At 39.9% G+C, this 118,481-nt stretch overlaps 1 protein-coding gene across 5 annotated transcripts; it reads right to left on the bottom strand.

Moving 5' to 3' along the window:
- Positions 1-1,825: 1,825 nt before the first annotated feature.
- Positions 1,826-114,876, bottom strand: frmpd3 (FERM and PDZ domain containing 3). Of its 5 annotated transcripts, XM_058063148.1 has the most exons (17): positions 114,367-114,520; positions 72,163-72,250; positions 34,846-34,958; positions 33,357-33,511; positions 33,166-33,268; positions 32,824-32,869; positions 31,061-31,165; positions 24,949-25,056; positions 18,915-19,046; positions 18,685-18,804; positions 15,228-15,364; positions 13,523-13,649; positions 12,975-13,064; positions 11,781-11,960; positions 11,563-11,698; positions 10,146-11,027; positions 1,826-8,702 (listed from the first exon to the last, which is right to left on the bottom strand). In XM_058063148.1, exons 3-17 carry the CDS (start codon positions 34,884-34,886, stop codon positions 5,926-5,928), a joined length of 5,139 nt encoding a protein of 1,712 aa, XP_057919131.1. In that variant the 5' UTR covers positions 34,887-34,958; positions 72,163-72,250; positions 114,367-114,520; the 3' UTR covers positions 1,826-5,925. The 5 variants fall into 5 exon arrangements, with proteins under 5 accessions (XP_057919131.1, XP_057919129.1, XP_057919132.1 ...); XM_058063146.1 differs by lacking the exon at positions 72,163-72,250 and having other exon boundaries at positions 114,367-114,876; XM_058063149.1 differs by lacking the exon at positions 114,367-114,520 and having other exon boundaries at positions 10,890-11,027; positions 72,163-72,241.
- Between the last annotated feature and the right edge of the window lie 3,605 nt (positions 114,877-118,481).

The raw sequence follows: 118,481 nt of genomic DNA, 5'->3' as shown, positions 1-118,481 counted from the left end.
ACGAGATGTAAATATAGCAGTAATTAGCTCAATTACTTATGTAATGCACGATGGTAATCCCAGGGCAGCAACTCTTACAAACGCAACCCGCAGTAAGCAGAAGAAAATGCAGTTTTTAAGTTATTTTTAATTAAATTAAATATTTTTTTTTTACAAAGTTTCACAAAATGTTTCTACTTAAAAATAATTACAACAGGCAATACAGCTGATACTTTAGATGCTGAGATGGGGCAAATGGGGATGATGCAGCGGCTTGTGAAAAACAAAGAAAACTTAATAAAGCTGGTTCATCTGTAGATCTAAATATAGTTTGAATCTCCACTCTATTTGTGCATGCGCTCTCTAGGTTTGATTTCTCCCACCTGTGAATTTCATGAGTGCTCTTATCTACGGAGCACTCAATACTTCACTGATTGTGTCACTTGGTATCATGATGACATCACACGAGACAGGAGCATCAAGTACAAAGTCTACACTACAACGTCGTGTAACGCCATTAAAGTAACTAATTTAGTGTCATGGTTAAACTAGAAATATAAGAGTATAATGGTAGTATGTTTTGCATTTTTGTGTTTTTGAAATACCACCATAGAATGGTAGATGAGATGGCAAAGAGGACAAGTGTGATGATAACCGTAGAACCACGAACAAAAGCGTCTGGCTGCTCAGTGCGGGGAAAGTAATACAATACAACATGAGGCTGATAACACATTTATTAATCCCAGAACTGTATATTAAAGTACTAGTATTAGTATTAGTATTTCGAAGCAAGTATCTGTTTAATTTCAATTATTGTTCTTAAAGGTACAGTACCTTGGAAATGGGCTTCAGGATGAATCTGAATTTCTCATGATTTGGGGTTTATTCATAAATAAACACAACAAAAACACTACAAAAACAAATATCTTACTAATATTCTCATGATTTGGGGTTTATTCATAAATAAACACAACAAAAACACAACAAAAACAAATATCTTACTAATATCAAATATCAAATATTACAAATATCTTACTATATCTTACTATTTGTATGTAAATAACCTATAATAACCTAAATAATTGGTTTCACCTAGTCCTTAAATCTGACTCCACCCACTTATTTGTAAGCCAATCAACATCTTACCTGCTCTGCACAGCTGTGTTGTATTTGTCTGATTACTACACTGACCCCCGGCACTGTATTGGCCATTTTGTCTCCTTGTGCATGTTGTAAAACCTTATTTTATCTAAAAACTACAGGTATTTTTACTTTACTTACTTACTACCTTTGTAGTGTAGTGTTTATACTCGTTAACTGGTTCCAGACCTGACTGTGATTATCAGATTCTAACTATTTTTTGTAGTTAGAGCATTGAAAACTTGTTCACAACCTTTTAAATATGGGTTTTTAACATTATTAGAGACCTTCACACATGAAATAACACCCCTATAGTTACTATTACACTAGTATTACCCAATATACTAGACATAATCAGCGAAAAGAAACCATTTGAGACATAACTTGGGTGTTCAGAGTTGAGTTTTTGCTTGTAGTGGATTATTGCCGGTGTTATTATTATGATTATTATTATTATGCCCATTATGAGATAATACATGTTCCGGCGATCAAATCTATAATGCATGTGTGCATTACCAAGTATTACATGAATATTTCTGACACCTAGTGACCAGTGTAGAATACTACATAGCGTCATGTTTCTGAATGCATCTCCTGTTAGACACCTCGTCTGCATGCAATGTCAATTTCCAAAATATCTGAAAGAGTTTATAGGATGTCCTTTATTGCTCTTAAAACATGAGTTAACACAGACAGAAGACCGTGAAAACCACGAAGAGTAAGACAGGAATGAATAGGTGTACATAAAAAAAAACAAAAAAAACAACACCCAACAACAGAAACAATGGATCACACCATGGCGGCCTTTTTGGAGTGAATGTCATAGTTCAGCAAAGCAACCACACAAAGTTGTTTGTCATGATGAGAGAATAACAATAATAGAAAAATAAATGCTTCATGCTTATTCATTGCACTTTACTCCTTAAGTGGTCTGCTACTTGCCTGTATGTTACATTACTACTATAAACTGTTATGTTGGGGACGTGTATATAACAAATACTTCATTTTTATATTTACATTTAAATATAATATGCGTAATATAAAGTAGAAAATATTTACATGTTGCCATTTTCCAACCTTATCTTCTTATTCGTACTGTAAAATGCAAATATAATTTTTTTTAATGGGCAACATTGAGAACTCATGAAAAAGAACCAAAGAATGAACACATTTTATGTTTATGAGAAATGCCACTACAACGGACAAACTGTCAAGAGAGAGTGCTTGTGAACATAATTTTGTCAGAAATTAAATTTTCTATATTAATTGATTAAAACAGAAAAATCATGTGAAACTGTGCTGTTGATAAACTGATCATAAATGTAAAATAGTGCAATTAAAACACCCTGAATGATTTATGGGCAATTTTAATAGGATTTCTAAAATATATTCCAGGGATTTAACATTTATATACTGTTTTGGAAAATACAATTTCATCAGTATTTATTAATTTGCTATCCGTGCTTTTGCACAGCACTGTCCTTTAACAGCATGTCCATATTAGGCTAACACACGTGTGAAGCGACTTCATATCTAATGGAGACACAAAGAAGATTTCAGACACAAAGCGTATGTGTTAGTTTTATTAAAATACATAGAAAACTACTTTGTGTGTTTTTCTTATATACTTCCTAGATTGCACAATGTACAACAGCACATAGAAAGCAAATCGATATTGCGCCTGACAACCTAACATGACAAAGGACTCGGATTACGTGAAACTCATAGCCGATGACGATGGGATAAAATACCGTATTATGCATTATTTCAACATCAGTTCTAATTCCACAAGATGAATAGTAAGCTTATTCCATTGCTTGTGGATGGGTAATACTTAAAACTATAGCATGATTTACAGTACATAGTATTTTGAGCTAAATGTGAGGACAACATCGGTGTTTGGCTTGAGCAGGAATTGTCCATTTTTAATAAACTGGCTTATTGTGCACGTGAATCGTGAAATGCAAGTTTGGTGTGAAACACAGTTCTCGTATCAGGTGCAGTGTGGGCATTCTTTCTCTACAGGATGTTATAGTACAGAGGATAAGAGTGTTACTTGGGTCTCTGCTACATGATGTACCCAGTGCAGGTGTATGCATACCAACAGGGTCGGCATGACTACCGTAAGTTGACTATGTTGCGCTTGGCATTGAGCGGGTTTTGTTATCCAACACTGGCACCATCCATCCATTCATTTTCCTATGCTTATCCGGGTCCGGGTCGCGGGGGCAGCAGTCTTAATAGGAAAGCCCAAACTTCCCGGTCCCCGGCCACCTTCTCCAGCTCCACTGAAAGGACACCAAGGCGTTCCCAGGCCAGCTGTGAGACTACTGTACTAGGTCTGCACCGGGGCCTTTTCCCGGCTGGGCATGCCCGGAACACCTCACCAGGGAGGCGTCCAGGAGGCATCCGGACTTGATGCCCGAGCCACCTCAACTGACTCCTCTCGAGAAGCGGCTCTACTCTGAGCCCCTCCCGGGGGACCGGACTGAGCTCCTCACCCTATCTCTTAGGGTGAGTCCAGCTACCCTACGGAGGAAACTCATTTCAGCCGCCTGTATCCGCGAACTAGTTCTTTCGGTCATGACTCAAAGCTCATGACCATAGGTGAGGGTGGGAACATAGATCGACCGGTAAATTGAGAGCTTTGCCCTCCGGCTCAGCTCTCTTTTCACCACGACGGTCCGGTACAGCGACTGCATTACTGCCGAGGCTGCACCGATCCGTGTGTCGACCTCACGCTCCCATTTTCCCTCACTCATGAACAAGACCCCGAGATACTTAAACCGTACCATAGAGGAGGAACCGTACCTCGCCCGGATGTGGGATACCGTGGCCTCACCCTGGAGCCAGGCCCAAGGGAGGGGCTCGCAGGCGAGCGCCTGGTGGTCGGGCTGGGCCCAGCACGAAGAAGCCACACGGGATCTCCCCCTCGTCGACACACCACCTACGGGAGCAAGCATAAGGGTCCGGTACAGCGACCACATTACTGCCGAGGCTGCACCGATCCGTGTGTCGACATCACGCTCTCACTTTCCCTCACTCGTGAACAAGACCCCGAGATACTTAAACCGTACCGTAGAGGAGGAACCGTACCTCGCCCGGATTGTGGGATACCGGGGCCTCACCCTGGAGCAAGGCTTGGGGGAGGGGCACGCAGGATCTCCCCCTCGTAAACCCACCACCTAAGGGGGCAAGCATAAGGGTCCGGTACAGCAACCGCATTACTGCCGAGGCTGCACCGATCCGTGTGTCGACCTCACGCTCCCACTTTCCCACACTCGTGAACAAGACCCCGAGATACTTAAACTGTACCGTAGAGGAGGAACTGTACCTCGCCCGGATGTGGGATACCGGGGCCTCACCCTGGAGCCAGGCCCGGGGGACTGGCTCGCCGCCTGCGAGCCCCTGGTGGTCGGGCCGGGCCCAGCTCGAAGAAGCCACACGGGCTCTCCCCCTCGTAGACCCACCATCTACGGGGGTAAGCATAAGGGTCCGGTACAGCAACCACATTACTGCGAGGCTGCACTGATTCGTGTGTCGACCTCACGCTCCCACTTTCCCTCACTCGTGAACAAGACCACGATATACTTAAACCGTACCGTAGAGGAACTGTACCTCGCCTGGATGTGGGATACCGGGGCCTCACCCTGGAGCCAGGCCCGGGGGAGGGGCTCGCAGGATCTCCCCCTCGTAGACCCACCACCTATGGGGGCAAGCATAAGGGTCCGGTACAGCAACCGCATTACTGCCGAGGCTGCACCGATCCGTGTGTCGACCTCACGTTCCCATTTTCCCTCAATCGTGAACAAGACCCCGAGATACTTAAACCATACCATAGAGGAGGAACCGTACCTCACCCGGATGTGGGATACCGGGGCCTCACCCTGGAGTCAGGCCCGGGGGAGGGGCTCGCAGGATCTCCCCCTCGTAGACCCACCACCTACGGGGGCAAGCATAAGGGTCCGGTACAGCAATTGCATTACTGCGAGGCTGCACTGATCTGTGTGTCGACCTCACGCTCCCACTTTCCCTCACTCGTGAACAAGACCACGATATACTTAAACCGTACCGTAGAGGAACTGTACCTCGCCTGGATGTGGGATACCGGGGCCTCACCCTGGAGCCAGGCCCGGGGGAGGGGCTCGCAGGTGACCCACCACCTACGGGGGCAAGCATAAGGGTCCGGTGCATTGCGTTTTGGGTGGCGGTCAAGGGCGTGTGCATGGGCGACCTGGTCTTCGGTGGCCAAATCTGGTTCTTGGGCCAACACTTGCACTTATGTCTTAAATATGTCCGACATAGCCAACATAAATCTGTTCATTACAACATTTACTTCATACATACATAGTACCATTTCACCAACCATTGCTTTAAACTATGCACTTTACAGCAGTCGCTACTTGACAAAATCTCTTTTTTTTGTCCAGAGCATATATTTTTATTCTTTATAATTGTCTTGAAATATATGTATCACTTTTTTCTTCACAAAAATGTTATATTCTCTAAGTAGACACAACTCAAATGTACACTACATATAAAATATTATACTGTATTGACTTATTTGTTTTTGATAATATACTGATGAGGTGATTAGCCCTGTATCACTCAGTCTTTTGTGGGGTTCTGTTCACTTGTGCATTATTTTGGTGTATCTTTACATTACAGAGCAATATCCACAAGGCTACCTCAGGGCCTGTAAACATGGGATGGAACAGCTGCATTTAGTATCCGTTGCACATTCAGTAAAAATGTAAACAATAAATGAATATTTAATGAGCTTGTGTTGGATTTGTGGAGTTATCTTTACTGGGCGGGAAGGACTTTGATGGGCCGGGTGAGTGAGCTCATGTTATTGGTGTTGGAGGACACTTGAGGGCTCAGTGTTTTTGTTGGCAGGCTGCTCGAATGTCCCATCGATTCTTCTGCCGCGCGAAGAAGCAAAGTGTAGTTAATGGCGACTTCCTCCACTTTCCTCAGCAGCTGCTGTCTTTGAGCTTCTGTGCGAACCCCTCTGACCAGTTTTATGAAGGTCTGCGTTAAATCGCACAGCACTTTAAAGCTGGCCGTGACAACAGCGAGCATACAAGTCGGGCTTTTTTCCACGCTCGCCACTCTCCGACACGATGCTCGGAATTCCTTGAAGCGCACCGCCAGCTCCTGTTTGTACTCCGCAATCCGCGAGGGCTGAAGACGAGCTTCGCCCTCAGCTTGTGGGCTGTTTGCACACTGACGCAGGATAGCTAATAACTCGTTAGCGTCCAACTGGGCATTTAGGAAACCATCCGGCAAGTTGAAGGATTTCCCTTGGAGAGCCTGAACCCGTGCCAGGCTGCCCTCCAGGGTACTGCATGCTCTGAGGTCGATCTCCTGTGCCTGTGGTTCTTTCTCCGCGTCCTCCTCGCCACTACAGTCCTCTGCATTAAGAACCTGGAGGGTTTTGCTCACAACAGGGAAGGTACTTGAATCCAACTCCATGCCTGGAAGAACCTGAAGCGGAATGGAGTAGGATAACTCGTCCTTCTCACTGCTCTCATCTGCTGCCTCGCATTTTCTGTAGCAGAAACAGAATGAGCAGCATTTATCCTTGTCGTCGCCATCTTCGCTTGGCAAGGTTAGCAGTACCTCCCCGGTTTCGCTTTTATTTTCACACAATAACTCATTGCTCTGTATAAAAAACACCCCCTTCTTTCCCTTTCCGTCCGGCTGAAGAGACTGCGTATGAATTGGCTCCACTGGGGTCGGCAGCCTCAATCCTGTGGCCCTGACTCTCTCCATCTCTTTCTCAAGACTCTTAGATTTAGGCTTCACTTCCGCATAAACGGGAGTGTTTGTATTGTTATCCAGTTCTCCAATGCTATATCGCCTCTGGAGCTTTTGTGGTTCCTCCATATAGTCAGTTTGTGAGGTACAGGCCGGCAAACAGGACCCCTGCTCTCCCCTCGGTTCCCTCGACTCAAGACTGATAGAACGTATTCGTGCAGTTTTGACTTCCAAGTTCTGAGATCTTCTTGTAGTGCCTTCACTGTGAGGTACCTTAGGGACCGTGGTAGGAGTCTTAGCCGTAGTTCTCTCCCTGCCTCGGTTCTGCGTTTCTGTCGTGGAGCCGACCGGTGTGTCCGGTAACCTCATTCCTCTACACATTCGCTTACAGTCACAGCTACGTCTCTGCTCCCTGGAGATTCCCGGTGCTTTTAGGACAGGGCTGGTGCGTAGCTGACAGGCACAAGGGGTCCCTGAGGTCACAGGTGAGGATCCTTGGGGTAAATACTCTCCCTGCGAGGACTTGGGTTTCAGTAGCTCTTCTAAGAACTCCAACTCGTACTGACGAACTTTTTGAAGCTGAGCCCGTCGCTCATCTGTTTCTCTTCTCATTCTTGCTGGGAAGGTCGCGGAAAGTAGATTTCGGATGCTTAAAAAGGGGGCACTTCGCTGGGGCTTGCCCACTTTCTTCGATTCTCTCGCTGGTAGAGTAGATACCTTATCTAAAGATGGGCTCGCTGCGCTATCCTCCAAATTAGGTAATGATTTTGTGGCACATATCTGCGGCTCAGAGTGAGATTTTCCTGGTGCGACATCAGTCTTGGTCTCTGCTCCATCTTTTCTTTCTGCTTTTAGAGGCAAACGAGGAGAATACTTCTTCTGAACTGTAGGACTTGGTTTTGCCAAAGTACATTCCGCTGCGACTCTTACTGCAGTTTCTTTGTTGTTAGCTAAGAAGAGTCCTTTTGCTCGAAGACGCTCGTCATCAGTCGGGGATGAGGATTGAAACACTACCACCTTCTGAACCTGCGGATCTTTAATTCTTAACTGAGGCCCGGGTTCCTGTTGTACTGGGCACGTGCAGAAAAGATCATCTACTGACAGAAATTCCGTCGAACTGGAAGGCTTCATGGTCTCGCTAGAGGCAGTCTCGGCGTCTTGGCACATGTTAGTTAGGGGAATCTTGGCTGAGGAAGTTCTGTCCACACTTAAGAGAACAGATAAGGCTTTGTCTGAATTAAGAGGTGGTGCTGCTTTCTCCTTTACGCCATCTGGAAGATTTAGCCTCGGTATCTCCCCAGCGGCAATGGATAACTTTGGATCTTTAGTGACTTGAGCTGAAAGTGAAATCTCAGACACTTTAAGTTCTTCCGTTGGTTTAGATGGAGGATCGGGGACGGTTCCTTTAGTGGAATCGAAGTTTGCTTTCAATTCAGGCGTCTGCTCGTTCGGAATAGTTTCTTGATTGGTTCTATGCTCCGTCACAACACCGACTATTCCAGAGTCTTGACAGGGGCCGACTTTAAAGGGCACAGTCTTACTGAGGATTACTTGCTTGGGTGGACATCCAGCACGAATCTGACCTACAGAAAATGCCCCCGTCCCTATTGTCTTTGCTGTGCAGCCGGGGATTGCCAGAGGAAAATCACGACGGCAGAGGCGGCTTTCCTTGTTTATATGGTGGGCTAGGAGGTATGCCTGGTTTTGGTTCTGCTTCATTGCTGAAACCATCTCAGAAACATCTGTCAGTTCAGAGGAATTTGTCTCATGGCCGGAGTCCAACGATGATTCGGGTGTAATGGCAGCCAAAACGATGAGCCCTGAGGAATAAAACAAATGCACATAAGTGGAATGATAAGGAACTAGGGAGTATATTCCCAAAAATGAAGTAACTAAAAATACTTGAAATTTTGAATGCATTATTTTGCAGACATCTTGAGATTTGTTTGCTTGATTAATAAGCCAAGACGATCCAAGGCACAAGATATAAAACTACTGTGGCTTAGGCTTTTGTCTCTACTTTTATTTTTTTGGTGTAAATTTTCAGTCATTAGCACATTTGTCATTCATTCATTCATTTTCTACCGCTTTTTCCTCACGAGGGTCGCGGGGGATGCTGGAGCCTATCCCAGCTGTCTACGGGTGAGAGGCGGGGTACACCCTGGACTGGTCGCCAGCCAATCACAGGGCACATATAGACAAACAACCATTCACACTCACATTCATACCTATGGACAATTTGGAGTCGCCAATTAATTTGGAATGTGGGAGGAAACCGGAATACCCCGAGAAAACCCGGGAAGAACATGCAAACTCCACACAGAGATGGCCGAGGGTGGAATTGAACCCTGGTCTCCTAGCTGTGAGGTCTAACCACTCAACCGCCATGCCGCCAGCATGCAGAATTATTAAAAAAAACAACAACAAAAAAAAACCTTAAACTGTATTATGGAAAGCAGGAAGTGAACAAATGTAACAGTTACTGATTGTAAAAGTACCAGATGGAGGGGTAGGATTTAATAAGCTTTGCTTCTTCCTACTCCTTTCGGACATGTGGAACTGTGAACTGATTATGTGATGCATTCAATTGTAATCTGATGCATGTTCAAATGAAATAAAACCATTACCATTCACACTCACATTCATACCTAGGGACAATTTGGAGTCGCCAATTAACCTAGCATGTTTTCGGAATGTGGGAGGAAACCGGAATACCCGGAGAAAACTCAGTCATGCATGGGGACAACATGCAAACTCCACACAGAGATGGCCGAGGGTGGAATTGAACCCTAGCTGTGAGGTCTGCGCTCTAACCACTCGACCGCCGTGCCGCCAGCATGCAGAATTATTTAAAAAAAAAAAAAAAAACCCCAAAAAAACCTTAAACTGTATTATGGAAAGCAGGAAGTGAACAAATATAACAGTTACTGATTGTAAAAGTACCAGATGGAGGGGTAGGATTTAATAAGCTTTGCTTCTTCCTACTCCTTTCGGACATGTAGAACTGTGAATTGATTATGTGATGCATTCAATTGTAATCTGATGCATGTTCAAATGAAATAAAACTATTACCATTACCATTATGAATTAGTAAGTTTTCCTTTATGATTAAACAATAATTACTGCCACAAAAATCAGGTAAATTGTAATATTTGGTTGCCATTTGACTGTAGAAAAACAGATGATTATACTCTTTAAAGGTAATGTGGACGTCTGGTTAGTTTTACTGAGATGTGGACAATAGCATGACTGAGGCTGTTGACCTGCAGTCTGTGTTGGTTGCTGATGGGAATGGGGGTAGTCCTCAGAAGCTGCCAAAGCCTCAAGAGCTTGTAAGGTGGACACCAAAGCATCGTCAAGTTCCTGTGCATGATCTCGAACCGTTCTCGTGGCCACGTTATCAATAAGTGTCACGGGCACATCTTCCTTAGTTTGGCGTTGTTTCCCACTGGTGATATCAGGGTTGGCACTGGTTCTCGCCTTCCTCCCTCTCTTTGAGTCATCCTCATCAGAGCTGTTGTCTCTGAAGCCTGGCGGTGGTGCGGCAATCGCAGGTGGTGGTAGTTGCAGCTTTTCACCTCCAACGGGTGGCTCCTCCTCATCGTCGTCCTCGTTTCCAGGGGGCGGCAGAGCCGTGAGGTCAACGCTACCTCCATCTCGGGAAGCGCAAGCACTTGAGCATGTTTTTCCCGAGCTCCGACCACTTCCCACTGCGGATGGATCTTCGTTCCTGTGCCTCTCTTTACAGGAATCACAGAAGAAACGTGCTGATTTCTTTGTCTGTGCGAGAGTTTGGGCTCGGTGTCTAAATCCTGCATTTTCCACTGGTGGACTCAACGACACCCCAGTTATATCCTCGGCACTCTGCTGCGTGGGGTCTGACTTGGTTCGGGGCCGCCCAGGGGCCTCCTGGGAAATAAAGTTCTCATTGATGTCAAGTTCAGCTTCAGGGTGTGCTTGGAGCTCCTGAAACTGCTGTTGTTCCTGAAGGTGGAAATGACACAGACCTAGATGTTGAGACTCTGCAGGAGCTACGGCCCTGGAAGACCCTGACTCTCTGTGTGAGCTTTCTCTCTCATCCCCTCTTCGCCCTCCACTTCCGGTTGCCCCAGAGCGTGGGTGTGAATGGTGGGAGCTTCTGTAATCTGAGGACAGAATCGTCAGAGTTTGAGGCTTTGAAAAAATGGTTGATTTTCAGAAGATCCAAATGGGAAAGCAGAGCCAACAGTTGATGGTCTCATGTGGACTATTTCACAAATGCATGTTGAAAGCTGAGGTTTTGTTTGAGCTTGTAGGGTTAGATTCTGGTGGAATGTGATGGAATATGACGATCCTTCGCCTATTGCAGGCTACAGGTAGACACAGCAGATGGTAGTGGATCTGTTCATGCTTGAAGAAATGTTTGAGATCACAGTAAACACTGGAAATCCAGAATGTCAATTTTCGGCTTGCAGGAAAAAAGAATGAGTATCTCATTCTGATGAGCCAAGATGAAGATGACAGACAGCAGAGGGTGCCATGGGATGGGAATCAATTTGTTATTTCATGTTCAATCTGTGAAATGTTTTTTTTGCCAGTAAATATCATAGACTATTCTATTCTAGCATGCTGTTGGGTTGATCCTACTTTTATGATGTTTTGACTCCAATTTGTGTTTTTGTACCAACATTTCCAACATACCTGCCTTGGTCATGTGAGACTGACCAGAGATCCTGAAATAAATGTTCCTTTTCGGGTCTACAAAGAGCTTGTAGTAGCCAGAAATGAGGCAGGCAAAGTTGGTGGCATCTGGCCATTCCATGAGTAGAACCAAAGGCTGCAAGAGGTAGCAGGAACGGGGATATTGATGTTAGATATCAATAATGGAGTAATAGTCGTAGTATTTAATACGTTTTTACCTTGCCGTCGTGGATTGAAACTTCCACTCGTGCCACGCCTTGTGTTTCTCGATAGAGCTGGATCTTGGATATTCTGCTGAACTCGGTCAGAACGGTGGTCAGGTTGTTTTTCAGATCAATCACATGACTGATGCCATGTCGAGGACCCACCAGAAGAGTTGTGGCTGATTGTTTCTCATCCTATTGAACAACACCGAATATTTACTAAAGTTAATTCCATAGATTGCATAGGTTGCATCGCTAATGGAGAAGTCCTCTATTATGAAAAATGACCTAGCATGAGAAAAATATCCCTCACTTTTGAGATAAGACTTGCGTATGAAGTTGCAGGTTTTTCTAAAGGTCATAAAAGAAAAGCCTCCTTGCTACCTCCGACCCGTCTCTATCTAGACCAGGGGTCTCAAACACACGGCCCGCGGGCCAAATGTGGCCCGCAGGACACTAGTTTGAGGCCCCCGCGCAAGTTTGATATGGATGCTGTATGGTATCATGTACCCAGAAAAAAATATTACGTTTGATTAATGTTCATGTTAAAGGTTAAATAACTGTTAATAGTTATCCTCCCTATCCGTGTGGAAGTGGTAAGTTTTTGGCTTTTTAAGTTTAAAGGAAATAACTTGGAGGATACCGTTTAGGTCGCTAGCTCTCTAGTTTGCGAGTTAGCATGTGTCTCAAGACCCTGTAGTTGCGCAATATGTTGTAAATAAAAAGAGTATAAATGTGACTATAGTCGTGTTTTGTCATGTCTACAGGGCTCTAATAATGCTTTGTTCATTTTAATCTGAAAAAAATAATTTGTCTACCCACCAACTATATGTGGTTTCTTAAGTTTTTATTATTTGCTGTTTTATTATTATTATTATATTTATTTATTTATTACTGATTGATTGATTTTCTTTATTATTCATCTTATTTTGTGTAGAAAAATAAAAATGAAGATATTGCTCGGTTAAAAAAACATGCTAGGCGACTCCAAATTGTCCATAGGTATGAATGTGAGTGTGAATGGTTGTTTGTCTATATGTGCCCTGTGATTGGCTGTACCCCGCCTTTCGCCCGAACACAGCTGGGATAGGCTCCAGCACCCTCCCGCGACCCTCTTGAGGATAAGCGGTAGAAAATGAATGAATGAATGAATGAATATTCATTAGGTCATTTTTCGGTCTCTGTGTTCATGATTGAACTTGTATTTACCAGTTCAACCGTGTTGAACAGTATTCCTCCAAAGGGGGGGAGGTCATTGAGTACCCGCATGTACTGCAGTTTTCCTTGGAGAGGAGGGACCTGCCAACAGAATAAAAAAAAAAAAAATAGAAGCTCAATTTCTTCCAACACAACCTGATGGTGGCACTATTGAGCCACACATGTTATAACAAATGCTTACACAACACCCCAAAACACAGAGTTGCTTTTTTTTTTTTTTTTTAAAGCTGTATAGCTCAGCCGTTATACAGACCATAATATAAAATAGCTTTTTTTGTCTCGAAATTTTGAGCTGCATTGTAACTACAGTCTGATATCCTTAAAAAAACATCAATAAAGACGTAAAAATGGTATGACAATGGATAAGAATTACCACATCTATTCATGGTGTTTGCCTTTTCTGCTACCTTGATTTTGTATGGCATCACAGAGAGTCCAATTATTATTCATACAACGTCGATGCTGAGTGAGAAAACGATGACCGCGTATTTCGTCCTGTCATGTGTTAAACAAGAGCGTAGCGTTATCGTTAGTTGCACCTTGTTGCCCGATGGTGGTGGATGCTGGTAGGTCTTCAACAGCTGTGACAGAATCTTGCATACGTTCTTCTCTTTGACTGTTGGAAGCAGAGTGAGGGGAAGGAAAGGCTCAAGTCCCCACTCCTTTCTGTTGACAGAGAGAGAGAGCGATAGAGAAAAAAACAAAAAAAAGAATATAATGACTAAACAAACTTCCTCCATGAACACTCGACATGGTCAGTGGGCGATATTACTGTGGCTGCGATGACAAGAGCTAATTATTTGCCAGGTTGAGGTTTTTAAAGAATGCAAAAATTAAAGGAGAAATGTAATTTCACAAAATAATGGGTTTCTTTGTTTCATGACAGATGAATAGAAATGATCATTTTTCCTGCTTATTTATGACAGCGGAAACTCTTAACTCTCACGCAGTTGGTTCCCGGTAGGCAGGTCAAACTGATTTATTTGAAATTATTTTATTGTCAATACCAGAATAAGAAATAATGAGTTTTAGGATAGGCTGCACGGTGTGGAAGTGGTTAACGCGCACGTCTCACAGCTAGGTGACCCGGGTTCAATTTCACTCTCTGTGTGGAGTTTGCATGTTTTCTCCGGTTTCCTCCCACATTCCAAAAAACATGCTAGGTTAATTAGCGACTCCAAATTGTCCATAGGTATGAATGTGAGTGTGAATGGTTGTTTGTCTATATGTGCCCTGTGATTGGCTGGCGACCAGTCCAGGGTGTACCCCGCCTCTCGCCCAAAGACAGCTGGGATAGGCTCCAGCACTTGAGAGGAAAAAGCGGTAGAAAATGAATGAATGAATGAATGAATGAGTTTCAGGATAGGCTGCACGGTGTGTGAGTGGTTAACGCGCAGGTCTCACAGCTAGGAGACCCGAGTTCGATTCCACCCTCGGTCATCTCTGTGTGGAGTTTGCATGTTTTCTTCGCTTTCCTCCCACATTCCAAAAAACATGCTAGGTTAATTAGCGACTCCAAATTGTCCATAGGTATGAATGTGAGTGTGAATGGTTGTTTGATTATATGTGCCCTGTGATTGGCCGGCCACCAGTCCAGGGTGTACCCCGCCTCTCACCCGAAGACAGCTGGGATAGGCTCCAGCACCCCCGCGACCCTTGTGAGGAAAAGCGGTAGAAAATTAATGAATGAATGACACGATGTGCGAGTAGTTAATGCGCAGGCCTCACAGCTAGGTGACCCGAGTTCAATTCCACCCAATTAACCTAGCATGTTTTTGGAATGTGGGAGGAAACCGGAGTACCCGGAAAAAACCCACGCATGCACGGGTAGAACATGCAAACTCCACACAGAGATGACCGAGAGTGGAATTGAACCCTGGTCTCCTTGCTGTGAGGTCTGCGCGCTAACCACTCGACGCCGTGCCGCCACTAAAACAACCAAAATAAGGCAAAAATACTGTAAGTATCAGATGTTAACATGAATATATCTGTTACTACATGGCTACGACATTTATATATAATTTATTGGAGGTGTTTTAATAGCAGGCTTTGTAAGCGGAATATATAGGTGTGTCCCATTACCTGCATTAATGAGCTGCCTTTTTTTTTTTTAGCTGTACAACTTTTACGTACGTCATTTTCTAACCCCCCAAAAAACAAACCTCTCCTATATAACACATAAAATTCATAGAGTGATAAAACATAATTCACACATTTGAACAGTTAACAAGACTGTGGACTTACTCTACATGCTTGAGAGAAATCTTCTGATTGGGCCTCGCCGAGGACACAGTGATGTAGATATGGAGTGCGGCCAGTCGTAATGTGATGTCAGATTTCCAATCCATGCCAAAGCGTTCCTTGATTACATCATTGCGATTCTGTGAGGACGTGATGTGTGATTCTTTGAGTGCCGCTAATTGCAAACAGCACTATTAAACATTAGGAACCTGGTCTGAGTCATGCCATTTGTTTAAGTGCTCAAACTCCCCAAACTGATAATCATGTTAAGTTGTCTGCTGTGGAGGTAAATGGGATTGTGATTGAATAAGGTGAATAAGTCTGACTCATTACTGTAATTTTGTCTGTAGAGTTTCTTAAAACCAGTCAAGAAGGCAAATCTTTTTTCATGGAACTTTGAAATATCAAAGGTGACTTTGTGTGATAATCTAGAAAAGTTTGACGAAGATTAATTTAGGGCAAAAAATGTTCTGGGTGCCCTGAAATGATATTTTTCCAGAATGAGAAAATCTGAAAATTCGTCATGTCGTCGTCATGTAGACAAGCAAATTGCTGCTTTCTGAAAATCACTATCACTACCGTGATAAGAAGTAACTAACTGACAAAATATCTGAATACTTCGGCTGGCATGACTCATCCCAGTTGACATTGTCTGGATATTTTATTTGTCTTATACTTCAAAATAACGAACAGAAGTAATTCCATTTTGGTCATGGTAATCCATTCATTCAAAAAGGAGTAGGAAGAAGCAAAGCTTATGTAATCCTACCCCCTTTCTGTTTCACAACAATTACAATACATTTGTTCACTTCCTGTATTCCAAATATACTCTTTTCTAATTTTAAATACATCACCACTTATTAATGATAAGGCAGTGTAACAAAATAAGAGCCAATGTATATAACAGTAATAAATAATAATAGTGGTCCCAGTATTGACCCCTGGGGTACGCCAAACGATTAATGAACTATAATATCGGTAAATAAATTATATAACAGTCATAAATAATAATAGTTGTCCCAGTATTGACCCCTGGGGTACGCTAAATGATTAATGGACTATAATATCGGTAAATAAATTATATAGAATGTAAATTATATAATAGTCAGTAAATAAGTCATAAATAATAATAGTTGTCCCAGTATTGACCCCTGGGGTACGCCAAACAATTAATGAACATATTCTGTTTATTAATACTAAGTCTTACTTCACAGAATTTCAGTTATCGTGATCGGGTCTGGAGCCAATTAACCGTGATAAATGAGGGACGTTTGTATTTCAAAAAAATTAACAGAAGTAATTCCATTTTGGTCATGGTAATCCATTCATTCAAAAAGGAGTAGGAAGAAGCAAAGCTTATGTAATCCTACCCCCTTTCTGTTTCACAATAATTACAATACATTTGTTCACTTCCTGTATTCCAAATGTACTCTTTTCTAATTTTAAATACATCACAGAATGATAAGGCAGTGTAACAAAATAAGAGCCAATGTTTATAATATCGGTAAATAAATTATATAACAGTCATAAATAATAATAGTGGTCCCAGTATTGACCCCTGGGGTACGCCAAACGATTAATGAACATATTCTGGATATTTTATTTGTCTTATACTTCAAAATAACGAACAGAAGTAATTCCATTTTGGTCATGGTAATCCATTCATTCAAAAAGGAAGTAGGAAGAAGCAAAGCTTATGTAATCCTACCCCCTTTCTGTTTCACAACAATTACAATACATTTGTTCACTTCCTGTATTCCAAATGTACTTTTTTCTAATTTTAAATACATCACCACTTATTAATGATAAGGCAGTGTAACAAAATAAGAGCCAATGTTTATAAATAAACATTGGTAAATAAATTATATAACAGTAATAAATAATAATAGTGGTCCCAGTATTGACCCCTGGGGTACGCCAAACGATTAACAAACTATAATATCGGTAAATAAATGATATAACAATAATAATAATAAATTTAAATAAATAAAAATAATAATATATTTATTCAACTTCATTCTTTTGTAAAGTGTCTTTGAGTATCTTGAAAAGCGCTATACAAATAAAATGTATTATAACAGTCATAAATAATAATAGTGGTCCCAGTATTGACCCCTGGGGTAAGTCAAACGATTAATGAAATATAATATCGGTAAATAAATTATATAACAATCATAAATAATAATAGTTGTCCCAGTATTGACCCCTGGGGTACGCCAAAGGATTAATGAACTATAATATCGGTAAATAAATTATATAACAGTCATACATGATAATAGTGGTCCCAGTATTGACCCGTGGGGTACGCCAAATGATTAATTAACTATAATATCAGTAAACAAATTATATAACAGTCATAAATAATAATAGTGGTCCCAGTATTGACCCATGGGGTACGCAAAACGATTAATGAACTATAATATCGGTAAATAAATTATATAACAGTAATAAATAATAATAGTGGTCCCAGTATTGACCCCTGGGGTACGCCAAACGATTAATGAAATATAATATCGGTAAATAAATTACATAACAGTCATAAATAATAATAGTTGTCCCAGTATTGACCCCTGGGGTACGCCAAATGATTAATGAACTATAATATCGCTAAATAAACTATATAACAGTCATAAATAATAATAGTGGTCCCAGTATTGACCCCTGGGGTACGCCAAATGATTAATGAACTATAATATTGGTAAATAAATTATATAACAGTCATAAATATTAATAGTTGTCCCAGTATTGACCCCAGGGGTACGCCGAACAATTAATGAACTATAATATCGGTAAATAAATTAAATAACAGTAATAAATAATAATAGTTGTCCCAGTATTGACCCCTGGGGTACGCCAAACGATTAATGAACTATAATATCGGTAAATAAATTATATAACAGTCATAAATAATAATAGTGGTCCCAGTATTGACCCCTGGGGTACACCAAATGATTAATGAACTATAATATTGGTAAATAAATTATATAACAGTCATAAATAATAATAGTGGTCCCAGTATTGACCCCTGGGGTACGCCAAACAATTAATGAACTATAATATTGGTAAATAAATTATATAACAGTCATAAATAATAATAATAGTTGTGCCAGTATTGACCCCTGGGGTACGCCAAACAATTAATGAACATATTCTGTTTATTAATATTAATTTCAGTTATCGTGATCGTGTCTGGAGCCAATTAACCGTGATAAATGAGGGACGTTTGTATTTTCAAATCAGTCTTTGCTCTTATTCACTGGAAATCTCATACTGGGTTGCAAAAGTTGAAGCCTGCCTCTTCCCGAGGAGTGTAATAAATTCTGGAAGTGAAATGATATCCTAGCTGTCCAGGAGAGCATTTGAAGCTCCTTGGCACTTGGAGAAGATGGATCTCTCACAGCGACACCACGATACTGAATGACCACCAATGAAATCCTCCCCTTTAAAGCATTTTTATTACCTGAATGTACAGATACTCAAATGCCGCCGGGTCCCTTCTAAGCAAGTCTGCGGGGTCCTTGGGGAAGAAGCAGATGCGAAACAGACACTTCATTCCTTGGAAATAGGTTCTATGCACCACCTGACGGAAGACAGAAGACACCTCTCACAACCGTAGCATATTCTTGTTTTCCCGAGGTTTGAATACATTAATAAAATACATCCACAGCTTTTACGTTTTATAGTATTTACATGCGTCAGGGGCTGGTTCTCCTGCAGCAGATGTAGTTTTTGATTCTGGTCAAGACCGCCTGCCTCCAGCACCAAGGCAAAGTGCTCAATGTAACGTAGTGAGAGGCGGTCCTGCAGGGAGGAGATCACATCCTGGATGGAGAACGGTGGGAACAGATGAGACAGATGAAAAAAATATATATTTCCAGTGTAGGAATACTGCAACAAATACTTTGATATATGGAGGCAATTTCCTCAGTGGATTGCCTGCATTTTTTATTCAGAGCACTTTGTCATCGTGATATCATAGTGATGGCTACTTCGTTATTCTATACTTCAATGTCATATTTGTCATTTTGAGCAATGGTGAATCTTTATTCTGCACGGTAAATATATACGAAATGTTTTGGTTGTTCCACCCTCGGCCATCTCGGGTACTCCGGTTTCCTCCCACATTCCAAAAACATGCTAGGTTAATTAGCGACTCCAAATTATCCATAGGTATGAATGTGAGTGTGAATGGTTGTTTGTCTTTATGTGCCCTGTGGTTTTTCTTACATTACAGTTTTTTCCTCCAATTCATTTTTTTTCAAATATTTAAACTTTTGTTCACAATATTTGGAATTCATTACCGTAATATTTGGACATTATTCTTATAATATTGTAGCGTCTTTTCAATTGGCTAGGTTTTTCTGTTTTTTGGTTTTTTTTCCCCTCATTATATTACATTGTTTCTCTGCATCATATTACGACTTCAAACCTCATAAAACGTCTTCCTCTTATTATTAGGACATTAGTGTCTTAATACTATTGACCACTATTGACCAGGGTTCAATTCCACCCTCGACCATCTCTGTGTGGAATATGACACACTCTCACATAGGTATGAATGTGAGTGTGAATGGTTGTTTGTCTATATGTGCCCTGTGATTGGCTGGCGACCAGTCCAGGGTGTACCCCGGCACCCCCGCGACCCTTGTGAGGAAAAGCGGTAGAAAATGAATGAATGAATGTATCATCTCAAAGGGGAGCACAAGTCGTGTACCAAAAGATACAGCCATACCATCAGGGAGTGACCATGATGGATAGGATCAGGAACGAGTACATTACATGTTATAGGCCTTGGAGATAAAGTCAGCTGGGATAGGCTCCAGCACCCCCCGCGACCCTCATGAGGAAAATGAATGAATGAATGAATGTTTTGGTTGTGTACAAGGCAAACTCTAGCTCTGGTTTTATTGTAGATATTGAGAAAGATGTAACACTGACATTCAGGGCTCGACAATAACGATGTCCCGATGGCCCGGGGCAAGTTAAAACAAAATTGGGGCAAGTAAATCCAATCAGTGATATTCCCGTCGGGTAAGTGCACTTTGGCATGCCGTACTGTGAAGAGTTTTTTTTTTTTTAAGCGGTTCTTGTTGGGTGTTGGTAAAACACGGACTGCGTAATTCTGGTGGTAATTTGCAAACCAATTCTTGCAAATCTTGAAATGGACCAATCAGAATTGTTTATTTAGACCACAGTCTGCGTTTTACCCACACCCGTTCAACCAATTATTATTGGTTTGACTACGAAAACATCTATCATGGCGTCCCTGCCAACATGGTCTAATTCTTCAACAACTTGTGAAGGAAAACAGCAAAAAGTGATGAACCAGTGCCTCCTAAACAAGTATTTTATTAGCGGCAGCAAATCAAATGATGGCACAGGTGATTGAATCACATTGCTGTGACAATTTGAAGTGGTCACAATGAAACACCACCGATTAGATCCAATACCAAGTGCTGATTTTGCACAAGCTACAAAATCTAGCGCTTCCATTTCTCTGTGTATTTTTCTCACCTTTGCTTCACAAATTATTGTTTGACTATATGAGCATTTTTTTTCTGGATTAAAAACACTTTACCAGTACACAAATGTGTCTATTCAATAATGTTTCATTGTGGTGCACAAAACTTATAAAAGGCAAAGTGCCTAGAAGTCTCTTGACAATCCAGATTTCCATGCAACGTCATGATCTATGTAGGAAAACAACCACAAGAAATGATAATCATTTCATCTTTATTTGAGATTCTCATGTGATGCCACAAAAATTAGATGATATTTCGGTAGTTCTCACCTTAAGGATTCCCCATGGGAAAAGTTATTTTTGTTTTTAATGTAGAACCCTGGACATGTTAATGTAGTTTGGCTTTGACTCTGTTAGTTGTTTGCGTTCTAATCGGAAGCAATTGCTATCTCTTAAAAGCAAGGACAAGCAGTTTCACTTTCAGGACTTGTAGTCTTTGCCATAAATGACGAAGAAGTTGTACAATCAACTGGGGCCACAAAAGTGTATGGCTCGGAGCCGAGAACGCTGCAGGAAAGCGTCACTTGACAGACTTTCTAATGGCTGTGCAACTGTGCATTCTGGCGTGCCATTGATTTAATCTGCAGTATTCTTTATTGATCCAGGCTTTCATATTATGCTGAAATTCCATTTAATTAGGCTGAGAAGGGACAGTTTCCATCTCTCCTTTAACGTAAATGCACTCTCTCTTTTGCACTCCTTTCTCTACCTCTGTGAGCAGATTTATGAAATCTAATAGAGCCGACTTAATGAGTCTGTTCAGAGATGTCGGATTCTTCTTGGAAAATGACACAGCTCAGTCTGACTGAATTCATTTATCGCTTTAGCTTCCTGATCGCATTAGTGAGAGATTTTGGGAAACGAACAAGACATTCTGTTTTTTCTTTTCTGGAATGTAATAGATAAATATGGCTTTTCATATTTGAACTTGAATAATGGTTTGGAGTGCAAAGACAGAGTGGACATTTATTAATTAAGTGTATTGTACAACACTGCAGCAACAGAACCAACTTTGTAAATGATAGAGATTATGATAGCTACAATGTAATTAATTAGCGACTCCAAATTGTCCATAGGTATGAATGTGAGTGTGAATGGTTGTTTGTCTATATGTGCCCTGTGATTGGCTGGCCACCAGTCCAGGGTGTACCCCGCCTCTCGCCCGAAGAAAGCTGGGATAGGCTCCAGCACCCCCGCGACCCTCGAGAGGAAAAAGCGGTAGAAAATGAATGAATGAATGAATGTACCGGCGCACGGTGGTTGAGTGGTTACCGTCTCACAACTAGGAGACCAGGGTTCGATTCCACCCTTGGAGTTTGTACTTGTTAGCACACATTTTTGAACCAATAATGAATGTACCAGTGGCACAGCGGTCGAGTGGTTAGCGCGCAGCGCACCTCACAGCTAGGAGACCAGGGTTTGATTCCACCCTTGGCCATCTCTGTGTGGAGTTTGCATGTTCTCCCCGTGCATGCGTGGGTTTTCTCCGAGTACTCCGGTTTCATCCCACATTCCAAAAACTTAATTGGCGACTCCAAATTGTCCATAGGTATGAATGTGAGTGTGAATGGTTGTTTGTCTATATGTGCCCTGTGATTGGCTGGCGACCAGTCCAGGGTGTACCCCGCCTCTCGCCCAAAGACAGTTGGGATAGGCTCCAGCACCCCTGCGACCCTTGTGAGGAAAATCGGTAGAAAATGAATGAATGAATGAATGTACCAGCTCAAAGGGGAGCACAAGTCGTGTACCAAAAGATACAGCCATCCCATCAGGGAGTGACCATGATGGATAGGATCAGGAACGAGTACATCACAGGGACATTACATGTTATAGGCCTTGGAGATAAAGTCATATAGGCCAGACTGAGATGGTTGGGACATGTCCAGAGGAGAGATAGTGAATATATTAGTAGAAGAATGCTGCGTTTAGAGCTGCCAGGTAAGAGGCGTAGAAGAAGCCCAAAGAGGAGGTTTATGGATGTTGGAAAGGAGGACATGACGGTAGTTTATGTGAGAGAGACAGATGCGGAAGACAAGGGTTGGATGGAGGAGATTGATTTGTTGTGGCAACCCCTGAAGGGAACAGAAGATTACATGTTATCATGAATGTGACATGAATGTGACAGCATGTAAATGCATTGTTTATTTAGAGGGCTTTATCGGAGGAATATGTGAATCCTAAGTAGGTGCAATATTGGCTTTCTCTTGTTTGCAGGTTTTCACTGTCTAGAAGACACAGAAAAGACAAAGACGTGTGTTCATGTGTCATGTGTGTTGTTGAAGATTACAATTGAATGCATCCCATAATCAGTTCACAGTTCCACATGTCCAAAAGGAGTAGGAAGAAGCAAAGCTTATTAAATCCTACCCCTCCATCTGGTACTTTTACAATCAGTAACTGTTACATTTGTTCACTTCCTGCTTTCCATAATACAGTTTATTTTATTTTTTTTTAATAATGTACCTCGTATCGAAGTACAAGGTGATATGACCATCCAATGACATAATGGGTACCATAGTAAGTGTCAATATAGTGATATATATAGCACATCATGACTGGTTCAAGACTCTTCATCCTTGTATTTAGCAAACATCAACTGCTTGTATTGTTTCTTGAATTGGCTCATCGTTGTGCATTGTTTGAGGTCCTTACTCAATCCATTCCATAGTTTGATTCCACATACTGAAATGCTATGGCTTTTTAACGTAGTCCTAGCATAGAAGTGTTTCAAATGTAGTTCTTCCCTGAGATCATATTTCTCCTCTCTTGTAGAGAAGTATTGGATGACATTTTTAGGTAATTGGTTATTTTTAGCCTTATGCATTATTTTAGCTGTTTGAAAATTAACTGTATCAGCAAGTTTAAGTATTTGTGATTTTAGAAATAAGGAGTTAGTACGTTCTCTGTAGGCGGCATTATGAATTATCCTTACTGGCCTTTTTTGCAGTACATTTAGCGAGTGAAGATTGCTTTTACGTATAGTTATTACCCCATAGAAGATATATATTAGATACACTTGTGAGGGCTGTACTCACTTCTGCGGGATACTGTGTTGTTGCCCTTTTCTTGCATCTCCCACAACTCATTTCTCTAGTTTACTTAAAAAATAATCAAATAATCATTCTCCCACTCTAATCTCGTTGGGTTCAAACTCAAAAAAATCAAATGAGTGCTAATATCGACACAAGCACAAAGAATTGAAGTGTTTCGCTTCAAAGCGCATATTAAGTATGCATTCATTTGTTCCGTTGCCATTAAGGGGATAACTCTGCATTTCTATGATATGCTCTGACGACCAAGCATTATAGTCCTGACTTTTATTAGGCTTTTATTAGGAAGTATTGGATGACATTTTAGGTAATTGTTTATTTTTAGCCTTATGCATTATTTTAGCTGTTTGAAGATGAACTATTGAGTGCATCACATAATCAGTTCACAGTTCCACATGTCCAAAAGGAGTAGGAAGAAGCAAATCTTATTAAATCCCACCCCTCCATCTGGTACTTTTACAATCAGTAACTGTTACATTTGTTCACTTCCTGCTTTCCTAATATAGTTCAAGTTTTTTTTTTTAATAATGGGTTAATAATAATTGGTTATTTTTTAGCCTTATGCATTATTTTAGCTGTTTGAAAATTAACTATATCAGCAAGTTGAAGTATTTGTGATTTTAGAAATAAGGAGTTAGTATGTTCTCTGTAGGCGGCATTATGAATTATCCTTACTGGCCTTTTTTGCAGTACATTTAGGGAGTGAAGATTGCTTTTATAGTTATTAGCCCATATTTCCACACAATAAGTAAGATATGGTAGAACCAGAGAGCAATAAAGAGTGTGGAGTGATTTCTGGCCACTTTATGTTGTATATTTGTAATATGAGATTTCCAGCTCATATTTTCATCTATTGTGTTCTAATGTGGTGATTATGTTGTGGATGCAGAAAGAAGTTGCTGACCTTTGTCACATTGCTTATGTTTAGTTGCAGTAACATCCGAGAGACACTTTTACCGGAAGGAGTGACTGTCGGACATCATTGCAAACCTATAGGCTTGTCCTTCGCTTCCTTTTCATAACATGTTATGTCCCAGTGAAGCCTCTTAAAAGCTATCCATGTACCATTTTATTGTAAGTAGTAATAGTTCTAACAATGGTATTGCTCATTCATTGCGAATGAGATGTCAAATTTTGTTCTAGTGGTACTTACCCTCACAGTTGTACGGCTATCAAAGGTAAAGGACTTTATTTGCCCATTCTCCAAAAAGACCTTCAACACATTGGGTATGAGAAGCAAAGAGTCGTCCTTCAGCATTGTCTGAAAGAAATAGAAGACAAGGGTCACATATAGCAGGGAAGTGATGTGTTGTTGTTGTTGTGTAGGTTTGGAATCTCTTTTTCATGCATTATGTCATTGAATGCAGCTTCCTCAGCGTCATCTATTCCATACAAAGAACATGACATTTTCTGCAGAGCCGTGTACACAGAAGGGGGGGAGCCAAGCTGTCTGTTTTTACTCAAAGCACTTATTGGAAGAAAAGTTACAAAACGCAGCGCAGTCCATTCTTCCTGCGATGTGATTGGCATCCCCGCTTTCTTGCTGAAGGCTTTTTAAGGTATGACTCAGCGGTGATTATGCAGCCACAAAGGACTATAGCAGGATAAGATTTTTTTAATGTGTGACAGATTTGGAGGGTCTTTCTTGTGAAAAGAACCAAGGATATATCTACAAAATCGAATTTTTTTTTTCAGTATGTTTCGGATTTGAAAAAGACAACAAGATGAGGATGTGGATTTAATGCAACGCAACAATGCATCTGACATACAAATATGTGTACACAACAAATGTTCAGCAGTCTGTTTTTTTTTTTTTTTGGTGAATGTAAACACGGTGTTGGCTGTATCAGATGTTTTTCTGGGCACGCCAGAAATCATTAATGCCGGAGTTAGTCAGCGACTGATTTGTCTCATAGAAAAAGGGAAAAGGGAACCTAAACACTCTCAACACATCAATTACTGATTTCTATGAAACTCTATGCAACAGGCTTATCTGTTTACAATTTGGTACGAGCCTATTTTGGCATTTTCTTGGCGAATCTTGGTGCTCTATTAAGTTTTCTTTGATGCGTTTCATACCCAAGCCTTTAGTGGGGATGTCATCAATTTTTAATACCAATATTATCATGTTACGAGCCATCAATAAGATAGACAAAATGAAATATAACAAGATGTGGCATTAAAGGGAGAGGTATTTCACGCATTGGGGATGAATAACATTATATAACATTATAACATTATGTAATAATTAATTATAATAATAATTATTAATAATTAAATAAATAAAATAAATAAATAACAATTATAATAACTAAATAAAAATAAAAATAAAAATAAACAATAATAATTATATAAATAATTAAACATTATATAATAACTCGGTATGCGTTTCATACCCAAGCCTTTAGTGGGGACGTCATCAATTTTTAATACCAATATTATCATGTTGCAAGCCATCAATTAGACGCATTGGGGATGAATAACATTATATAACATTAAATTTAATAAATAATAAATATAATAACAAAAAATAAAAATAAAAATAAAAATAAAAATAAAAATAAAAATAAAAATAAAAATAAAAATAAAAATAAAAATAAAAATAAAAATAAAAATAAAAATAAAAATAAAAATAAAAATAAAAATAAAAATAAAAATAAAAATAAAAATAAAAATAAAAATAAAAATAAAAAATGAACAATGAACAATGAACAATGAACAATAATAATTATATCAATAATTAAACATTATATAATAACTCGAAACATCTGAGATACATTTATGCTAGTAAATTCAAGCATTAAATAACTAACTGCCAGTAAAAAGCATCCAACTCCAAACCACGACACTACAAAGTCATCTGGAATCAGAATAAACATTTATCTAAGAACATACCAAAACCTTGAATAAAATACATACATCAAGCCTTCAGGAATGCAGATTATGTCATATTCAGTATTAGTATTTAGTATTTGTCCGATCAACCAATCAGAAAACACATAAATGCTGACATTATTATAAACCAGACCTGTCAAGTGAATCTGAAATCTAATTGGCTAAAGAAACAGGCTTATTTTTGTGTTTTTAAGTGACATCAGCCAGCACTGATTCTGAATGCCCTGGGCAGATTACAGTAGATTAGCATGGCAACATATACTACCTGAAATCTGATTGGACTAAAAAAATCACCACAGGAAGCAGTACAGCCAAAAATGAATGCTGAGAATCCATCCATTTATTTTCTATACATCTTATCCTCATTAGGGTTTGCGGGAGTGGGCAGGAGCCTATCAGATGACTTCAGGTGAGAGTCGGAGTACACCCTGGACTGGTGGCCAGCCAATCACAGGGCACATATACATAGACAAACAACCATTCACACTCACATTCATACCTATGGACAATTTGGAGTCGCGAATTAACCTAGCATGTTTTTGGAATGTGGGAGGAAACCGGAGTACCCATGCACGCATGAGGAGAACATGCAAACTCCACACAGAGATCCCCAAGCGGAGATTCAAACCCAGGTCTTCCCAATCTCCTGACTGTGTGGCCAACCAAATTGTGAATGTATGTCAGGGGTCTCAAACACGCGGCCTGCGGGCCACACTAGTTTGAGGCCCCCGCCTTGATATGAAAGTTTAATGTTAGTGCGGCCCGCGCAAGTTTGATATGGATGCTGTATGGTATCATGTACCCAGAAAAAAATATTAAGTTTGATTAATGTTCATGTTAAAGGTTAAATAACTGTTAATTGTTATCCTCCCTATCCGTGTGGAAGTGGTAAGTTTTTGGCTATTTAAGTTTAAAGGAAATAACTTGAAGGCTACCGTTTAGGTCGCTAGCTCTCTAGTTTGCGAGTTAGCATGTGTCTCAAGACCCTGCAGTTGCGCAATATGTTGTAAATAAAAAGAGTATAAATGTGACTATAGTCGTGTTTTGTCATGTCTACAGGGCTCTAATAATGCTTTGTTCATTTTAATCTGAAAAAAATAATTTGTCTACCCACCAACTATATGTGGTTTCTTAAGTTTTTATTATTTGCCGTTTTATTATTATTATTATATTTATTTAAGTTTCTTTATTCTTGATTTGTTCATTTATTTTTCATCTTATTTTGTGCAGAAAAATAAAAATTAAGATATTTGAGAACAGTGGAATGTTTTATCAGAGCTTTTATTGTAGAAAATCGGAACTAAAGCACTGAAAAAGTTTGTATATTTTTATGTTTTTAATAAATGCGTTTTTTTTTTTTTTTGAAAACCCAGCCTTGCCCAGACCCGAGCTCCAGTGGCCCCCAGGTAAATTGAGGTTGAGACCCCTGACGTACGTACTGTAGGTCAGTGTTTAGGCCAGCTTTTCTTTCTTGTTGACAAAGACTTTTACTGTAACTATCAATACCGCCTTATATCCTCCTCATCAATGGATGCAGAGGTTAATCCAGGAATGTCTCCAGATGTTGAAACAATCATAGAACCTTCCACTCAGCTCTGGAGCCAATCAGCTCAATTGTCAAGAGAAGTGGAGAATTACTTTAAATAAGAGTAGAGATCCAGCAAATGGGTTTTCTATGGAGAATAATGGTCTAACCTGATCTATAGTTGTAATTAGGAAAGCTGTGACATTTGCACGATTTTTGGCATCGTAAGGCTAGACAAGCTTCTTCAAATCAGGTGTAATTAAAGTTCGGTTTGCCTGTCCAATGAGATAATCAGAAGTCTAACAAGAAAGCTAATGCCCTGTTTTCAACTTTTAGATTAAGTGCATGAAGGCAAAGACTTTGTGCTGCACAAAAGCAGCAATGTGGTAAAAAAAAATGATGCAAAATATTGAACTCGCAACTGTACTGGATTTGCTACAGGGGTGGCTACACATCAATAAGACACCAGTGTGTTAACTTAATTCTGGCATATCATAATCGAGAAATTACAATTGCCTTAAAATGAGAGTGAATGCTGTTCGATGCCCTCGCTGAGCCTAATAAAAGTCAGGACTATAATGCTTGGTCATCAGAGCATATCATAGAAATGCAGAGTTATCCCCTTAATGGCAACGGAACAAATGAATGCATACTTAATATGCGCTTTGAAGCGAAACACTTCAATTCTTTTTTTTCCGGACCAGTAAGTGATTAAAGTAAAGGCTCGTTTGTGGCGATATTAGCGCTCATTTGATTTTTTTTAGTTTGAACCCGATGAACACTAACTGAGATTAGAGTGGGAGAATGATTATTTGATTATTTTTTTTGAATAAACTCGAGAAATGAGTTGTGGGAGATGCAAGAAAAGGGCAACAACACAGTATCCCGCAGAAGTGAGTACAGCCCTCACATGTGTATCTAATATATATCTAATATATAGCTTCTATGGGGTAATAACTATAAAAGCAATCTTCACTCACTAAATGTACTGCAAAAAAGGTCAGTAAGGATAATTCATAATGCCGCCTACAGAGAACATACTAACTCCTTATTTCTAAAATCACAAATACTTCAACTTGCTGATATAGTTAATTTTCAAACAGCTAAAATAATGCATAAGGCTAAAAAATAACCAATTACCTAAAAATGTCATCCAATACTTCTCTACAAGAGAGGAGAAATATGATCTCAGGGAAGAACTACATTTGAAACACTTATATGCTAGGACTACGTTAAAAAGCCATAGCATTTCAGTACTTCGGAACTTTGTACTTTGGTACGAGGTGCATTATTAAAAAAACAAAACAAAAAAAAAACCTTAAACTGTATTATGGAAAGCAGGAAGTGTACAAATGTAACAGTTACTGATTGTAAAAGTACCAGATCGAGGGGTAGGATTTAATAAGCTTTGCTTCTTCCTACTCCTTTTGGACATGTGGAACTGTGAACTGATTATGTGATGCATTCAATTGTAATCTGATGCATGTTCAAATGAAATAAAACCATTACCATTACCATTCTCCAAGGACAATAAAGTCATCCCTCACCACTTCATGATTCTAATTTTGCCAACTTCATTCCATAATTGCTTTTCAAAAATAATGCTATTTCCTTGTTGAATTCAGCCTAAAACATGTCACATTTATTCCCTAAATTAAGCACTTTTAAGTATACAAATGGCTAAATGACCTAAAATACAGATGGCGTCAGTAATGTTACTGTGATGTTCGATGAGACTAGGAAACACCAGAATTGAGTGCAGGTTTTAATTATCTCACAACCGGTAATAATAATCCCAAATAAAAACACAGACTAGGGTTGCTGCTGGAACCCACCCCAAGCTACAATTCAAATCTAAACCCCTGATGTCACTTCCTGTCCACCCGCCACTTAATTTCCTTAGGGACACATTTTTAGGAACACACATTTAATTTACTCTTGGAATTTCTACTATGTTGGGTAATACGAGTGTAAGGGTGATTCATTCATTCATTCATTTTCTACCGCTTTTTCCTGGGGTGCTGGAGCCTATCCCAGCTGTCTTCGGGCGAGAGGCGGGGTACACCCTGGACTGGTGGCCAGCCAATCACAGGGCACATATAGACAAACAACCATTCACACTCACATTCATACCTATGGACAATTTGGAGTCGCTAATTAACCTAGCATGTTTTTGGAATGTGGGAGGAAACCGGAGTACCCGGAGAAAACCCACGCATGCACGGGGAAAACATGCAACCTCTACACAGAGATGGCCGAGGGTGGAATTGAACTCGGGTTTCCAAGCTGTGGAGCCTGCGCCACTCGACCACCATGCCGCCCTGTAAGGATCATTATCTGGGATATTTTCACCTCTTCTTCTTCTTTGTCTTTGGGCTTTTCCCTTCAGGGATCGCCACAGCAAATCAATCTCCTCCAACTACCCTCATGTCCTCCTTCACTACATCCATAAACCTCCTCTTTGGTCTTATCTCCAAGGCCTCTAACATGTAATGTCCCTGTGATGTACTCCTTCCTGATCCTATCCATCCTGGTCACTCCCAATGGTTCAATGTCGATTTGGCCGCACACGCTTCTTCACCTCCTTTTCATAATCTCCATTGTTCTGAACTGTTGACCCCGAGTACTTAAAATTCTCCACCGTCTTTATCTCTTCTCCCTGTAACCTCATTCTTCCACTTGGGTCCCTTTCATTCACACACGTATACTCCACAAACCTCCACTCTTCTAGCATCTCCTCCACCGGTGTATATTGTGTTTAATGACTACTTGAAGTTAGATCCAAGTTTAATTTCCATAATATTTTTCCTTTAGAAGATGTGATCATGTGAGGAGAGAAACTTACTGTGTCTGGATCGCTGATGGACACTTGCTCTGAAAAGCGCACTTTCGGCGGGTTAGTTCGCAGACGGGCCTTTTTGGCTGCACTTATGAAGGCAGATTTCGGTGACTGTGGATAAGCGAGGACAAATAACAGTTGGATTAACCTTTAAAAGGGTGAAAAGAAGCTGGTGAAGGTTAGTGATAATATGCTGATGTGGCAAATATTGCTGGAACGCCACGGCTGCAATTATTGTCAGTGTTTAAATGTTAAAGTTGTTGAAAACGGGAATAAAATGTTACAGTAGTTGGACCAAGTACAAAAAAGATATTAGAGCCCTTTGAGCCGCCAATGACCAAGTACATTACACAAAGGAGTATTATTGCCATAGTAAAAATGAAGCTTGAATATTATAAGCAAAACGTTGTACAGTAATTTCATGCAAATGTGTAATACTACAACATTAACACGGTAGCATAAGTTAAACAATAAAATAGTCAGTGTTCTGGCGCATTAACACCAACATCAGCATGAACAGTTTCAGATGAAATGTTATGATGGAATCCTATGAATTCTGCCTGGCAACAAGTGGACATGCAAATATGTGATGTAAACAGGAAAACTACTCTTGAATTACATTGAATTCTACAATGGCTCACTGAATTTGTATTTTGTCCTGAATATTGAATACTGTTTTGATTCACGGAAATCTGAGTAATTGATGCCAGGAATGATATCGGCTTCCACAATGAGATCGGGCACAATAACAATAACATTTATTCATTCATTCATTTTCTACCGCTTTTCCTCACAAGGGTCGCGGGGGTGCTGGAGCCTATCCCAGCTGTTTTTGGGCAAGAGGTGGGGTACACCCTGGACCGGTCGGCAGCCAATCACAGGGCACATATAGACAAACAACCATTCACACTCACATTCATACCTATGGACAATTTGGAGTCGCCAATTAACCTAGCATGTTTTTGGAATGTGGGAGGAAACCAGAGTACCCGGAGAAAACCCACGCATGCACGGGGAGAACATGCAAACTCCACACATGAGATGGCCGAGGGTGGAATTGAACCCTGGTCTCCTAGCTGTGAGGTCTGCGCGCTAACCACTCAACTGCCGTGCTTCCTAATAATAACATTCATTCATTCATTCATTTTCTACTGCTTTTCCTCACAAGGGTCGCGGGGAGTGCTGGAGCCTATCCCAGCTGTCTTCGGGCGAGAGGCGGGGTACACCCTGGACTGGTCGCCAGCCAATCACAGGGCACATATAGACAAACAACCATTCACACTCACATTGTGGGAATGTGGGAAGAAACCGGAGTACCCGGAGAAAACCCACGCATGCACGGGGGAAAACATGCAAACTCCACACAGAGATGGCCGAGGTTGGAATTGAACCCTGGTTTCCTAGCTGTGAGGTCTGCGCGCTAACCACTCATCCACCGTGCCGCTTAATAATAACATAATATTCACAATTATAATAATTATATGGTATACTTTTGCAACCGTAAACTCAACTCTGTCACTTCCTGTCCGCACGTCTGGAACAGTTATTTCCACGCATACGATCATGAGTTCTAATGATGCCTTATTTTCTCTTATTAGGAAAGTTTCCAGTCAGCTCTGATGGAGTTAGCATAACGGTAACTACTCTAATGATGTAACTAATGTGTGGGCATGGTTGTGAATAATGTTTTTTTTTTTTTGTTCCTGATGGAAATTGAACGCCAAGACATGCACAAAAAGAAATGGTGAGTGAGTGGAACTTCTACGTACCTGATGCGGCTGCAGCACAGTGAGAAGAATAGTATCTTTGCAGTGTCTATGGGAAGACAACATAGAGAGCGAAGTAGGTTAGGTAACGCCGTGTACAGCAGAAGAAGTGTTTGGTGAGCTTTGCCGCTTTTCTATCTGCCATTTCCTCGCAGTTCTTCAGCAATGAAAGGACTGACTCATACACTTTTTTGTGTTCATGCAGTCGTGTAAGAAACACTGTGTTCCGTTTTAGCCATTTTTACCTGTATTCCCTCCCTTGGTTCCACACCTTGTCCCCTGGCATTAGCCACCCAAACCCTCCCTCCCTTGGTCCCTCCCTCCTGGGACAGTAAAGGATGCTACCTTACAAGGTCTATGACTCTCTCTCGGGGAGCGTCGCTCACCGTCTCCTCGTTAATGGCCAAGATCTGATCTCCTGGGAGAAGCTTACCAAAGGAAGGTCCGTCTGCAGGCAACACACAACCAGAATACAAAGTCATATACTGCAGTGGATTTAGTTCCTGGTTTGATTCCTCACATATGCAGACACTAACCAGCAGAGACTGAACGTACGATGACCGGCCTCTGGCTGCCTGCAATGAAGCCGAAGCCTTGGGTAGGGTGTCGCTGGATGGTGACCTGTCGAGCTGTGGCAGGACTTAGGGTACCACTGTCCATACCATCTTGGCCCTCCTCTAACATTGCAGAGCTGCACACATGTACATTCATAAGTGGACATATTATATTTAATATTTGCATGGAAAAGGCCACAAAATATTGTGTATTTTATGAATATCAATTATCCATCCATTTTCTATGCCTCTTATCCTTACTGGGGTTGCAAGTATGCTGGAGCCTATCCCAGCTATCTTTGGGCGAGAGGCGGGGTACACCCTGGACTGGTTGCCAGCCAATCACAGAGCACATATAGACAAACAACCATTCACACTCACATTCATACCTATGGACAATTTGGAGTCGCCAATTAACCCAGCATGTTTTTGGAATGTGGGAGGAAACCGGAGTACCCGGATCTTAAAATTCATTCATTCATTCATTTTCTACCGCTTTTCCTCACAAGGGTCGCGGGGGGTGCTGGAGCCTATCCCAGCTGTCTTTGGGCGAGAGGCAGGGTACACCCTGGACTGGTCACCAGCCAATCACAGGGCACATATAGACAAACAACCATTCACACTCACATTCATACCTATGGACAATTTGGAGTCGCCAATTAACCTAGCATGTTTTTGGAATGTGGGAGGAAACCGGAGTACCCGGATCTTAAATTTTTTTTAATTTATATTTATCAGGAGTGTAGAGATTTCTGCAGGTTCGTAGAATGTGTCATACAGTATATACAGTTTTCAAAAGCAGGAAATCTGTCATGGGGTGCACGGTGGATGAGTGGTTAGCATGCAAGCCGCACGGCATGGGTTTCCTCCCACATTCCAAAAACATGCTAGGCTAATTGGCGACTCCAAATTGTCCATAGGTATGAATGTGAGTGTGAATGGTTGTTTGTCTATATGTGCCCTGTGATTGGCTGGCGACCAGTCCAGGGTGTACCCCGCCTCAGGCACGAAAACAGCTGGGATAGGCTCCAGCATGCCCGCGACCCTTGTGAGGATAAGCTGTAGAAAATGAATCTGTATGAAATGAAATCTGTCATGAGCCCCTGTTGTCTCTTCTGTGTCCTCCAGCGGACTCCTGCCTTGTTCCCCTGATCTGCACACCTGTTGCCCATTAGCCATTCGGCCTTCCTATACCATTCCACTTCCATTGTTCCCCATTTGCTGTAATGTTGGGAGTTTTTGTTTTCGAGGAGAAGAACCGCTTGTATATACAGTATACAGTAAAGTGCTAAAAAGCACAAAAGAAGTGTTAACAAAAGATGCTATGATAATAAAACTTCAATATCATGTCAACAAATGTGTCATTTTTGGTACATATTACCAAAAACATGCAATTTCATGAGACTACTGTTATAATATTAAAAATATTACACAAATATATATTGATATAAACACTGCACAGTCTGCGTACCTGTCACATGCATATATGTGTCCATCCTGGACCTTGGCCATCCCCTGAGAGGAGGGAGCAGCATGGGACAGGTCTGCACTGCAAAGACTGCACTCCGTTTCAAAATCATTCACCTGCACAATAGAACGGAGAGAAAGAAAAAAATGACATAATGACACATCTTTTACTTGAGTCTTTACGTTATTTGTAGAAGAAGCTGCAGCTTGTCACATCTTGGATACATCTATTTAAAAAAATAAAAATTGCCATTGAACATATTAATCAAGGTTTTGCAAAAATCCACAAGATTGAAGAAAGAATTTTGATGTACTCAAAAACATCAGACAAGGGAGACATGCCTTCATAAATACCTTTTAGTGAGGACTTAAGGGATTTCATACACAGCCTTTAACATAGAATCATTCAATATCTCTGCTATTGTTACTGTGGACCACACACCCTCTTTTACAGATGCCTGCGTAGGAGGAAGTAAGAGCCTGATTACTGTTACACTGTTATAATACATACATAGCACATGGCAGTGTCCATGGCAGGAAATGTAAGTGAAGCTTCTGAATTGGCTAAAGATTAAAGTAATGGTAATGGTTTTATTTTATTTGAACATGCATCAGATTACAATTGAATGCATCCCATAATCAGTTCACAGTTCCACATGTCCAAAAGGAGTAGGAAGAAGCAAAGCTTATTAAATCCTACCCCTCCATCTAGTACTTTTACAATCAGTAACTGTTACATTTGTTCACTTCCTGCTTTCCTAATATAATTTTTAGTTTTTAGTTTAGTATTTTTTATTTTTTTATTTTATTAATTTTTATTTGTATATATATATATATAATTTTATTTATTTATTTATTTTCTATTATTTTATTTATTGATTGATTTTTTTTAGGTGATTTGAGGTTATTTTACGAGCTGATATGACCATACAATAACATAATGGGTACCATAGTAAGTGTCAATATAGTGATATATATAGCACATCATGACTGGTTCAAGACTCTTCATCCTTGTATTTAGCAAACATCAACTGCTTGTATTGTTTCTTGAATTGGCTCATCGTTGTGCATTGTTTGAGGTCCTTACTCAATCCATTCCATAGTTTGATTCCACATACTGAAATGCTATGGCTTTTTAACGTAGTCCTAGCATAGAAGTGTTTCAAAGGAGTAGGAAGAAGCAAAGCTTATTAAATCCTACCCCTCCATCTGGTACTTCTACAATCAGTAACTGTTACATTTGTTCACTTCCTGCTTTCCATAATACAGTTTAAGGTTTTTTTTTGTTTTGTTTTTTTAATGATGCACCTCGTACCGAAGTACGAAGTTCCAAAGTACTGAAATGCTATGGCTTTTTAACGTAGTCCTAGCATATAAGTGTTTCAAATGTAGTTCTTCCCTGAGATCATATTTCTCCTCTCTTGTAGAGAAGTATTAGATGACATTTTTAGGTAATTGGTTATTTTTAGCCTTATGCATTATTTTAGCTGTTTGAAGATGAACTATATCAGCAAGTTTAAGTATTTGTAATTTTAGAAATAAGGAGTTAGTATGTTCTCTGTAGGCGGCATTATGAATTATCCTTACTGACCTTTTTTGCAATACATTTAGCGAGTGAAGATTGCTTTTATAGTTATTATAGTGACTGTGCCAGCAATGCTAGAAAACAAGGAGAAAAAGAAAGACAATATCAAGACTGCTCATAGTTGTTATGCAGAATGCAAGACCAGGACGGACAACAAACTGTCAGTAAATGGTGGCTAATCGTTTTTGGTCGATAGGTATTGATTTAAAATCTTGTCACTTGTGGTTTGTGCTAACAGTGGCTTATACAGGACATGGCTCATTTACAGTTTCATTGGCGCTGCCTTGTACCTCATAAGGGACCATTCATCTCTGCTAAACGAATTTTAATTCCCATGTACATGATGGGAAATCCATTGTGGGATTTGAGTTGTGTTTTATTTATTTAGAAAAAAGACAGAGTAATTTGATAATAAGCAATGTGGCATTCATGTGTCTGTTTGAAAGGTGAACAGCAGCTGTTTCTGCGTCTGAAAAATGATCATTTAGTTTGACAGTGATCACAGTCTCCTCATCTATTATGTCCATCGGTACTTGACAGTGCGGTTCTACCTTCATTTCTTTGCCCCTTTCTTTCTGCCCATCTAATGACTTGTAATTGCCATCTGCTTCTCTCTCCAGGTGCTGGAAGGACACCCATCTGGCGGGTCTTCAAGGAGGTGCCAAGGATTGCTCATTCATCAGGTGTGTGTGATAACTGTGTTGCTATGTTTCACTAGAGACCAGACTCGGCAACAGGCTGTGCACGGTACACACATGGGGCCTACCTACACTCATTATCTCATTTTATATATATATATATACACACACACACACACACACACATATATACATACATATAAACACACATATATACATACATATATATACATACATACATACATGCATATATGATGATGATGATACCTTTATTTACCCAGGCATGCATACATACATACATTCATATGTACACACACACATATATACACACATACTTACATACATACATACATACGTACATACAGACATATACACACATACACACACATATATACACACATACTTACATACATACATACATACATACATACATACATACATACATACATACATACATACATACATACATACATACATACATACATACATATATACGTACATATATGTACATATACGTACATATACACACACATATATACACATACATGCATGCATGCATGCATACATACATACATACATACATACATACATACATACATACATACATACATACATACATACATACATACATACATACATACATACATACATACATACATACATACATACATACATACATACATACAGACTACATACATATATACGTACATATACGTACATATACGTACATATACGTACATATACATACATATACGTACATATACGTACATATACACATTCATATATACACATACATACATACATACATACATACATACATACATACATACATACATACATACATACATACATACATACATACATACATACATACATACATACATACATACATACATACATACATACATACATACATACATACATACATACATACATACATACATACATACATACATACATACATACATACATACATACATACATACATACGTACGTACATACATACATACATACATACATACACACACACATATACACACATATATATACACATATACATACATACATATATACAGACAGACAGACTACATACATACTTATATACATATACACATTCATATATACACATACACACATACATACATACATACATACATACATACATACATACATACATACATACATACATACATACATACATACATACATACATACATACATACATACATACATACATACATACATACATACATACATACATACATACATACATACATACATACATACATACATACATACATACATACATACGTACGTACGTACGTACATACATACATACATACATACATACATACACACACACATATACACACATATATATACACATATACATACATACATATATACAGACAGACAGACTACATACATACTTATATACATATACACATTCATATATACACATACACACATACATACATACATACATACATACATACATACATACATACATACATACATACATACATACATACATACATACATACATACATACATACATACATACATACATACATACATACATACATACATACATACATACATACATACATACATACATACATACATACATACATACATACATACATACATACATACATACATACATACATACATACATACATACATACACACATATATACACATACATATATGTATACATACACACATATACATACAAACAGACAGACAGACTACATACATACATATATACATATACACATATATACATATATATACTATATATGTATATATCGGCCCCTGCAAAGACATTATGCTTGAGAATGAGCATGTTTTGTTTTTAACCAATCTACAGACATGTCCTTGTCAGTGCCCTAAAGGTGTGTAGCAAATTTTGAAGTGATTCAACAAAATGTCCTGAAGTTACAAAGGGTGTTTTGTAAAACATACAGAGCTCTGTGACAATTTTATGTCAATCTGGGTTATAGGGATCAAAATATGTATATGTAAATATGACTACATTACCAACTCGGGCTGTGTTAGTTTATCCCTACTTGCCTAGGATTCGGGAGGTGGATTTTCTCCTCTAAAATATGACTGAATGTGTCCTTTGGTGGCTAGCAAACAACAACAACAACGCAGGAGATTAAAGGTCTCTTGTATTTACATTTCGGCTATGGTAAGGACACTCATTTTATTCAAGAGGAGACTTGCTGGAAATAGTACATACCTGGTTTTCTTAGCGGAATAACATAAATATAGTCATAGCATACATAGTTTATTAGGTATCTAGCCTCCTTTGCTCAGGACACACATGAACTCTTAAATAACGTAAATACAAGCTTTTGGGGGCTGTTTTTCAACACCTCACATAAATTACAGCATTGAGAAGAAGCAGGACAGCAATGGAGGTTGCCAGGGGCACGCCGAGGCAAAAACATCCGCCTTGGTGATATGGCATCATGCAAATGCCAAGAGGGAGGACACCGAGGAATTCTGTCAAGAAATGATCCCCAAGGGCATCTGAGGGTTGCTATGACTACAGCTCCAAGTGTGGATGGAGAGCGGGTGGGTGGATGAGAATAGCGATGTGGCCGCTACAACACGGAGAGGACTCGCCAGATGCTCTCTGATCCCGCCACAGAAGCATTGCATCACCTCAGGGTAGGTCAGGGCACTTGGTACCCACTCTTGATGCCTGTTTTCCCAGCCTGAAACCGCTCACCAGTGCAGCGATAAACGACCTTCACTTTTACTTTTACTGCCTGACACTTTTATCATCATTAATTCGAGGGGGCATTGCATCATAACAAATAACAGCAGCAGTGCAGAATAGGCTCTGTTCCAATGTGATCAATGGTGATGGTGACAAGGTGACTTTGGAGGTTACTTGCAGATTAATCAGTCACTTAATTTGTCTCTTTGTTGAATCAATCGGATTTTGTGGCAGTATTTAAAGAATAAAAACCTTTATACATTTGGTAATGGTAATGGTAATGGTTTAATTTCATTTGAACATGCATCAGATTACAATTGAATGCATCCCATAATCAGTTCACAGTTCCACATGTCCAAAAGGAGTAGGAAGAAGCAAAGCTTATTAAATCCTACCCCTCTATCTGGTAATTTTACAGTAACTGTTACATTTGTTCACTTCCTGCTTTCCATAATACAGTTTATTTTTTTATTTTTTTATATACACATATGAAATGATATAATGGGAATTTAATAATATAATGGGATATATGGACATAATGGGTACCATAGTAACTGTCAATATAGTGATATATACATCACATAATTTCCCATAGAACATAATGGAACTATTACTAACATTATGGGCTCCCATGTGTCATATTTAACATATCATGGATCCAAATCATCAGCTATTATTTCGGAATCAGTTATACATATCAGTGATAAAAAGGCACATGTATATTTGACAGTCCACTCCTCGTTCTTTCTTACATAACCGCACTTAACATGCGGTTCACTATTATATGGTAAGAAATGAAAGGATTCAACTGAATTATATTTCTGTGGTAAACTGAACTATAAAATATATCCTTTGTGATGGAATTGCATCATCAAGAAAAAGGTAACCACCCCATACTGTAGCTCATGGTGCGTTTATGGAAACCGAAGGACATCATAGCAATTATGAATACACACAAAATATAGCTACTACTGTATCACTGTTGGAATTTGATGACGGGGAAAAAAAAACTGCCAAGCCGAGCTACATCAATACTGTTTTAGCCACTTTTTAAAATGATGTTATTGATTTGAGGGTAGTTAAATGAGACCTGTGGTACATGGAGTCAGACATTCATTGGGAAAATGGCTGCATTTTTACTGAAACTGAATATATTCAATTATAATAAGATGACCCTGAATAGAAAACAACCTCTAGCTGTTTTCCAAAAAAAAAAATAAAAATTTAAAGTCAAAAGCAGCTATTTTTATACCACTTGTACTCACAAGGGAGCATTCGGGTCAAAGGGGTTGGACTGGTGGCTAGCCAATTGGAGAGCATGTATACAAACAATCATTAACACATGACTTATTGGCAATTTAGATTCTCCAGTTAACCAAGCATGCATATTTTTGGAGTGTGGGAGGAAGCCGTAGTACCTGGAAAGAATCCATGTATGGGAAGAGCATGCAAACTGTTCCAATGGAGATATGAACCCACAATTTCCTGATTGAGAGACGATTATGCTAACCACACAAGTTAATGACAACAACAGACACCATCTTGTTTGAATATACTGAAATAACAACATAGATTAAAATACAAAAATTATGTACAACAGGGGTCTCAAACACCCGGCCCGCGGGCCAAATGTGGCCCGCAGGACAATAGTTTGAGGCCCCCGCCTTGATATGAAAGTTTAATGTTAGTGCGGCCCGTGCAAGTTTGATATGGATGCTGTATGGTATCATGTACCCAGAAAAAATTACTACGTTTGATTAATGTTCATGTTAAAGGTTAAATAACTGTTAATAGTTATCCTCCCTATCCGTGTGGAAGTGGTAAGTTTTTGTCTATTTAAGTTTAAAGGAAATAACTTGAAGGCTACCGTTTAGGTCGCTAGCTCTCTAGTTTGTGAGTTAGCATGTGTCTCAAGACCCTGCAGTTGCGCAATATGTTGTAAATAAAAAGAGTATAAATGTGACTATAGTCGTGTTTTGTCATGTCTACAGGGCTCTAATAATGCTTTGTTCATTTTAATCTGAAAAAATAATTTGTTTACCCACCAACTATATGTGGTTTCTTAAGTTTTTATTATTTGCCGTTTTATTGTTATTATTATATTTATTTATTACTGATTGATTGATTTTCTTTATTCTTGATTTGTTTATTTATTTTTCATCTTATTTTGTGTAGAAAAATAAAGATATTTGAGAACAGTGGAATGTTTTATCAGAGCTTTTCTTGTAGAAAATCGAAACCAAATCAAAGTTTATTAATTTTTCTGTTTTTAATGAATGCATTTTTTTTGTTTTGTTTTTTTGGAAAACGTGATGCGGCCCAGTCTCGCCCAAACCCTAGCTCCAGTGGCCCCCAGGTAAATTGAGTTTGCGACCCCTGATGTACAATATATCTTAGTTTTTTTTTTTTTTGCATCTCTATAGGTCGCTGGTGTTTGTGAGTGACAGGGAGAAAAGCTCTGGAGAGATTAAAAATATTTTTTTTTAATTTGTTTTCCAGGGATACCTTATATTTGGGTCAATCCAGTATTATTATACTAGATATTATATTATTATTATATCAGATGCACAAAAAGAAAACAACCTACTGCCGTGCAATAGCCATATATTGTTATAATTCATGACTCTTGCGTACTGAATAATAATTAACACAAAGGGTCATCACATGTTCACATGCATCATCACAATGTGCATGCACCTGAATTGTAATGCTATGAGAATAATGATGTCAAATTCATTAAGGTAACAGTGTAATTATTAGTGTAATTTCCTTTGAGGCTCAAGAGGATTGGGTCAAGGTCTCCAGATTTAATTTCTTGATCTGGAATACATCCAGACAGACAGTAACCTCAATTACTTTGCTGGACTGAGAAGTAATGGGGGGACATGTGAACAATTTACTGTAGGGAGACGACACTGAGGAGAGTGTAATTTCCCCTAGGAGTGCTCCAAACGACATTACAAATGAAGGAAACTTTTCTTTAAATGTTATAAAAAGTACGTACAGTATATATTGTATGTTAAGTAGGGAAAGAAGAGCATAGGGTGTTATGATACAGAACAACAACAAAAAAAAAGCCATAAAGCTTACATTGTTCTTTCATTCATTCATTTATTTTTGACTGCTTATCCTCATAGGGTCACAGAGGTGTGCTGGAGCCTATCCCAGCTGTCTTCAGGCGAGAGGCGGGGTACACCCTGGACTGGTGGCCAGCCAATCACAGGGCACATATAGACAAACAACCATTCACACTCACATTCATACCTATGGACAATATGGAGTCGCCAATTAACCTAGCATGTTTTTGGAATGTGGGAGGAAACCGGAGTACCCGGAGAAAACCCACGCATGCACGGGGAGAACATGCAAACTCCACACAGAGATGGCTCTGAAAATGGTCATCCCTTGATTAACAGGGTTTGATACGATAAGTGAATTTCCACGAAATAATGTTCAATTGAATATTTTTGTAGTAGAAAACCTGTTTATGACTTTCTAAATACATATTTTACCATTATTAGAGCCCCATAGACATGAAATAACACCCCTATAGTCACCTTTACATTCCTATCATTCCTATTTTTAATGCTCATTTTCTACCGCTTTTACTCACGAGGGTCGCGGGGGTGCTGGAGCCTATCCCAACTGTCTTCAGGCGAGAGGCGGGGTACACCCTGGACTGGTGGCCAGCCAATCACAGGGCACATATAGACAAACAACCATTCACACTCACATTCATACCTATGGACAATTTGGAGTCGCTAATTAACCTAGCATGTTTTTGGAATGTAGGAGGAAACCGGAGTACCCGCTGCAAACTCCACACAGAGATGGCCGAGGGTGGAATTGAACCCTGGTCTCCTTGCTGTGAGGTCTGCGCGCTAACCACTCGATCACTGTGCCGCCTAATAATAACATTCATTCATTCATTTTCTACCGCTTAACCTAGCACCAATTAATCTAGCATGTTTTTGGAATGTGGAATTAAACCCGAGGGTGGAATCGAACTCGGGGGTCCTAGCTGTGAGCCGTGCACGCTAACCGCACCATATATGATAGGCATTTTGGTTGTAAGCTCCCGCTGCTTTGCCATATAAAGAGTAGCAGTTAGTACCCCATCTCACAATGTCATAATATCAAACATGCTATTCCTTTGACATGCATCTGAACCTATTGTGGCCAATGTGTGTCTTCTGTATAAACTCAGTGTGTTCCATTCATTCACACAGATGTCCTCTGTGGGCCACTGGAGAAAGGTTGCCAACATTTTGCATCATAGACAAAATCCCCGAATCTGCAGAAATCCTTTTAGCGTGATGAAAGAGGAGACACAATCATGTCCCTGGTGAAATGAGGCCTTTTTCGGACAAAGACGCTGCCTTTCAGATATTAGGACCCAAAAAAAAAAAAAAAGCAGGAATGCCCCAACATCGTTTCTGTGTCTCGGGTTTTCAATTGGCTGTGATGGAATCTTAGAGAAAAGATTCTGCAAAGGATTTTGTGACTTTTGGTAATAGACCCACAGAGGTGTTGAAAAGGAGCCATCGGCGGTTTGTCTAATCCTCTCTACCACTGCAGCCTTGCCTTGCATAAACCCTGCAGGGCAGGCAAACACAATCACTTCACTCTGTTGGGAAAAGCATGGCGGGTATACATTAAAAAATCACTTCAGCTCTAGATAACTTTCCTTTTTTGTGTGTGTGTTTTTTTTTTATTTTATCACCAGGACTGGATTATGAAAAACTCCAGGCTGTTCTTAAAATTGAAATAGTTTGTGTCTGTTTTCATCATTTTTTGCAAATCCTGTTTTTTTTGTTTTGTTCCTCAATTAAGTGCTTTGGCCTGCACATTGGTGCATCGTGTTCTGTTCTTTTGTCTCTCTCTGCGTTCTTTATTAAGGTTGTGTCTGTTTCACAAACCTGCAATAAAAGCCTGTTGTCTCTGCGATCAAGTCGACATTGCAGTGTAGTGAAAATCGGTTACATTTGCTTAAATATGCGGGCGGCACGGCGGTCTAGTGGTCTCCTAGACCTCAAAGCTAGGAGACCAGGGTTCAATTCCACCCTCGGCTATCTCTGTGTGGAGTTTGCATGTTGTTCTCCGGGTACCAAATTCCAAAAACATGCTAGGTTAATTGGCGACTCCAAATTGTCCATAGGTATGAATGTGAGTGTGAATGGTTGTTTGTCTATATGTGCCCTGTGATTGGCTGGCCACCAGTCCAGGGTGTACCACGCCTCTCGCCCAAGGACAGCTGGGATAGGCTCCAGGAAAAAGTGGTAGAAAATGAATGAATGAATACATGAATTCTGTTGGTGAATAGCTTTATCTGATTGTCATTCATCGTATTATTATGATAAAGTTATGAAAAAAAATGTTGCCGTAGCATGTGTGGCAGGCGGTATTGCTCATTTTATGGTTAAGTGTAACTAGTCTTTAATGTACATGGACACTTACAGTAATACCTTGTTCATCAGGGTTAATTGCTTCCAACCCGAATGTGATCAGTGAATTCCCACAAAGTTGAATTCCTTCTTTACAAATGGTATTTAGAGCATAGAATACCTGTTTACGACTTTGTAAATATGGTTTTTTTCACATTATTAGAGACCTCCATACATGGAATAGAACCCCTATAGTCAGCTTTACACTCATAATACCAATGTAGTACACATAATAACAAAATATAAGACATATATGACATAAATTAGACATAACATAGATTCACACATTAGTACTTCCTGCGGTGGCTATAGTCAATGTCTATCAATGTAACATTTATGTTTGTATTTTCATTAATTCATTATTTTTTATGCTGGAAAATGCTTAATACAGAAAATTTTATTGAATTTGCTTATTTTTTAAGTAATAATAGACCGTAGTCAAATACAACTATTTTGAAAAATCAATGTAACGGAGTGGCTAGTGAGGGCGGGGCTAAAGGCCCATTGGTCTGCGAGTCCCACACAGGGTGTCCTATTACACGGTTACACAGGAAAATCTGGTGTGCGTTTCACCCGCATAATGCAACAACAAAACAAACCAGCAGTGGCTTACTGAAAGACATTTAAAAGGATGCCTTTGGGGGAGTGCCGGCACATAGGATTTTTGACCTTTCAACTGTAACAGGAACTAAATCATCAAAACCACCCCATTACAACATGATAGCCATGAAATTCGAACTGCGAAGTGACGAGGGACATTTGTATTCCTATATTGACCAAATTAAAGGTAAGGTAGACACTTGGGATTATGCATATTACCTTGCAATTACCTCGCATTACCTCCTTTCTATGAGCACAACAATGTGCAAAACAATGCAATAAAGTCTGAAATAGGTGGTAAAAACAAAACAAGCTTTCTTGTTTTTGTCCTGAATGTTTCTTTATTTTCTTTTCTGCATGTACTATGTGTTTTTTTTGTTCTGCAGGGGCAAAAAAGTGAAGAAGGACGTGGGAAAAGTTAATAGGTTTTGGAGTGGATATGACTTCTTTTTAAATGGAGTTTACAACCTTGCACCAGCACACAAACTTTTCCATTCGTATCCAATGCAAACATTCATTTATTCATTTGATACCGCTTTTTCCTCACGAGGGTCGCGGGTGGGTGCTGGAGCCTATCCCAGCTGTCTTCCGGCAAGAGGCTGGTGGCCAGCCAATCACAGGGCACATATAGACAAACAACCATTCACACTCACATTCATCCTGTGTGTGACCTCAAAGTAATAATACAGCTTTGACCTGTTTAAACGCGAATTTATAACTAATTAATCTATTTAATCATTATCAAGCAAATCAGCAGTGTTGTCTTCATGTATTTGTCCAAAAATCGAGAGTTGTCTTATATTCAATATTGAATGATATTCTACTCTACTGTAATAAATGTTCGATAAAATCTGCTTCCCAAACTAAAATACATCACTTTTTAATCACTCATCTGACAATAACAGTGATATTAATTGATTAATTAACATTTTTAGAACTTTTTTTGCCTTTTTTTCTGATCACCAGATAAAACCGGGAGGCGACCTAATCTTAATCATTTTTAATTATCAGTCTTAAAGGAGTCTGCATAGTCTGCATATTGAAAAATGTAGCACTAATTTAAGATAGAATATGTTGGCTCCTCGGTCAATAGATTCAGCAGCAACACTAATCAATAATTTAATCAGCTAATCATCAGCTACGGGAGAGAAAGTGAAAGAGCATTGTCTGCTGTGTCTGACCCTGGACTGATGGCCAGCCAATCACAGGGCAAATATAGACAAACAACCATTCACACTCACATTCATACCTATGGACAATTTGGAGTCTAGCATGTTTTTGGAATGTGGGAGGAAACCGGAGTACCCGGAGAAAACCCACACATGCACGGGGAGAACATGCAAACTCCACACAGAGATGGCCGAGGGTGGAATTGAACCCCGGTCTCTTGGCTGTGAGGTCTGTGTTAACCACTCGTCCGCCGTGCCGCCCCTGTCTCGGCTGTTTCACGGTTAAACACAGTCATTTTTTACGACAGAAATATAAAAAACATTGTATGATAAAGCCTATCTAACCCTGACTTATAAAAAGAAAGTTTTTTGCATAACCGTGTGGGCGCTACTTGGAATTGTTTCTTTCCTTACCGTTTTCGACAAGCAGACACAGACTGAAGAACAATAAACATTTTCAGGAACGGTGAATGATGAACAGAAAGGTGGTTAGCTAACTTTTGGTTAGCTACTTTTGGTTAGCTAGCTAACTAGCTAAAAGCTAAAAAGCCAAAAGCTGAAAGCTAAAAGCTAAAAGCTAAAAGCTAAAAGCTAAAAGCTAAAAGCTAAAAGCTAAAAGCTAAAAGCTAAAAGCTAGCTAGCTAGCTAGCTAACTTTTGGTTAGCTACTTTTGGTTAGCTGGCTAGCTAGCTAAAAGTTAAAAAGCTAAAAGCTAAAAGCTAGCTAACCTTTGGTTAGCTACTTTTGGTTAGCTAGCTAGCTAGTTAAAAGCTAAATGCTAAACGCTAAACACTAGCTAGCTAACATTTGGTTAGGTAGCTTGCTATCTAAAAGCTAAAAAGCTAAAAGCTAAAAGCTAGCTAGCTAACTTTTGGTTAGCTACTTTTGGTTAGCTACTTTTGGTTAGCTACTTTTGGTTAGCTAGCTAGCTAGCTAAAAGCTAAAAGCTAAAAGCTAAAAGCTAAAAGCTAAAAGCTAAAAGCTAAAAGCTAAAAGCTAAACGCTAAACACTAAACACTAGCTAGCTAACATTTGGTTAGGTAGCTTGCTATCTAAAAGCTAAAAAGCTAAAAGCTAAAAGCTAAAAGCTAAAAGCTAAAAGCTAGCTAGCTAACTTTTGGTTAGCTACTTTTGGTTAGCTACTTTTGGTTAGCTACTTTTGGTTAGCTAGCTAGCTAGCTAAAAGCTAGCTAGCTAGCAGTAGCTAGTAGCTAGTTTGTTGACAGTAGCTTTTGTCAACAAACTGAGCAAAAACCGTTTACCGGATGCAACAAGAGCTTCTTTTGTGAGCCACACCAAAAAATGACACTGCCTGGTAGTAGTCCTTAACACATGTGGTAGTCAGCGTTAAAAAATCAACTCCAAAAATTCAACTCTTTTTACTTTAACTCCATATTTTTCAACTCTATAGTAATTTGCTGTGTACCTATGCATCCCTGAATGTCTGTATATGTGTTTTTGTTACGCAATAGCATGACTCCTGGAAGCAAGCTGCACCATAAACATTCACACTACTGTAGAGGTAAAACCACCTCTAAGAGCGCCATTGAGATGGATCAGCATGTTGCTTTCCAACCAGCCAACCTGTCACTGAGAAGAAATGAGGAGAGGATCCAAACAGATGTTCAGCTCTGACCCTCTCTTGCAGGTCACTGAGTGGGATCTGTTTTGATTTGGCATCTTGGGTGAAAAAACATAGCTCATCCATGTAACACAGATTTCCCAGCCATCCGGAGCTATAATGAAACCATTTAGGCTGTCCAAAGTATGCATTATGCTGCTTTGGAGGTCATAAATAGCAGAGGAAATGTTAATATCTGGTGAAGAATGGTGCTGGCATTTATTCGCTTGCACAGCACTCATAACTTAAGTTAACACTATTATAGAAATAAATGGTAGTGGTATTAATCTGAGTTTGTGTAGCAGTAAGGCCTTGCTTCCGGCATCCATCTATGTATTTTGCATTACTTTTTAACTGGAAAAGTAGCATTACATTGGTATTACCCAATATGGTATAGATCAGTGTTTTTCAACCTTTTTTGAGCCACGGCACGTTTTTTTACATTGGAAAACATCACGAAGTCTATAGGAGGAATGAGGTAGGTGTTGCCAGACGTACCGATATTACATTGCTCTGCCAGTCTTTACACCACGGACACTCGACAGTAGCCATGTTTACATGAGGAGTCTTTCCGAAGGACTTTTCCGGAAACAATGGTATAAATGGAAAGGAATATTCCAATCTCTTGTCTACATGCTTCGCTATAATCAACCAGAATAGTCAATAGGGCATGCCCAGTAAAACGTAAACACCAACATCACGTGATACCGACTTCCCCGAGTTGTTCTTTCACTTGTTGGAATAATTCCGTATTACCAGTTTTTCGTTTGTCCAGTCTTGAAATTTAGTTTAGATCAAAAACAAACTTTCCGTATTAGTCCAGTTCCGATTGCTGGCCTCCATTTTTAAAACTGAAGAACGTCTGGATCTGCGTGTTATGTCTTATCTGAGCATGCGATATGATAAATTTAACCAGGAAAGGATCAAATTCAAGGTTGCTAATATTTTATAATTCAACTCGGTACATGTTTTATATAGATGTATATTTTCTTTTGACTTATGGACTTATGAATAGCGTATAGAAGGGTTTAGATCAGGGGGCTCAAACACGCGGCCCGCGGGCCAAATGTGGCCCGCAGGACACTAGTTTGAGGCCCCCGCCTTGATATGAAAGTTTAATGTTAGTGCAAGTTTGATATGGATGCTGTATGGTATCATGTACCCAGAAAAAATTATTACGTTTGATTAATGTTCATGTTAAAGGTTAAATAACTGTTAATAGTTATCCTCCCTATCCGTGTGGAAGTGGTAAGTTTTTGGCTATTTAAGTTTAAAGGAAATAACTTGAAGGCTACCGTTTAGGTCGCTAGCTCTCTAGTTTGCGAGTTAGCATGTGTCTCAAGACCCTGCAGTTGCGCAATATGTTGTAAATAAAAAGAGTATAAATGTGACTATAGTCGTGTTTTGTCATGTCTACAGGGCTCTAATAATGCTTTGTTCATTTTAATCTGAAAAAAATAATTTGTCTACCCACCAACTATATGTGGTTTCTTATGTTTTTTATTATTTGCCGTTTATCCATAGGTATAAATGTGAGTGTGAATGGTTGTTTGACTATATGTGCCCTGTGATTGGCTGGCCACCAGTCCAGGGTGTACCGTGCCTCTTGCGCGAAGTCATCTAGGCTAGGCTCCAGCATACGTCCGCTGCCCTAATGAGAATAAGCGGTATAGCAATTTTTATGCTTAAAAATGTGTTGTGATAAAGTTTTTTAAATTTGAATAAGGTTGGCACGAACACTGATGAAGGCTATTAACATGTAGACATTATAATGCCTCAATAAAGTCACCTAGCAAGGTTTCTTGTGTATTTTAGTTGGTGGTAATAATGATAAAAACCAGCAGCAATTGTTCGGGCGAGGGTGGGGTGGTGTTGGGGGGGGGGGGGGGGGATACGGCAATGCTTAACAAAAGGATCACATAATAATCCCTGCACAATGGGAGACACAACAGTTGCCAGAGAAGCAATTAGCAAGATAACCTCTATTAAAGAGTTGGATTTAGCAGATGATGGCCACCATAGACCATCTCCTTCTCCTCATCCTTTTTGTTTTTCCATTGCTGTCCACATGATGGATGATGATGATGATGGTCATTTCATCAATATTGATATGTGCACCAAACGTGATACGAATCTATCACCTCGTAAGTAGTAAGCAATGCATCTAGTTAAGTTAAGTTAAGTTACGTGTTATGTTTTTAGTACTTTCATTCATTCATTTTTTACCGCTTTTTCCTCATGAGGGTCGCTATCCTAGCTGTCTGTGGGCGAGAGGCGGGGTACACCCTGGACTGGTGGCCAGCCAATTACAGGGCACATTTAGACAAACAACCATTCACACTCACATTCATACCTATGGACAATTTGGAGTCGCCAATTAACCTAGCATGCCGCCTGTTTTTAGCACTTAGTTGTTGATTTATGTGATGTATATACTTGCTGTGGATGTGTTGTGTTTTGTTTACATTGTTCTGTTTGATGCCACCTACAGTATATATAGATGGCGTCTCTGCCAAATTGTTTAACCCCACATGCCCCCCCCTCCCTGAGTTAAGCGAAGCATTATTTTCCATATGGACCGAATGTTTTGCAAATCACAGTGCTGTAAATGCAAATACGGTAAAGCAGGTTTCCTGCTAAAAAGCTGAAAAAGACGATCCCTTTACTGGGTGTCACTAGAGTGTGGTGAGGCTGGTGGGTGTGGAGGAGAGCAGAGGACAGGGTGGGAGGGGGTGTAGTGATGCAGTGTTGCGTGGAGAATGAGTTTCACTCTGTGGCGGTGGACTGTCAGGAGAGCTGCTGCTTCACTGGAGGGTGACAGCACAGAGACAGAGCCACTCTGCTGCTGTCATGGCCACTCTGCCTCTCTTCTTAGTTTTAGACGTGTAGCCGTGTCTGGTGAGCACTGCTATTCAAGGCTGCGTCGCCATGTTTGTGTCACTTCAGACGCGTTTTGCACCAAGAAATGTTGGTCGGTTGCTGTAATTGCGGGTCTTTGTAGGTTGTGGCAGGTAAATATAAACATACACAAACACACCAGTTTCACAGCTCACATGTAGAGTGCATGACGTGAGGGCTTAACCAAAGTAAACTCATAATATAATGTTAATATTTAATATAATATAATATAATATAATATAATATAATATAATATAATATAATATAATATAATATAATATAATATAATATAATATAATATAATATAATATAATATAATATAATATAATATAATATAATATAATATAATGTTATTATAATATTATAATATAATATCAATATCAATTGCTGTGGGTTTTTATCATTTTAATATTAATATGATATTAATATTAATGGTTATATTAATATTAATGGTTATATTATATTATATTATATTATGTTATATTATTAATATAAATATAACTATTAGTATTACTATTAATAACTTTAACATTAACATTATATTATATATTTTATATTATTATTAATATTAATATATTAATATAATATAATGTAATTGAATATATATATTTTTAAAATTAATAAAAATATTAAAAAATATTAATAAAATATATTATATAAAATATCAGTAAAATATTAACATTAACATTATATTATATATTATCTGTAATTGTATTAATATTAATATAATATAATGTTAATGTATACTTATATTATAGTATTATTATTAATATTAATATATTAATATAATATATAATAATGTTAATGTTAGTGTTTTATTGATATTGTATATAATATATTCATATACATTTTTATATTTTATTTTTATTAATTTTTAAAAATATATTTTTTATAACACATAAGTCTCAGAGGTCTATTGTGTATTGGAAGAGTGCTGCCTAAAGTCTAGCTTTCATGCTGGAATTTAGTTGAGTTTTTTGTAATTCCTATCCCTGTCTGTAGTTTTAATGCTAATGAGCTGTGTTGGACTCTGACAGTGTGTGCGACTCCAAGAAGAGCAGTTGTGTTCTTTAGGCACTTTGAGGAGACACATACGTATACACTGTACAGCTGTGTTTACACTCATTTCTACATTGTCCCGCAATTCGCCATGGCGATGCGTGTCATTGAGATGTAACGCCTGAAAAGCATGAAGCATGTTTGCACCAGGGTATGCATTGGTGGCTAGAGATGGTGCGGATTGGCATTAAATGCCACACTCCTGCATGGCTTATTTACAGTACACATAACGGGCATTGTACCCACATGTGTATGCATTGTCACCACCACTCCCTGCATCTGTGATGCATTTATAGCTTTATTTGGTTTGTTTCACTTTCTACCGCATGACGTCATGCTATAACAGGCATCAACCTACAACCCTCTTTGCAGAAAATAACAAAAAGGTATATCTATAGTATCTTGCAGCTGCAGAAAGAGCAACAAGTAGGCAAAAACTAAAAAAAAAGAAAGCATGGACAGAGTGAATTGAACCAGTCATGATGTGCTATATATATCACTATATTGACAGTTACTATGGTAACCATTATGTTATTGGATGGTCATATCAACCTTAAACTGTATTATGGAAAGCAGGAAGTGAACAAATGTAACAGTTATATATATCACTATATTGACAGTTACTATGGTAACCATTATGTTATTGGATGGTCATATCAACCTTAAACTGTATTATGGAAAGCAGGAAGTGAACAAATGTAACAGTTACTGATTGTAAAAGTACCAGATGGAGGGGTAGGATTTAATAAGCTTTGCTTCTTCCTACTCCTTTTGGACATGTGGAACTGTGAACTGATTATGGGATGCACTCAATTGTAATCTGATGCATGTTCAAATGAAATAAAACCATTACCATTATTCGTTCATGCCTCCATTTTCTTTTCTTCCCCACCTTGAATGCAGCTTCCTGGCTGCTTTGCTTGTGTTTATCAGCAGGTCCATGTGATTAAACTTCTTCTGAAAGCGATTCATCACAGAATGGAGTGTCAGATGTGATTGTTTAGTATACTGCAGTGTGCTGTTCTGCAGAGGGTGCGTGCCCTTAGACCCGGACCACCGAGTGGTTGATTTGTAAGCCAGCCACACTACTATCTGTATCTAACTAGATGCAGCGTTTTCACGCTTTCTCTCCTTCTATCTGCCTCTGACACCATGAACTTATCTGCTCTGGATGTGCTTTAACGGCTATGTGGAGAATGGCAATTGGCTTTTTCCATTCACATAAGTAACCATCTGACCCAGTCCTGGTCCTGCATGGGTGTTGGTTTTGTTCAGATTGATGGAGGATATTTTAAAACATTAAACATGCAAACATTAGGGTTGTTAGGAGTGCATCAATCGTGGTTTGTAGTTAGAACATCGGGCATGACAGTACAGTGCAACAGTATTGCTGGCGTGTGGAATGAATGAAGTCCTGTAGCGTTCACTGTGGGAACGGAACTGGGGGAGTCTGTTGTGGAATGAGCTCTATGAGCTCTATTTACACTCGTATTACCCAATATAATAGACATTCATTCATTCATTCATTTTCTACCGCATTTTTCCTCACGAGGGTCGCGGGGGTGCTGGAGCCTATCCCAGCAGTCTTTGGGCGAGAGGCGGGGTACACTCTGGACTGGTCGCCAGCCAATCACAGGGCACATATAGACAAACAACCGTTCACACTCACATTCATACCTATGGACAATTTGGAGTCGCCAATTAACCTAGCATGTTTTTGGAATGTGGGAGGAAACCGGAGTACCTGGAGAAAACCCACGCATGCACGGGGAGAACATGCAAACTCCACACAGAGATGGCCGAGGGTGGAATTGAACCCTGGTCTCCTAGCTGTGAGGTCTGCGCGTTAACCACTAGACCGCCATGCAGCCCAGACATAAATATATGTTACATAAATGTGACATAAATGTGTGTTACAATAAATGTGTTCCCCTCAGTGGTACCTGAGTTAATGAGGGGCTTCAGAGTTGAGTTTCAGTTTTGTGTGGATTAGGGTCGCAACAGTAAGCGATGTTCTTATTAAGGTTGTGTCTGTTGCACAAACCTGCAATAAAAGCCTGTTGTCTCTGCGATCAAGTCGACATCGCAGTGTAGTGAAAATTGGTTACCTTTGCTTAAATATGCGGGCGGCACGGCGGTCTAGTGGTTAGCGCGCAGACCTCACAGCTAGCGACTCCAAATTGTCCATAGGTATGAATGTGAGTGTGAATGGTTGTTTGTCTATATGTGCCACCAGTCCAGGGTGTACCCCGCCTCTCACCAGAAGCCAGCTGGGATAGGCTCCAGCACCCCCGCGACTCTTGTAGATTTATAAATGAGGAATCCGATGTCGCAGAAATTTAATTTACTTTGTTGGGTTCTGGAGGGCTGCACGGTGATTGAGTGGTTAGTGCGCAGGCTCCACAGCTTGGAGACCCGAGTTCAATTCCACCCTCGGACATTTCTGTGTTGAGTTTGCATGTTCTCCCCGTGCATGTGTGGGTTTTCTCCGGGTACTCCGGTTTCCTCCCACTTTCCAAAAACATGCTAGGTTAATTGTGATAAGGGGCAGCACGGTGGTTGAGTGGTTAGCGTGCAGACGTCACAGCTAGGAGACCAGAGTTCAATTCCACCCTCGGCCATCTCTGTGTGGAGTTTGCATGTTCTCCCCGTGCGTGGGTTTTCTCCGGGTACTTTTACAATTAAACATGCTCGGTTAATTAGCGACTCCAAATTGAATGTGAGTGTGAATGGTTGTTTGTCTATATGTGCCCTGTGATTGGCTGGCGGCCAGTCCAGGGTGTACCCCGCCTCTCGCCTGAAGACAGCTGGGATAGGCTCCAGCACCCCCAATGAATGAATGAATGAATGCTAAAATATGCATTTTTTTTTAGTAATAATCAGCCATATTCAACCACGAAACAGCATTATTTATGAATTAATATTTTTTTCGAAAAACCACAACAGAATTCAAAGCACAGAGTGGTGAGGGTCGACTGTGTCCATATTGACACACAGAGTACACAAGGATTGTTTACCACATATTATTTTTATTCCCGCTGACTGCCACCTGTTTTTGCGCTGCCAAAAATCGAATAAAGCTGAACGTTATATTTCCTTAATAAACAATATTGCCAGTCTGTCTTTGCTGAGATATTCCATTCGATGTGTGTGTGTGTGTGGTATAATATATCGTCTGCTGAATTCTCCGTCAGTGTGTAGGAAATGAATACATGCTTGGCTGCTCTTCCAGCTTTAATCCAGTCAATGCACCCATATAGGAAAAGGGGGAGCATGAGGCATCCTGCTGTGCTGTGCAGATTTAAAAGAGCTTGACTGTTGCATTGAAACTGATACGCAATTCCTGTTGTAATTGTTGTCATGTGAAAACCTCAAACATCTAAAATAATGCATAAGGCTAAAAATAAGCAATTAGCTAAAAATGTCATCCAATACTTCTCTACAAGAGAGGAGAAATATGATCTCAGGGAAGAACTACATTTGAAACACTTATATGCTAGGACTACGTTAAAAAGCCATAGCATTTCAGTATGTGGAATCAAACTATGGAATGGATTGAGTAAGGACCTCAAAACATGCTAGTTTGATTGGCGACTCCAAATTGTCCATAGGTATGAATGTGAGTGTGAATGGTTGTTTGTCCATATGTGCCTTGTGATTGGCTGGCCACCAGTCCAGGGTGTACCCCGCCCAAACACAGCTGGGATAGGCTCCAGCACTCCCCGCGACCCTCGTGAGGAAAAGCGGGAGAAAATGAATGAATGAATGAATAATAATAATAAAAACAAAAAAAAACCTCAAACTGGATTATGGAAAGCAGGAAGTGAACAAATGTAACAGTTACTGAGTAAAAGTAAAAGTAAAAGTACCAGATGGAGGGGTAGGATTTAATAAGCTTTGCTTTTTTTTACTCCTTTTGGACATGTGGAACTGTGAACTGATTATGGGATGCATTCAATTGTAATCTGATGCATGTTCAAATGAAATACAATAATTACCATTACCATTACCATTACCATTACCATTACCATTACCATTACCATTACCATTACAAAATGCATTCACTGGCATTGGCCAAGATCTTGCGACGACACAAAACCAGAGTGGGCATTGTCAAAAAGTCAGGCCCTGTCTACAAGGAAGGTGGGGGGGGGGTGATACAGTGATGGAATTCATTTATTTAGCATTAGGTCAGTTCATTTTAACAAATAGAGTATTTCTGCTAATGTGCTCATCAAAGTCAGACTGATTTCCTAGCAGAACAACCAATGCTGTGTTATGACTATTTGCTTGTGGCTTGAGCCCCTCTGTCACCAAAACAAGTTTCTCCAATGGCGTTCTCATGTCAACAGGTTCTGTTATATGTCCTTGTACCTGGTAATGTCCTGATAATGTGTGTATAAATATGCTTCTGTCCTGTCCTTCGGGGGAACACTTGCGGCAGACACTCGACTGTCTGTTTCAACTTTCTTCCCTTCTGCAGAATAAATACCCATAAAAGACAGATCGGTCGTTGAGCAGTTTATTTCTTCTCTCCACCGATGCTAGCAGACATTTTCTATGACGATACCGAGTGAAAATCAGGCTGGTATCGAAGAAACCGATCCGATACTTGGTCCAAATTCACCTAATTAATTCCCATTAATTTCTGTCTTTTTCGATGCTTCTCAAATCAGCGGGGATGAAATATTTTCAAGGTCGTCAGATGCTGAAAGATGCTGGTGCCAGCAACCCTTACAGTGGTTTGTACTGATACATCAAGATCACAGGCTGCAGTACAGTAATCCCTCATTTATCCCGATTAATTGGTTCCAGACCCGACTGTGATGAGTGAATTCTATGAAGTAGGATTCCATCCATGCATTTTCTATGCCGCTTATTGTCACTGGGGTCGCGGGGGTGTGCTGGAGCGTATCCCAGCTGACTTGGTGCGAAAATGGTGGCCAGCCAATCACAGGGCACATATAGACAAACAACCATTCACACTCACATTCATACCTATGGACAATTTGGAGTCGCTAATTAACCTAGCATGTTTTTGGAATGTGGGAGGAAACCGGAGTACCCGGAGAAAACCCACACATGCACGGGGAGAACATGCAAACTCCACACAGAGATGGCCGAGGGTGGAATTGAACTCCAAGCTGTGGAGCCCGTGCAGCCCTCCAGACCCCAACAAAGTAAATTAAATTTCTGATTTGACACTGAGTGAGAAAGAAGGACCAAAAAACGCAGGTGAAAAAGTACCACTTCCACACGCAAGTTTTAACAGCTGTGCTAATTATTTTAATTGTTTTAAATTTATTGAGAAATTATTAATTCATTCATTCATTTTCTACCGCTTTTCCTCACAAGGGTCGCGGGGGTGCTGGAGCCTATCCCAGCTGTTTTCGGACGAGAGGCGGATTACACCCTGGACTGGTGGCCAGCCAATCACAGGGCACATATAGACAAACAACCATTCACACTCATATTCATACCTATGGACAATTTGGAGTTTTTGGAATGTGGGAGGAAACCGGAGTACCCGGAGAAAGCCGGGTATTAATTAATTACCATTTTAAAGAAAAAATATTTCAGTACTTTTGACTACTAAAATACACCACTCCGGCACAGTGCTTCAATAAGTGCAGGCCCTAATAAATATATCATGTTTTTTTTTTATTATTTTATTCAACCTTGCTTGCTGAGAGGAAAACAGCACATCATAGCTTTCATAGCTACATTGTGTACACCTGTGGAGTGGGACGCCTGTTCCCTCTTCCCCTCGCAAGTGTAGGTGGTCCACTGAGCGATGGTTGTGTCACGTGTTGGTGATGAATCACACTGCAAAGGTGCACGTTTGTTCCCCTGTTAATGGGCCGCGATCAATAACGTTATAGTGAATTGGGGTTTCAGAAGCTACAGCTTGGTAGCCTGCTATGAGGGCCTATAAGACAACACGCAATAATCAATATGGACGCAGGGGATAATCAACATGATTTGAGGTAACATTCTGGGATATATGTGAAACTTGAAGGGATCAATGAGGAAAATTGTGTCTCACAGAAAAAGCAGTTTGTGAGAAGATGGTGTGTACTTCAAGGACTCTACAGCATCCCCTGTTTTTGCGTGCTGCGTCTGGTGTTAATTTCATTACAATAAAAATTTCAGTAAGATAGTAAAAAAATACAACTAACCTCTGGTACTCCTTTAGGATAATATTATTGCACAATTATGACTAACTCACTTAGTATCGTATATATCAGCTTAAAGCAACACACCATACCGCTGATGTTACTACTGTACTATAATAATATGAGTGCTAATGTACTTTAGCACTTTATGAGATTCTACTAAATATATGTAATCCCTTCTTTGTGCCGTGCCCCCGAGTCACAATGACAAACAACTGAGGAACAAAAGGTCTTGAAAGACAGAATATGAGCTAATAAACCACTCACGGTCATAAAATTCATGTGTTAAAAAAAAAACTCAACATATTTACAGTGTCCCAATAAAAGTAGGATATTAGCAGAGTTGACAGAGTCATTGTATAGCGAAGTTAAAACGGAACAGACACGACTTAAACTGTCAGCAAAAAATGTTAGACGGCATAAAGCATAAAGGACGAGCCGGCTTCTTCTTCCAAGTTCATTTCTCACCTGTAAATCAACAGATAATTATACATACCTAATACTACAATGGTACTAAGTTACACCTCTGTTAAGGCTGAGCACTCTTAATTTGGATTGGCACCAAAAAATTTAAAGATGCTAATTATCACTGTAAAATTTGGAATAACGTCAAAAAATTTAAATGTAAATTAAAATTAAAATGGAATGGTCACTCCCCACCAAAACAATGAGTTATGTAAATAAAGAACAAACCAAAAAAATCCTGCAAAGCAATAATCTTAAAAAAAAATCTTAATCTTAACTATAGGGGTGAGTAAAAGTAAAAGTAAAAGTACCAGATGGAGGGGTAGGATTTAATAAGCTTTGCTTCTTTTTACTCCTTTTGGACATGTGGAACTGTGAACTGATTATGGGATGCATTCAATTGTAATCTGATGCATGTTCAAATGAAAAAAAATCTTAATCTTAACTATAGGGGTGTTATGTCAGGTCTAGAAGGCTCTAATGTTTAAAAACCATATTTAAAACAGGTTTACTATACATTTTTACTTTACTGCATGACTGTAGTATCAAAAGGTATCAAAGTCAAAGTTCATTCATTCATTTTCTACCGCTTATCCTCACGAGGGTCGCGGGTATGCTGGAGCCTATCCCAACTGTCTTTTTATATGTATGTATCCCTTTCATATATATGAGAGAGAGAGAGAGAGAGAGAGATTTTTTGTGTTATTTTTTTCCCCTATTGCAAGAAAGGGGATTTTTTCATTTTGCATTATTATTATATTATATATATAATACAATAATAATGCAAAATGTTTTATATATTTTAATTTTATAAATTATATATATATAATATAATTACATAAATATATATAAATATATATATATATATACGCTATTATTATTGAATTATATATTTAATATAATTTACATAAATATAAATATATTTAGGTAAATTATATTATATATAATATATATATTTTCTAAATATATTATTTATAATACAATAATAATGCAGAATAATGCAAAATGAAAAAAATCATATATAAACCTTTTTCATATATATATATAATGCAATAATAATAATTATTGTTATTGTGCTTTGTAAATAATAAATATTATTAATATTATTGCATTATATATATAATGCAATAATAATAATTATTATTATTGTGCTTTGTAAATAATAAATATTATTAATATTATTTCATTATATATATATATATATATATATATATATAATGCAATAATAATAATTATTATTATTGTGCTTTGTAAATAATAAATATTATTAATATTATTGCATTATATATATAATGCAATAATAATAATTATTATATATTAATTATTATATATTAATTATATAATAATAAATTATATATATATGTGTATATATATATATATATATATATATATATATATATATATATATATATATATATATATATATATATATATATATATATATATATATATATATATATATATATATATATATATATATATATATATATATATATATATATATATATATATATATATATATATATATATATATATATATATATATATATATATATATATCCACACAATCAATGTGGGATGTCGAGGGTTATACCTTATAAAGATAAACAGGCAATACTTCAGCATTCCATAGAGTAGCATGGAGTGAAGGAAGAGGTGAGGTAGAACCCGACTTTCCATTTTTCCCCATTTGGAGAAGGTTCTCTCTGTTTTCACAGTCAATCGTCTGACACCGTGACCTTCACTCTCAAAAGCTGATTAAGACGGCCGCAGAGCGTCGCATTATCGCTCCCAAACGTTTTACTTGACCAGCTCGAGCCAGAACCAAGAGAGGACAGACTGGAACGGTAGTTAGCTGCTCCGAGGTGACATTTGCAATTCCAAGATGAGAGCCGTGTGTACTTAATTAAGAAATAGCAGGGGATATCAGCTACTCTCCTCGTCACCGCTTCCAAAGAAAGCTTATTTCATGCTCCAAAAAGCATTTACGTCTCACAGACAGACCCACACAAACACACAAGCCTGTGTTTGTGTGTGTGTGTGTGTGTGTGTGTGCTACAAAACAGAGAAATAGTGTCAGACAACGATTAACAGAATAATTAATCCCAGACATAAAGTCTTCAAGGCTGCAGAATGGAACAAGAACAACATGTGTTCAGTGTGTTACAGCACATGCACATTTATAGCCATTCCCATGTTTTTCCATATAAAGATGGAAATTTGTGGTATGGAAGACATGCTAGAATACATGTAAAGTAATACACATACCCTAAAAGTTGTATAACCATTATACAAAGTGTTATGGGGCTCAACGGCAATTGCTTTCTAACCAATCTTGTACCAAATTTCATGGTAAACTCCCTCATTTTTTCTCAAGTGCATTGAGCTGTGTGAGAAATTTCAAGTCAATCCTACTGTACAAGCCTATGTTTTGTCAAATATTTGTGGGAAACACAAATTAGTATACTTACGGTCATGTGAAAAAATTGGGTGGAGATCATGGGTATGTTTTCGGAATGTGGGAGGAAACCGGAGTACCCGGAGAAAACCCACATATGCACGGGGAGAACATGCAAACTCCACACAGAGATGGCCGAGCGGAGAATTGAACCCAGGTCTTCACAATCTCCTATGGCCAAAATAGTAACCACTCAGTTTTTAACATTAATAAAAATAAAAAAAAAAAACACACACACACAATGAAAAAAAACATTTTTTAAAAATGTACCTACTCACAAAATATGTAAAAATAATACAATATTTCCTTCAATATCTCATTTAATTTGTGGAATTGCTGGTTAGGACAAGCATTTTCTTACAGGAAATTTGTACTGTCTAACATTTGCAGCATTTCTTGAAATGCTGGCTTTTCAGGCATTAAAGAGCAGCATTATTTTGGCATTCTTTTAAACTACTATCAAAAACACACCATTTTGGGCGGCTCTATTTGTATATAATTTACCGACCAAACGTTTCAGTGAGTGTTGACTGAATTTTTTTTCCCCAATTGGGAAAAATTGGTTGGGTGGATATGTTTAGCTGGGTAAGTTTGTTTTGCTTGTGTTGTCACTGCTTTCAAACAAATCCTGGCTCATTAATGTTGATGGGCTCACCTTATTAATATTCACACTTTGGGGGCTGTGGCATTTGGCTTTGTAATTTTTTTTCCTCCTAATATTGTGTGACTGAATGTATTTTTATTATATTTATTATTGCAAGACAGATTTTGAGAATTATAAATATTTTGGTCTCACAATATCTTATAACACATCTTATCAGTAGTAATGTGAATGTTTGACGAGACTTGATCGCCGGAACAACAGGCTATAATTTCAGGTTTGAGTTATCGCACAATAAGCTCACTAATTCCTAATCAAAAACCCAAACCAAAACACAGGCTGCAATAAGCTGAAACTCGACTCTTAACCTGCTACGTCACTTCCTGTCCACTGGGGAACACATTTATAGTGACACAAATGAGTCTTATTTATGCCCTAAATTACTTATTTACTCTGATCATGTCTACTATATTGGGTATTTCCTGTGTAAGGGTGACTAGGGGTGTTATTTCATGACTAAAGGGCTCGAATAATGTCAAGAAATAATGTTAAAATCTGTATTTAGAAGGTCGTAAACAGACTTTGTACATGATATGAAAATATTCCATTCATAAATAAGGAATTCTACTTCAGGCCGAGTGGTTAGCATGTTGGCTGGGTTCGATTCTCCGCTTGGGCATCTCTGTGTGGAGTTTGCACGTTCTCCCCGTGCATGCGTGGGTTTTCTCCGGGTACTCCGGTTTCCTCCCACATTCCAAAAACATGCTAGGTTAATTAGCGACTCCAAATTGTCCATAGGTATGAATGTGAGTGTGAATGGTTGTTTGTCTATATGTGCCCTGTGATTGGCTAGCGACCAGTCCAGGGTGTACCCAAGTCAGGTGGGCTCCAGCATACCCCCGCGACCCCAATGACAATAAGCGGCATAGAAAATAGATGGATGGAATCCTACTTCACAGAATTCACTCATCACAGTCGGGTCTGGAACCAATTAATCGGGATAAATGAGGGATTACTGTACTACAACCTGTGATATTGAAGTATCACTACAAACCACTGTAAGGGTTGCTGGCACCAGCATCTTTCAGAATCTGACAACCTTGAAAATATTTTATGAGTAACCCCCACTGCCTCACAACCCCCAAGGGGGACAAACCTCATGATTTGAGAAGCATCGAAAAAGACAAATAGACCCATTTAAATATAGCAAGAAGCTAAAATATGACTATAGTGATGAATATTATTAATTTACATACTCCTCAGGACGGGTGTCTCCATAGCAACCTGTGGCGAGAGGAGCGCTGGATTCTGTGTACAATGCAGCAGCTGTGTCCCTGAGGGCTGAAGGACGAGCACAGGTTATGACTAAGAGGTTTCACCGTGCAAACCCTGAGACAAAAATCTACAAGTTGATCTACAATAGCCTCTTTTATAGGCTCTTTCTCTTTAACAAGGTTAACAGTGAACATTAATCATGGTGATTTAGGAATGCTACAAAGCTTCTTCATTGCACTCTAAATAGGTCCCTGGAAACAAGTATGTGTCTGCATTGGGCGATGAAAGAATATACTGTACTTGTCAGTTGAAAGGAAATTAAAAGGGAAAATTGTGTGTCCCTGGAAGTGTTTGTCACGGTCACATTAAAATGTATATTATCCTTATCGTTGCTTTCTGCATAGAGACTTCCATCTGTTCAAGAGATAAATGTTTGAACGGAGAGATAGATGTGGCATACAAAATTAAAAAAAAAAAAAAAAGCGGGTCTCAAACATGCGGCCCGTGGGCCAAATGTGGCCCGCAGGACACTAGTTTGAGGCCCCCGCCTTGATATGAAAGTTTAATGTTAGTGCGGCCCGTGCAAGTTTGATATGGATGCTGTATGGTATCATGTACCCAGAAAAAATTATTACGTTTGATTAATGTTCATGTTAAATGTCAAATAACTGTTAATAGTTATCCTCCCTATCCGTGTGGAAGTGGTAAGTTTTTGGCTATTTAAGTTTAAAGGAAATAACTTGAAGGCTACCGTTTAGGTCGCTAGCTCTCTAGTTTGCGAGTTAGCATGTGTCTCAAGACCCTGCAGTTGCGCAATATGTTGTAAATAAAAAGAGTATAAATGTGACTATAGTCGTGTTTTGTCATGTCTACAGGGCTCTAATAATGCTTTGTTCATTTTAATATGAAAAAAATAATTTGTCTACCCACCAACTATATGTGGTTTCTTAAGTTTTTATTATTTACCGTTTTATTATTATTATTATTATTATTATTATTATTATTATTATTATATTTATTTATTCTTGATCTGTTTATTTATTTTTCATCTTATTGTGTGCAGCAAAATAAAAGTTAAGATATTTGAGAACAGTGGGATGTTTTATCAGAGCTTTTATTGTAGAAAATTGGAACCAAATCACATATAGTCAAACGACCATTCACACTCACATTCATACCTATGGACAATTTGGAGTCGCCAATTAACCTAGCATGTTTTTGGAATGTGGGAGGAAACCGTAGTACCCGGAGAATACCCAGGAGAACATGCAAACTCCACACAGAGATGGCCGGGGGTGGAATTGAACACGGGTCTCCAAGCTGTGGAGCCTGCACACTAACCACTCATCCACCGTGCAGCCCTCCAGAACCCAACATTAATTCATTCATTCATTCATTTTCTACCGCTTTTCCTCACAAGGGTCGCGGAGGTGCTGGAGCCTATTCCAGCTGGCTTCTGGCGAGAGGCGGGGTACACACTGGACTGGTGACCAGCCAATCACAGGGCACATATAGACAAACAACCATTCACACTCACATTCATACCTATGGACAATTTGGAGTCGCTAATTAACCTAGCATGTTTTTGGAATGTGGGAGGAAACTGGAGAAAACCCACAAAAAAACTCTGCACAGAGATGCCCGAGGGTGGAATCGAACACAGGTCTCCTAGCTGTGTGGCCTGTGCACTAACCACTCACTCGATCACCATACCTTTGTGTTATATTATAAAGCAATTATGTTTTGTGATTCTATACTGTAGTCCAAAAAATAAACAAGCTGTGGCTTTTTATAGCAATATAGGTATAGCAATGCTAATCAGGAACACATTTGTCATATGCAGCATATTTCTATTTCAACATAATGGTCTGAGTGACCGTGTTCATCTGGCTGCCTTATGTTACCCTCATATCCCGTTATTGGATTATAATCATTTGATTATGTTAGTAAAGCCACTTTACACATGATTGGGAGTACTGCATGTGAAAGTATTGAGAGGTTGCCAAAAAAAAACTGTATAAACATCTGTTAACACATCTGTCTTTGTGACTTTAGTGACCTTAGTTAGCAGGCTGGTTCCTGGTTAATGGAGGTTGAGGAACGGGTCGGTGGTGTGTTGATGTATCCATTGTTACCATAGTGGGTCAAATTTTATACATGTTTATCACATTTTAATGCAGGGATCTCAAACACGCGGCCCGCGGGCCGAATGTGGCCCGCAGGACACTAGTTTGAGGCCCCCGCCTTGATATGAAAGTTTAATGTCAGTGCGGCCCGCGCAAGTTTGATATGGATGCTGTATGGTATCATGTACCCAGAAAAAATTATTACGTTTGATTCATGTTTGGGCGGCACGGCGGTCTAGTGGTTAGCACGCAGACCTCACAGCTAGGAGACCAGGGTTCAATTCCACCCTCGGCCATCTCTGTGTGGAGTTTGCATGTTCTCCCCGTGCATGCGTGGGTTTTCTCCGGGTACTCCGGTTTCCTCCCACATTCCAAAAACATGCTAGGTTAATTGGCGACTCCAAATTGTCCATAGGTATGAATGTGAGTGTGAATGGTTGTTTGTCTATATGTGCCCTGTGATTGGCTGGCGACCAGTCCAGGGTGTACCCCGCCTCTCACCCGACGACAGCTTGGATAGGCTCCAGCACCCCCGCGACCCTCGTGAGGAAAAAGCGGTAGAAAATGAATGAATGAATGATTCATGTTCATGTTAAAGGTTAAATAACTGTTAATAGTTATCCTCCCTATCCGTGTGGAAGTGGTAAATTTCTGGCTATTTAAGTTTAAAGGAAATAACTTGAAGGCTACCGTTTAGGTCGCTAGTTCTCAACATTATTAAAAAAAAACAAAAAAGACAACATTAAACTGTATTATGGAAAGCAGGAAGTGAACAAATGTAACAGTTACTGATTGTAAAAGTACCAGATGAAGGGGTAGGATTTAATAAGCTTTGCTTCTTCCTACTCCTTTTGGACATGTGGAACTGTGAACTGATTATGTGATGCATTCAATTGTAATCTGATGCATGTTCAAATGAAATAAAAGCATTACTTGCGTATGAAATGTGTGCCTCATTGTTTACCACAGCATTGGATGCTGCAGTTTACATGGCAGCCAGCAGCACAATCTGAGCTGTGTTCGCATCCACAGAGGACTGTCATCTCTCTATCAGCGAGCAAAGGCAGCGTCGGTGTGCCTCAGCTTCTCTGCTCCAGGGACGTCAGATAAGAAAACCCACTGTGTATATGATGGCTGCCGCAAGTTAATCATCGCCATCATCATCATCATCCATACGAGCAACTGAACAGAAAGAGTTCTATTCACCGAGGGAGGGGGGGGTTTAGAGATTGAGTTATTGAAGATAGCAAGGCTAAATGCAGCTGAGGTGTCAGCATCACGATAAAAGGAGGCCACCAAAGCCTCAAGAAGATGAGCACGTTGGTGATCAACTGAAAATGCCCCCCCACCCCCCCCTGCTGGAAAATCAAGCCTGACGTTTGTTGTGTCCGTCTGTCTGATACTGTAACTACTTTGCACAGGCTGTCAGCAGCCGGTGCATTGTGCTTATGCAATCAAGTGAGGGAGACAGGAGGGATGGACAGGCTGTCTGATTTCAAGGTACATGATGTTACCAACAGAATCCTTGCTATCGTCATGTTATGCCTGGTTTGATGAATGGAGGGTCAGTGGTTTGAATACGAATTGAATTTGGTTTGAACGGGAATACAAATTTGGAATAATAACTTATTAATGCGAGTGGTTAGTGCGCAGGCCCCACAGCTTGGCAACCCGAGTTCAATTCCACCCTCGGCCATCTCTGTGTGGAGTTTGCATGTTCTCCCCGTGCATGTGTGGGTTTTCTCCGGGTACTCCGGTTTCCTCCCACATTCCAAAAACATGCTAGGTTAATTAGCAACTCCAAATTGTCCATAGGTATGAATGTGAGTGTGAATGGTTGTTTGTCTATGACTCTTTTTTGTCATAAAGTAGGGCTTATTTTCTGTGATTACATCTACTATATTGGGCAATACAAGTTTAAAGGTGACTATAGGGATGCTATTTCATGTCTAGAGGACTCTAATAACATTATAAACTGTATTTAGACAAACAGGTTTCCAATCTAATTACACAAATTTGTTATTTATATATGTATTTATATGGGGCGGCATGGTGGTCTAGTGGTTAGCGCGCAGACTAGGAGAGACCAGGGTTCAATTCCACCCTCGGTCATTTCTGTGTGGAGTTTGCATGTTCTCCCCGTGCATGCGTGGGTTTTCTCCAGGTACTCCGGTTTCCTCCCACATTCTAAAAACATGCTAGGTTAATTAGCGACTCCAAATTATCCATAGGTATGAATGTGAGTGTGAATGGTTGTTTGTCTACATATATGTGCCCTGTGATTGTGATTGGCCACACATTAGTATAGATAGGGTATAAATACATATTAATTATTAGTATCAACATTTGAGGCCAATAAAAAACAATCTGCGGGCCGTAAATGGCCTCAGAGCTGCACTTTGGATACCTGTACTCGAGATTATGCTACAAATAGAAATAGCTTCTATTTGTCTGTCTTGTCCAAAAAAATGTATGCAAACCGAGGCACAATTTTTGCGTGATCAACTTAAACCAAAAAAATACATTAACCAGGGTGTACGCTAACCGAGGTTCCACTGTATTGGCTTGCAGCTGCTCAAATGTGTCTGTTCTGCAGCGCAGTCTTGGTTGAGTCCCCCTTCCAGACTAAACTTCTATTTGTCTGTCTTGTAGTGTTGCTATAGCAACAGATCCCACTTCTGACACCAAAGTGGCCATTAAAGTACTCACGTCGTGTACTTCTAACATAATAAGACATGTGAAAAATTGTATGCTAACCAAAAAATGTATGCAAACCGAGGCACAATTTTTGCGTGATCAACTTAAACAAAAAAAAAATACATTAACCAGGGTGTACTTTAACCAAGGTTCCGTAGTATTGGCTTGCAGCTGCTCTTATGTGTCTGTTCTGCAGCGCAGTCTTGGTTGAGCCCCCTTCCAGACTAAGCTTCTATTTGGCTGTCTTGTAGTGTTGCTATAGCAACAGATCCCACTTCTAACACCAAAGTGGCAATTAAAGTACTCATGTCGTGTATTTGTAACATAATAAGACATGGGCCAAATTGTATGCTAACCAAAAAATGTATGCAAACCGAGGCACAATTTTTGCGTGATCAACTTAAACCAAAAAAAATACATTAACCAGGGTGTACGCTAACCGAGGTTCCGCTGTATTGGCTTGCAGCTGCTCTTATGTGTCTGTTCTGCAGCGCAGTCTTGGTTGAGCCCCCCTTCCTGACTAAGCTTCTATTTGTCTGTCTTGTAGTGTTGCTATAGCAACAGATCCCACTTCTGACACCAAAGTGGAAATTAAAGTACTCATGTCGTGTATTTGTAACATAATAAGACATGTGACAAATTGTATGCTAACCAAGAAATGTATGCAAACCGAGGCACAATTTTTGCGATATCAACTTAAACCAAAAAAGACATTAATTAACCAGGGTGTACGCTAACCGAGGTTCCGCTGTATTGGCTTGCAGCTGCTCTTATGTGTCTGTTCTGCAGCGCAGTCTTGGTTGAGCCCCCCTTCCAGACTAAACTTCTATTTGTCTGTCTTGTAGTGTTGCTATAGCAACAGATCCCACTTCTGACACCAACGTGGCAATTAAAGTACTCATGTCGTGTATTTGTAACATAATAAGACATGTGACAAATTGTATGCTAACCAAAAAAAATTATGCAAACCGAGGCACAATTTTTGCCTCATCAACTTAAACCAAAAAAATACATTAACCAGGGTGTACCCCGCCTCTCGCCCGAAGACAGATGGGATAGGCTCCAGCACCCACGCGACCCTCGTGAGGAAAAAGCGGTAGAAAATGAATGAATGAATGAACTTAAACCAAAAAAATACATTAACCAGGGTGTACGCTAACCGAGGTTCCGCTGTATTGGCTTGCAGCTGCTCTTATGTGTCTGTTCTGCAGCGCAGTCTTGGTTGAGCCCCCCCTTCCAGAGATCCAATCTCCCCCTGCCACAGCCTTGTGGCAAATGGCTTTTATGTAATCAATCTGCTCCGTCCGACTACTCAATGCGGTCGAGTCACGTATTGGTATGAGCTAAAAATAAGATTACAAAGTAGAGCGCTGATTAGAAGCTAGAAATCAATACTAAATGTTAACTTCAGAAGAGGTTTAATTAGCCTATTTGTCAGGTGATACTTTTAAGCTTCTCTTTGTAAATGTTTATGATGACGGGGTATGATGTGAGATTTCCCAGCTATAAAAAAAAAACAAACACACATTTTAAGTTCAGGAGGATAAACAAACTCTTCTATTGCCTAGCAGTGACAGCCCCCACATGCCTGCTGGATACAGTAGCTGTTTATATTCTCCTCACAGGAGTTTAAGTTATTCTTTCTCCACTGCAGCTATATTTCCCCCCCATCCTTTGAGGCCATTTGCATTCCGCCGCTGTTTGTTCAAATCTGTGTGAAGAAGTACACTTTCATCGCAGAAAGACTTAAAAATCCATTTGTGATGCAGAAAGTCCTCTTAAGAGTTTCAATCTTTTCTAACATCAATTTCGCAGCACTTATCGAGTCAGAATGTATGTTTTTTTTTTTAAATGATATAGTATTCAGTCGACTCCTCTCTGTCGGTGACCTACATGCATGTGATAAAACACAGCATCATAGAGGGGGTCCTAACAAGTACCTCGCTTAGACAAGAAAAAAAAGAAAAAAGAACGCCAATCAGTTGATTATAATCCAAAAATGCTGCAGGGATAAACAGCATGTTTGTTAACACTGTGTTTCATATGCTAATTAAGATTTTTGTTTTCGCCAAACACGGTGTTTAGTATGCTACGCTGTGTTAGCACAACAAGGGATTCATCTTTCAGCCTGTCTTTCATTTAACTCGAAGATGGAAATGGAGGAATAAAATCGCCTATATTATTATAAGCGAATTGATTTATCAATCACATGCAGGGAATAAGTGTGTGTGTGTGTGTGTATATATATATATATACACACGCAACGTCTGATGACTGCAGCACAATGTGATTGCTGTATTGACCGCAATCATTCACAGTTATGGCCATGGCCACTGGCTTGATGGACCGGACCAACATAGAGCCCAAAAGTCTGCATCAGCTTTGTGCTCACTCACTGGCCGCCTGGCATGGAATCAATGCAGAATTGCAGATGTGAGCAAAATCTGCACAAGACACACACATACAGTACGCTCTCATTGCCAAAATGCTGCTGTGTTGTCAATAGCATGATAATAGAGAGAGTTCATAACCTTTCGAGGGGTATAAACGTGCTCAATAGCGATAAGAGCCACATTATTTATTATTTATTATTTATTATTTATTATTTATTATTTATTATTTATTATTTATTATTTATTATTTATTATTTATTATTTATTATTTATTATTTTTTGCTTTTGTTTTTTGTTTTTCATTTTTCATTTTTCATTTTTCATTATTTATTATTTATTATTTATTATTTATTATTTATTATTTATTATTTATTATTTATTATTTATTATTTATTATTTATTCATCAAAGAATGTGGGGGCAATTTTGATATATTTTAATTTTAGTAAAAAGAGCACATACATTGTCATACATACATGACAAAGAGTATAGATACATATTAATTATTATTAGTATTAATTATTTAATTTAATTATTATTGGTAATTTAATTATTAGTATCAATTATCATTTGAGGCCAATAAAAAACAATCTGCGGGCCGTAAATGGCCTCAGAGCTGCACTTTGGATACCCGTGCTCAAGATTATGCTACAAATTGAAATAGACTAAACTTCTATTTGTCTGTCTTGTCGTGTTGCTATAGCAACAGATCCCACTTCTGACACCAAAGTGGCAATTAAAGTACTCATGTCGTGTACTTGTAACATAATAAGACATATGCCAAATTATATGCTAACCAAGAAATGTATGCAAACCGAGGCACAATTTTCGCGTGATCAACTTAAACCAAAAAAGACGTTAACCAGGGTGTACGCTAACCGAGGTTCCGCTGTATAGGCTTGCAGCTGCTCTTATGTGTCTGTTCTGCAGCGCAGTCTTGGTTGAGCCCCCCTTCCTGACTAAGCTTCTATTTGTCTGTCTTGTAGTGTTGCTATAGCAACAGATCCCACAAAAGACACGTCACAATGTTGTACTCATGTCGTAACATAATAAGACATGTGCCAAATTGTATGCTAACCAAGAAATATATGCAAACCGAGGCACAATTTTTTTTTTCTTTTACCCCTTTCAATGGGTTATAAACTTGCTCAATAGCGATAAGGAGAAGCATGGAAATAATTAAGAGTGACTCTTAATGGAATATTAAAGTGCACTGATCAGAGAAGAGCTTATACATTAAAGCAAAAGGGAGCAATAATGATAAAGCCGCATATGATTCATACAGTCTAATAAGCTAGGAATTCAATTTACCTTTTCATGTGTATAAACATATGCATGAAAAGTTAGACATATTTTAAAAAAAAGTACAAAATGTGTACTTACTGTGCTTGAGTGTTGACTCTGGAGGTTTTTTATTGTTAGCAGGGATCGCCCATAAACTTTATTCCACACAAGTCCACAATGTCGGAACCTGTTGAGGCATGAAAAACAAAACGTGATCTATTTTAATATTAATTGTGTTGATTTGACCTCACAACCTGCCTGATATACCCCATTTATTCCATAAATGTATGCCCTAAAAACACAGTACACATACAAAATTTGCTAAGTCTAGTAGTATGTTAGTGCGGCACGGTGGTCGAGTGGTTAGCGCACAGACCAACACTCACATGACTCTTTTTTTTCTGTCATATAGGGCTTATTTTCTGTGATTACATCTACTATATTGGGTAATACAAGTTTAAAGGTGACTATAGGGATGCTATTTCATGTCTAGAGGGCTCTAATAACATTAAAAACTGTATTTAGACAAACAGGTTTCTGATGCTCTAATTACAAAAAATTGTTATTTATATATTTATTTATATGGGCGGCACGGCAGTCTAGTGGTTAGTGCGCAGACTAGGAGAGACCAGGGTTCAATTCCACCCTCGGCCATTTCTGTGGCATGCGTGGGTTTTCTCCGGGTATTCCGGTTTCCTCCCACATTCCAAAAACATGCTAGGTTAATTGGCGACTCCAAATTGTCCATAGGTATGAATGTGAGTGTGAATGGTTGTTTGTCTATATGTGCCCTGTGATTGGCTGGCGACCAGTCCAGGGTGTACCCCGCCTCTCGCCCAAAGACAGCTGGGATAGGCTCCAGCACCCCCGCGACCCTCGTGAGGAAAAAGCGGTCAAAAATGAATTAATGAATAGTAGTATGTTGACACATATGCTGTAATGTAAACCCAGTTTTGATCCAGATCTGATCCAAATCCCATATTTGGCAGCAATTTAAATTGAGATTCATTTCTTGTTTGCTGTGTTAGTTCATTCATTCATTTTCTGCCGCTTTTTCCTCACGAGGGTCGCGGGGGTGCTGGAGCCTATCCCAGCTGTCTTTGGGCGAGAGGCGGGGTACACCCTGGACTGGTCGCCAGCCAATCACAGGGCACATATAGACAAACAACCATTCACACTCACATTCATACCTATGGACAATTTGGAGTCGCCAATTATCCTAGCATGTTTTTGGATGGGTGGAATTGAACCCTGGTCTCCTAGCTGTAACCACTCGACCGCCGTGCCACCCCGCTGTGTTAGTTTGTTTATTCAAATGAATGTTGCCGTAGCAACGAGCCAGCAAACCTGCTTAGCTGGTCTTTTTGCTGTGATCGATTCTTTAACAAAGAGCCTTTCATTACCTAATAACCATCAATTATTCATCACTGCAATCATTCACACACGTACTTTGCTGATTTGTTATATTTACTCCATATTGTTTTTTCCAATACCTTGTCTCAGTCTGTCCTGCGGCCATTTTTCCTGACAAACATATTGTGCCAATAGAGTGTAAGCCTTTGACCAGTCATGCCCCCACCTTCTGGACTGCATTGTCACACTGCTTTATTTGATGAGTGCAAATACTCCTGTCTGCGTGCATTGGCTCGTCTTCGCTCCTGACCTTCTCCTCCATCACACCTCTCATCTCTCCATCCAGGTCACACTCACACTGTAAACACAACCTGTGATTTAACTAGTTTGGAAACCTGATCATAAGGTGTGTTTGTTTTGTAGACCTTCAGGGAAAGGAATATAACCTGTCACCAGGCACATGTATGTATTTTCAATTCATTCATTCATTCATTTTCTACCGCTTTTTCCTCACGAGGGTCGCGGGGTACACCCTGGACTGGTGGCCAGCCAATCACAGGGCACATATAGACAAACAACCATTCACACTCACATTCATACCTATGGACAATTTGGAGTCGCTAATTAACCTAGCATGTTTTTGGAATGTGGGAGGAAACCGGAGAAAACCCACGCATGCACGGAGAGAACGTGCAAACTCCACGAGGGTGGAATTGAACCCTGGTCTCTTTGTATTTTCAATATTGAAACATATTGCAACCAAGTCATCCATCAATGGCGCACCAACTGCAGTGTGACCATGACAACATCATAGCATGGAAGCCATACTTAGCCATTAGTAATAATTGCAGTTATTCCACTTAGCATTTGATTTTAAACGATTTCTTCTAGTGCTCAGGTTTTATTTTAGACCAAAAGTTGGCTGTAATCATTTTCAGCACCATGGACAGCGGCTCCAAAGGAACCTACTTATCAACTCCAAGCTATATTGACATATTGCAGTCACATTTAACCCATTCTGACTTTATTAACAAAAGCATATTTACAGTTCTCCTTTGCAATATTGCGGTTCAATTATCGTCCCCTGACAATATTGCGTCAATATTGCAATTTCAGAAAATTGATGAATGAATCTTTCGATTCTGATCACTAGGCGGCAGTAAGAACATACAACATTAATGACCCCTAACATTACATTACCTTAACACTGCATGAGGTCATGAAGTCAGCCATGACTTCCCCAACATAATGGAAGAAATGTTCTGCTCCCACACAGTGTGGAAGTGGTAGTTTTTTTCCTCTTAAGTTCACAGGAAATACTATAAATTCGAGGCTAAGCGATCAGCTGGAGTCCCTGCAGCATAAGCGTTGCTGGATGTTTTGTAAATAATGAATAATAGGAGTTGAAATGTGACTATGGTTGTGTTATTTAATGTCTACAGGGTTCTAATAATGTTATAACCCGAAGTTAGAAATTAATTAAAAAGCTTTTTTATGCTATAATTGTTCCATTTATTAACACTGACTGCAAAATTAATTTTTAGTGGATGGGTCTGGAACCAATTAAACACTATAAGGAAGAGACGACTGTAAGTCCTGCTTAAATATATAATGTACTAACATAACCTTGGGCTTGGCATATGAACTAAAGATTATATAATTTAGTTCCATATTATTAATGCACTTATCAACTCATGTTAATATGTGCATTGCAGTGTTTTTATGTAGTGTTAATCTAATGGCTAATGTCTTTGCCCCTACTAATTGTTTTAGTGGATGCATTGTAGTTAGTGTCAGGCCACACAGCTAGAAGACCCGGGTTCGATTCCACCCTTGGGCATCTCTGTGTGGAGTTTGCATGTTCTCCCCGTGCACACGTGGGTTTTCTCCGGGTACTCCGGTTTCCTCCCACATTCCAAAAACATGCTAGGTTAATTAGCGACTCCAAATTGTCCATAGGTATGAATGTGAGTGTGAATGGTTGTTTGTCTATATGTGCCCTGTGATTGACTGGCGACCAGTCCGGGGTGTACCCCGCCTCTCACCCGAAGACAGCTGGGATAGGCTCCAGCACCCCTGTGACCCTCGTGAGGAGAAACGGTAGAAAATGAATGAATGTTCTGAAGTCTTGCTGCTTTTGTTCATGTGCTCTTTGTTAGGTGTCACAATATTCTGTTATAGTAAAAGTAATGTTACATTTTCCTCCCATTCCATGTGGAAGTGGTATGTTTTGGCTTCTTATTTTGTCCGTCAGGACTGCACGGCGAACGAGTGGTTAGCGCGCAGTCCTCACAGCTAGGAGACCTGGGTTCGATTCCACCCCTGGGCATCTCTGTGTGGAGTTTGCATGTTCTCGTGGGTTTTCTCCGGGTACTCCGGTTTCCTCCCACATTCCGAAAACATGCTAGGTTAATTGGCGACTCCAAATTGTGCATAGGTATGAATGTGAGTGTGAATGGTTGTTTGTCTATATGTGCCCTGTGATTGGCTGGCCACCAGTCCAGGGTGTACCCCGCCTCTCGGTAGAAGCGGTATAAAATGAATGAATGAATTGTTTTAGTAAGTACCCATTTTTGGAGATCTTGGAATTGTCCTGACGTTTTTCCATATAAATCCACAATTCTGTGGATCTCAAGTCTCCTTTGATAAAGTAATAAAGATGCTGATAAGATGAGCATGATTATTGCACAGGTGTACATAGGCTGGCCACAATAAAAGGCCATGACATGTACTTGCATTATAGGAAATATGACGATAGTGATTGCATAACCTGTATCTGATTTGTCTTCAGCTTTAATAATTACAGTACATTTTGCTTCCAGTCGAGGTTTTTAACCCCCCCCCCCCCCCCCCCCCATTCGCCCACATTCATTATCGACTGAATTCCTTCACCTCACTTTAATTGTTACTCACTACATCTCGCTCATAATGGTAGCATTAAAAGGACTATTAGGGAAAAAAAAAAACAAAGCTCTTAGCGCTGAGGTTTGGTCCACAGACGCTCCAATGAGTGAAGGTGTCAGCTAAAAGCCAACAATGTAGAGGGGGAGTGTTTATCCGGCAGAAAGATAAAGTCTGTAATTACTCATACTTCTTTACGGTCAACATTCAGTTTCAAACGTTGGCTCCTTGTGATTTTGGCTCTGCGTGTTTTTATTTTCCACACTAACTCATCGTTTACGGAACTCTTGGATGCACTTGAAAATGAAATCAGCGCAAAGAAGTGACTTTGGAGCCATAATAAAGCTGCTGAGGTGTTCACACTCTTCCATATCTCAGCACTCCAGCCGCTTTTCCAATTTAATGCCCAACTTCAACATTATGAAATGTGGCTTCAGATCCACACCTGCACCCACATGGGTGCTGCTCCTCCCTGAAAATGAACACTTCCCTAATTAAGGTATCACTTTGCAGTTTGTTTTCCTCATGTGGGTGAGACGTTGACAGTCGTGCGGGCAATTACATTACACCATAAAAGTGCGGATGTAATTTTCCGCATTAGTATTCATACAGGAGAAACCTCTGTTAGTGACCCAGTGCGATGTTTGGAACATTAAACATTGTGCTTAATAACAAATGAGTAATCAGCGGCACTCCAAGCGGCTCGTGTCACTGAATTTTAATTTGCTAGGTCAGTTAAATCGCATGAAAACAACAAACAAAACGAGATTAACATGTGAAGGGTCTGTATTCTCCACTGGATACAATGATTGGCACCATTTACTTAGCATGAATGTGTCTTATATATATTTGATATTTGATATACCTACATTGATATATGAGTACTCAATGTAATTCAATGACTCTCAAACTGTCACCGTCATAAAATGTATCAATTATAAGTAACATCTTAACATTCTTAGATATTCAAGTGCAAAGAAAACACAGTGTACAAAGTTTCTACTGAGACCTGGACCCGGATAAGTGGATGATACATAAAAAAAAAAAAAAAGAAATGGAAAAGCAACAAAATAAATCAATGGCTGAATTAAGAAGCTACAAAGTTAGCACATGAAGCAATAGCAGTCATAGAAAGACTTACCGGTACTTTTAACTGGTGAGCAACTGTAGTAGTGGTGGGCAAAACCATTCATATCAGTGGACTGGATCATTCCGGTTCATTTAGTAAAAAGATCCGTTCATTTTGTTCATTTCGGTCAATTGGTCGTTAGCCTGTGATCTCCCGGGTCGGTCCGTTCACTCATGTTCACTTTTGTTCCGACTCAACAGCGCAACAACACGTGATGATGAGTGGTGTGTCGGTCATGAACGAACGGGTCAAAGTAACTAGTTCTTTTTTGTGAACAGAATGAACGAATGATGTCATCGACAGTGTCAATCAATCTCTCGGTCTCGGTCTTTCAGTCAGCTAACCCCACCCACCCGAAGAGCGAGGTGCGGCGATAGGATAAGAAGGAACGGTGAACTGACTCTCGAACCAATTTCAGCATTTGCAACTGAACGGACTGAACGGGTATTTTAGGTGCGGTGACTTTGTTCATTCATTCATTCCTTTTCTACCGCTTATCCTCACGAGGGTCGCAAGGGGGTGCTGGAGCCTATCCCAGCTGTCTTTGGGGGAGAGACAGGGTACCTGATCGCCAGCCAATCACAGGGCACATATAGACAAACAACCATTCACACTCACATTTGGAGTCGCCAATTAACCTAGCATGTTTTTGGAATGTGAGAGGAAACCCGAATACCCAGAGAAAACCCACACATGCAAACTCCACAGAGAGATGACTAGCTGTGAGGCTTGCATGCTATAACCACTTGTCCATCATGCAGCCCGACCTCATTCATTCCGTTCGCAAAAAAGAACTAGTTCTTTTGACCCATTCGTTCACGACCAACACACCACTAAAGTGTAGTAGCAAGCATGAGCATGTGGCATCGTGGCTTAAATAGGACTAATTGGGAAGTGCTTACAGGTGTGGACCGGTGGCTCCGCCCAGGAACACCAAAAAAGGGCACAGCAAACACACTCCTGGCCATAAGTTCATTCATTCATGTTCTACAAGGGTTGCGGGGGTGCTGGAGCCTATCCTAGCTGTCTTTGGGCAAGAGGCGGGGTACACCCTGGACTGGTGGCCAGCCAATCACAGGGCACATATAGACAAACAACCATTCACACTCACATTCATACCTATGGATAATTTGGAGTCGCTAATTAACCTAGCATGTTTTTGGAATGTGGGAGGAAACCGGAGTACCCGGAGAAAACCCACGCATGCACGGGGAGAACATGCAAACTCCACACAGAGATGCCCAAGGGTGGAATTGAACCTGGTCTGCTAGCTGTGAGGACTACGCGCTAACCACTTACTAAAACAATTATTCATTTATTCTCTACCGAGAGGTGGGGTACACCCTGGACTGGTCGCCAGCCAATCACAGGACACATATAGACAAACAACCACTCACACTCACATTCATACCTATGGACAATTTGGAGTCGCCAATTAGCCTAGCATGTTTTTGTGAATGTGAGTACCATGAAAAACCCCACAAACAAACTCTGCACAGAGATGCCCGAGGGTGGAATCGAACCCTGGTCTCCCAGCTGTGTGGCCTGTGCTCTAACCACTCGACAACCGTGCCACCCTCTTGTGTGGGTCTTGTGTGGAAAAAGACCCCACTGATACAATCCCATTGAACAAAGAGACAAGGAGCGCTAATGGCGTCCATGTGACTGTGTCAGTTGACCATTCAGATATTATAGCGAGCCTCACAGGTCATGCCTTGCCCATGGGTTAACAACAATTTTTGTGTTAGCATGATTGACACTGCAACACGTGAGGTTGAAAATGACACAATATAAACTGCAGAATCAAACCTTGCCTTGTAACATTATTGGGTGTTACTGTATCATCATGATGAATTTGCCCATGGCTATTTACTCATTATTCAGTTAATGAGTCATTTTTTAATTTCTTAAATGTATTTTATAACACTTCTGTATAGATTTGCGTAGAAACCCCACTCTAGTTTTCCAATTATTACATAAATGTCTAGTTTTTGTCTAATATGGGTGTTATCTGTACTTACCAGCTGTTGCATTTATCTCATAAATCTCATAAATACAACAGCAGTAAGCATGATTTATGTTATTTATTTAATCCCCCTAGCACCGGTCGAACAAACCCCCGAAGAAGCTCATCATAATTTACTCATTTTAATGTTTACACCCCAGGACAGCATACATGGTTACCTAATGAACACGAGTGGGGTGGAGGTTCTATAAGGGGGGGAGCTGTGATAAGGAAGATGGGCATCTAATTACTGCTTTCTGTTTACATAATGACTAAGTGTGGAGGTCTGTGAGATTGTGTTGGCAAGCTTGTTTGTGTTTAACTAAAACATTTCAAGGTTGAGCAAACACATTCGGATTAAATATGGAGAAAAATAATGTAGGAAGGGAATCACTTGTGATTTAATTTAGACCAAGGGTCTCAAATATGTGGCCCGCGGGCCAAATGTGGCCCGCAGGACACTACTTTGAGGCCCTCGCCTTGATATGAAAGTTTAAAGTTAGTGCGGCCCGCGCAAGTTTGATATGGATGCTGTATGGTATCATGTACCCAGAAAAAATTATTACGTTTGATTAATGTTGATGTTAAAGGTTAAATAACTGTTAATAGTTATCCTCCCTATCCGTGTGGAAGTGGTAAGTTTTTGGCTATTTACGTTTAAAGGAAATAACTTGAAGGCTACCGTTTAGGTCGCTAGTTTGCGAGTTAGCATGTGTCTCAAGACCCTGCAGTTGCGCAATATGTTGTAAATAAAAAGAGTATAAATGTGACTATAGTCGTGTTTTGTCATGTCCACAGGGCTCTAATAATGCTTTGTTAATTTTAATCTGAAAAAAAAAAATTGTCTACCCACCAACTATATGTGGTTTCTTAAGTTTTTATTATTTGCTGTTTTATTGTTATTATTATATTTATTTATTACTGATTGATTTTCTTTATTCTTGATTTGTTTATTTATTTTTCATCTTATTTTGTGTAGAAAAATAAAAAGTAAGATATTTGAGAACAGCGGAATGTTTTATCAGAGCTTTTATTGTAGAAAATCGAAACCAAAGCAAAGTTTATTAATTTTTCCGTTTTGAATAAATGCGTTTGTTTTAGTTTTTTTTGGAAAACCTGATGCGGCCCAGTCTCGCCCAGACCCTAGCTCCAGTGGCCCCCAAGTAAATTGAGTTTGAGACCCCTGATTTAGACAAAGATCCATTTTAGCCATATATTATTATTATTATTATAGTTGGTAACTTATCAAATGTACACAAGTACAGGGAAACAAACATAGAGAGTATATTTAAGAAAGTAATTTATTTCTAACTCAGAGTCATGCAGACTTTTCACAGCAACATTTCCCCAAGTGATCGTAGTCTCTTGCAGAAGTACAGCGTACACCTGCCACTGGTCAGGGATAAACTTTTGAGAACCTTGACACAGTTCAAGGGGCTGACTATAGACCTTCCAGTTCCCCAGATCTCATCTGCTGGGGATAGCAAGTCACATCAATGCGGGGGCAGCCTTGTAACTGACTTGATGGATCTGCTGCATCAAGTCAGACAGCACAAGATTCCTCATACCAAGTAGTGGTTTCTCCATAGAGAGTATAACTCTATACTATTGTCACTGCAGTGTTTGGTTTATTGCCGTATACGTTGCTGTATACATTACATTGCAACTAACGCTGTATATTCTGGCCTTTCTACATAAACTAATGTTTTACTGTCGTGGTGTACTTAATACACTCCTGATCAAAATTTAAGACCAGTTAAAAAAAAAATTGCAAAAATGTCCATTTTGCACTGTTGGATTTTAAGTAGGAGCTACAAAAAGGCAAACAAATAAATGAGAGGGAGGCTTTTTTTTAAGTACAAACCATTAAAGCGAAGTAGGCTGTTCATCAATTCAAAAGTTTAAGACCACAGCCTGGGTGAGAGGTGACTTACAGGTAATCCATATCAAATTTATGACCACAGTCTAAAAATTCTCGTCTTCCTTATGTGTGCTTTTCCCTATCTTTCTTCCCAAGGTGCCTTGTAGCTACATAAATCATTCGTTCATCCGTTCCCTAAAACAAAACAGAAATATTTACTTTTTGTTGACTGTGTGCATTTGTAAATATGTGAGCTGTTTGGTATGGAGTTCAGTAAGAATGAGATTATGACCAGTCATTGGTAAATACGACATGCAGATTGACCAATGACTGTATGGAGTACAGTAAGAATGAGATAATAACCAGTCATTGGTAAATAATGACATGCCGATTGACCAATGACTGTATAAAATACAGTAAGAATGACATAATGACCAGTCATTCGTAAATAACGACATCCAGATTGACCAATGACTTCATGGAGTCTTGTAAGAATGACATAATGAGCAGTCATTGGTAAATAAGGACATGTAGATTGACCAATGACTGTATGAAGTACAGTAAGAATGACATAATGACCAGCCATTTGTAAATAACGACATGTAGATTGACCAATGACTGTATGAAGTACAGTAAGAATGACATAAAGAGCAGTCATTGGTAAATAATGACATGTAGATTGACCAATGACTGCATGGAGTATGGTAAGAATGAGATAAGATATGCCTTTATTCGTCCCTCAGTGGGGAAATTTGTAGATAATAGAAAGATAATAACCAGACATTGGTAAATAACGACATGCAGATTGACCAATGACTGTACGGAGTCAAGTAAGAATGACATAATGAGCAGTCATTGGTAAATAACAACATGCAGATTAACCAATGACTGCATGGAGTACAGTAAGAATGACATAATGACCAGTTATTGGTAAATAACAACATGCAGATTGACCAATGACTGTATGGAGTCCCATAAGAATGACATAATAACCAGACATTAGTAAATAACAACATGCAGACTGACCAATGACTGTATGGAGTCCAGTAAGACTGACATAATGACTAGTCATTGGTAAATAACGACATGCAGATTGACCAATGACTGTTTGGAGTCCAGTAAGAATGACATAATAACCAGACATTGGTAAATAACGACATGTAGATTGACCAATGACTGTATGAAGTACAGTAAGAATGACATAATGAGCAGTCATTGGTAAATAACAACATGCAGATTGACCAATGACTGTATGAAGTACAGTAAGAATGACATAATGACCAGTCATTGGTAAATAACGACATGTAGATTGACCAATGACAGTGTGGAGTCCAGTAAGAATGAGATAATGACCAGTCATTGGTAAATAACGACATGCAGATTGACCAATGACTGTATGGAGTCCAGTAATAATGACATAATAACCAGACATTAGTAAATAACGACATGCAGATTGACCAATGACTGTATGGAGTCCAGTAAGAATGACATAATGAGCAGTCATTGGTAAATAATGACATGTTGACTCACTAATATATCACCAATATGAAGTATAATAGGAATGACACAGTAACCAGTCATTAGTTAGTAATAATACTGTAGACCAGCCAATGACTGTATGAAGTAAAATAGGTGTGATCTACAGTAACAACAATTCATTGATAAGTGGTAATAATATGTTGTCACCAATGACTATGAGTTGAACTAAAACCATGACTAACCATTGATAACTAATGACATATAGACTGACCAGTGACTATATGAAGTATTGTAAGAGTGACATAATGACCAGTCATTGGTAAGTTATGACATGTCACCTCACCAGTGACTATATGCTATATTTGATGCACCATTTATACATTATAGTACATATCCAAGTACCGCCCAAGTATCAAAACCTGAAGCATGCAAGGGAAATCTGGAGCGTGTATTCATTGAAATGTTGCTATGCTGTGACAATTAAGACTTTTTTATTCTATTTAAAACAAGAACCTCTTCATCAAATGTAAAGATGCTGTGCACATCTGCACGCAAAAGGCAACACAGCAAAAGGTCAGCGATTAATCAAATCTCCCAAAATGCCAACATGCAATAAGGTCAACGAGAAGTTCAATGAATGAAACAGACATGCCCCAATTTGCAGTTGTACTAGTGAAACATTTGGACCATGAAGTGTAGCTTAGTATTTTACATGGAGAGATTATTCATTCATTCATTCATTTTCTAATGCTTTTTCCTCACAAGGGTCGCGGGGGGTGTCAGCTGTCTTTGGGCGAGAGGCGGTGTACACATTGGACTGGTTGCCAGCCAATCACAGGGCACATATAGACAAACAACCATTCACACTCGCATTCATACCTATGGACAATTTGGAGTCGCTAATTAACCTAGAATGTTTTTGGAATGGGGGAGGAAACCGGAGTACCCGGAGAAAACTCACGCATTCACGGGGAGAACATGCAAACTCCACACAGAGATGGCCGAGGGTGGAATTGAACCTGGTATGACCAGTCATTGGTAAATAACGACATGTAGATTGACCAATGACTGGATGAAATACAGGAAGAATGACATAATGACCAGTCATTGGTAAATAACGACATGCAGATTAACCAATGACTGCATGGAGTACAGTGAGAATGACATAGTACCTTTGAATACCTAGCTGTGAGATCTGTGCGCTAACCACTCGACCGCCGTGCCGCCAACTATTGGATGTATTGGATGACGTTTTTAGGTCATTGGTTGTTTTTAGCCTTATGCATTATTTTAGCTGTTTGAAGATTAACTATATCAGCAAGTTGAAGTATTTGTGATTTTAGAAATAAGGAGTTAGTATGTACACTGTAGGCGGCATTATGAATTATCCTTACTGACCTTTTTTGCAGTACATTTAGCGAGTGAAGATTGCTTTTATAGTTATTTTTTTATAGTTATATACTTTTTATAGTTATTAGCGTATTCAAAACAGACAGCCGACCCTAATATTTGTGATGCACGATCGTGTTGATATTTTTAGCGTGAAGTGCTATGTGTCAGAGACAGTTAACTTGGTCTGATGTTTTCCACAATGACCTGTGTTCATAGCTCGTTGTGTGTTTGAAAGCCCACTTATTGTACCCGCATTCTGTCCTGAATGTACTCTGTGACCACTTTTCAGAGTTTGCGTCAGCAGCCACCTGTGAGTAATTGCAACCCCCCCACCTCCGCCCCCCCTGCTGCTTCAATGAGGCACACAACGAGAGGCTAGTGATGAATAATTCTAACAGATGAGCATTAATGCAAATAGTAATATGTGTCACATATGTACATATTAGTTATTTTTTTACATTTTTATAGTTATTTTTGCACTTTATAGAGTTGTACTGTACAGTACATATTTAAAGATAAAGCATTGTGTTGTTATTGGTGGCTGGATTTTTATTTTTTTTTCAATTTTGTTTCTGCAGTGTGCCTTGGGCCAATGACAAATGAGCCACAAGCGAGGAATGGCCCCCGAGCTGTGCTTTGTCGCTGTTTGTCGGAGTTCAGCGCACGGCATCAGTTCTGTGAGTAAACCAGCATTTTATTCGGTTTGATAGCTTCCTATTGCAGGTGAATGATGAAAGGTCGGAGGGAGAGTTTTGTTGTCATCGTTAACAAACCACATCAGTGCAACTCGTTTTTTTGTGTGCTAGCAACTTGGGGACTATCGGCTTAGGATTTTGGTTGGTGGGCTCAAAATGAGAAGTGACTGATGACATTTCTTTTAATCACTATCAGGGAAGTTTCTGATATCTTCAGGATTGATCGGCAAAGTCCCAAAGATTAACTGGTTAATCATGATCGACCAGGCCACTTCTGTGTTAGAGCAATACAAATACACGGGAAATATATTAATTTATTGATTTACTGCTTATCCTCACAGGGGTTGCAGCGGGTACACCCTGGACTGGTGGCCAGCCAATCACAGGGCACATATAGACAAACAACCATTCACACTCACATTCATACCTATGGACAATTTGGAGTCGCCAATTAACCTAGCATGTTTTTGGAATGTCCACACAGAGATGGCCGAGGGTGGACTTGAACTCGGGTCTCCTAGCTGTGAGGCCTCCATACTAACCACTCCGTCGCCATACACCCTTCCTGTAATTTTTTTTTCTGTTAATAAAATACAGTGGCTGACATAGTTAAACAGGGTGATTAATCATAATTAATTAATTTGTAAATTGTGATTATTCATTCATTAATTTTCTGTACCACTTATCCTCATGAGCGTTGCAGGCATGCTGGAGCCTATCCTAGCTGTCTTCAGGCGAACACCCTGGACTGGTGGCCAGCCAATCACAGGGCACATATAGACAAACAACCATTCACACTCACATTCATACCTATGGACAATTTGGAGTCACCAATTAACCTAGCATGTTTTTGGAATGTGTACCCGGTGCAAACTCCACACAGAGATGAGAATCGAACCCTAGTCTGGCCTGCTCGCTAACCACTTGTCCACCGTGCAGCCCAAACCGTGATTACTCTGATTGAAAAATGCAATCACTTTGCAGCCCTAATAATGACATAAATATTTTTATTCCAGAACTGCACTGAAAACAGAAAACTCCACACAGAGATGACCGGGAGTGGAATTGAACTCGGGTCTTCTAGCTGTGAGGACTGCGCGGGGGGTCTTCTGCGTATAGAGAGGGGCAAAATTGTGACGTAAATGACACCCTGTGTCCTTATATAACGGTCATTTGGGTGAACTTCATGTTGGGAGGTCTTGACTCACAGCCACTGTAATGAGTTTAAGTCCCTAAAAGGTGGTTTGTAGTGTGGAAGTGGTTTTTATTCAAGGCTTCCATTAACTGACAAATAGCTTATTTCTGTTCAATCTTTACTTACTACAAATATAAACTACAAAGAACTGTTTTATGAACATTTATTCAACTTCTTCAACTCACGACAAGTTTATAACAGATTTCTTCAAGTTTCAACCCAATGAAATGAAACACATAGAAGTCTAGAACCTGTGCAGAGAAAGCCGAATACAAATAAGACAACTTTCTATTTCAGGAAATTGCACTCAATCCAACAGCGTGACATCTTCCCCCACCAGATAACTCTGAAGAGATCTCCATATGCGGATGCACTGAGGACATAACGATTACAGAGTGCTGCTCTCCATCAAGGATGAAGCTGCTTGTCATTTGAAAGGCCAACCATTAGAAGTGAAGGAGGTCTGTCTTTAGAACTACTACTACTTTAAAAGTACGACACGCTAATCATCACTTTATGGTATAGTAGAAGAGCTTATGGAATTTAGGGTGCGTTCAGAATTACCATGTTGGGTTCTGTTGAAGGGATTAACTGCAAATGGCTCAAGATTAGAAGTTTTCAACCAAAACAATGTGAAAACATAATTACTGGCTAGCATAATTTACCAATAGTGGTTAAAAAAATAATGTGAATTTTTTTTTTCACAATAATGGGTTAAAAAAAGTGTTAAAAAAAACTGTCATGCTAACGTCTGGTATTCACGTATATGCCATAGCATGTCAGAGAGGTAGCCAACAATTTGGATTCATGGTTTTGGGACACTATAGATAAATCCCTGGCAGGGAATACTATAATCCAGGGGTCTCAAACATGCGACCCGCGGGCCAAATGTGGCCCGCAGGACACTAGTTTGAGGCCCCCGCCTTGAAGTTTAATGTTAGTGCGGCCCGCGCAAGTTTGATATGGATGCTGTATGGTATCATGTACCCAGAAAAAATTATTACGTTTGATTAATGTTCATGTTAAAGGTTAAATAACTGTTAATAGTTATCCTCCCTATCCGTGTGGAAGTGGTAAGTTTTTGGCTATTCAAGTTTAAAGGAAATGACTTGAAGGCTACCGTTTAGGTCGCTAGCTCTCTAGTTTGCGAGTTAGCATGTGTCTCAAGACCCTGCAGTTGCGCAATATGTTGTAAATAAAAAGAGTATAAATGTGACTATAGTCGTGTTTTGTCATGTCTACAGGGCTCTAATAATGCTTTGTTCATTTTAATCTGAAAAAAATAATTTGTCTACCCACCAACTATATGTGGTTTCTTAAGTTTTTATTATTTGCCGTTTTATTATTATTATTAGATTTATTTATTACTGATTGATTGATTTTCTTTATTCTTGATTTGTTTATTTATTTTTCATCTTATTTTGTGTAGAAAAATAAAAAGATATTTGAGAACAGTGGAATGTTTTATCAGAGCTTTTCTTGTAGAAAATCGGAACCAAAGCAAAGTTTATTCATTTTTCTGTTTTTAATAAATGCGTTTTTTTATTTTTTTTTTGGAAAACCTGATGCGGCCCAGTCTCACCCAGACCCTAGCTCCAGTGGCCCCCAGGTAAATTGAGTTTGAGACCCCTGCTATAATCATTTTGACTGTGTGTGTGGTTCAATCGTTCACAGAACATGCACAGAACACATGCACAGAACAATGAACAACTCTGTTTCTGTGTCCTTTCTTTCTACTTATAAGTACTGTGCACCCTGCATTGATGAGGCGTTCAAGCGCACTACATACTGTATGTTCTGTGTGCTTTCTTCATTACGGCTGCACAATGACCCACCATGACAGAATTTGATTGTTCTAATATCAATTTTTAATAGTTTTTCAATTTGAGTAGTTCAAAATTATTGGCGAAAAAGGCTGACTGGTCCGCTTTCCAACCCGCACAGTTCATCAAGTTACAAACCATTGAACATGATCTATAGCGTCTCTCCCCCAGGGCTGATGGGTAGTATGCAAAACGGCTCTTCCTGCAATCAGCATGAGCCATAAATTTGCAATGTTAGATGTGCACAAATGGGTGGGGTTTGGCTTCGGATGGCAGCACAGTGTCCTTTTGTCTCCTCAGCAATCCTGTCAAGAATCTTTGCACCATTTTTTAATGCAAACGCCATAAACCCGACATCATAAAAGTCACCTGCAGCGCACCGCTAAAGTTAAACAGGAGCAAATGTGCTCACATCTCATATAGAAAAGCATGGACACGGTATCAACGCCACCATTTTCCATGTGGACATTATTCCAGTATTTGAAATACTTGTTTTTTTTTTTTTTTTAAACTAATCATGAAGTTTGCCAGCACACCACTTGTACAGTAAATGATGTCTCAAGATCAGGGTCAAATTGTCAAACAAGATTTTCATCTAGACATGCTCACCCCACCTCTTTCTGGAAGTGCAGCCAAAATCATAATAACTCATGAATTGAATTACAGCTGAAGGGAGTCCAATAGGTACACACATACACAAACACACACACACACACACACACACACACACACACACACACACACACACACAGACATGCAATAACATATTAATTGAGATATACTAAAATATATATCCACATTCATCACTGCAAGTTAACATCCTTTCCAGTTCTGCAGGATCAGCAAATTACCTTGCGCCTTTGCACCTTTTCAAATAAATGCATAAACAAGTCGACACCCACACATTTCTTAAAGTTTATTCCTACCTTAAAACATCAACAGCAGCGCTCATACTTCCAACACCATATTAAATATATCTCCATCTTGCAAGCATGTCTCTCCGTTCATTCTCGGAACAACACTTTTCCATTCCACACCAAACTCAGGTGAGGTGCATTTGCAGGAACTCTGAACTCATAACATTCATTAATTCATTCATTTTCTACCGCTTTTCCTTAGGAGGGTCGCGAGGGGTGCTGGAGCCTATCCCAGCTGTCTTTGGGCGAGAGGCGGGGTACACTCTGGACTGGTCGCCAGCCAATCACTCATAACATTCATTCATTCACTTTCTACCTCTTTTCCTTAGGAGGGTTGTGGGGGTGCTGGAGCCTATCCCAGCTGTCTTTGGGCAAGAGACGGGGTACACCCTGGACTGGTCGCCAGCCAATCACTCATAACATCCATTCATTCATTCATTCATTCATTCAGTCATTCATTCATTTTTTTTACCGCTTTTCCTTAGGAGGGTTGCGGGGGTGCTGGAGCCTATCCCAGATGTCTTTGGGCAAGAGGCGGGGTACACCCTGGACAGGTTGCCAGCCAATCACTCATAACATCAACACTAATATTTTATATGATCTATTTTCCACATAAAACAGAACAATGGCCAGAACAAACATGACCCAATTTAATTCATTCATTCATTCATTTTCTACCGCTTTTTCCTCACGAGGGTCGCGGGGGGTGCTGGAGCCTATCCCAGCTGTCTTCGGGCGAGAGGCGGGGTACACCCTGGACTGGTGGCCAGCCAATCACAGGGCACATATAGACAAACAACCATTCACACTCACATTCATACCTATGGACAATTTGGAGTAGCCAATTAACCTAGCATGTTTGATTGTAAAAGTACCTGGAGATAACCCACGCATGCAAACTCCACACAGAGATGAGAATCGAACCCGGGTCTCCTAGTCTGGCCTGCATGTTAAACACTTCACCACCGTGCAGCCCAAACTGTGATTACTCTGATTGAAAAATGCAATCACTTTGCAGCTCTAATAATGACATTAATATTTTTATTCCTGAACTGCACTGTAGAAAAAATGATATTTCCGATCTCTCAAATATGCAGTCTTGCATTTATTCCTGAGCTTTTGGAATAAAAAATATTACTGGAGATTTCTGTTGCCTGTGGAATTCACAATATTACATTGGAAGAGAAGAAACAACACATCCTAGAGTACCGTCTCGCAATGCATTTCCTCAACAATCAACCTCCTCAATGTTATGTAATGTCGCCTTGAACATGGAGACCCCCCCACCCCCCCACCCCCAAGCTATCCATAAAGAGGTCTTGCACTCCAGTAGCCTCAGAAGCTATCGCTCAATTAAATGATGAGCAAAGTTTTGACTCTGCGTTTGGTCTCTTTGTTTGTGATTGTGTATTTTAATTGTGTACCGTTTGAATAACCGGGCCTCATCTTTCATCTTCCTGGGTAATCACGCGCTCAGGTCCTCCTCTCCAAGCTGCTGGGAACCATTTAGGAAAGGAGCCGGTGATTAAACATGGCTCTGAAGTTTTTCCCCTCTCCAAAACAACATCCACTCTGCCAGCTGCTGCATCCTCCGCTCATTTCTCTCAAAGGGCTTGGAAAGTCGCCATCAAAAAAAGCAGGGAAAACAAGCGGCGACTGGGCTCAGACGTTTGTTCCCCTTTTTCACCTTCAAAGCAGCCACTATAATTGAATAATAACTCAGAAATGAAATAACCGTCAGAATTACAATCGCTATCTAAATCTATGGGGCTCCAATCAGTTTGTATCCTGAAACAAAGTATTCCTCGGTTGCCAGGCGGCTTTCATGTTCTATGCTGAGATCATAATCTGAAGAGGAACATCTGCCCGTGTGAAGCCTTCTGCTTTTGTCCCGACAGCCTTGCTCTACGATCACATGCATACGGGACGCCATGATAACAAATACACGTCCGGTTTCAAGCAACAACAGAGATAAAAATAGGCATGTAGCATTTTCACAAATGTTGAGTGTCCTCTCTGGATAAAAGCTTCCCTTGATGATGTTCATGCGTCATGAATGAACATGTTCTTTTGGATCTTTTTTTATCAAACTGTTGGAAGGGGGTGGAAGCTGTTTTGGCAAAAACTTGCCCAGTTTGCCGTCATCGCTGTTTTTCAGTTCACAAGAGAAGTAAATCACTGACAATGGAGAGTGCAAAAAGTGTTGCTTGTGTCTTGCAGCGCAGCTCTAAAGCTACTGCAGTGGGTCTACACTGATTTACTGTCCCACAAATGGCTCATGGAGGCTGGTGTGAGAGGAATAAAGATGCAGGAACGGTGCTTTTCTGTCCCTCAATTTACAGTCAACCTTAAAAGGTAGAATTATAGGACTCAAGAACGGTGTGAGCTGGTCTGGGACTCAATATGCAGGAACTACTTCCAGATAACAACAAAAAAAGGTCGTCCAAAACAGGAAAACGTACAAACGAGATAAAAAAGGACAAAAAAAGATGCGGAGCACCTGCCTTGCCTACACCTTGCACCGCGCCAACGCTGCACCAACAGAGTGTGGCCAGCGCACTTGCAAATTTCGTGCGCCGCGCACCGCCACGCACCGCCACGCACCGCCACGCACCCACACCTCCCTCCAAGTGGCAAAGAGGAAGGAGATAAGCCAAGTGTAATCTCAACCAATCAAATGAAGGCCTCTCATTGCCTTTAAATGGACTTTCTTGAGCAGCGCACCGTACCGCCCCGCACCGCCCCGCACCGCCCCGCACCGCCCCGCACCGCCCCGCACCGCCGCGCACCGCCGCGCATCGCCGCACACATCGCCGCTAACCGCCGCTAATCCCCGCTAACCGCCGCCGCCGCCACCGCCGCCGCCGCCGCCGCCACTGCCGCCACCGCCGCCGCCGCCGCCGCTGCCGCCACCGCCGCCACCGCCGCCACCGCCGCCACCGCCGCCACCGCCGCCACCGCCGCCACCGCCGCCACCGCCGCCACCGCCGCCACCGCCGCCACCGCTGCGCACCCACACCCTAAACACTATTGTATTTTATTGTATTGAAACTGTATGATATGTCAGGACCAAAAATTGATCTGCCAAGTGTAATCTCAACCAATCAAATGAAGGCCTCATTGCCTTTAAATGGACTTTCGTGAGCAGTGCACCGCACCGCACCGCACCGCACCGCCCCGCACCGGCCCGCACCGCCGCGCACCGCCGCGCATCGCCGCACACATCGCCGCTAACCACCGCTAACTGCCGCTAACCGCCGCCGCCGCCGCCGCCGCCACCGCCACCGCCACCACCGCCGCCACCGCCACCGCCACCGCTGCGCACCCACACCCTAAAGACTATTGTATTTTATTGTATTGAAAATGTATGATATGTCAGGACCAAAAATTGATCTGCCAAGTGTAATCACAACCAATCAAATGAAGGCCTCATTGCCTTTAAATGGACTTTCGTGAGCAGCGCACCGCCGCGCACCGCCGCGCACCGCCGCGCACCGCCGCGCACCCTAAACACTATTCTATTCCATTGTATTGAAAATGGATGATATGTCAGGACCAAAAATTGATCTGCACATGACTGACTGTGTAATGATACATAATAAAGTAAATCATATTTGCATGTAAATAGACATGCACAGAGATATAAATAGAGCCACGTGAACAGTCAAATTGTATTCACGTACAATAATTGGTTTGTCTGCATGTATGGCTCAACTGGAACTCATCTTTCAGTGTGCCACAGTGGTTAACCTCTAGAATGAACTGTATTGCTCATGCATTTATGGTAATGGTAATGGTAATGGTAATGGTAATGGTATTGGTAATGGTAATGGTTTTATTTCATTTGAACATGCATCAGATTACAATTGAATGCATCCCATAATCAGTTCACAGTTCCACATGTCCAAAAGGAGTAGGAAGAAGCAAAGCTTATTAAATCCTACCCCTCCATCTGGTACTTTTACAATCAGTAACTGTTACATTTGTTCACTTCCTGCTTTCCATAATACAGTTTAAGGTTTTTTATTTATTTATTTTTTATTTACTGTATGTGGAGGACCAAAAGAGGAAAAACCTGCTTGGAAAACACGATAAAGTCCTAAAAGTTGACTAATAAGCCATGTTATTTTTCCAGCCGTGTGGCTGCACAGGCATACACTATTATTCCACCCAGCAGGAGGTACACACTGCATTCTTGTACTTCGTGTCGTGTGTGTATATTAGTTCTTTAGCAATCTCATGTTTAGGGACCAAAATGATGTTTTTATTGTATTTATGGGATTTATGTCCATAACCATCAAGAATGTTAAGATTGTCTGGGGCTGCATGAGTGCTGCCGGCATTGTTGTTCATTTCTAGTCTGAGATGACGCAATTAAATGATTGCTTAAATACAGGGTCAGGCAAAATGATGTGACACATTTGTAGGTTAAATAAAAGGCAAATAAAGTAAAGAAACAAAAAGGTGTTTTCATATAATGCAATTGAGTTTCATTATGTTTTAAAAATTGGTAACTTAAAAGTAATTTAAAAGTTGGTAACCCATAATGAGATGGTGTTTCCAGCTGGTACGGGATCACGTCTACCAAGATTGAAGCGCAAACGGAACGCTTGTTGTGTTGCAGTTACAGATTTGTTTGTTTTGATAAACGTTTCCACAATGAAAGTGCGATGCTCACTAGTCCAATTCATGTCTGCAACGGAAAAAGAAACGGAAAAAAATAAAAACACTTTTTTGTTTCTTTACTTTATTTGCCTTTTATTTAACCTACAAATGTGTCAGATCATTTTGCCTGACCTAAATGATTTTTTTATTGTATTTATGTCCATAACCATAAAGAATGTTAAGGTAATACCGTTCAATTGTCTGGTGCTGCATGAGTGCTGCTGGAACTGTTGTTCATTTCTAGTCTGAGATGACACAATTAAGTGCTTAAATACAGGGTCAGGCAAAATTACTTTACTTTATTTGCCTTTTATTTAACCTACAAATTTGTCAGATCATTTTGCCTGACCAAAATTATGTTTTTATTGTATTTATGGGATTTATGTCGATAACCATAAAGAATGTTAAGGTAATACCCTTCAATTGTCTGGGGCTGCATGAGTGCTGCCGGCACTGTTGTTCATTTCTAGTCTGATAGTCTGAGATGACACAATTAAGTGATTGCTTAAATACAGGGTCAGGCAAAATTACTTTACTTTATTTGCCTTTTATTTAACCCACAAATGTGTCAGATCATTTTGCCTGACCCTGTAAAACGGATGTACACATGAGATGCAGTACATTTAACCATAAATCTGACAGAAATGTTTGTATTGAATATAATATTATTGTAATAAATTAAGGTTTAGAATGCTGTTGTGTCCAATCGGTGTATTTCTAAACAAAGCAACAGCTCGCTGATTTGATGGCTGCAGCATCACATTTCTACAAAATCTGATTTATAGCGATACAGTACTGTATGCAAAGTGATTTTCATGTTTTGTGTGGACTCATTTCAGATGAAAGGTGCCTTCCACAAAGGAGTAACACTTGTTGAGAGTGTGAGAAATGATTGGCGTAGAATCTATCAGAGACAAACTGGTGTGAAATGTAATATTCTCTTACAAAGTAGGCGATAAACACAGTTCATGCATTTTTACATGTCGGTAAGCTTCACTATTGTGAATATTTATATAATGTAAATATGGATTCTTGAAAGTCTGTTCAGGAATAATATCCATGCTGGCGACTCTTTCGGAGTAATTTGGCTTCAAATCCAATATCCATTCAATATCTGTAATAATGTACTACCATAGCTGTATCAAACCATTTCTGTGTTAATGCTACTGATTATATTGCCTTATTGTATATTGTATATCTCAAACACGCGGCACGCGGGCCAAATGTAGCCCGCAGGACACTAGTTTGAGGCCCCCGCCTTGATATGAAAGTTTAATGTTAGTGCGGCCCGCACAAGTTTGATATGGATGCTGTATGGTATCATGTACCCAGAAAAAATTATTACGTTTGATTAATGTTCATGTTAAAGGTTAAATAACTGTTAATAGTTATCCTCCCTATCCGTGTGGAAGTGGTAAGTTTTCGGCTATTTAAGTTTAAAGGAAATAACTTGAAGGCTACCGTTTAGGTCGCTAGCTCTCTAGTTTGCGAGTTAGCATGTGTCTCAAGACCCTGCAGTTGCGCAATATGTTGTAAATAAAAAGAGTATAAATGTGACTATAGTCGTGTTTTGTCATGTCTACAGGGCTCTAATAATGCTTTGTTCATTTTAATCTGAAAAAAATAATTTGTCTACCCACCAACTATATGTGGTTTCTTAAGTTTTTATTATTTGCCGTTTTATTATTATTCTTATTATATTTTTTTTACTGATTGATTGATTCATCTTATTTTGTGCAGAAAAATAAAAATTAAGATATTTGAGAACAGTGGAATGTTTTATCAGAGCTTTTATTGTAGAAAATCAGAACCAAAGCACTGAAAAAGTTTGTATATTTTTCTGTTTTTAATAAATGCGTTTTGTTTTTTGTTTTTTTTTGAAAACCTGATGTGGCCCAGCCTTGCCCAGACCCTAGCTCCAGTGGCTCCCAGGTAAATTGAGTTTGAGACCCCTGATTTAGGGGATATTTCGCCCTCAACATTGCAACTGCAAGCATAATTAATGTTTTGTTAAATGATTACCTCGCTGATATTGTAATGACAATGACTTAGTTCAGGGCTTTCAAACTCACGGTACCCTACTTGACATCAAAGTTTAGTGTAAGTATGGCCCACGCACCCTGGGGAGATAGTCAGAGACACTTAAGCTTGTTGTGAGTGGCTCTTTAATTGGGCAAGCAGTAGCCAGCATTGAAGCAGCAGTCAGCTTGTCATCCCCCCCCCATGAACTTTCTGTTCTAGACAGAAAGCTAACTATGATCATGGTGCCGACACTAAAATGACGGCTCAGTATGACAATAACACGCAACTACTATGGGGAATAATGGTGGTGGCACATGTTTGGTAAAAAGTTATTTATTATTCTCCACTATGGTAATGGTAATGGTAATGGTAATGGTAATGCTTTTATTTCATTTAAACATGCATCAGATTACAATTGAATGCATCCCATAATCAGTTCACAGTTCCACATGTCCAAAAAGGAGTAGGAAGAAGCAAAGCTTATTAAATCCTACCCCTCCATCAGGTACTTTTACAATCAGTAACTGTTACATTTGTTCACTTCCTGCTTTCCTAATATGGTAACAATGGCGACTTCTTACAGTATGTCTTATTGTTGCTCAGCTTGTCTATTATATTATATAATACCTGTATAAAAGTGACTATAGACATGTTTACAGGACTCTTAATAATCTCAATAAAGGTCATAAACAGTTTTTCTATGCTCAACTACAAAAATATTCAATTTATTAATATTGAATTATACCTTACAGGAATTCTAATTAACTATGATAAGTGAGGGATGGCTGTATAATGAATAGAGAATAGATAATAGTTTGTATATAATAATTCATATCACAATTAGATAAGGTATGTTGTGATATAGTAAGGAACAGAACTCAAAAGAGTAATAAAGTATTTACATTTGAAAGTTAAGTCACCAGAAGGTTACTTTATGAGTTGTGTCTTATTTTTATTTTTATTTTTATTTTTATTTTTATTTTTATTTTTATTTTTATTTTTATTTTTATTTTTATTTTTATTTTTATTTTTATTTTTATTTTTATTTTTATTTTTATTTTTATTTTTATTTTTATTTTTATTTTTATTTTTATTTTTATTTTTATTTTTATTTTTATTTTTATTACTGTTTCTGTGCGCCTTTACTTTTATCCTATTTAGTTTAATCAGGCGTGTGCGTTGTTTGGTCATACTTGGTCACGTTTACGTGCCTCTGTCAAGCTGCCCTCCCGTAAGTCCCGTCTCTGCATCTTCAAATTATTGCAAACACAACAACAATTTGCATTAGGCAATTTCCTTTTGTGTTATTTCACCAAAAATGATTACATCTTATTATTAAAAAAAAATACTTTGACGTGCACAAATCCCATCAGGCCCGATTTCTATTGTCTTATTCAGATTTTATTGAGTAAATGCATTATTCATGAGCTGTGTGCTGCCGTCAGCATATTTGTCAGCAATTCCTACACTGCTAGAATTTACAGGACGGATGCTAACCATGTTCCCATGAGGAATGACAGGCCATTAGGTGAGGATTTGTCTGAATCCAGATTTTTCACCTTTGAGACCAATGTTGAGTTCAAACAAGCACAGTTTATTCCTTCATCCCTTTCAGATGAGACTTATCATCCTGGAGGCAAACATGCTGTTTACCACACGTGAATATACATGTGAGGGTATATATAACTCCCAGGTATATTACGTCTCGGATCAATTGATTATATATCGTACCTCTGTGGAGAGAAGGTGTTGAAGTCAGAAGAAGCTCTTGGTGACTTTTAATCACGGCTATGCTCCCTTGGCAGGTGGTCTAAGTGCACTTCATTACCGTCCTTCCCCAGAGAATTCACTCAGCCGCTGGAGACCATACAGCCCACATTTACGGGCGCACCATTAATTAACCAGCAGCTGTTCACACCGCTATCAGTTCCACGCGGTGACATATCACCTCCAGCTCCATAGTAGCGTTCATTTTTATACGTCACACTATAAGAGATCCGTGATGTCAAGAAGGAGGAAACATTAATGAAGGGGTGAACTTAAATCTTGCATGTCATTGTGTGTGTGTGTGGAAGAGTCATTACCTTACAAAAAAACATATCCTCCCATTTACTAGTATGGAAAGTGGTACGTTTTTGGTTTCCTATGTTGTTGTTGTGGCGGCACGGTTGAGTGGTTAGCGCGCAGACCTCACAGCTAGGAGACCAGGGTTCAATTCCACCCTCGGCCATCTCTGTGTGGGTCGCTTTTTCCTCACAAGAGTCACGGGGGGCGGTGCTGGAGCCTATCCCAGCTGTCTTTGGGCGAGAGGCGAGGTACACCCTGGACTGGTCGCCACATTCATACCTATGGACAATTTGGAGTCGCTAATTAACCTAGCATGTTTTTGGAATGTGGGAGGAAACGGAAACTGGCTGTGTGGCCTGCACGGTAACCACTCGTCCACCGTGCAGGCATGTGGGAGGAAACCGGAGTACCCGGAGAAAACCCACGCATGCACAGGGAGAACATGCAAACTCCACACAGAGATGGCCGAGGGTGGAATTGAACCCTTGTCTCCTAGCTGTGAGGTCTGCGCACTAACCACTGGGTCTGCCGCCCCATATACAGTAAATAAATAAATATATAAATAACAAATTTTTGTAATTAGAGCATCGGAAACCTGTTTGTTATTAGAGCCCTCTAGACATGAAATAGCATCCCTATAGTCACCTTTAAATTTGCATTGCCCAATCATGTGAGTGTTGCTATAAATGCGTCCCCAAGTGGAGCCGAGTGGCGGCGGACAGGAAGTGACCTCTGGGATTTTATGTGCCTGATGTTTCAAACCTGCAGTAGCAGCTTGTTGCTCCCGGCGACCAAGTCAGATGATTTTGTGTCTAACTAAACTTTACAGTAACATTGCTAACAGCTAGTGACCAGTGTAGAATATTATAGGAATAGTGTAGAATATTTATATTTTTATATTTATAATATTTTGGCACCTACATTATGCATGTACTGTATATCAGCTGTAGATGATCACTGACAATCTGCGGTTCTTCCTGTACCATCTGAGGGATCATAGATCACAAGTGTGGAGCTAATTTTCCCACCCTTCATGCACTGGAATTCCTCCAGATTCCTTTAATCTTTTAATTATGTCATGCACCACGGAGGATGAAATATGTAAATCCCATTTCTTTCTTTCCTTGAATGGCAGGTTTTTTTTTTTCTTTTTCCAACAGTTGGTTCCTTGGCTTGTTGAAGGATTGGAGATGACTCAAATTCCCTTGCAGGGAAATAAAAATGAAATTTAGCTCATCTCAGCATTTTAATATATTGTTTGTATTTTTGAGGACTCACGGTTTTAGGATTTTGTTGTTGTGTAAATGATTTGGGAAACCTGTATTGTTTACCTTTTCTCGTCTATTTTTCCATAATTTTATGGCGCCGTAATATTATGAGGAAAGGTAATGTAATTTTAGTTACATAAAGTTGAAATGTTAAAGAAAAAAGATGCAGTTTTTTTTGGCATTATTGAGTGAATTTACAGAGAAGAAAATTGAAGAAAATGAAAATAGTTGGAAAATCTTCTTTCTCTTTCGGCACAGCAAATCAATCTCCTCCATCCAACTCTGTCTTCTGCATCCATCCATCCACCCACCCATCCATCCATCCACCCACCCATCCACCCACCCATCCACCCATCCATCCATCCATCCATCCATCTTTGACTTTATCTCCAAGGCCTCTAACATGTAATATCCCTGCCATGTACTCGTTCCTGATCCTATCCATCATGGTCACTCCCAATGAGAACTTCAGCATCCTCATCTCTGCTACCTCTGGTTCTGCTTCCTGTCTTGTCCTAGTGTCACTAGTGTCTCTAGACCAAACAACATCGTTGTTGGAAAATAGTTCCACATTGCAAAATGGTAAATAAAAAAAAAATAAAAACAGCACAATGGAAAAAGTACTATAAATTTAGAAGAATAAAGTCAAAATGTGAAAATGAAACTTTTACAAGAATAAACTTGAAATACTATGAAAAAAAATATTTTAGTGTTATAAATATTAAAGAAAAAAAAATAACAAACAACCATTCACACTCACATTCATACCTATGGACAATTTGGAGTCGCTAATTAACCTAGCATGTTTTTGGAATGTGGGAGGAAACCGGAGTACCCGGAGAAAACCCATGGGGAGAACATGCACACTCCACACAGAGATGGCCGAGGGTGGGATTGAACTCCGGTCTCCTAGCTGTGAGGTCTGCGCACTAACCACTTGTCCACCGTGCAGCCCAGGGACCATCATACTGTATGTGTGTAGCTGACAGCAGGCAAAAAAACGGTTTATTCCACATAAACGATTGTCTGTGCGAGTGAATTTGTTATAGCGCCACATATAAACACTTGAAAGGATGTGTGAAGGTGACTCTTTGAAAGGATGAATGAGGAACATCATTTGGTGCATCACCGACATTGTGTAATAACCTAACTGCATGTGCATGTACACATTTTGTCACACACTCAAACGATCAGACAATGCTTCCTTTGAGACAACAAAGACAAGTTATGCTAGATTGGCATGTACATTGTACATCGGCCTCTTTGCGTTTCCACTGTTTTTGTCTTGTTTATAACGAAATGGCTTAAAAGTAAATTACACTTCACCACTCAAGTGTAATACTGAAATGCATCTAAGTTTTTTATTTTTTTATTTTTAGACAGCCCTTCCATTGCTTTTGCATGTATGTACATTATGTGTACAGTCAGGCTTTTTTTAGGTATAATTATGATAATTACTGATATGTATTGTATATTATTTTATTGGACATTCAAGTTACATTCATTCATTTTCTACCGCTATGCTCAAGAGGGTCGCGGAGGGTGCTGGAGCCTATCCCAGCTGTCTTCGACCAAGAGGCGGGGTACACCCTGGACTGGTCGCCAGCCAGCCAATCACAGGGCACATATAGACAAACAACCATTCACACTCACATTCATACCTATGGACAATTTGGAGTCGCTAATTAACATAGCATGTTTTTGGAATGTGGGAGGAAACCGGAGTACCCGGAGAAAACCCACGCATGCACGGGGAGAACATGCAAACTCCACACAGAGATGGTAAAGGGTGGAATTGAACTTGGGTCTCCTAGCTGTGAGGCCTGCGCATTAACCACTTCATCCAAAATCAGTCATTCATTCATTCATTTTCTACCGCTTTTCCTCACGAGGGTCGCGGGGGCTGCTGGAGCCTATCCCAGCTGTCTTCGACCAAGAGGCGGGGTACACTCTGTATTGGTCGCCAGCCAATCACAGGGCACATATAGACAAACAACCATTCACACTCACATTCATACCTATGGACAATTTGGAGTCGCTAATTAACCTAGCATGTTTTTGGAATGTGGGAGGAAACCGGAGTACCCCGAAAAAACCCACACATGCACGGGGAGAACATGCAAACTCCGCACAGAGATGCCCAAGAGTGGAATCGAACCCGGGTGTCCTAGCTATGAGACCTGCACATTAACCACTTCAACCAAAATCAGTCAATAAATGTAAATATTATGAAAAACAGATATACATCTATATAGAATATGTCCATCTTTTTATTTTATCTTCACTTATGAGGGGATGCTGGAGCCTATCCCAGCTGTCTTCGACCAAGAGGCGGGGTACACCCTGGACTGGTGGCCAGCCAATCACAGGGCACATATAGACAAACAACCATTCACACTCACATTCATACCTATGGACTCTATCTACTTATAGTTTATGAGCCATGTGTACACATTCACAAGCACCATAAACATACAGTAGTGATATGTAGTATTAGTCCAGGGTTGTTCAGACATGGAGCCTTCCTGGGCTGTATTCCATTCCGAACCCTGCATACCAAAATGCCATCAAGCACAAAAGCGTCTTGTGACCTTGCGCTCACCAACCTCATCTCACTTGATGGTGATGATGATTATGTAGTGAGAAAGAGACCAATTCAAATGCACAGTGGTGGAAGTAGAAGGTGGAAGCAATTATAAAGACGCTGCTGGTTAGAATTCCTGCTAAAAAAAAAAGGGTGGTAGTTTGTATCAACGATGACGACAAAATATAAGAGTCAGTCTTCAGTCTTATAATGGACACAAAATATGTTCAATTAGTAAGCACACAATAATGGAGGCGGCTGCACGGCGTTGGAGTGGTTAGCGTGCAGGCCTCACAACTAGGAGACCCGAGTTCAATCCCACCCTCAGCCAGAGTCTACATGTTCTCCTCGTGCATGCGTGGGTTTTCTCCGGGTACTCCGGTTTCCTCCCACATTCTAAAAACAGTACACAGTAAGGAACATATGTATAATGTAAGGATTTTTTCATTGGACAGTTTTTCACATATCACTTTGTACTTCGGTAAGTGACAAAAAATAAAAATAAATAAAAATTTAGAAATTTTAAATTTTGAAAATTTTGAAAATTTTGAAAATTTTGAAAATTTTGAAAATTTTGAAAATTTTGAAAATTTTGAAAATTTTGAAAATTTTGAAAATTTTTACATTTTACATTTTTACATTCTAAATTTCTAAATTTCTAAATTTATAATTTTTAAAAAACAAACTATATTAGGAAAGCAGGAAGTGAACAAATGTAACAGTTACTGATTGTAAAAGTACCAGATGGAGGGGTAGGATTTAATAAGCTTTGCTTCTTCCTACTCCTTTTGGACATGTGGAACTGTGAACTGATTATGGGATGCATTCAATTGTAATCTGATGCATGTTCAAATGAAATAAAACCATTATTATATCTTTGACTATATAAGACACATTCAAAGCAGTGTCGGTGAAGTATAAAAATATGATTATAAAAAATCTAAATAATATTCCCTACACTGCTTTATTCCTGATTTCCATGTGCGGAAAATGGAGTGCAGATAGACGGAGGGTAGAGATCTCTTCAATGTTTCAGTGCCCGTCTACCTGACTGAGCTCCTCATTTATCCCACCGGAGCACATTTCTTTCTCCTCGAGCTGTTTTTCCCCAAACCATCCTCTCCTGAAAAATGTATGTTTTTTCCTATGGTATACATTTTAAGACATTGTTGTCTTCTGTTGACAAATGAAAAAGACTGCAAAGCTAGTTCGATGTGTACCAGAAAAGAGCAAGAGAAAGATAGAGAGCATGGAGAAAACACCGCAGTCATTCGTTTCCTATATGGCTGCAGAAAGACTTGTTAGGTGGGCTTTTTTATGATGTTCTGACATGTAACGCCGGTGGTTGTTATTACTGCTATGACAGAAGAGAGGACATGAAACCGACTCGCTGGAATTAATGTCTTTTTATCTCGGAATTACATACATGCACATTTGAAGGCATCATTAATTGCCTGCTTTGGTGTTCGACATGTGACAAGAGTGGATGATGTCACTGACTGTGTAAATTGCATGGAAACAAGATTAATACTATGTTTTTTTTGCCCCCTTTGTATTGTATTAGTGATTTTTTAAATCAGTCATAGCTCTACTATGTCGTTCAATATTGTGTAAGAGCGTGGTTTTATTTTGGTTTCAAGTGTTTCTCTCTTCCGATTCCCAGTTGATAGTTTTGGGATGCTGGCCAAGTTAGGTAAGGATTTCACACAACAATGCAGAGCTGCAAGTGTGAAATTCAGATGTGTTGGCAAAAAGAGACATAATATGCATATTCATTAGCCTCGTAGCAAGGACAGTTTACGGTATTGTACTGAGACGCGGGGGCTGTTTTCTACTCGCCCCGTGGCTCAACTTGGTCATTGTTCTTAGCCTATTGAGCTAAGTTCTTCCACAATCCAAAAAGGAGATCTTCATTCTCCTCCATTGTTGTTGTGATGGCATGTTTTGAGTGATGAGTGATGCTTTCAAGGCTGCAGGGTTTTCATAGTTGCATTTTCATTCATTCTTTCATTTTTACCGCTTGTCCTCACAAGGGTCGCAAGGGTTGCTGGAGCCTATCCCAGCTGTCTTCGGCAAGAGGCGGGGCAAGTCTCATGTTTAGGGACCAAAATGACCAAAGAATGTTAAGATAATACCCTTCAATTGTCTGGGGCTGGGCGGCACGGTGGTCGAATGGTTAGCGCACAGACCTCACAGCTAGGAGACCAGGGTTGAATTCCACCCTCGGGCATTTCTGTGTGGAGTTTGCATGTTCTCCCCGTGCATGCGTGGGTTTTCTCCGGGTACTCCGGTTTCCTCCCACATTCCAAAAACATGCTAGGTTAATTAGCGACTCCAAATTGTCCATAGGTATGAATGTGAGTGTGAATGGTTGTTTGTCTATATGTGCCTTGTGATTGGCTGGTCACCAATCCAGGGTGTACCCCGCCTCTCGCTCGAAGACAGCTGGGATAGGCTCCAAAAAAAAAAAAGCGGTAGAAAATGAATGAAAGGGTGCTGGAGCCTATCCTAGCTGTGTTTGGGTGAGAGGCGGGGCAAGTCTCATGTTTAGGGACCAAAATGATGTTTTTATTGTATTTATGGGACAGTGTCCATAACCATAAAGAAGGTTAAGGTAATACCTTTCAATTGTCTGGGGCTGCATGAGTGCTGCCGGAACTGTTGTTCATTTCTATTCTGAGACGACACACGTTTTTCCTCAGTGTTGCTGGGGCAGCTGGAGCCTACCCCAGCTGTCTTTTGGGTGAGAGGCGGGGTACACCCTGGACTGGTCGCCAGCCAATCACAGGGCACATATAGACAAACAACCATTCACACTCACATTCATACCTATGGACAATTTGGAGTTGCTAATTAACCTAGCATGTTTTTGGAATGTGGGAGGAAACCGGAGTACCCGGACAAAAACCCACACATGCACGGGGAGAACATGCAAACTCCACACAGAGATGCCCGAGGGTGGGATTGAACTTGGGTCTCCTAGCTATGAGGTCTATGCGCGAACCACTCGACCACCGTGCAATCCCTAGTTGCATTTTAAGGTTGAAAAAAGACCACACAGAGCTAAGTGGAACCAATACAGCACAGAGGATAAATGCCACTAGTTGTCAAGGTTGACACATACAACCCTCCATCTTCCTCTCTCTGAAAAGAACCATTTTTTTATGAGTTTGCAGTTCTTTCTTGTCAAATGCAAGATTTTGAGTTGGGTATTCATTTTGCATCAATCAAGAACCCAGTTGATTGAAACTAGTGCTAGTTGCAGTTGCCTGAGAGCAGTTTGGTCTTTTTGTCAGTGCTTTTTTCCCCTTTTATGGAGCCATGAAGACGCATGAGAGGCGTATTGCTGCAGACGGCCATTAAATACGAGTGACAGTAAGAAAGTGGTGTATCGACTGTTATTTTCAAGATGAGATCAACAATACATGAATCGTCACAAGTCTGGTGTACCGCCAGTTGGAGCAACATGACGACCAACTATACCAACCACACAAATGCATCACGGATTTTCCTGAAACAGAAACCTGCAGCCTGTGTCACCTACAGTTGACAGGGGGGAGGTGATATCATGAGCCGCAGTTATTGTGTTGACATCGTATCAGTACACCCATCAGGTGTGGAGGGGAAACAATAACACCTGTCACCTCGTAAGCCAGTAAGGTGTGCAAATAAATCCGGGAGCACCAAATAACATCTTCGGAAGGATGTTTTCATACCATGTACTGTGTATTTTTTTATTATCGTATATTGCAATGTCAAGCAGGGTCTGGTCTCTGAGTGCTGCCAGCACAAGGGAGCTGTGGTTTATTGGGTGAAACAATAATTCCAACATGTACTGTCTGTGACACTGTGAAGCAGAGCATGAATCCCAATCCCTTGAGAAACTTGGCTGCGTGTCAGTTTTCCAACAGGAGTCCAAACACGCCTCCAAGATGACAAGTGCCAAGGTGACGGTGATGGAGTGGCTAAGTATGTCTCCAGACTGGAACCCAATTGTGGGGTATCCGCAAGCTGAAAGGAGGGTGGAGGAGCGCAAGGTGTCGAACATCCACCGGATCCACCAGTGATGTCATCATGGAAGTGGATGAGAATTCCGATAATGCTAGATACAGTAAACCTCGGATATATCGGACTCGGATATATCGGAAATTCGCTCACAACGGACAGATAAAAAAGAACCGATTTTTCTGTAATGCATTTCCAATAAAAATTCATTGCATATATCGGATTTTTATAACGGATTTTGCCTATTTCGGACAAAATCTCCAGTCCCGTTCCAATGCATTTCCATTAAATTTCCCTCGCATATATCGGATGGCCGCATCGTGGCGCTCCGATTCGCCGAATCATGACAGGCCGCTATACGACATCATTTGCAGCGTTTGCAGCGTCGCCTGCGCGTCCAGATACATTGGAAATATCGTCAAGGAAGTGCCTTTTTATAACGGATAAAATCCGATTTACGCATATACCGGATATAAATCCGATATATGTGTAAAACGCACATTTTCCGGTATACGCATATAACAGATTTCGCTTATATCGGACAAAACCAGTGGGAACAATTGAATCCGATATATCCGAGGTTTACTGTAGCACCAAATATCGACACATTTTGGACATATGCACTATGATCTGTACACTGTAGTACATACAGTTTCATTTCTATAATACTGTCCCATGAGAAGACACGTATCAAGGCGTTATTTTTTGGAGTCTTTTTAGTTTGCAGGCAACTTTCTGGTTCCTGTATAACAAGCAAATTTATTATGGTTCTATGGGATGGACAGTTCCTCGGGTGCTGAAACGGTACAAATAAATTACACTACCAAATTATCCATAGGTATGAATGTGAGTGTGAATGGTTGTTTGTCTATATGTGCCCTGTGATTGGCTGGCCACCAGTCCAGGGTGTACTCCGACTCTCACCTAAAGTCATCTGGGATAGGCTCCAGCATGACTCTTTGTGAGGATAAGCGGTATAGAAAATGGATGTATGGATATGTTGAGAATGAGTCTTCAGTTTAATGTAAAATCTAGGCAAAACTGACACAATGTGAGTGAAATTGTCACGTTCCGGCTTGTGAGTTTTGCGGTTCGACCCCAGGATGCAGAAATAAGGACCCAAATGCAGGTAAAAATATTGAATCCAATCCAATCCACTTTATTTATATAGCACATTTTATAAACAGAGTTTCCAAAGTGCTGCACAGACTAGTAAAAATAAAAAGTAAAAATCCAAAACCAAAAGATCATTTAAGAAATAAAATAGTAAAATAGATATTAAAATATTAAAAACAAGAAACAAAGCAATAAAAGTATAAAAAATAAAACCAATTACAATAAAAACAAAGAACTAAAAGACACTAATATATTTATTAATGCTATGCAGCTGTATGACGCACTAGCAAGTCCAACTCAAAACACGGCAAAGAACCGACAAAGAAGGGAGCTCGCACCTGAACTAAATAGGCAACACAAATAGGAAACAGGTGTGGGAGATAATTGAAAGCAACGGAAAACAGAACAGCAACAGAGGAAGTGAATTCAAAGTAAGGGCATGAACAAGGAACAGAGGAACAGAAGAAAGTAAACGGGCTGTCACAGAAGGGTGAAGCCCGATCGTGACAGATTGTGAAGAGAAGGAATGAGGAATGTCATCACCAACACTCACCGACACCCCGTACCGAACTTAACATGTCAAAACGGGCGACTTGAAACACCGGAAAAAGTTGGCAAAAACTTTGAAACTCCTCCTCATACAAGTTCTGAGTGCACAACACAGACAAGACACTACCGGCATAGGGGAATATGCAAAAAAATACAATGGATTTCATAAGGCTGTACATATAGACCAGGGGTCTCAAACACGCGGCCCGCGGGCCAAATGTGGCCCGCAGGATACTAGTTTGAGGCCCCCGCCTTGATATGAAAGTTTAATTTTAGTGCGGCCCGCGCAAGTTTGATATGGATGCTGTATGGTATCATGTACCCAGAAAAAATTATTACGTTTGATTAATGTTCATGTTAAAGGTTAAATAACTGTTAATAGTTATCCTCCCTATCCGTGTGGAAGTGGTAAGTTTTTGGCTATTTAAGTTTAAAAGGAAATAACTTGAAGGCTGGCGGCACGGCGGTCTGGTGGTTAGTGCGCAGACCTCACAGCTAGGAGACCAGGGTTCGGTCCCCGCCCTCGGCCATCTCTGTGTGGAGTTTGCATGTTCTCCCCGTGCATGCGTGGGTTTTCTCCGGGTACTCCGGTTTCCTCCCACATTCCAAAAACATGCTAGGTTAATTGGCCACTCCAAATTGTCCATAGGTATGAATGCGAGTGTGAATGGTTGTTTGTCTATATGTGCCCTGTGATTGGCTGGCGACCAGTCCAGGGTGTACCCCGCCTCTCGCCCGAAGACAGCTGGGATAGGCTCCAGCACCCCCCGCGACCCTCGTGAAGAAAAAGCGGTAGAAAATGAATGAATGAATGAATGAATGAATGAACTTGAAGGCTACCGTTTAGGTGGCTAGCTCTCTAGTTTGCGAGTTAGCATGTGTCTCAAGACCCTGCAGTTACGCAATATGTTGTAAATAAAAAGAGTATAAATGTGACTATAGTCGTGTTTTGTCATGTCTACAGGGCTCTAATAATGCTTTGTTCATTTTAATCTGAAAAAAATAATTTGTCTACCCACCAACTATATGTGGCTTCTTAAGTTATTATTATTTGCTGTTTTATTATTATTATTATTATTATTATTATTATTATTATTATTATTATTATTATTATTATTATTTATTACTGATTGGTTTTCTTTATTCTTGATTTGTTTATTTATTTTTCATTTTATTTTGTGCAGAAAAATAAAAATTAAGATATTTGAGAACAGTGGAATGTTTTATCAGAGCTTTTATTGTAGAAAATCGGAACCAAAGCATTGAAAAAGTTTGTATATTTTTCTGTTTTTAATAAATGGGTGTTTTGTTTTGTTTTTTGGAAAAACTGATGCGGCCCAGCCTTGCCCAGACCCTAGCTCCTGTGGCCCCCAGGTAAATTGAGTTTGAGACCCCTGATATAGACAAACGGAGTGACCCCTTTTGCAGGCATACAGTTTGTTTTGATGGGTGGAGGCGGGGCTGCTAGCATACACACAGAGTGCAGAAGCGTGCATTCATTCATTCGTTCATTTTCTACCGCTTATTCTCACAAGTGTTGCGGGGGTGCTGGAGCCTATCCCAGCTGTCTTCTGGCGAGAGGCGGGGTACACTTTGGACTGGTCGCCAGCCAATCACAGGGCACATATAGACAAACAACCATTCACACTCACATTCATACCTATGGACAATTTGGAGTCGCCAATTAACCTAGCATGTTTTTGGAATGTGGGAGGAAACCGGAGTACCCGGAGAAAACCCACGCATGCACGGGGAGAACATGCAAACTCCACACAGAGATGGTAAAGGGTGGAATTGAACTTGGGTCTTCTAGCTGTGAGGCCTATGGCACGAACAACTTACCACCGTGCAGGAAGTTATTAAAGTTGAACATGCAAAATAGGTCAATAAATGTAAATATTATGAAAAACAGATGCAAATCTATATGGAATATGTCCATCCTTTCATTTTATCTTCACTTATCCTCACTATGGTCATGGGGGTATGCTGGAGCTTATCCCAGCTGTCTTCGGGCGAGAGGCATGGTACACCCTGGGAATCGAACTCGGGTATCCTATCTGTGAGCCATGTATGCCAACCACTCAACCACCGTGCAGCCCCCAGGTTGCTGTTTTTGCTACTGAATTTAAATTATTATGACAGTAGTTGCACACAGATTTTGAATGTAAATTTGTTTATGATGTCATGAAATCATAATTCTGTGCCTTGTTCACCCCAGCTAATATTTGTATGAAAACATCAAAGCTAACAAGACTGGAGATAAAGTCCTTTGAAAACCTTCACATGTACCTCTAAGGCTTGTGCGTAACAATTAGTGAGAAATGCTTCTCAATTAAATAGCCTCTGTTGTGAATGGTTAATTGTTACTGAGGGCCCTGAGTGTTTTTATAGCCTGTTTTTAAATGTCTCTATTGTGCCGCAGACTTGAGAGCTTTACAAGGCTTCAGTTGATGATATTTTAGTAAGCCATATCCGTGCTGAGATGTTTAACTTTTTGGATTACATGCCTGTCACGAAGAGCTTTTAATTGGAACCAGGTGCACATTATGTTTTAGTGTTAAACTGTAATGTGAATCCAATAATCCATTTATGATACACCCAGCCTGGACTGGTCGCTATGCCAATTGCAGGACACATTTAAATAAACAGACATTCACACATATGGACAATTTAGAATATCAAATTAACCTTAAGGGGTGGTTAGTATGTAGACCTGGGTTAAAATCTCTGTTTGGAGATTGCATGTTCTCCCGAGCATGCGTGGGTTTTCCCACATTCCAAAAACATGCATGAATAGGAGACCCGAGTTCGATTCCACCGTTGGGCATCTCTGTGTGGAGTTTGCATGTTCTCCCCGTGCATGTGTGGGTTTTATGTTTTACTCCGGTTTCCTCCCACATTCCAAAAAAAAAAAAACATGCTAGGTTAATTGGCGACTCCAAATTGTCCATAGGTATGAATGTGAGTGTGAATGGTTCTTTGTCTATATGTGCCCTGTGATTGGCTGGTGACCAGTCCAGGGTGTAAGATTAAGATTAAGATATGCCTTTATTCGTCCCTCAGTGGGGAAATTTGTGGACCCCGCCTCTCGCCCGAAGACAGCTGGGTTAGGCTCCAGCACCCCCGCGACCCTCGTGAGGAAAAAGCAGTAGAAAATGAATGAGGGCCGCACGGTGATTGAGTGGTTAGCATGTAGACATGGGTGGAATGAAGTCTGTAAAACTAAATAAAAATTTTAAAAAATCCAAAAATTGTTACAACTATAATGATGAAAATGGTAAAATTAGTGATGATCATAATAATGATGATAATGATAACAATAATAATAGTAATAATGATAAAAAATTATAACAATAATAATAATAATGGTAATAATGATAAAAAATTATAACAATAATGATAATGATGATAATGATCATAACAATAATAATAATGATAAAAATTATAACAATAATGAAAATAATGATATGATAATAACAATAATAATTTTGCAATGATAATAATAACAGGGGAAAACAAGACTGTGGCATGAACATGATTATATCTTGCAAAAAGGAGTAGGCATTTATATGCTTTTGCTTCAGTCTACTCCTTTTGGGCTTGTGATCAGATAGTTGATTACAAATGTAAATAATGGAAAGTTATATTTTGATTCATGTAAGATATGCACTGTAATATTTCATATATTTGCCCAAATAAAAAAAAAATAAAAAAAACTATTTCTGGCACAATAATTCATAAATAACACTCAGTAAGTCAACAGTCAATTAAACAGTCCAAAAGGTTTCACCTCCTGGGGTAAGCATGATTGTGAGAAAGAGGAGGAATCAGCCCAGAATTACAGAAAATGAGCTTGTTAAGGATGTCAGGGGTTTTGGATCACAGTAACAGGCAAACTGTGAGTAACACACTGCTATAATGGATTGGGGTCCTGCAGTGCCTGGAAGGTCTCCTCGCTCAAGTCAGGGAGAATGTCATGTGATCACATGAGACCAAAATTGAGCTCTTTGGTAACCATTCGACTCGACCTGTTTGAGTGCATGGAAAGTGAATGGATTTTATTTTACATTTGGAGCCTATCCCAGCTCTCTTCGGGCGAGAGGCGGGGTACACCCTGGACTGGTGGCCAGCCAATCACAGGGCACATATAGACAAACAACCATTCACACTCACATTCATACCTATGGACAATTTGGAGTCGCCAATTAACCTAGCATGTTTTTGGAATGTGGGAGGAAAACCGGAGTACCTGGAGAAAACTCACAGAACATGCAAGCGAAGAATCAAACCCAGGTCCCTGATCTACTGACTTGCTATGATCCTTCACATGCTCTGCGATTCTAACCCAGGTCTACATAATAACCACTCATCCACGGTGCAGCCCCTTAACGTTAATTTCATTCATTCATTCATTTTCTACTGCTTTTTTCCTCACAAGAGTCGCGGGGGTACTGGAGCCTATCCCAGCTGTCTTCGGGCAATAGGCGGGGTACACCCTGGACTGGTGGCCAGCCAATCACAGGGCACATATAGACAAACAACCATTCACACTCACATTCATACCTATGGACAATTTGGAGTCGCTAATTAACCTAGCATGTTTTTGGAATGTGGGAGGAAACCGGAGTACCCGGAGAAAACCCACGCATGCACGGGGAGAACATGCAAACTCCAGACAGAGATGGCCGAGGGTGGAATTGAACCCTGGTCTCCTAGCTGTGTGGCCTGCGCGCTAACCACTCGGCCGAACCTTTAGTTATGATTATTTATTTATTATTATTATTATTCATTCGTTCATACCCAGAGAAAACCCACACATGCACGGGGTTGGCCGAGGGTGGAATTGAACCCTGGTTTCCTAGCTGTGAGGTCTGCGTGCTAACCACTCAACCACCGTACCGCCCCCAATTAACTTAACTCTTGATATTTGAAGCTAACAGAAAAATTCCCTGAGACTTGTTTCCTGATTATTCCCAGCGACTGTTGTCATAGTCCTACGGGAACCTATGTGCACGTACTTTGAATACTGTAAAAAAAAAGAACATCAAATCAACCTTTCCACGCCGCCCACGTCACTTTGCAGCCTGGCCACTGTCGGCTTGAGTGGCTTCTTGATGGATGCTTTACGGCCTTCACAATTCTCCCTGAAACAAACCTTGTAATAGAACATATTGGTATTTCTGGCATACCCAATGTGCGGCAATCTAGAATAAATCCCAGCATTAAAGACAACGTTCTATCTCTCGACCTGTCTCATTTCCTCTACCCGCCAATGTCCAGTGTCTCCATAACCTGCCCGGTCACATGATGAGATCAGAGGAGCCTGGTCATCTAAGTAATGGCTTTCCTTCTGTTGATTCCTCCCGGGGTCTCCAGCCCCTGCATGCGGTGATGTATGCTCCACGCAACAGCAGCAGACAGCTCATCTCTCTCAGCCACGGGCGCCACTGAATAAGCACATCTACCCCGAGCCAATCTCTGAAATGCACTTTAGGGGCCGCTGCCGCTTCTGTTTTTTGACATGTGTTGAAAATGAAAAGCATGGTAACCGTTTTGCAGTCATGTAATGAGCCTAAGTGCGTTAGAGGAGAATTTGGAGGAAGCGCTTCCTTCCAGGTTGTTCTGTGTTATTATATGCAGAGGCAGCCATTGAAAAGTTACTTTATGGATATGAACAAACCTTCAGACTCCACATTTGGCAGCTTTTTTGATGAGTAATGGTAATGGTAATGGTTTTTATTTATTGGTAATGGTAATTTTTTTAATTTATATATGGTTTTAATTATACTTGAAAAAGTCAGTCATCACCACACAGAGAGCCTTCAGTCATGACGGATGCCCCCTCCAACATTTCCACATAGCCAGCTGCCGTTTGACACCCCTGCACAACTTCAAGCTCTATTGTTCCATTGAAGAAAAAATGTCACGTTCCGGCTTGAGAGCTTTAAGGTTCGACCCCAGGATGCAGAAATGAGGACCCAATTATGGTAATGGTAATGGTAATGGTAATGGTAATGGTAATGGTAATGGTAATGGTAATGGTAATGGTAATGGTTTTATTTCACTTGAACATGCATCAGATTACAATTGAATGCATCCCATAATCAGTTCACAGTTCCACATGTCCAAAAGGAGTAGGAAGAAGCAAAGCTTATTAAATCCTACCCCTCCATCTGGTACTTTTACAATCTGTAACCGTTACATTTGTTCACTTCCTGCTTTCCCAATATGGTAACAATGGTGACTTCTTACAGTATGTCTTATTGTTGCTTATCTTGTCTATTATATATATCTATTATATCTATTATATTAGGTAATACCTGTATTATGTATATGTACATTTGTTCACTTCCTGCTTTCCATAATACAGTTTACGTTGTTTGTTTGTTTTTTTAATAATGCACCTCGTACCGAAGTACAAGGTGATATGACCATCCAATGACATAATGGGTACCATAGTAAGTGTCAATATAGTGATATATATAGCACATCATGACTGGTTCAAGACTCTTCATCCTTGTATTTAGCAAACATCAACTGCTTGTATTGTTTCTTGAATTGGCTCATCGTTGTGCATTGTTTGAGGTCCTTACTCAATCCATTCCATAGTTTGATTCCACATACTGAAATGCTATGGCTTTTTAACGTAGTCCTAGCATATAAGTGTTTCAAATGTAGTTCTTCCCTGAGATCATATTTCTCCTCTCTTGTAGAGAAGTATTGGATGACATTTTTAGGTAATTGGTTATTTTTAGCCTTATGCATTATTTTAGCTGTTTGAAGATGAACTATATCAGCAAGTTGAAGTATTTGTAATTTTAGAAATAAGGAGTTAGTATGTTCTCTGTAGGCGCCATTATGAATTATCCTTACTGACCTTTTTTGCAGCACATTTAGAAATAAGTATTCCAGAATATATATATTCCCAATAAAACCAACAGAAACAGCAGAAGCCCAAAGGACATGACACTCACATGAATTACACAAAATGCCACTTTCCCTTTTCTTCCCCTCTTCCACCTCCCCCGTGTAAAACTCTCCATCAACACAGCCTATCCTCAAACGTGTGATGGATATTGGACCATGTCCTCCAGGAGACATTTTCCATTATTATGCTGCCACAGTGCTCATCCACGGAACCCTCTGCCTTCTAATCAATGGCAGCGCAGCAGAACAGGACACACACACACACACACACACACCTTCAGCAGATAAGCAAACCTACAGAAACAAGCTTACTTGTGTGATTCGTCAATATGAATACAAATATATCTTACCTGCGTGTTTCCCTGTCGTGGTCCTTTAGTCCAGATTGATTAATGAAGACCCTCGCTCTATACGGCCATGCCCTCCTACATGGGCATGCATGTGCCGAGCAGGTCAGCCCCCTTTCTTTCCAGGATGAAGTATCAGGCGTTCCTCCTTGCCGGCAGCCTTATTGAACACATCATCTTCTTGTGTCGCTTGCTTTCTCCAGGGTCATTCCAGCCAGCCCCTCACCAGCCGCAACATCAAGCAGCACTCAAGGTGGGTGGGAGGAGGGCAAATGGGTGGTGCTTAGAGGACTGAAGCGGACATGGAGCTGCAAGCGGAGCACCTCCCCTTACTACAGGTCAGCATGCAGGCACTGGACATGATACCTATGCTTCCTGTGTGTGTGTGTGTGTGTGTGTGTGTGTGTGTGTGTGTTTGCATGTAAGTCCACTTGTGCGTGAAAAGCGTGCCTCACCCCTCGCTGATGATGCTGCTGCCTGCCTGCCTGCTTGTTGGCTTGCAGCTGGTGGCTCTGAGATGCTGAAGCAATGTGAAGGAGAGAGAGAGAGAAAAAGAGAGAGAGCAGCAGCGCAGAGGTAAAGCGGAGAGAGAAAGGATTTAGGAGCAAGCAAGGGAAGGAGGGAGGTATACTGTAGGGAAAAGGGGAACGCTTTCCCACCCGCTCTGTCAGTCAATCAATCAATCAGGGTTGCATGGCAGTACCGGAGTTAATAGTCACCAATTCCCACAGCGTGTGTGTGTGTGTGTGTGTGTGTGTGTCACAAAAATGTATCTTCATTTTCAGCCGCACTACATGAGCAATTCATTGCATGCAATTCTTCCTGTGGAGAATTCACGTTGGAGATGTGCAGACCTGTGAAGCTACTGCATTAACAAGTACTTGCATCGGTGCATGCATAACCAGGGAGATTACATGATGTATAAATATGCTCCATGCAACATTAAACCATGAGAGAGATGCTAATACTTCAAGGAATTGAAGTAAAAGATGAAGTATTTAGACTGTCAGGGATACTTTTTTTTTTTGGTAATGTCATTTTGTTTATCATGGTTGATTGGTTCCAGACCTAACATTCATTCATTTTCTACTGATTTTCCTCACAAAGGTCGTGGAGGGTACTGGAGCCTATCCCAGCTGTCTTCGGGCGAAAGCCAGGGTACACCCTGGACTGGTCGCCAGCCAATCACAGGGCACATATAGACAAACAACCATTCACACTCACATTCATACTTATGGATAATTTGGAGTCGCCGATTAACCTAGCTGTGAGGTCTACACGCTAACCACTCGATCACCGTGCAGCCTCATTGGTGATTAATTAGTTTCAAAACTGATATATTTGATTAAAAATGCTGATTTGACAGCCATGTTAAAAAAAAAAAAACATGTACTCATCTGATGGTGTCAATCCAAACTCATGTCATTGGCTGTGTAGGTGTACCTAATTTTGTGGTCGGTGAATGTATTGGCCAGCCAATCACAGGGCACATATAGACAAACAACCATTCACACTCACATTCATACCTATGGACAATTTGGAGTCGCTAATTAACCTAGCATGTTTTTGGAATGTGGGAGGAAACCGGAGTACCCGGAGAAAACCCACGCATGCACGGGGAGAACATGCAAACTCCACACAGAGATGACTGAGGATGGAATTGAACCCTGGTCTCCTAGCTGTGAGGTCTGTGCGCTAACCACTCGTACACCGTGCAGCCCTCCAGACCCCAACAAAGTAAATTAAATTTCTGCGACATCAGATTCCTCATTTATAAATCTAAATATGGTTTATGACAGAGATGGGCAAACTACGGCCCGGGGGCCACATGCGGCCCACTAAGCGTTTGAATCCGGCCCGCTAGTTGCTTTCTAAATATTTCAACTTTTAACATACAAACTGGCAACATGACTTGTAAGTCAGATGTAATGGTAATGGTTTTATTTCATTTGAACATGCATCAGATTACAATTGAATGCATCCCATAATCAGTTCACAGTTCCACATGTCCAAAAGGAGTAGGAAGAAGCAAAGCTTATTAAATCCTACTCCTCCATCTGGTACTTTTACAATCAGTAACTGTTACATTTGTTCACTTCCTGCTTTCCATAATACAGTTTAAGGTTTTTTTTTTAGATGTCTTATTTAGTAAAAAAAACAAAACAACAAAACTGTAAAATTTAATTACATAGTTTGATGTGGTCTGATGTTTAAAGTGCTCCTGAAAAAAGGGACATGGGAATATACAACTGATAGTATAAATAATACAGATAAAATTAGTCTTCATAATGAAAATTTTTTATCATTTTATATTCCAGGTATTCCTCTTTTTGAGATCATGCCGTTCACATTTTTAACTTTATGTAACACACAATGTATCCTCACTTTGTTTCTAACATGAAATCATTCTTGTGTGGTCCTAAATATAATACTAAATATCATACAAGTGATTATTCCTAACCAAAATGGCAAAATTGGCATAAAAACACATTGATTCTAGTATGGGTCATTTTTGACCCACTTATGGAAGAGTGTAGGGTCCAGTCACTCGTGCATCTAAGAGTTAAACATGAAAAACTTGAAAACTTGAAATATAGAGGCAAAATCCACAAAGCTCTGTTATTGTTCAAATGCAACCGGACATCACTTTATTGACTTGTTGAGCATCCACTGTATTCTATTTTGACTTCAATAATGAAAAAGACACATGATAGGATAAAACCTAGAGAGAGAGAGACAGGAAGAAAGACTTCTGAAACGCAGCCACTAACACCCATCTGATACAAAGCAAGGACATTTATAAAGCAGAGGTGCATACTAAACAACCTCTTCATCTTCCCTTCTTGTGATGCAAGGATAAAGAAAGATAAGTCTTCTTCTTATATTTGCATTCTACTTGGGTTTTTTATCCCTTCAGCAAAATCCCTCCCTTCTGGGGATCTTTGTCGCATCCCAAATTAAAAGAGCCTTTGGTTCGGCTTCAATGTGGGATTTATGTGGAAACAGCGGTTCAAGCCGCCGTTAGCCTTGTCAATATGACAGAGAAGCCTAAAGCTCTGGGAGTGTAAGCAGAAGGAGAGGCTGTGCTTACATGAAACTCACGCCGGCAGGCACATTTTGTAGAAATAGTACACTAAAGTCGTTCAACTTATGGTGCATTTCACACCAATTTCACTTCTAAAACACTTTCATCCTACAGTTTTCCAGTCCTTTTACACAAACATTCTTCAAAGGATGCACTTTTATACCGGTCCATTCCCATAATGGAGAAGACACTGTGGAAAATAAAAGGAGAGACAGAACAAAAGTGTCAGTCTTAATTCATGCTGGAGCTTCATTCAACCCAAAAGAAGAGCAGACCTGAGGTCTGCATTGGATGGTTCACCGAATTGTAATCTGCCGCTCAATCAGGCTTTCGGTGTGAACCAGGGGTCTCAAACTCAATTTACCTGGGGGCCACTGGAGCTAGGGTCTGGGCAAGGCTGGGCCGCATCAGGTTTTCAAAAAAAAAAAAACTGCATTTATTAAAAACAGAAAAATATACAAACTTTTTCAGTGCTTTGGTTCCGATTTTTTACAAGAAAAGCTCTGATAAAACATTCCACTCAAATATCTTAATTTTTATTTTTCTGCACAAAATAAGATGAAAAATAAATAAACAAATCAAGAATACAGAAAATCAATCAATCAGTAATAATAACAATAATAATAAAACGGCAAATAATAAAAACTTAAGAAACCACATATAGTTGGTGGGTAGACAAATTATTTTTTTCAGATTAAAATGAACAAAGCATTATTAGAGCCCTGTAGACATGACAAAACACGACTATAGTCACATTTATACTCTTTTTATTTACAACATATTGCGCAACTGCAGGGTCTTGAGACACATGCTAACTCGCAAACTAGAGAGCTAGCAACCTAAACGGTAGCCTTCTAGTTATTTTCTTTCAACTTAAATAGCCAAAAACGTACCACTTCCACACGGATAGGGAGGATAACTATTAACAGTTATTTAACCTTTAACATGAACATTAATCAAACGTAATAATTTTTTCTGGGTACATGATACCATACAGCATCCATATCAAACTTGCGTGGGCCGCACTAACATT

The sequence above is a fragment of the Doryrhamphus excisus genome, chromosome 23, assembly GCF_030265055.1.
Source record: "Doryrhamphus excisus isolate RoL2022-K1 chromosome 23, RoL_Dexc_1.0, whole genome shotgun sequence".
In the NCBI taxonomy this organism is placed as follows: domain Eukaryota; kingdom Metazoa; phylum Chordata; class Actinopteri; order Syngnathiformes; family Syngnathidae; genus Doryrhamphus; species Doryrhamphus excisus.
Note: the sequence above shows the minus strand (reverse complement) of the source record. Positions and strands in the feature narration are given on the sequence as shown.

Excerpts from the sequence above, each read along its gene's own strand:
- frmpd3 (XM_058063146.1), bottom strand. The coding sequence starts at position 34,886 with ATGGCCAAGGTCCAGGATGGACACATATATGCATGTGACAG. Across the intron at positions 31,166-32,823 it reads CTGTGCTGCAGCCGCATCAG|TCACCGAAATCTGCCTTCAT; the intron begins GTACGTAGAAGT and ends GCTTATCCACAG. Across the intron at positions 11,028-11,562 it reads GTCTCACATGACCAAGGCAG|ATTACAGAAGCTCCCACCAT; the intron begins GTATGTTGGAAA and ends TTCTGTCCTCAG.